Source organism: Netta rufina (assembly GCF_964035555.1).
Source record: "Netta rufina genome assembly, chromosome: 21".
Lineage (NCBI taxonomy): Eukaryota > Metazoa > Chordata > Aves > Anseriformes > Anatidae > Netta > Netta rufina.
Window position 1 is genome coordinate 11,723,420 of NC_140145.1, and position 140,116 is coordinate 11,863,535.

Genomic DNA, 140,116 nt, shown 5'->3' on the forward strand with positions numbered 1-140,116 from the left:
CCAGCGGGGCAGATGTCAGCAGGGAGTGCTCTACCAGGCGGTTTGCAGCACAGCAGATTAGGAGCCAAGCCCACGCAGGCTCGCTGCCTCACCAGGGAGCAAGCAGGGCACCGGCGGCGGAGGCGTGCTGGGCTTTGCTGCGCAGGACGGCACTGGCACCACTGGTGGGTGGCATGTTCCCAGCGCGGCCTCAGCGCCAGCTGGCTCACCCGCACAGCCCTGCTGATGCACATCTTGCCGTAGCCACTTTGCCCCTAATTATTTTTCTTGGCCGCACTGGGGCCCCCCACCCAAGTCCGGTGGCAGCCCCGGCCCCTCGAGGTGCTGGTTCCTCCTGGCCAAGCGCAGCCTCTGGGGGCTGGGGAGCCTCTGAGCTATTTGGGCCCTCACAACCGCACCTTCAAAGCGGAGAGGGGAAGGATATAGCCAGGAGCGCTTAGATTAGCCCTAGCAAGCACATTCAGAAAATATGGCTTTTTAATTAACAGGGTCAAGAGGGAGAGCTTCCCGACCAGCCCGCCCGGGGCTAGAGCCAGACGAGGGGAGCGTGCGAGTCACCAGGACTGGCTCTGCCTGCCAGGGCTCGGCGCAGCTCCTCCGCCTGTGCTGCGGGTTGTGCAACGTGAGGCATCCCTTCCTCAGAGAGATTTCAGAAGAGTAATAACGCAAAGAAAAGGGGATTAACAAATCCAACGCACCAAAACCATTAGGGTTTGCACAGCTGCAGAACAAAACCAGCGGGTACAGGAACGGTGCCCGGCTGTTAGTCTGCACACAGAGACTTGTCAGCACATTGTGTTTTATATATATATAAGATATTGTTTAACAACTGAGCATTATTGCTATGCATCCATTTCCAGTCTAATCATTAAGCTTTACGAGTCAACATTACACATTGCTTGTTCCATACAAAGCATGTAGGTGTCAGCAGTTACACTCCTCGGTCTATACGTGTCTATGCACAGAGCTATACAGCGCAGGTTTAAGCTACGTTAACCATTTCGCCTCCCAAGGAGTCTGACAGCACGGGACAAATGCAGCCGGCAGGTCGCTGCTTTGTCCCCAAGCCGGGGACCCGGGGGTCAGTCAGAGGCTGCCCGCGTCCCTGCTGCCCCCCTGGGCTCGCTGCGTCCAACAGCGGCCGACTTAACAAAATAGGAATGCTGCCTCCTTGCTCTTTTTTTTTTTTTTGATTTTTTTTTTGATCTCTGATCATTTTATATAAATACAAAGATTAAAATAATTTATTTCAACATAATTTCTATTACAATCATACAGTGTATTCCCCTCAAAGCAAGTGCACGTATGTATATATGTATATATATTTGTGTATATATAGTACTCTAGAGCTTCCCCTCCAGGAGTAGCAGCAGCAGTGACTGAAGTAGGTGCAGTGCACAGAGCTGGTCCCCAGGCTCGGGGGTGAGGATCCCCCAGGAAGCGCAGGCCTAGCCCCAAACACCTCCATCTCGTAGGCCTGCGGGGGGGACCAGGAGGCTCTGCACACCCGAGGGCTGCAAGCGGGGACTCGCAGCGTCCTGCTCCGGGCCCCGCTGCCTTTCCCTGTTCATCCACGCTGCTGGGGTGCTGGGAAGGGCAGAAGTCATGGGGGCACCGGGATGAGATGAGATGAACTCCTCCAGCCAGCTGCTAATTACTGGTGAAGAGGGAGGGATCCTGCAGCTCCCACAGGGTTGCTTCATTTACATTGCTAGGCACTAAAAATGCTGATTGCTAGGAAGGTATTTACAGAGAATAGGAAGGTATTTACACTCCCTCCCCTTTTTAATGCTTAGGTCAGTCACGACCACCATGATTTTATCAACGATTTTATAATAAAAACGCAACACACTCTGTGTATCGGGATTGTCTAGAAACGAGGGGGAAGGCCGCTGCGCAAACCACAGCCAAAGTAACGCTCGGCTGAACGGCGCAGAGGTTTCTTTACCCTCTCACATTAAAATAAAACCAAGCCTGCAGCACACAGCCGGGTCCGAGGCCCACGAGGCGCCTCACCACGACACGCGCTGCCGCTCGGCCCCGCGGGCAGGCCGCACCGGGGGAGCGTGGCCCAGCCGGGCACAGGCCCCGTGGGCACAGCCCAGCCCTGAGCTGTCCCCGGGGCTGCTGTGTCGGGGGGATCCTCGCAAATTCGGGATGTGCTTAGAGATCGGTAACGGCCAGGGGCAGCGCTGGGGGGTGCCTCGCCTCCAAATCCCAGCACTTCACCGGGCAGGTTCGCGACACAGGCAGAGAAAAGGTGCAAAAGCCGCTCATTTCTGTCCTGCCGGTGCAGAGGGTATGCTTGGGGGCTGTTTGAACCATCCAAAGGGCTGGCCCGGGGACTGTTACTGAGAATCTCGTAAAAGCATTTTAATATATAAACACTGAGCTACAAAAATAGAGACCTCTGACTGTGTGAGCGCTCTGCGGGCGAGCTCGAGGTGGGTTCAGCCCGGCTGCTGCAGGACGGTGCTTTCCAGGGGCTTCAAACTGAACTCGAGGGGATGGGCTCTGAGGCAGCACACGGCTTCCTCCTGCCCGCACCGGGCATCGCCCTGCAGGACATGGGGCTGTGCTGCGCCCTGGGCACTTCGCTCCCAGACACTGCCCCATGTCCTGACAGCGCAAGGCTCAGGGAAGTGAGGGCTGGCACCCAAACCGCCTGGCTCCTGGTTACCTGCGGGGCTCCTTAGGTCCCACTGGAGCCCCCAGGCCAGCCCTGCCCCCTGCCCCGCTTCTTCCTGTCCCAGTTTCTGCTCGTCCACATTTAGGGTACACCTCTGCTTCAGAGCAGCTGAAGCCGTTGGTTTGGTCTGAAGTCAGGCGAGGCAGAAGGGGCCAACACTGAGTGCTGGCACAAGCCGTGGTGCTGGGAGGGAGGATGGGCAGCGTGGGAGGACAGCCGGCAGCCCCACAGTGCCTCTTCCTGCTGCTCCCCAGTGCCCGGCTCAGGGAGCTGCAGCACCCAAGGGACGCGGGCGAGGCGGACTGTGCAGCCTGTGCTCCTCACGGGGCTGCCCCTGCGGCTGGTCCTGCCCCAGCAGGGCGGTGGTGCACAAGATCCCACCTTCACCAGCGTCTTGCTGACGTGGTTATTGTCTGTGGTGAAAAAACAACACCTGGCCATGGGAGCAAGCAACAAACACAGCGCTGGTGCACGGCCAGAGCCTGCCCATCGCAGGTGATGTGAGTCAGGAACCTGCTCCAGCAGCACGGGAGAAGCAGCGCCGGGTGCTGCAAGCGGGCGCCTTCCAGCTTGTGGGTCATCTCCATCGGCCTTGTCCCAGCCTGCCAGGTGCATATAACGTGGGGGAAATCTGTGTGACAGTCAGACAAATCCCGCAGAGGGGAGTGGTGACTTGGGACATGGCTGGCACGGCTGCACCGCCCTGCGGAGGGGGAAAACCCCTCCAGTGCCAACGGGGCCGACTGTCACTGGCAACCCCTGGGCACCGAGGGCTGTGCTGGCGGTGTCTGTGCCCCTCCAGCCCAGCCCAGCGGGGGGTGCCTGAGGCAGGGCTGTGCTGAGCCCTGTGCCAAGCCACGGGTCTTTCTGCTGTGCACCCAGTACCCCAGGCCTGGGGAACACGACCGGCGTCTTCTCCAAGGAACAGCAGCAGCAGGAACAGGAGGATCTGCTTGTCTTGGAAACACTACTTTTCTGCCTTTCTTCCCCTGGAAGCTCTGGACAGCTGCTCAGCTGTTCCCCCTTGGCAAGCCTCATGCAGCATCACCACACCGTGCTCTCCGTGCAGCACCGTGGGCTGCTCAGCGGGGAGGGGGTGCGGGCAGGGCACCCACCTTCTGCTGCCTCCTTCCCCTCCTGGGGGACAGGGGCAGCAACCTCGGCCGGCGCCCACCTCAGTGCCGCCGGGCTCAGCGCCTTCCCGGCCGCTCAGGCCGTGCCCACCCCTGGCCGCCTACTCCCGGGCCCGGGCTCCGTGGGGCCCAGACCCTGGCCGCTTGCTGGGCTCGCCCTTGGCTGGCCGGGCTCTGGCTGCGGGCTCCTGGGGGGGTGGCCGGGGGGACCTCTGCACCCGGGGGGCCGCAGCGGTGCTGGCTGTGCCCCGGGCCTCGGCGGGGGGCTCTGGTGGGCGCTGCGGGGCGGGCGGCCGTGTGGTGTAGAGGAAGAGGGCCGGGTCGGGCATGGCGTCGTGCTCCTCACGTGCGGGGTCCCTGGGGTGGGCACCGTCCCCGGGAGGGCGCCGTGGGTGTGCCCGGTGGCCGCGGCGCCGGGGCCTGGCCTCGGGCGGGGGCTGCTCGGCAGGCGGCCGCCCGCTGGCGCGGGGTCCCGGCAGGCGCTGGGCAGTGGCGTGCAGCTGCAGGGAGAGGTAGGCGGCCGCCTCCGTCTGCTTCTGCAGCTCAGTGTCGAGGATGGTGACGCGGTGGCTCCGCCGCTTCAGCTCCTCCAGGAACCTGCGCTCCTTGTTGCGGAGGCTGGAGCGCAGCGCGGCCACCAGGGTCTCCTTGTGGCGCAGCTCCTTGCGCAGCTCCAGGTTGTCCTTCTCCTTCTCCTGCAGCTGGGCTTCCATCGCCCGGCACCTCTCCTCCAGCTCCCGGTCCAGCACGTCTGCAGAGCAAGGCATGGGGGGTTAGGAAGAGGCAGGAGTGGCTCTGCCCAGCAGACAGAGCAGTTCCCCACGTGGGGGTGGCTGTGGGGGCACCAGACCCAGGGGCATGGTTCACAGCACGTCCATGCTGTGCCACCGGGCTGCTCAGGTGCTTTTGGAAACCGTGGCCCGAAAACTCCCCGTGGGCAGCCCACCAGCACATGCAGCCCTTCCCTGTGTTCCGGGGCAAGGCACGAGATCCCCTCTCGATGGGGCTAGTGTACAGGCTGGGACAGAGGAGAAAAACCCAGCAGCAAAGCAATCAACCCAATTTATTGAGTGCTGTTGCTCTCATGCCAAGAGACTGCAGAGCCAGATTAGAGGATAGAGGATGCTAATCCAGGATTACCAGGCAGTCGAGCCATGCTCAGCTGAGGGCCCAGGGAGAAATGGACATACATGCATGTGGCTATTTGTACGGGGGCACGTAAACGTGTTCATTTATTTACGGACACCCAGGAGGAGCCAGGCGCTGCAGCCGAAGCAGCCCTGGGTGCTCCCCACACAGGCGCTGCCCCGCGTCCCCAGCGCCTCGCCCCGCTGTCCCACCCTCGGCTTGGCCTCCGCCTGGTGACGCCAGGGCCCTGCAGGGGTGGCCGGTTCCAGGTGCGAGTGGAAGCGCCCGTGAGCAGCAGCGATCCCGCTGGCATGCAGAGCCCTGGCAGCACAGGGATGTGCCCGCAGTTGCCTACAGGCAGCCGTGGGGTCGGGAGCTGGGGTGCAGCCCCAGGCTGGGCGTGAGGCAGAGGACAGGAGGAGAGGGACCCTGCCGCTGCTGCGCTATGCTCAGTTCCTCCCCGTGCTGCAGCCATTCTCCAGAAGGAAAACCTTTTCCGAAAACAGTTCCCAAGAAGGGTGGCGTGTGCTCAGAGGGAACTGCTGCGCCGCCTCTGGCTGCCCACCCCCTGCAGGGGCTGCAGGCTCACCGCTCCCCATCCTCCGGGGTGTGCTGGGCTCCGGTGAGGTGGGGCGAGGAGGTCGGGGGCGCCCCTTGGCAGCTCCCCAGCAGGGGGGCTCCGGAGCCGGGGCTGCGGCAGCACCGCCCAGCGCAGGCAGCAGGCAGCCAGCTCCTCTCCTGGCTGCGATGCACTCACCACGCCGTCACCCCCGGTTGCTGGTGCCTGACCTGTTCGTCTTCTTCTGCTGCCGGCAGCAGCTGGCTGCCAGCGACGGGGCGCTGACGGGACTTGTTGAAGCAGAGGCGCTGCTCTGAGTGGCAGGTTCCCCGCGGCTCCCACCCGCCACCTCTCCCTACACCCCGCAAGTGATGGGTGCCCTCCCTGCCCCGGCCCTGCTGAGTCACGCCGGTGGCACCCAAAAAAGTGTGATTTCACACCAGCCCTGCACGCTGCTCCCGAGCACCCTGCACCGCTCCAGCCAGCCTGCGTGGGCCCCGTGGCAGCTCCAGCCACGGCTCCCTCACCTGCCTGCGGGGGCACAGCACCAGCCACCCCCCACGCACCCACCCTGCCTTCTGCTCCCCCATAGCAGCATCAAGAGACTGCCTTTAGTAACTGTCCATCCGTAGAGCAATTTGGGTAACAAAACTTTGCATTTCCCTACTCCCTTCTGTCCAATGATCCTGATGGGAGGAGGGGCTGGGGACAGGGCTTGGGGAGCACCGCAGCCACAGCGGGACATCTCTCAGGGCTCCTCCAGGCAGCCTTCAGGACACGCACCGGCCCACTGAGGTATGAGGACTCCCTGTATGAGGACAAGCCCTGCCCCATGGCCACAAGTGTCCCCGTGGGGACCCAGCTCTGCACCAGGCGAGGTGCCCCCGGCAGGCCGGGCTGTGAGCCCCTCCACGCAGCCCTCCCGTGGGGCCGAGGAGGGCAGTGCCCGTCACTGGGACCAGCGCAGCGCACACGGCATGCCCAGGCGCGCTCCCGTGGCTGTGGAAGAGCTCTGCTTTTTATGATACGCTTTGCAACCACTTTATGGCTTCAGCTCTTAAGTGTCTTCTGCAGAGGAAAAATGCTTTCTAATGAGATCTTAAGGGAGGCAGCTGCACGCGGTAATTATTACATGAGTGGCATTTGAAGAGTGATCATTTGATGGCATCTTAATTTAGGTTGTTGCCCCATAAATGTAGCAAATGTGCTCGTACTCCTTCTGAGCTGTTAAAAGGCTGAAGGATGGGCAGAGACCTGCAGGCGGTGCTCACTGCAGATGGTCCCTGCAGCGCGGGCAGGGACACGGGGCTGGGCCCCAGGAGAGGAGGTGGCCACGAGGCTGGGGCAGTAACACCGGGAAGGAGAGCCCGGGGCGGTGCTGGGGGATGCGTTTCTGCAGGGCCTGGGCAGGGGCAGCACGGGCACCCCCCTCGCCACCGACCCACACCGGGACCCAGGGGTCAGCACACTGAGAAATGCGCCTTGGCAGCTCCGCAGCGCTGCTGCCGGCCCACGAGGCTCATGCCAGCCGCTCGCAGACATTCAGGGTGCAGCAGCAATTCTCTCCCCCTTAGTTTGGAAGGTGGGAGATCATTTTGCGGGTCATAGTGAGGAACTGGTGGTGCCGTCAGGATGGTGAGAGGAGCTCAGGGGGTAACTGATAACACCCTTGTTTGCTTTTTCCTGGGGCTCAAGGCTTGGCAGGCTTTGAGACGCTCCCTGGGGGTCCGTGGACTACCCCTAAGGGCTCTGTGTGAGGGGATTAGCAAAGCAAACCCTATGGACGCTTGCTTTCACATGCAAAACCCTTTTTTTTTCTTTTTTTGCACAGACATTTGAGGCTGTTTAATCTCGGTGCTAAGAGGCTGTGAACTGTGCAGGTGGGCTTCCCAGCCGCCCCCAGCCCCACCACCCCCTGAGGACAAGGGACCCCACGCCCCCAGGCTCCGTGCAGGCACCCCGCACACCCCACTGAGCGCATGCAAACCGAGATCCTACCTTGCTGGCGGGCTTCCAGCTCTTTCATTTCAAGGTCGTGGGTCAGCTCTAGGAGAGAAACCAAACGGGGATGAGCCCGAGCCCCTGCCCCTGCTTCCCCTCTCCTGCCGCCCGTGCTGCCGGGGCTGAGCCCTGGCTCCTCTGCCCGGCCACGGCGCCCGCCCCAGCGCTCGCAGCCGCTCCCAAGCCCGGTGCCTGGAGTCCGTGGGTTGTGAGGCAGCCTCGGGACCTGCAGCAGCCCCGCTCCTGGATGTGACTGGTGCAGCTGCAGGTCCTGCCCCAGTGCAGGCTCCCTCACACCCATGGGGCCTTTTTTTTTTTTTTTTTTGGAACCATTTTCGGTGCTTTAAATCAGGGCAAAGAGCAAAGCAACGGACTGAAAATAGACCAAAGTGTAAACTGCTGCCTGAAGTATTTCATAATTTACAGCTTCCAGCCTGCTCTCTCTGCCTCTGCACATTATGCAAGCGGGATGTCCTTGTCCCTGCGCTGTGCCTGGAGCAGGGCGCTGCTGCAGCACCGCGTACCCCACAAAATCCTCTTCAGACCCATCACCGCGCACAGCCAAAGGGCCGAGTCTCCCCCAGGGTCCCCAGCCCCAAAGCACCCAGGGCTCATACAGCAGCTCAGGGACCTGCTGGAGCTCGCCTTTAACCTGTAAATATTTACAATTTCTTTTGGATTCATATGACAGACTACTGGACTAGCAGCAGCTAAGAGAGAAGAAGGAAGGAGCTAACAGCAGTAGTCAGTCATTTTGGAGCTCTTTTTTTTTCTGAATATGAATTCAAATGGTTAATCTTTGCCCTACATTTTTCTTTTAATCTGCTTTCGTGTTGATTCTAATCCTCGTCACTGCCATCCTTCTGAAGCGAAATGCTTGGCTCAGGCTCCTCTGCCCGTCTGTCTTGGAAAACAAATCTGTAGTGAGAATGCAGAAGTAACTGAGAACGTAATACAATTTCTGGAAAGCTTTCAGCACTCCTGACTGCCCCATTGGAAATCAATGGCAGCTGTGTTATTTTTCTGAAGCTAAAATAATGGGTTTGGAGTCTCAGAGATATTCCAAACGAAACCTAAAGCAGTCTCCCGTTTGAGCAGACAGCGTTGCTCTGCTGCATAACGCACAGAGCGGGCTCCTTGCTGCTGGGCCAGTCACGGGGTGCTGCAAACCCCCGCTGGCTGCGGGCTGGATGCGTTCGGTGGCAGCTCTGCCCCGGCTGCTCTGCCCTGGCCTTGCCACAGCGGGACGTGGCTGTGCCCTGGAGGGGCCGCAGCCCGCTCCAGCTCCGTGTTCCTCACCCCTCGCCCACCTCCAAGGGGCTCCCCCCGCCTCCTGGCACCCCACCGGGCGCTGTGGTTGCGCTCTGCAGTGTCCAGGACGCCCTCACCGTGCCCAGGGCCATGCGGTCCCAGAAGTGGGACTCCATCCATGCCCTCGGGAGCAGCCGGGGCCGCAGGGTCTCTGCTGCCCTCTGGACAGCAGGATGCTCCTGTACGCGGGTAGACGTGGGGGAGAGCGGAGGGGCTGCCAGCGCCTTCTCTGCTGCACGTTGCTGATCCACCACGCTGCCTCCACGGATTCCCTCCTGGAAACCCGGCTCTGCTTCCTGCACGAGCTTCCCCTCCTGTTGTTCTGCTAACACTGGGGAACATGCTAATTATTGCCACAAGAGTTGAGCTCATCTTCCAGTAAAAGGAGAAACAGAAGAGTCTGAAAGAATCTATTGCTATTTCTGCTGTGTTTATGCTTCGCAAATAAAATGGGAGTGGGAGGAAAGCCAACTCTGCTCTGTAACGTGAAGTTTATTCCAATAAATGAATCATACCACACTGTTCTTCACTGCATTTATCTTCCTGTAAGCGCTGCGACTGTGGATGCTGGGCTGCAGGGCTTCGCTAGGGCCGGCTTCCCAGCTGACCCCCCGCAATATCTGCGGCCCCGCCGGCCCCTTCCTCCCACCCGTGCTGCTGGGGGAGCGGTGTGGAGCCCAGCGGGTGCCGGGGCCCCCTCCCCAGCTTGCCTTCGTCCCGCTGCCCCACAGCAGCACTGGGTGGCGGAGGCTGCAGAGGACAGAGCACAGCCTGTGCCAGCCCAGGTCCTGAGGCAGAAAAGCTGTGGGTTTATCTACTCAGAGAAGGTCCCTTATCAGCACAGCTATTCTGCTGCCAGATCCAGCCCAGTCTGGTGCTGTGTGCCCTGCACAGCCCCCCTGGGGTCACCTCGTGTGGCATCACTTGGCTCCCTCCCCGAATAGGCGCCCCCAGGGCCCCAGCACCCTGACACTGCCAGGGCTTTGTCAGAGGGCAGCAGCAACACAGAAATCCACTGGGGGCTGGGCTGGCAGCGATGCTGCTCAGACACCGAGGTCACGGTGCAAAAATCCAAGGTCTAACAGCAGATCAGGTGCAGCAATGAGCTACGCACCTGGACCAGATGGGGAAGTGCTGAGTGACCAGTTCACCTCTCATGCAAACTGCATCACAGGGGAGGGCACGGAAAACGTGACCAAAGTCATCCCAGAGCTGCATAGGAGTTCTGCTCCCATTGCTCCTAGCAGAAAGGCGCTGCAGAACTACACATCATGCTCATGGCACAGCACTCATCCAGCCCCACGGTGCTGCCAGTCGGCGCGGCTGGGAAGAGCCGATTGCAAACAACAGACGTGGACGGGGCCATCTCTGCCACGGGTGGCTCTGAACCCCTCAGCGTGATTCAGGCCTGAGAACCCCGCTGTCTCATACTGCCTCATCCTCAGCCTTCCAGATATTAAAAGAAATGAAACACAACAGACAAAGCTGGGGAAGGACGGGGAATAAACCGACAATTTTAGCAATGCCGTCATGTCTCTTTCCCAGGAACCAGTGAGAACGAGAAGCTGGAAGACAATGAGTAATTCGCTGCAGCTGAATTATTGATGAGAGCGCTGGCATGGATTTCAGTGGCAGGCAGAGCAGGGTCGCTGCTGGGCAAGGGGTTTTGTGGGAAAGCCCCCACACCGCGGGGACCTGCCCCCAGCCCAGGCTCCCCGGGGGCCAGGAGGGCGGCAGTGCCTCTGCAGCCCTGCGTGGAGCCGTGCTCCCGGCTGGGAGTGGATGTGCTGGTGCCGTGGGTTCAGCGCTCACACAGCACCGGGCAGCAGACACGGGCACTACCAACAGCATCAGTGCCGAGCTGCTCCGGGCCGGGCCGGCAGGAAAGAGGGGATTTCACAGCTCCAAATAACAGAAAATAATGCACAGTAACAAGATAGAAACAAGAAAATCACATTCCCCTGGTTCTGAAAGTGACTTTGGCACAATCCCGTGTATCCCCATCATCGGTGGAGTTCAGCCCTTTTCCTTCCCTTCATCTACCAGCATCAGGGAGAAAGGAAGAACTGCTTTTACATTTTAACAAACAAAATACCATTGAGGGCACAAATCATAGAAAGAAAAGGCAGGACCACCTTGCTGGCTGATGCTTGTGTTTCTTTTCCTTTCCTTAGCCCAGCGAACACCTCCAGGGGAGCGACTACTGCAGTCAAACTACGGCTGGGTGTGGGCGCACGGCCTGGGCAGAGCGCTGAGCTGGTGGGGCTGATCCTCTTTCAGAAGCCTGCCCCAAGCACTGAGTTAAAACGAAGGAAGAGGGTCCTAATTACGGATTATGAACACGGACTCCTCTCCTATTACCCCCTTTCCTGACACCAGGGCAGACGGCGCCCAGCGGGAGGGGAGGCACCAGGCGCTCACCTGAGCAGTGCTTCTGCAGGCGGAGGATCTCCAGGTGCAGGTCGTGGAGCAGCTCCATCTGCTCCTTCTTCAGGAAAGCGATGTGCCGCTGCACGCTCTGGATCTGGCGCTCCAGGGACACGGTCTCCATCGCAACCGAGCTCGCGGTCCACGCCTGCGGGGAGAGGAGACGGCCTGCCGTCAGACAGCAGCGGCACCGCGGCACCCCGGGAGCGGAGCCGGTCCCGGAGCCCCTGCGGGAGGCAGAGCTGCCGGGCACCGCGGGCACCTGCTCCCCGCTGTCCCCCCCAGGGATGTGGCTGCGGGCAAGGCGGTTCCGTGCAGGGGCTGCGACCCCGCCGGGGGTCCCGCAGGAGCAGCCCCCGAGTCCCCGCACGGCCCCATCCCCGGTGCCAGCTCTCGCTGTGGGCTGGAGAGCTCTGATGCTGCACAAACAGAAAGCGCTGCCGTACGGACAAGTGTGTTGAAACAGCTCGCTTCTATTTTAAATTTGGCCCTGGGAAATCTGTTTTATCACTGAGCAGGATTACATCTGGGACAGGATTGCTTCCTGCTCCCCCCGCGGTCCCCAGGTGGGAGCCACACCAGCGCTGATTTGGGCTGTCACTTGGCAAGCCACGTAATACAAAGCAGCAACTGCAGCAGCAGATCTAGCACATGAAAAATACAATATGCTCAGTCTAATCCAATCAGCGTTACGTGGCGAGGAGCTTCGCGCTGCCTTACAGCCGAAGGAACATCTTCACTGGTAATGCACCCGACAGACGTGCTGCTGCCAGCTCTGTGCCCGGAGCTTGGCCCCAGGGTGCAGGAGTTCATGGCGTGGTAATTGCTCTGTGAAGCAGCCACATGAGCTGCCCACCTGCACCGGGGAGATAAAAATAAACCTCTGGAAGAATCCTTAATTCTGGGAAATACCATTTTGTGTGGATGTGGAATCCGTCCTTATCCCAAACACCGAGCCTGGGAGAAGGGCAACCTGCAGCAAGCTGCTGGACAGGCTGGGATGTTTTTGCCAGGAAGCCCAAGGACAGCACGCTCCATCCTGCCACTGCTACTGCCTGTAGTGGGTTTACGTGGCAAGGTTTTGGTAGCAGGGAGCCATAGGGGTGGTTTCTGTGAGAAAGATCTAGAAGCTGCCCCATGTTTGGGAAGGGCCCCATTGTTTTCCAGATCCGAGCCAATAAGCGATGTTGTTTTGCGCCTCTGTGAGAGCATATTTAAGACAGGGAAAAAACGCTGCACCACACAGCAGCCGGGAGAGTCAGAGGAGTGAGGAACAGCCTTGCGCCAAGGTCAGTGTAGAAGGAGGGGGAGAGGTGCTCCAGGCGCCGGAGCAGAAGTCCCCTGCGGCCTGTGGTGAGGACCATGGTGAAGCAGGATGTCCCCCTGCAGCCCATGGAGTACCACGGTGGAGCAGGGTTCCACGCTGCAGCCCGTGGAGGAGACCACGGTGGAGCAGGTGGCCCTGCACCGACGGAGGCTGCCGCCTGTGGAAGACCCCTGCCGGAGCAGATTCTGGGCCGGACCTGTAGCCCGTGGAGAGGAGCCCACGCAGGAGCAGGTGATCTGGCAGGAGCTGCTGCCCGTAGGGGAGCCAGGTTGGAGCAGTTTTCTCCTGAGGGATGGACCCCGTGGTACGGACCCATATCTGGAGCAGTTCTGGAAGAGCTGCTGCCTGTGGGAAGCCCACGCCGGATCAGTTCATCAAGGACTGCATCCCGTGGGTGGGACCCCACAGCACAGGGGACGAGAGTGACCGAGAAGGAGCGGCAGAGAAGAAGTGCTGTAGACTGACCATAACCCCCATTCCCCGTTCCCCTGCGCCGCTCGGGGGGAGGAGGTGGAAGAGGGTGGATGGGGGGAAGGTGCTTTTGTTTTTTTTTTTTTCCTTTGTTTTCTCACTTCTCTCGCTTGTTAGTTGTAGGCAATAAATCTTACTATCTCCTTATGCCGAGTCTGTTTTGCCCGTTACAATAATTATTGCGTGATTTTCTCGTCCTTATCTCAATCCTTGAGCCCTTTTCACATATTTTCTCCCCATTCCTCTTTGAGGAGGGGGAGTGAGAGAGCGGCTGTGGTGGAGCTCGGCTGCCCACTCGAGCGGAACCACGACACTGCCATCTCCTCGTTCACTCACATCTGATTTTGTGTTTCTCTCAATACGAACTTGAAGACTAAGCAAGTGCTTTAGCTCACGTTTATGAGCAAACCCAGTCCTTTAATGTAGCACATTTTAAGCTAATTCCCACAGCCTAAACCAAATCAAACCCCATTTAAGCTTGATTCCAAAGCAAGTAATCTTGGCAGAGTTCCTAGCTCAAAGCTTTGTTCTTGCCAAGGCCTCCAAAGGTTTGTGGAAACCTTAAGATCAGGTCTCCTATTTCACGAGAAGGGAAGGGGCCGCAGTGAGGCTCCAACCCTGGGAGCACCTTCCCCACTGCCCCTGCTGCGGGGGCATTGCCTGCAGCAGCCCCAGCCCCCTGGGGACCTGCTCCTCCTGCCCCCATGGAAGGTGATGCACTGCCAGCCCACCTCACAGAGCTACAGCCACCAAGAGATACACAGGGAATTTTTAGCTCATTTAAAGCTGAATTTATTTAAGCCTATAAATTCCATATTTATAGGAAACAGCTGCAGGGCTTGGAACAGCGCTGATGTCCTGCAGCTGCCCCCTTCTCCCAGCCCTGGTATAAACCCCCCCAGCACAGCAGTGCTGCTTTCTTCACGGGGGTGCTGTGGTGGGGGAGCTCTGCTTGCACAGGGTGCTGCCCCCCCATATGTGTACAGCTGGGATCTGCATGGCCCTCTGCCTGCTGTGGGGCTGGGGTCCCGGTGGTGTACGGCCAGGGTGCTTGGAGCCAGCTCTGGCACAAGCTGGGTTCTGCTGTGGCTGTCTCCTGCACTGGGGGTACGGGCCTCAAACTGGAGCCGTGTGAGGGGCTTGGGGCCCTCGCTGTGGTCTGCGAGGCTGCAGGAATCTGGCTAAAGCCTGAAATAAGGAAAGCGTGTTATGTGAACTGGCTTTGGCATATGTGGTGGATTGTTATTGGCTATTTTCATGCCTCAGGGAGCTGTTTCTAGTGGCACAATAATGACATGCCTGGTTTTAGGATGGATCTGCTCTTCAGGGAATGAAATGCTCCAAACACTCAATGCATGAATGCTACAGAAAAGCACAAAAAGGCTGGTGTGATACATAAAAGCAACAGATACAGAGGTCCTGCTCCTCGTTTAAGCGCTTATTGTGAGAGGTATGATTTATACCAGCTTAAAGCTTCCCTGTGGAACAATGTCATGTAAGTGGAAATTGCCCTGAATTGGCCCTCCTGTTCCTGCCTGCCTGGATGTAAGGTTCACGTGCTCGGTTCAAAGCAACCAGGGGCATTGCCTGGGACCTCAAGGGACTTGTAGGCCCTCAGTGTTTGTCATTTCAAAGTGGATTTTGGGGGAAAAAATATTGCTCTAGACTTAACATTCTAATCACTCCCATTCTTCTGAATGGCATCATGACGGTTTTGAAGCCTTGTAGGTTAGTTAACTTTTCCTGATGACATCTTAATTAACAGACAAGGTTAAAAGGTCTGTATCCTAATGACTTCCAAGAGAGCTGGCACTTGTTCTGCGTGATGTGAGATGGCAATGAAAGGAGCTGATGCTGGAGGGCGAGGTTACTCGTGCCATCGCAGTGTGCCCTTCTGCAGCCCTGGTGGCGGGGGGGCTGGGGAAGGTGTGCCCCCGCTTCGGAGCAGTTTCTTTAAGGAAGGGGTGGAACCTTTTCTCTGGAAGTGTCAGAAAGTAGGTTGGACGAAGCCCTGGCGGATACGTAGTGCTATTTTCAAGCACTTTGTTCCGTCTGGTTGAGATGTGTTTGGTAGAAATGGCTGGGATCTTTCCACTGAACTTTTCCTCCCCTCCTTTAGGTGGAAAACTATCCATTTATTAACTTAGCATTCCACACGGATCTTGAGCCCTGAACTTTGAAAACCCTGACTCCCTTGAGACTGGTTTCCCCAGTTATGGAGCTTTTCAGAGCCCACAGCTTGGCAGGGATTTCTTCAGCGCCCACCTGAATGCTTCTCCTTTCATGACTCAGGGAGCTGTGGGGCTGCCACAGGGTACATGCGTGCGGCCTCCAGCAGCCCCGCGGCCGTCAGCAGGCAGCACAGACACGAGGCGCAATCCAGGGCCCTGGGCAGGGGCTGTGGGAATGCCCCGGGCAGGAGGTGCCTCTCCCCCAGCCCCTGCCTCTCCATGGAGAGGAGCAATGGTGCCACCCAGCAGCTACCTGGCATCTCTGGGGTACAGGTGATGATGCAAGAGCCAAGAGCTATTGGGGAAGCTGCGATTTAGTTGTGGAGCTTCAATAGCACCTGTAAGCTGCTCGAGCATTTCCGATGTTACTGGCTGTGAACGAACCTTTGCCTTGCCGGGAGGTCCCCACTCAGTACCCAAAAGAACTTCTAAACCGAACTCTCAGCAACTTGTTTTCCCTCCGTTGCTTTTGAAGTTAAGCAGAGATTGCAGCTGCATTGTGAGTGTTTAGTTTGCGGTGCCTCTGGTCATTTCACACAGCGAAATCACCTGGGAGGTGTCGGGAGTTAATAAGGGTTATTTGCTGCTGCTGCCGCCGGCCAACCTCATAACGTGCTACAGAGCCATCCTGTCTGCCAGCTGATGGCCCTGCAGCCTGTGGGTGAGGCAGGGCAGGAGCCTTCAGCCTGACACGAGGCAGAGCGCGGTCACCGGGGGTGCTGAGCACCAGCGCCTCGCCTCAGGAGCACAGCTCCCCATGGGACGGCTGCACTGCTCCGAGCAACGCGAGGGGCTGGGAGCGAGCTGCTCCGATCCCTCCCTCGTGGCTTCAGCCGTGACTTTGTGCTTCCAGGCTGGGGCTAAGCTGCCGAAGCAGCTGCTGGTGGGAGGCCTCACGGGGCTGTGCACTGAGGGGCTTGGGGGAGTCACATAAGAGGTTGCAGCCCCAGCAAAAGTCACTTGCTGTAAAAGCCCAAGGGTAGGCAGTGCTCCCCTCAGTCTGAAGGAGCTCGGTGCCTTGTTTCTGCTAGCTGCGTGTGCACAGCTGGAGAGGAGGCACCCACTGGAGTGGCAGCCGCCCCCAGAGCTGCCCCTGTCCCTGCAGGGCTGTGCCTGCGCAGCCGTCCCTGGTTTGCTGGGGTGTCAGCCCCATGTGTGCCTAGGACTGCTCTGAAATATGTGCCACTTGGGTGCATCCACCCCGACACTACTTTCCTGCCAACCTCAAACCTGTGCCTCTTCAGAAAGCTCCAGGATGTGGCCAAGCACTCCTGGGTCTTGCTGGCCATGCCTCGGGAGGCACTGGTGCCATGCTACGCGTGAGGCACCCAAACATCACCGGGCATTCAAGGGACTTTGCTCTCCAAGCCCGGGCAAGGTGCTGACGGGGAGTGTGGTGGCTCTGGGCTCAGTCCCCACCAGTTTCCCAAGCTGGGTACAGCCGTGAGCGCTGAGCCTTCTCGTGGTGCTGCCCTCCACCTCCACAACGGAGCGTGCTTTACCTCCCTCCAACACTACACTGCAGCCTTCGGGACAGAGGGCACTGGGAATGCTGATCTCAGCAGGGTGTTTCAAGTACTGCTGGAAGCTTGGTGAGGTCTGCAGTTTCATCCCAATTTATCAGAGTTCTTATTTCTCACAAAACAAAGCAAGTTAACCTCTCAAAGTAACTACAGTGACCAACTCAGTTCCCAGTCTGCTCAGAGCTGATCTCCAGCTCATGGACAGCTCGTCTGAGGATTTGCTTCTGAGGCCAAACTGCGCTGGAGTCTGCACGTCAGTCCGAATCCCAGAGCTGTGACCTCAGAAAGCGACCTCAGCCCCTGACGATGCCTTCCAGAGGCAGGGGTGGTTTTGCATCTGTGCATAGCCCAGCACAAACGCGGTCATGCAAAGATGCAGTCTCTGCTCGCATCATTTTTCCTCATAAAGGGCAAATTACCTGGGGAGGCTGAGGGCGCAAACAAGGTTTGCAGGGACAGGTCGATGATTTATCCCGCTGTGGCTCCAGCACACGCAGGGCAGCTCACGGCCACGCCGCAGCCACCCGCGCCGCTCGTCGCTCCTGCTCTCAACGCAAGCAAAACTTCGCAGCGCTGCTGTGGGCGGGAGGGCTGCGCAGCGAGGGGAGCGCGGAAACTTGCGGAAGGTCACGGAGCGGCGGGGCCGGGAGGGGAGACCGGGGGGGGAACCGCGGCCTCGGGGGAGTCGCCGGGAGCGGCCCCGGGGCTCGGCAGCACCGCGCAGCGCCCCCCCCGCCGGCACCGACCGCAGCCTGGGCCCGATGCGAGCGGCACCGGCGGCGCCCGAATCCGGCCGGGGGGGGCCGGGGGGGGCCGGGGGCCGTCCCGTGCTGCCCCCGCGGCTCCGGGGGCGCTGCCGGCGGGGTCGGGCCCGGTGCGGGCCGCGCTCGGCGTCTCCGCGGGGCCCCCCCGTGCGCTGCGCCCCGCGATGCCGCCCTCACCCCCCCGCTGCCGCCCCCCCACACCCCTCCGCCGCCGCCGCCTCCTTACCTCCGGGGAGCGCCGCGGCCCCGCGGGGCGCCCGCTGGGCGTCATGGGGCCGGGCCGGGGCCGGGCCGGGCCGCGCCGGGGCCGGGCCGGGGCCGCTCCGGGCTCCCCGCGCTGCCCGCGCTGCCTGCGGCGGCCCCGCCTCGCCCGGCCCGGCCCGGCCCCGCCGCCCGCCCGCAGCCGTAAACAGGCGGCAACGTGACCGGAACTGGGGCTCGGCCGCCACGAGCGGGGCCCGCGGGGAGCGGGACCGGCCCCGGGGCCGCCCCTCGCGGCCGAGCCCGGCTCCGGGATCGCCCCCCCCGGCCCCGCCGCCGCTGTCCGCGGTGCTGACGGCGCCCGCCCGGCCGCGGCCCCGAGCACGGCGATCGTGGCCCCCCTCCCCCGGGCTGTGCGGGGAGGGACCGGCAACCGCGGGGCGGGGAGCCCGGGGGCGCGGGGGGGCTCCCGGGGCTGTGCCCTGAGGGCCGCCGCTCACCCCGCGGTGTGTGCCCGGGGTGCCTGCGGCCTGCCCGTGCCTCCCGCCGGCAGCTCCCGGCCCCGCACCCCGGGACAGGCAGTGCCCCCGGGCCGGGCCGTGCTGCCCTGGCCCGCGCTGTCCGCACTGCTGTGCCCTCAGCCTGCCGGCAGCTCACAGCCCGCACCGTTGTAGGGCAGCCCGCAGTGACGGCCCCGTGTCGCTGCCATCCCGCGTCCTTTCTCCTCCTTGGATGTCTCCGAGCTCTGACAATGCCTGTGCCACGCACTGCGACCAGGGGTGTGCCATGGGAAACAGCCCTGCTTCCTGCCATGGACAACCGTCCTGCGTGCTGCCCGCAGGCACACGTGCTAGTCCGGGTACAGCGGGGGGGGCTGTAACGTCCCCGTGCTGCAGCAGGCAGAGGACCAGCTCCTTACCTGGTGCTGAGTGCTGTGGCACAGCCTGGCTTGGTGCAAGCTGCTGGCAGAGGGAGGCTGGGCTTGGAATCAGGACTGTTCTATGGAGAGTGAGCTTAATTCACACCAAGAGCAAAATCGTCACATCAGGAGAAAAGGTGACTGGGGAGCTCCAAAGGTCTGCACATGCAGACATGTACGTGGAAGCTTCTGGTTTCCATGACTTACTCAGACATCTCTGCTTAAGGCCTCCTGGCAGGTGCAGCTGAGAGCTTTGGTGCTTCCTAGCACGCCTCTGTTCACACTGACTGCTGTGGGCCTTCTATAAATTTTCTTGTAAAAAACCGAGTTTTTCTGCCATGACAGGTTGCTGTGGGGTGATGGATATTTGTCTGGGTGAGGAGGGCAGACTTCCTTGCTCAGGGAAGTGCACTCTGGTTGGGGTCATCTCGCACCCATCGTAACCGCAGGTCAGCGCTTGCCCCGATGCCCTTGGTGCACTCAGTGCGGTTTGCTGCGTGTGGCAGGGCTGCTTTGTGCATCTCACTGCGACTTCCCCTAGCTCCTGCGCTTGCTTTGGCAGTACCGAGTTGCAGACAGGGAGGGCCGATTCTGAGCGCATCGTGTTGCACCAGATTCGTACGGCTTTCATCGATTTTCCACCGGATAAAACGCAAGCCTGCAAACGACCAAGGTCGGGCGCTCGGGGGCAGCCAACTCGGTGCTGGGGGGGGCAGCGGCGGGGAGCGGGGGGGTCGGGGCTGCCCAGCGCCCCCCCGGCCACGCCGCGGGGGTTTCTCCTCGCTCCGAGCCGCCCTCGGCGTCGCTGCCCGGGGCCAGGCGGCGCAGCCCCCGCTCGTGCCCGCACCGAGGCCCCCGGCGGAGGCAGGACGCCCCCCCCGCAGGACGCCCCCAGCCCCCGGCTCCTCCGCTCGCTCGGGGGCGAGGAGGGCGCCGAGCCCCGGCCCCGCGGCAGGGTCGGAGCCTGCGGGCGGCGGCAGCGCCGGGTGTGCACTGACCCCTAGCGGCACCGGCACCGGCACCGGCACCGGCAGCTCCCCGGCGGGCGGCCGCGGCTCTGAGCAACCCAGCGAGGAGCTCCGCGGAGGGCCGGAGGGCTGAAAGCCAGGGGGTTTCGATGCGTTTAACGTTAGCCTAACATTTCCACAGGGGCTGGGGGAGATCTCACCCGCAGGGGTATTTGCTCGAGCTACGTAGTGCCATTTGCTGTCCCCCAAGGAGCTCCTGCTCTGCACCGCTCGCTGCGGACAGGCCACGGGGCTGAGCGGGGCTCCCTGGGGCAGCCTTGGGCCGGGAAATAACGGGGCCAAATCTGACAGCCTCACCTGGGTGTGCTGGCCCCAAAGGGAGACCTGCCTGTGATCGGTGTGGTGCTGGCAGTGCAAAGGGGCAAATGGGAGATGCCTGATACATTAGTGTGTGGTTCCTGTGAGATTGTGCCATTTATTTATTTTTAAACCTCATTAGTTTATTTATTTATTTATTTATTTTCCTAAAATAAAATTTATTTTCATTCTTTAGATCTCCCAGGCCTGCAGAACCAGGTGTGCTGGACCAGGGCGGGCTGGTTCCCTGGCTCCAGGGCAGAAGGGAGAACCCTGGCCTCTCCCGCACCCGTTCTGTTCCCACGTGGCCCCGTTGCTGCTTCCCCGCCTGGCCCCTGCCAGGGAGTGAGCGCTGGAGAGAAGCCGAGGGAGCACCGATCGGAGAAGGCTGCGGCCCTGCCCTGCTGGGGGCTGCGTAGGCCAGAGGGAGTGGGAGTGGGCTCGCTTGCTCTCAGCCTCATTAAAATCTGTTGGGCTCAGTATAAACAATTGCCTTGTCATCATTTCAGTCAAAGCGTCCAGCTCAGGACAGAGTTATTGGCCCTGCCACAGATGCTGCTCCCTGCAGCCCAGCAGGCTGCCAGCCGCCAAATGCTGTCCTGTCACTGCAGGTGCTGCTTCTGGGCTCCCCCCGAGGGAGGGTCACTGCCCACATGCACAAGACCCCGGGTGAATCCCCGTGTGTGACCCTGGGAGAGCCACAGCCTGTGCAGCCACCAGAGCCCTGCTTTAGTGAGGATCAGCTGAGACAGAGGTGTTGATGTGCTCCAGGTGGGCTCAGCTCCTGCAGGAGCGGGACTCTGCAACTACTAATAAAAGGTACTTACTTGGGCTACTGATGTTACTTAATTTAAGTGAAGCTGTACAAGTGAAGTGTACAACACCTGGCAAATGAGAACTTGCAAAATTTTGTTCTTACAAATCAGAAAAGTTAGGATTTAGGGACAGAACACTCCTTTTGTGAAACCACTTTCAGCGTGATTTGAATCTCCTTGAAATAACATCTAAAAGTAGTTCCAGTCCGTTCCCTAAGCACCAGGGGCCACCCGTAACCGCACCAGAGGGGGGCACAGCCGGGACCCCCGCGCTTTGCAGCGCTCGGTGGGGACTCGCTGAGCGCCGGCTCCGGGACGCACCCGTTCCCTGGGGGCCACGGGGGGGGGGGGGTGCGCGCCCCCGCTGCCGGTCCCGCGTGGTGCCCGTGGCGGCCGGCGGGGAGCGGCCCTGCGGCTGCTTTACGTAACGGGGCCGCCGCCGGGGCACCGGGCCGGGCGCGGGGTGCGGGGAGCGGCGCCAGGGGGAGCGCGCAGGGCCCGGCCGCTCCGCACCGCTCCGCACCGCTCCGCACCGCTCCGCACCGCCCAGCCCAGCCGCGGCGCTGCCTCCGCGCTGCCCGCAGCCGGGACCCGCACCGGGACCCGCACCGGGAGCGCCCCGGGGCTCCGCTCCCCGCCCCGCCTCGCCGTGCGGCGCCGAGCCCCGAGCGGGGACATGGCCTCGGGCAAGGCGGCGGGGGAGCGGCGGTGGGAGCTGGTGCGCTGGTGAGTGGGGCCGGGGGGGACGGAGGGGTCCCGGGCGCTGGGGGCCGCGGGAGGTGCCCGGGGGTCCCCGCTGGTCGGGTCGGGTCGGGGGTCCCCGCGCACGGCGGGGGCGCGCTCTCCGCGGTGGTCCCGGCTTGGGTGTGCGGGGCAGCTCCCGGTGCTCCGCTGGGGGGGGGGCACCCAGCCCCTCCCGGCACGCCGAGAGCAGCCCCAGGCGCGGGGGGCACCGGGTGCTGGGGTGGGGACGTGTCCCCGGGCAGGGAAGGGGCAGCCCCGGGCTGCGGCTGGGTGAGGGGCGTTCGTTTGGGGTGCAGCAGAGGTAGAGGAGGGTCAGGGACCCAAAGAGGTTTGGTGTCCGGGGAAATGTCCCAGCCCGGCACGGGAGAGGTGGGGGGGCACAGGCAGTGTCCTGGTCCCACTCACACCGGGTTGGCGTGGCTGCCCCCAGGATGTCTCGGGACACTCGTGGGTGTTTGGGGAGCATCGTGGCTGCTGTCGTGGGGCTGAAGGGGTGCTGAGGTGGCCGTGGTGCGTGGGGACCCACTGCTGCTGGGGATGGAGTGCTCGGAGCAGCTGGGACAGGCTGACATTGGAAACAAGCTTTCTCTGTATCTTTTGATTTTTAATTGTGTAGTTTGTGACGTCCAGAGCGTGTGACTTTTGAGCAGGGCGCTGTAGCGATGCCAGGCTGTGAATGGAGTGGCTCCGGGTGACAATGCCCTGCTGGTGACGCGGGAGCTGGGAGCGGGCCCAGGGCTTGTCCCCATGTCCCAGCTGCGGCTGGGAGCCCCGCGAGCTTGGGCAACAGCCAGAGTGGGAGCCATTGCAGGGTTATTCCAAAGTGTTTTTTTTTTTTTAATTATTTATTTATTCTTTTTTTTCCTTTTTTTTTTTTTTTTCTTTTTCTCCTCCCCTTGGCAGTCCAGAACACCTTTTCTTGCACACTTAGACACAAAGTATTATAATGGCTGCTTTGCTTGGCTGTTCTGCCATCCCTCTTTTCCTTCTCCTTCCTTCCCCCAAATCCCTCTGGCTTTCCTGTCAGTGCTTTCGCAGCACTATTACATGCAAGAGCTGTCAGGGAGCACTGGGACTGCACTGCCCTTGGTTCCTTATAGCAAGAAACCCAGCAGGTCAGCTTGTCCTGGAGACTCGCCAGGAGCCTCCCTGGCTTATTTCTGCTGGGGCTGCGCCCTCCTGATTGCCCTTTCCTCTCGGCTTCTGTTTGTCCCAATTAACGGGCACAGGAAGTGAAATTCCATGTGAGTGTGTGCATGTCTCCAACCAGTGCTACAGAGGTTTTAAATAATTAATCACTTGCTGATGAAATTTCACATTCAGAGGCAGGCGTGTGAAGTGCAGCTGGCTGTGGGGAGGCAGGCAGCAGAGTTTCCCACTGAAGGATGGGAACAACTGCAGTTACAGACATCTTGCTCACGTAATGGAGAACCCACACTTCTTTAATCAAAATAATAACCATTGATTCATCACTTGAATACTGTTTAATAAGCTTCAACATCTGGCCTGACATTCAAAACAATGTTAGAAAGGCATTAGTCTGCTCTGGGAGCTGGTAGCAGTGCTGGGGGCTCGGCGTGCCTGCGGGCAGGGCGGGGGGGATGCGCGGTGGCTGCCGGCCGTGCCCTCACGCCGGGTGGTGCTGAGCAGCACTGGGAGAGCTGAGACCACCTCGGCCTCCTGGGGTTTCGCAGTGAAATGTCCTGCACCGCTCTGGAACTGCTTGCTCTTTGTTTTTCTGTGTGTGGCTGCTAGGAGTGGGTCTGGCTGAGGGGTGTTGGGGGGCTGCAGCTGGCGGCAGCTCCATGGGCACTGGGCTTGGGGCACAGGAACCCCTGCGAGGCTCCACGCTGCATCTGCCCCTGCTTCTCTTGGGGCCACTACTCCTGGTGGCAGCAGGGCCAGGAGCGAGGGTGGCCGGGGGGTCCCTGTCCCGGAAGGTGCCCGGGAGCAGAGCCCTGTCAGGGCTGCGGCAGCGTGCCCGTGGGAACAGCGGCTGCTGGGCGGGGGGACCCCACAGGGAGGTGGTCAAATGGGCAGTAATTTTGCTGCTTTCATTAAGGAACACACAATTATTACTATTATTGTCTCCCTTCCATCCCTAAACAGCGTTTCTGAGCCAGTTGCTCCCCGTGTCCTGCATCTCCCTCTCCCAACCATCCTGCGCTAATGAATATTTCAGTCTGTCTTGTTGTTATTTTTAGGTACGTGAGAGAGGGCCGGTTTCGGATCGAGGAGAGGACGCTGACGGCTTTCCAGTGGCTGTACTCGCCGCAGCAGCATCGCATCGTCAGCCGGGCAGACCTGGGCTCGCCCAGCAGGTACCGGGGGCGCGGGAAGCACGGCACGGCCCCGTGGGGCTGGCCTCGGCCGCCCCTCACCGCGAGCTCCTGCGGCGCAGCCGGAGGTCTCCTGGGTCTCAGCCTCTGCTCCTGGGGCCCTGCAAGTGTCTGAGGCTGGGGCCTGCTTCAGAACAAGGCTCTGGGAGCGGTGGTTGCAGACAGGAACCTGGTGTGAGCACACCTCTGGTTCGGAGCAGCAGAAAGGGCAAACTGCTGACTGCCTCCCCAGGCTCCCTCCTGCAAATCCCGTGCCTTTGGTTGGGCACATCACCTGCTGAGGACCTGCTTAATGCATGTAGCACAACTCTTTCCTCCAAAACTCATTGCAAATATGGCTTGGAGCCACATTGTGGGGCTGTGCCATGGCTTTTTCTGCCTCTGATGCATATGCATTGCTGTCGTTTTAGATCCGAGTGTTTGGTGATAAAATGTCATTACAGTAAAAGCCTTGTGGGCCTCCAGAAACCTATAGTGCAGCGCCTATTTCCCTGCTTGCTAAGAGTGGAAAACACACAAAAAAACAAAAAACAAACCTACCTCCCTCTGTGGCTACGTGGCTGAAAGCTTTTCCCTCTGTATTGCATCAGATCTGCTACGAGAGCCCTTAAGAGCCTCGAAGCACTTACCTGCCCAGAGCAGCCCGAGGGGAGAAGGGGGGGCTGTGGGTGCCCCCGGGCTCTGCTCCCAGGGCCCCTCGCAGGGCGTAGCAGGGCACGGGGTGCAGGAGGTGCCTGGCTCCCAGCACAAGCTGCTGCTGCCAGCTGGCTCCTGAGGTGGTGATTCCTTTGCTTTGTGAAAAAAATCCAAATTACCATGCTGGCTATTGATTTTTAACTGGTTTTTGCAAATTGCTGTCAAAGTTCACATTAATCTCACCACTGAGGTGTGTATATCGCGCGGAACTTAAATGCATGTAATGTGATTTATAATTAGTGTTTAGTGCTACTGGAGCTGATTCCACCAGATCCGTTTGATTTTCCCAGTTGGCTGGGAAGTCACCTGGAGGGCTCGGGAGGTGCAGGCGGGGCAGGCGCTGAGCTCTGCTCCGTGGGGCAGGAGGTATTAGGGCAGCGCTCTCAGACACAGGGTCTGTTTTTTGGGTGGTGCTGCGTGGAGCCAGGAGCTGGACTCGATGAACCTTGTGGCTCCCTCCCAGCTCAAGGTATTCCGTGGCTGTGACACCAGGGGCCAACTCTAAGTGGTGCCTGCATCCCTGTCAAGGGAAAGGTTCACGTCGGCAGCAGGTGAGTGGGGGGTATGGGGTGGGGGCCATGGGCAGCAGGTGCCAGAGCTGCCCTGGCACCAGCGCGCCCTGGCCGTGGGGCTCGGGCTGGCTGTCACCTCCTGTGCCACGTCTGTTGGAAGGCAGAGAAATGCAGCAGGCGGCGGCTGCAGGGTGAGCAGGGTACCCACACACAGCGAGTCCAGCGCTCCCTTTGAGCAGTGTTTTAGGCAGGTTCCCACCAGTGATAAGCAGTTAATGAACAATTAGCCTGACAATTAAAACACCCGTCCCGTTGGCCTGAGCTCCCGTGGTGGCTGAGGCAACGTACCCAGGGGTTTGTGCTGGGCTCTGCCACCCACCCTCAGCTCACTGCACTGCGCCCCGCGCTGCTCCACGGCCACCCCCAGCCTGCTTCGGGGCAGTGCTTACGGGGTGGCCCCTGCGAGCCTGCTCTGGGACAGCAGTGAGGAGTCAGCTGCCTGTTGGGGATGTCTTTAGGCCTGCTACTGATCGGAGATGTCTCTGTCAGAATGGAATAGGAGTTGTGTTTGGATTACACGGTCAGCAGTGCAAGCAAAGCACCCTGAAGGGGAGGGAGGTTGTAACACAGCTGAAGGCTGGTGGCACCGCCGTCCTTTGGTGGGCAGGAGTGAGATGCTCACCCCAGTGCACCACGCGCTGCTGTGGAGGCGTCGCTCAGGGAGTGGTTTTGTGCCCCGGGTGGCACAGTGGTGCTGGGGTGCTCAGCCGCGTTGCAGGCTGTCACGTTAGCTATCGTCACGTCAATCCGATCCGGGTCTTTATGTCACGTTTGCTTCTTGTTCTGTGCGTGATGGTAGTGGGACAGCTGAACGAGAGGACGGGTGATCCATTGGAAGGCTTAATGTAACAGGTGTTTAATTGGTTGTATTATTTACACAAATTAATGGACTCACTCGAGCAGCACTTAAGGAGGGATGAGAGCATGCAGTCCCAGCTCCTGCGGGACACTTTGCTCTAACAGCACACTGCGGGATGCCCACGCTGTGCTTCGATACCACGCTCTTGCACCTTTTGCACTCATTTGGGCCGGGATGCTGGAAGTGTTCCTGCACCCGCTGCCGGGGAGCACCACGCTGGGTATGGGGCTCGCAATGGGGAGGAGAGCTGGGTGGCAGAGGCCGCTGTGGTTTTCACGAGCTGTGTGGTTCTCGCTGGGCATGGGCAGGACATGGCACAGGGAGCTGCGAGCCCCGCGCTGAGCGGCCTCATAGCTGAAGTCACTCCCTTGGGATTTATTGCTGTTAGACAGACGTCAGTGGTGCCACAAAATGGGAATTCCATTGGTTTCACTAATTCTCTTCAGAACCCAGTGGAACCAAAGTGATGCAGCGTGGATTGATAGGAGCATCGCATGTCCAGGAGCATCCTGTGGGTTCTGCTGGGTAACAGCAATGTGGTGCTGTGGCAAGTGCCCTGTGAAGCAGGAAGGGTGGCCCTAAACCTGTCCCCATTGGCTGGAAGAGGAATTCTGCCTTCCAGTTCAGTGGATCCAGATTTTAGCCCTGGAAACTCCTGCCTGGTCCCAGCCTGTGTCTGTCTTCAATTCAGCCATAACGGATGAAAGGGCTCACACATAAAGGCTGAAGTCTGTTTTGCAACTGAATCCAAAGATTTTTTTTCTCCATTTTTTTTTCCTTCTTCCCACTCCAATAGCCTTCCCTGCCTCCCTCCCTGCAACAGCCCTTTTGCCCTGAAAGCTCCAGGGAGGTTGGGGTACGATCCCCAGCTCTCGCTGGTGGCTGTCACCCCAGCGGGGCTGCAGAAGCCCCCAGTGACACCACTGCACACCCTGCCGAGAGCCCGCTGCCTCTGGACCTCGTCCTCCCCTGGGGCAGGGACGCGGCCCCAGGCCCCAGCCCTGATCTTGGTGCTGCGGGGGCGAGGCGTGCGGCTCTGCCGGGCCCCGGGGGGCTGCGGGAGCGCAGCTGTGCCCGCACCCCGCGCTGAGCCACCAGCCCCTCCTGCTCGTGGCCGCGGCCGTGCTCGCCGCGAGGTGAGCGGAGCCGGGCGCAGTGCTCGGGAACGGCGCTGCGATAGCTGCAGCTGCGCTTCGGGGCTGCCGTGGGGTGGAGAAATTCCCTTTCCCTGCGTTTATCCGGCGCTGATGCTTGCCGTGTTAGTCTTGCACAGAGAGAGCAGCCAGAAAATCAAGGTAAGATGCTTCTGAATCTCTCTAAATCTGAACTGCCATCACGATGTACGGCAATATTTAAATAGCGTGTGGGGACTAGAATATAGACAAGCATGATGAGCCTTTAGCAGCAAATATTTAAATCTGTATTTGTCCTTGTTTTTACCCTGGATGGGCTTGCCTGGATGTAAATGTGAGGCACAGCTGGGAGGTCTATTGTTGCAATGCCTTACAGTTCTTGGTTTCTGTTTGCGTTTAAATATGTAAGGACTACTTCAGGCATGCAGACTTTGTGTCAGGCATGGGGACGGGGAATATCCTGCTCGTCAGGAACGTGCGAGCTGTGTGCCCGCGTGTGGCAGTGTCTCGGCGGGGTGGCTGCCAGTGCTTTTGTTAAATACTGAAAATTCAAAGGAGCAACTCCAGAGAGCTTTCCAGCGCTCTGCTTGTATCTGTCTCCGGGGGATTGCGATGGTTGGTGTTTGCCCCACTGCTGGTGGGGCTGGGGGGAAGGTTGCACTCCTGCCTTCAGCAGGGCACCTCATTGCCAAGGAGCCTGCGATATTCTGTGCATTTGACAGAAATAGGACATGGGAAGAGATTGTTCCGACCGCGTCCCTTTGCTAGCCCAGGGCACCCTTTGCTGGGGTAACCCTCCTCCCCTCTGCTTTTGAGCAAGATCTCTCGCTTATCTCTGCCAGACAAGAGAGCACCATGTCTGCTCAGCAGGCAGGGCAGAGCACCGTGGTTCTCTTTATCCTGCTCATCTCTGCAGGCAGAGCGCGAGCGGCAGCCCAGTGTGGGAGCTGATAGCGGGGCTGATAAGGGCTGCGCGAGCCTGTCGTTTGCATCCCTGGTGTACGCAGGACATGAGATGAATCCTGCTGGCTACTGTCTTATTTCCTCATCTTTTGTGTCTTCCAGCCTCTGCTGTTTTATTTAAGATTGCTTGTTGCTTTAGCAGCACAAGGGACATAATATCTGTCCACACGGAGTGATGTATTGAGGGCTGGAAATGAGCCAGCGAGTCTAAATTCAGATTCAACAAGAAGTGTGATTCCAGACGGCAGGCTCACTCTTGGCGTGCACCAGCTTTAACAAATATTTCTTTCTCCCTTTGCAGCTGATTCTTCCCAAAGGGCAGTTCACGATACCCACAGCAGCAAAGCTGCTCCCCTTTGCTGATATCTGTTTTGTCATTCTTCCTTCCTTCCTCCCTCACCGCTAAGCCTATCTGTGTGGTAGCAGGGTCCTGGGGGCTGCTCAGAGTCCATCTGCTTCTGCTGCCTCTCTTCTACCTGGCGTTGGGCTGCTCTGTTTGTCATTAGTGGCTGCTGTGGAAACAGGAACAGGACTTCAACAGCAACACCACCAGGAGGAATTTTTTTCCAGGAGCTAAAAACAGCTCCTTCTCCCCAGACCTCTCTGCAGTTTCGTGGGGGTAGATGAATCCCTGCTCAGACTTAACATCTGCCTTCAAGTTGGATGCCAAGCCAGAAAGAGCTGTTCCTCAGTTCTGATTTGAATCTAGCCCAGATACTGCAAAACCCACCCAAAATGGTGGAAAAATACAGGTGATGCTGGCAAGATCTAGCAAGGTTTTGACAAACTTTTGTCCAAATCTGGAGCGTGTCATTTGCAGTATTTAGATGGAGCCCTGCACAAGTTTGGCCTTGAATCTGGGTGCCGCTTGCTGCCTACACCTGACCCGGTGCCAGCGCATCTTGGCTCCAGGCAGCGGCTCCTCAACCACCTGCTCGGGGGCTCAGGGAGCGCGGCAGCGAGGGGCGAGGGTGCCCACGGGCTGCCCACCGCTGTGGCAGCGCCCCATGGGACGGCTTCGCGAGGGTGCTGAGCGCCGCTGTGGGCTGCTCCCTGGTGCTGTTGGCAGGGGGCTGTTCCAGGGGTTCCTTGTGTTTAAAGCTCATAAACCTCCTCGTTCCCAGCCGAAATACGCTCGGGTCTCTCTAAGGCCTGTGCTTTCCTCCCACCCCGCGTTTTGCCAGTCCTGGTTTTCAGTGTAAGCAGTTCTTTTTCTGTCTTGCCACAGTTTCTCCACAGACTGGTGGCGCATCCCCTGCCAGCCGGCTGTGTCAACCGGGCCGAATGCTCACAGTTACCCTTGGCTGCCTCCTGTGCTGCTGTGGGGGTGCTGTGCACGCTATGGGGACAATTCGGGGGAGAACAGCAGGAATTGGGGTCTGTCAGGTTTTGCCCTACACGTCTTTCCTCAGCAAGGCCACGAAATGCTGGGTGAGCAGACGAGCTCCTGCTCCTCGTGGTGCTGGGGCCACGGCACGGCCGTGTGGCAGATGTGGGGTGGCCGCAGGGGTGGCACCGGGCACGGGGCTGCACGGCGGGGACGTGGTGGCAGCGGTGCCTGCCAGGCGCTGCCCTGCCTTGCACGGGCCTGCAGCAGCCTGCACGTGGGCTTCCCTCGCACGATGCTTGCATGTGCTGTGTGTGCGGGCACAGAAAGCTTTGTGCTGGGTGCTGCCCGTGGGCACCGGGGGCTGCTGCTTGTCTGAGGCATCCTCCTGGGGGCTGAGAGGGGCAGGGGTGCTGCAGCTGGGGGTAGGGACGGACACGCAGCACATTCGTGAGCTTGAACAGGTTCTTCCTAAAGGGAGAGTTTCTGTGGGGAATTTCATCTCCTCGCTAGCAAGATGGAGATCTGAAATGCAAGAGCCTGAGAAAACCAGCTACTCCGTGCGCCAAACGGTTCAAATTCGTAGTGGACCAGAATAGTTACTGAGAGACCGGCGGTCTGTGTGGTGGCGTGGGTCTCACCTGATTGCAGTGCTGTGAGCAGTGCCTGTCTGCAGTGAAGAGCGGGGCTGGGCGCTGCTGGGACACACCAGCTGCCGACGTGCGCCCCGCGGGGAGCTGCCCGGGCCACCGGGAGCGTGCCTGGGGCAAGCTCTGGGCTAGGGGAGGGCAAGCTCAGTGCTGCTGCAGCTGCCTGCAGAGTGATGCGCTGAGTGGTGGCTGCTCGGAAGAGCACTTTAAAGCCACGTTGGTAGAATGGACGACAGGGCACCGCATCGCCCGGGGTGCAGGGACGAGCCCCTGAGCTGTCAGCTGCAGGGAATGGCCTCAAAACCGTGGAAGCTGTGCTGGAGCGTGGGCTGTGCCGAGTTGTGTGGGGCCTCAGTGCCTGCAGGGACGAGGCCCGTGGGGCTCCCCCTGCACTCCATCTGCTGTCCACACGGGAATGGTGCAGGTGGAAAGCGAGCTCCCGAACCCGGCCCTCAGCACCTCCGTCCCTGCCGGGGCTGGTGCCCTGTGCCCCAGCTGCATGGCCGGGGTGCCGGCACGGCCTCCATCTCCCCCTCCGGGCACTTGCAGCGGGTGCTTTCTCCCTGTTGTCTGTTCCTTAGGCTGGGGGTACTCCAAACAGAGCGGCCTTGTTGGTGTGTAAGAAAGGCAGCCACTCATTTACGTGCTGAACTTCCTCTTTGTTTTCTGGCCAGTTGAGCATTTTGCTGGGAATCGGCTCTGCATTTCGGTGTGCGTGTGTGTGCAGTTGTTGCTCTGTTTTGCCGGCTGGTCCTCCCAGTTAAGCCCCAGATGTAATGAGCCTTCTCTAATGAGTTTAACAAACGGGTTTTAGATAAACAGGCTGCACGGCTCCATCCCTCCCCGGTCGCTGCCTGCTGTTCCCCACGAACAGCTCCGCCTGACCACCTCAACGAGCGGCCCCGTGGCTGCCGCAGGTGCCGGTGCTCCCCGGGGGTCTTCGTGCCCGGCTGCCTGGTACCAGAAGTTGCCTCGGGGGGATGAGCAGCGCTGCCCCCCCGCTTGCAGTTGGTTTCGGCAGCAGCGAGAGCGCCGTGGCAGCTGGTTAATGGTGCAGACCTGTGGGCTATTGAGCAGGAAACAGCCTCCTTGAAAAGCAAGGTTTAAAACCCTGGCTTGTGGGAAGCTGCTGTTCTAGGCTTTGAGTTCCTCTCTTCATTTTACTTTACCACAAAGGAGAGAAAACGCTGTTAAAAATACTTCATGTACTGAGTCAGAATTAATTCGGACTCTGTTTTCTTTTGCTGTGTATATCGAGGCTGATGATATGCACAGCCTGTTCTTCCTGCCAGGACAAAATCTAATATTTCTGGGTGCCCACAACCTTCCTTAGAATCATAATGGAAAGATGAATACCCTCAGTGCACCGCATACAATATTAAAACACTAATGATGCAATCAGTCTCTCTTAGCCTGAACAACAAAGGGAAGAATTATGCTGCCCTTCCTGGGCAGAACTCGTCTCTGGCTGCGTGGGCTGTTTGCTGCCGAGGCGATGCCTGCAGGGACGCGGTGCCAGCCCTGCCCTGCCCGCGCCGGGTGCTCGTCCCTCAGCCGGGTAGCGCTGTCCGTGCTGAGGAGCCGTACGGGCACCCTGTGCTGCCTCCCGAGCATCTCACCAGCGGTTGCAGTTCCTATTTTTCTATTTTTTGTATCTAAAATCTGGTCTGCTCCTAGCCTGCAGCAGCTGCTGGATCACCCCTCTGTGGGCCTGGAGCAGCTGGTGGGGTTTGTGCCCCACACTGCAAAGCACCCTGCAGGCTGCAGCCCTGCCATGAGCAGCGCGCAGCCACGCTGGAACCGGGCGGCCTGGCTGCTGTGCTCCCGTGCTGCTGTCCCCTGGCCCCCCGGACCCAGGCTCTCCATCCATGAAGGTTTTTGGGCTGGTGCTGCACTGAGCTGCCCCCTCCACGTGGCTCAGCCCTGATGGCATGGCCCCTCCACGTCACCGCCCGCAGCTGGGCACTGGGGGCACAGCTCCATGGCCCCGGGAGGGCTGCCTGCTGCGGCCGTTGGCTCCAGTGCGCTGGCAGCGTTCTGCCTCTTGTAAACAGCCCCACAACCCCGCAGTTTGTGCTCATAAAGCTTTAATGCCATGCACTTGTCAGCATGCTGTTATTACCGCAGCCTCTTGCTCCCTCCCCTGTCTTGCTCCTTTGTTATGCTCTCTTGGTGTGCACGACGGAGCCACCCAGAGCTCGGGCACCTCCTGCCCGCGAGGCCCCCACGGCAGCGAGCAGATGGCAGCGGCTCCGGGGGGGCAGGACGGGGAGCGTGCCAGGTAGCTGCGATGCCTGGTGCGCCAGGAGAGCTTGGCTTTATTCGTGTGCTTGTTAACAACTTGATTCACTGCTGCCAGCTGCACAGCACCTCCCTCGTCCTCTCCAAAGGCAGGGGGCAGGGACGCAGCGCTCACGGCCTCAAGTGTGGAGCGGAGCAGATCTGGGCCTCGGTGGTGAGTCAGGCGCGATGTGCTCTCCTGGTTTTGTCGGAGACCCCTTGGGAAATTTTAATTTTGTCTCGTGCAGATGGTACCAAGGAGGCATCTTCCCCCAGGCTTTTGTTTCCTAGATTTGGCCGATCAATTATGATTTGGCTGCATCTGCTCTGAAAGGAGGAGTTTTCTTTTTTTTTCCTCTTTTTTTGAGCCCAACTGTGTGAAATACCTCGGAGGGAAGAGGCAAAGCAAGAGAATGAATGTCACTGCAGACAAACTGCTCTGGCCATGCTCCAGCAGGCGACACGGCGCTGGCAGGTGCCTCGTGCCTCCTGCCTGGGGCAGGCGCTGCTGCGGTCCCGCTCCGTGTGCGGGCAGCGTGCTGCGGGGGCGCAGGATGCTCGCGGCTCCGATGTGAGGTGGTTGGAACCGGGTGGCTTGTTGGGGTGACTCTGAGCTCTGCTTGGCCCAAATGCCCATTTCCGTGTATCTGCCGGAGTTGATTTAACTGCTGAATGTAGAGGTCTCTAAGCTAATATTCAAAAAAAATGATGTGTCTGCTGCGGGCCCCCCCGGCTGCCCGGTGCTCGCTGCGCCGCTTCCCTGCAGCCCTCGCTGTTTACGCGATGCCTCCTACGGCTCTGAGCCAGCGAGTTCACACGGGGACTGAAGTGGCAGGACGAGATGCAGTAATTGGTGCTTACAGCACTGCAAGAGCCTGCTTTTAAATGAAGAGCCGCCTGCTTTCCCTTGCTTTCCAAGCTGTTTCTGGTGTGATGTGACTATAGGTTGATGCTTCCTATCACTGCTGTCGCTACCTGCCGCTGCACCGGTATTTGCAGGGTGTGCTGGAGCTGCTGCAGATGTGTTGTGATGCACTGCAGAGCTCAGCCATGCGGGGAAGCTCCCTGCTGCTATATTCAGGCGTGGAAATTGTGAGCAGCTCGGGAGAGCTGGGCAGAAATCCACTGGTGTATGTGTAAGAGACGTGACCTAGGGGAAGCTAAAGAGAACAGCTAACGTTGTGCTGCTGCTGTTGCAAAGCTTTAACGTGGAGTATGAGGTTGGAAGCAAATGTGCTCCCCACAAATGTGTTCTCCAAATGCTTCATGGTACCTAAATTGCAGCATTCAAGCAAGCAGCATATTTTGGATTTTTTTTTTTTTTTTTGTAAACGTCCTTAAGAACTCTAAAATGCGAAGGATTTCCATCATATTTCATCCCTTTCAGGAGAGATTGCTGTGGGCTGGAAAGTGGGAGTTGGGATGGCTGGATTTCAATCCTAGCTTTTTCCCTGGATGTTCTTTCTCTCTCCAGCCCCCTAGTTCCCCCTCCTTTCACACATCAGACAGAATCCAAATGCCTCTCGATGTAATGCTGTCAGGTGCTCGGAGGAGAGCCTTACTGCCAGCAGCCCCTGCTGCCCAGCCGCCCCAGGCCGAGGGGATGCTCCCTGTGAGCACTGGGATCGTGCTGCCTCACTGCAGTGCAGGATTGGTGCTCACATCCATGAGCCTTAGTGCTGAGGATGGGGAGCAGGCTGAAAGGGGCTCGCTGCGGGGGCTGTGGGTGCCCAGGGGCTGTGGCACAGCCATCCGTCTCGCCTCCAGCACGGGCTGTGCTACTCCCGCTGTGCCTGAGTGCTGTCGCAGGACAGCCGCTTGTTTTCTTGTGACTTTGTAATTTATGGAAGCTCCGACCCAGCTAGAGGTCAGCATTTGCATTTAAATGGCTTTTCCAAAGCCTGGTTGTACAAAGACTCTGTTTTTTTGGTAGTGGTCAGGCTGCAGATGCACGCTGCGGTTGTACTGGAGCTGGTGAGCAGCCCAAGGAGAGAAAACCCCGGTGGCAGCTTCCTGGTGGCCAGGTGGAGCGGGCTGGGACAGCCCCCATGGGTGGTGCTGCCACAGGGCAGGAGCCCCTGGCTGGGCGGTGGGAGCTGGGGCAGAATCTGCTGGGGAGCAATATTCCACTAGAGGAGAGGCAGTGGGGTTTTTGGTTCCTCAGATTCAGTGCTTTGGGTGGGATTTCCCATGAGCTGCAAGGGTGGTTCAGGATCCCCCGGTGAGACGACCCTGCAGCTCCAGGGGCAGCAGGTGTGAAGGCTGCCTGTGGTCGGGAGGTGTTGGCTGGTACCTGTGAGCAGGACGCCCTGCACCGGGCCCGCCGCGTGATGCTGAGCGGCTCTCGTTAGGAGAAATACGATATTTGCAGCGTAAGGTTGTGAAAAGCCTGAGGCCAAAAACAAAAAAAAAAAAAAAAAAGGAAATGACTTTTTCTGGTGTGTGTGTGCATGCGCCTCTGCGAGGCGGCTGACCTGGAGGCATCGGGGTCCCCCGCCCCGGCGCAGCAGGCGCTGCCAGGAAGCGCCGCGGTGGCCGTGCTGTGCGGGCGTGCTGCCGGCCCTGCTGCGTGCCCCTGCCCGCGGCACCCGGCAGTGCCGAGCAGCCACCATGTTCCACAGAAAGCGCAGCGTCTCCTTCGGCGGCTATGGCTGGTGGGTGGCTTTCGCTTCAGCACCCTGCTCGCTCGCGGCTTTTCTTCCCTCTTTGGCTTCTCCGGGGCCATTCGGGTGAGGAAGCACCGCGGGGCCCTGCCGGCACAGCACCATCGCTGGGCAGGACGCGCTTCTCCTGGTGCCCTCAGGGAGCCCAGCGCGGCACCAAGGGGAGGGTGCTGTGGTGCCCGGGAAAGCACCCATGGGGCTCGTGGTGGGTGAGCACTAGTGGGCACGGCACCCGCAAGGGCACCCCGGGGCTCTCCCCTCTCCTCCTGCCCTGCTGCTGCCTGCCCTGTCCTGCCCAGGCAGCGGTGCCTGCAGCCACCTCCGGCACCTTTGCAGCCCATGGAGCGCTCCCACCTGACGTACGGGAGGTGCCGGGGCCGTCGGTGCCTCCCTGGGTCATCCCTGCACCTTCTGTCCTTGCACAGAGCACTGCGGTGGCCACTTGCACCCTGAGCTCAGCCGGGCTGTTTGGTTTTTGTGTCTCTTTTTCTCAGAGATGTATTGATCTATAGGGAAAGATTTTAAGAAAAGGGCACTGTTCTTCCTCTGCCCTTGCTTCACTTTTCCTAAAATATTTTATGCCTGTTCCAAGTTTGTGCCGCGTGGTTAGGAACTGAAGGATGCACCGACACCGTGGGGGTTGTTTAGCCGTTGGCGGTCGGGCAGGAGGACGTTCTCCCTCGCCGTGCCCGGGGGCTCTGCAGGCTGCGTTTGGTGGCTGCCCGCTGCCGCTGGCTCCGGGGCTGGGCAGCCTGATAGGCACCGGCGGTTTTGGGAGGAGCGCTGGGGCCGGTGGCTTTTGAGCTGAGCTGCCTGAAACGTTCTGGGGGAAATGCTGAGTAACTGAGATGGGGGACGGCAGCAAGATCGTCAAGTGTCGGCAAAGTCTTCTGGCAATGTGTGCGCCTTAAGTCGAGCATTTTGCTGGATTTTTTCTTTGATATAAAGATTGGAAGAAAGCGCTCCAATTAACTTGCTTGTAAATCAGTTTTGTGAAACCTGGGCTCGTTTTGTGGTGCAAAGAAACGGCAGCTGCTGGGATGCCTGGCCCATCGCCACCGCCTTTTGGAGTGCTGGCTCTGGAGCCCTGACCACGCTGGGCTCATCCCTCGAGCTGCCGTTTGCTGACCACTTCCTCAGCTGTGATCAAGTGGCACAAGTGCAGACTGAAGCCCTTAGCTTCACCTTTGCAGGGTGTTTGGAGTAATCCAGGCTTCGCTTATTTGTTCTCCTTCTCTGCTTTGGCAGTTGCAGGGAAGAGATAACAGCTAACCAGAGTAACACAGGAAAAGTGTCATCTGCTGGCTGTTACGCGGCGCTGCTGCCGTTGGAGGATGGAGTGCTGGCTGGTGGGGGAAGCAGGGTGCTGACTTAAAATATATCAGGATCGGGTTCTGCAAAGCCCTATTCCCCATGTGCTGCTGGGAAGGTCCCAGGTGAGGTGGGCAAACAAATTCCCAGGGGTCCCCTCGGGAAGATGCCCCTCGCAGTTGTGTTCCCTGCAGAGTGCCTGTGCCGTGCCTGGAGCTGGCCAGCTCGGAGCGCGTGCCGTGCCGCTGCCTGCAGCCATGGCAGGGGGCTGCTGTGTGCCTGGGGCAGCCTCTCCTTGCAGCATCCCCCAGCTCCGCACCATCCCGCAGCCGCTCTGCAGGCCTACTGGCGAGGCAGCAGCCTGCCACAGCCGTGTACCTGCACCTCTTCATCTTCTCACAGTCATTTCGGGTTTGTGGCCGACACGCCCTTCCTGTGGAAACCTGGTGAATAAGCACGAGAGGTGGCCGGGCACACCCAGGCACCTCTTTCTATGGGCTGTAGTTGCTATTTCCAGCCCCGAGCTGCGTGTGAGTTGTTGTTATTTTTCTCTCTGCCGGCTGCATCCGTTCCCACGGGGCCTCGGGAGCGGCGTGCCCGTCCCGGGGTGGCCGGGGCTGAGCGCGGTGCGGAGGTGGCGCTGGGCATCCAGGGGCGCGGTGCCGCGGTCGGTGTCGCCCCACCAGGTGCCAAGCCGCTGGTTGGGGCTGCTGCCGGGGAGTGCAGAGCCTCGGGGGGGCTGCTGCCGGGCTCTGCGCCCCACTGCTGCACGGCCTCAGCCCCTCTGTGGGAAGGCCCAGCCGCGTCAGCGGCTCCATCCTCCTGAGCTCTGCTCCTGGGTCCCGGGGGGGCAGAGGCGCCCCAAGCCCTGTGCTGTGGGGAGGAGAGCCGGGGGTGTGAGCTGTTTCACATCGCCCCACCTCGGGAGGGGAGCGCTGCGAAGGGCCTGACCACGCTGCTCGCTCAGTTTAGTCATCTCGCAACTGCGGTTTCCCCAGCTGAGGGTTTTCTTTGTTGTATTTTTATTTCTTCTTCTTTTTTTTTTTTTTTTTTTTCTTCTCCTCTCTCCATGAGGCAAAATAACAGCAACTGATTTTTCTCCTCATGCTTCCTTCCTGACGGAACCCAAACCGCTGGGCACAGCCCCGCTCCCCCATCCCCCAGCTCGCTGGCCCCGTTACAGAGCTCAGCAGCAGATACCTCACAGCAGCGTGCTCAGTGCTCAACCCCACCTAATGTTCAACGAGGTCTGTAGGCAGGCTGGTTAAATATTAAGCACTAGTAGCAGCCGACCTGGGTCTGTGTGTACGAGCGGCAGTGTGCCAGGTCTCTGGAAGCTGTGAGCACGGGCAGATGTCGGTGGGGGGCCTGCAAGGATGGCAGGGGCGACAGCTTCAGTGTGTGCTGCGGGCGGGGAGCCTCCTGCTGATCCGTGTGCCTCCGGGCTCACCCGGTGCTCCTCAGCCACAGGGGAGCCCCCACAGGTTTGGGGCTCTGCCCCTGCAGCGGAATGAGCAGGGCAGGGGCCAGGAGGTGCGGGGAGCACGGTGGCTGTGCCCACGGGCAGCGGGGACGTGCCAGGCGGGACCCCCGGTGCCGGCACAGCCCAGCCTGCGGCAGGGTGCAGGGGACCTGGCCCCACTGTGCCACCTGCCCAGCCCGGGAGCAGGGGGAGGTAGGGCTGCTGGTGGAGAGGAAAACGCATTTCTGCGGCCTCGCAGCATTTTCTGTGATCACAAGGCAGAAACCAGTAGTGTTCTGTTGGGTTGGTTCGGTTGGGTTTGTGTTTTCTTGGTGCACCATGTAGCAGACAACACAGAATTCGCAATTACTGCCAAAAGACAGAATTTTGCATTTTGAGACATTACTATGATTTGCATTAATTAATATTAATATGATTTGTAACCATAATAATTCTGTGGAGACAGGCGCTTATTACCAGTGCTAAATACAGAGGCGATGCGGCTCGGGATCCAGCCAGGGCTGCCCTGTGCTGCTCCAGCTCCAGGCTCGGGGCAGCTGCGGGCGCTTGCAGCCAGTGCGGGCACCTGGGCACGAGGTGCGGGGCCGGGGCAGCGCTGCGGGGCCGGGGCCGGACCTGTGCTCGTGCAGCGGGGCAGCCCAGCCAGCTCTAAAGGCCGTGTGCCTTGCTGCACCTGGAGTCCTCACCCCAGGGACCGTGCTGCTTGTGAGGCTGCAGGGCTGAGCTGCGGGGTCTGGGGCAATGTTTGGGTGCACCTGTGTTGTCTCAGGTCTGTCTTCATTAAATCCATGCTTTCTGGGAGGCTGTGGGGAGAGCTTGGATGTGGGTAAATGAATTTGGGAGTGCGATGGGAGAGCCAGACCTTGAGTAGAGCTAAGGGGGAAGTACAGGAACAAGCTGGCTGGGGAGACAAGGGGATGGGCTTTGTTCCTTGGGTCCTGAGGTGAACGTGGACACCTGGGGACGGGTCCCAAGGCCGGACAGCCCGTGTCTCTGTGCCATCACAGTAACACGCTGCTCTGCTCTCTCCCCAGGATCGACAAGACAATGCTCGCCAGCCTGAAGATGAAGTGAGTACCACGCTTTTCTCTTATCAAGCCACTCTCGTGTGGAGTGCATGGTGGCCAGCGATGGCTTGGAGCAGAGGGAGGATGCTCTGCCCTTAAAAACCAAGCAGCCAGCCAAACCTACCCCCGTACACGGGGCAGGCTCGGGGTGGCTGTGCCGCAGGGGGGGCTCAGGGTGCCAGCACCATGCTGTGCCTGTGCCTGACCCCACGGCACCGGCCCAGGCAGAGCGGAGCCGTGTGGGGCAAAGGGCAGTGTCTGTGCCCTCCATCTGCCTGCTCGTGGAGCTGCTGCTGTGCACGTCACACAGCCCCTGCTCCGTTAGTGTAAGGTGATGCACGCAGCGAGCAGTTCTGGTGAACAGGATGATGTGAGTGCTGTATTTTTAGCGGGTTTAAGGCACGCGTGGTGGAATTCACAGGGCGTTGGGCTTGGAGGGATGGGAATGGGAGCTGGCAGGGCAGGCTGCTGGCTGTGTCGTCAGCAAGGTCTGGGTTTGGTCTGGTTGGGATTTGGATCTCGCAGTCTGGGGAGGGGGCAGCTCCTGGTGGGACATAGGGTGTGCGGCGCCCCTCACCCTGCTGACCCCGTGGGCTGCTGGGGGAGTGCCGGCTGTCGCTGCAGGGGGCTGCTGCCCGTCCCCTCGGCTGCTGTGAGGGCAGCGGGCAGCGTGGCTGCGAAAGCTGTGCTTGTTCCAGAAAATGAGCTTGAAGACAGAATGTGTTCGGAGTGCAGGGTCTGAGCCAGCTCCACCCAGACAGCCCCTGAGCACCCCAGTGACTTGATGCTTTGCCGGGGAATCGTCTTCTATCAGTGCAGCTGTGGCTTTCCTGGAGGTTTCAGCACTAAAGGAAACGCCCTCCTCCTGCGGCACCAGGGATGCCTCTCACGCCGGGCCCTGCCTGTGCTGTGCCCCCCTCCTGCTTCCCGAGCCAGGGATTTTCCATTGCAAGCACTCCTGTGGCTCCCAGCGCTGTTAACGCTACTGTGTGCTAATACAGAAATATTCTGGCCAGGCCTCCCTCGAGTTCAAGGTAATACGTGTGGGTAACTGCTCATGCAGTTTCCCTTTATAATCATTACTTGTGCAAATTATTCATTAATGGAAAAGTATACAGAAAGCCTTCGGGGACCTGCTGCTTGAATAAGCCTGTAACATGCCCTTTGTAAATAGCACAACAGAAATGCTGTTACTAAGCTCATTGCTCAGGTTTCCACTGAACTAATGAGAAGTTTAAATCGACGTTTACAGCTTTCAGGAGTGTGGGGGGGGGCATCTTGGTGAGTTTTCTTTTTCCCATGGTGCTGGGAAGGATTTAGCTGTGCCACGCACACCGCTGCCCTGATTTATTTATTAATTTATGTATTTTTCAGGGCCTGTGCAGCAGTTCTGCTGCAGAAATATGTTTGAACTTCTTTGCCAAACGTGTGGGGCAAACGCTGCCTGCTCAGACTGTGGTGCCAGCGCCCATGGTGTGCACCGCAGCTCCTGCCTGCACCGGGTGCTGGGGTCCATCCCTGGGAGAGGTGGCGAGGTGTGGGGTGCTGGGGGGCACCCAGGCTCTTGGGGGCTGCAGGGCTGGGGCTGTGCTGGGAGCTGTGCCTGAGCAGCTCGCAGTGAGCTCCCCGCTGGCACTGCTCCTGCCTGAGGACAGCAGGTATCTGGGACAGCTGCTGATGTTGATTTTTTTCCCTACATAATGCGTTTTTGGCGATAGCAAAAGATCTTTGCTGCTGAAGTGTGTCACCTGCCCCCAAATGCGGATATGACATAACGCAGGGCTGTGCAGGCTCGAGCACTTGCTTTGTTTTCCACGCTCGGCAATGCGACATCTGCCCGGTGTCCCCTCTCCCGGTGCCTCCAGTTATGGCCGGGGCCACATCAGCTCCTGCTGTCGGCTGGGAGAGGACCTGGGAGCTGTGCTTCTCCCCCAGGGGTGTGGGGAGATGAATTTTCCATGGGGGAATTGATTTTTGCATGTCTGCAAAGCCTCTCGGAGCACGAGAGAGGAATGAAAACACTTACTTCAAAGGCAGGGCCGAGAGATGATTTTAAACGCTCATGAAATGCTGCTGGAGCCTGGCTGCGGCCCCTGGGGAGCGGGGGGTGCCTGTGGCTGCACGGGGAGCCACAGCCCGGCCCGGCCCGGCCTCCTGCTGCAAGGCTGAGTTTGCAGCCAGGAGCCGTGCCCTGGGCTGCTGTGTTTTCCCTTCTGGTCCCGGTGCTGTCACATGCAGAAAACCAGTGCCCCCTCCAAGCGCTGAGCCTTCCCGTGGAGCAGGAGCTCCTTTCCCCAGGTCTGGTCCCTGTCGCCAGCCCCAGCCGCGTTTGCTCAGCTGAGCGTCCCCTGGAGCTGTTCCATCCCCGGCACTTGCAGCTGCTGCTTTCCACAGCCTCTTAGTGCTTCTGCTTTGTGGACAGATTGCATCATTAAATGTTTCTGTAATTGGGGCCCAGCCAGAGCCACATTAGATATTTGTAAAAACCCTTAAAATAAATAATAAAAAAAGTAGTTTTGGTTTTCTAACGCCCTCTTTTTATTACTGCAGCCTTCTGGCTAGGATACCAGGCGTGGGCAATTTTCTCTGCTCTATAACTTGTTAACAAAAAGACAAGCTGCTTCCTACAAGCCAAGGAGCACTTCAAGAAGCCTCGTGCGTGCTGCAAACATCAATATTGACTTGTGGAAGGCTGGCGGAGGTGGAACAGCGAGTGGCTGCTGGTTGTGGTCCAGAGCCTTTGGCTGCAGAGGGCACCCTGGTGCAGCGGGGCGCTGCGGGGTCCCCACCATGGTCCCGTCACTGCCAGCTCCTGGGCAGCCTTCCTGGGGCAGCGAGACCCCGTGGGGAGCACCAGGGCGGCTGCGTGTCCCTGCGTCCCCGCGGCGCCGGTGCCTGGTGAAACCGAGCGGGGCTGTGGGGCTGCTGCTGCGTGTGGCGTCTGCTGGTCGTGATAATGAACTCACACACACAGGTGGCACCGCGGCTTCAAAGCAGTTCTTCCCTCTATCTTGCTCCTTTTTATTTTTTTTTAATTTGGTTTTCATTAGTTCCTATGGCAACCATGAATATGTCTGAGGGACTTGAAACTGGAGAGCATGAGTAGACATTGCAGAGGGGGAGCATCGGAGGAGGAGAGACTGATAGCCCTGGCATCTTGGCCAGGGATTCGGTTGTCCTAATTCTGGTGAAGGAAGTGCTGGGACGTACCTGCAGGTACAACTGGCGAGCAAACGCGCTGCAGAAGACTGAGCATCCCTGTGCAGCGGGGGGCTCTGAGCTGCCGCCTTCACTGCTCGGCCTCCGCAATGCCCAGGAAGCTGTGGTGAGTGCGGGACTCGCTGTGCCCCGTGCCCTGCTGGCTGTGCCCTCCTGGCCGGCAGCTCAGCTCGCGCCGTGCCCCCGCCTCGTGCCGCAGCCCCGCTGCAAAGTGAACCTGGCAGCGGGGCCCTGGCTCTGCAGAGGCTGCTCGGCGTGATGGGGAAGGGCAGCGCGGGGTTTGTGGCTGTGTGGTGAGCCGGGGGCTGCTCTGCAGGGAGCTCCGATGCTCAGATTCCCACCGTGCATGGCCAGGGGCTGCTCTCGGGAAGCCTGCGAAGTCTGTGCGGGAGGGGGGCGGCCCTGGCAGCAGGCAGGAGCGAGCTGTGGGGGTGTCGGGGTGCAGGTTGGGGTGCCTGTCCGTGGGGAGCGTGGGGAGGGCTGCGCTGCTGGGAGCCTGAGATGGGGCCTGGGGCTGCCAACAGCGGCACCAGCACCAAGGGGCTGCGAAATTGAGACTGGGAGCAGGATTTGACATGTGCAGGCGTGGGATGCTGGCACAGGCCAATTCCACCACACTCCTTTTTCTGTGTGTTTTTTTTTTTTTTCCTTTACTCTTTAACTACTCCATGTAAATCTCAAAAGGGGCACTGAGCCCAGAAGAAGCCCTCCCTGTCTCGGCTCACTGTTTCTTCTTGTGCTACCTGCGGTACCTGCAGAGGGCAGGCAGCAGCTCCCGGACCTGTGGTGCCATCGCTGCCCCTCGGGGTATGGCCGCCAGCAGAGCTTGTAGGACACGCTCAGGCTCCGTGGCACAGGTCGTGCTTCCCAGGAAGGGGAAAGCAGAGCCAGACTGCAGATAAATCCACTTCTGAAGCCTGAATGTAACCCCAGGCAAAAAAGTAATCATATCAAAGGAACTTTGCATATCCAGAAGCAGCCCTGGGCCAGATGAGCTTACTCAGCTGATTTGCACTCTCACTCGAGGTGCAGGTTCAATGCAGGGTTCCCAGGGGCCAGGCAGGGTCCTGTGGATGCCTCCCAGCCCCAGGGTCCTGAGCTCCTTGTCTGGTGCTCCCCTGGGGCCGGCACAGGGTGGGGATCTGCGGTGGGACAAGGATGAGCATCAGCTCTTCCCAAGGCTGCAGCAACGAGCTGCTCAGGGGCTGTCCTTCACTCAGAGACCCTTCGTCTGCTGGTTCCTGCTCAGCCCTCTGGGTTCTGATTGGTTTCTCTTTGGTATCATCAGTAGGATGTAAAGAGAAACCAGCAAGTATTTTAAAAAATCTATAAAATAAGCTACACCTTCAGGCAAAGAATCACTTCTTGCTTTATCCTTATAAAGCAAAAATCACGATGCAATCATGTCTGTGTGGAACAGAGGAGCCTTATACACCAACCACTGCAAGTTAGCACGTGCACAGCTAAAATTCATGTGAAAGAGCATGTGATGCTTGTCTGGTAATGGGAATGGTGGCAGAACGTGAAGGTGCAAAGAGATGAGATTGCCCTGACCTTCGTAAAATGAGCTGTGTCCAAGCTTGAGGCTCTTTAATATTTGATGGGCCAGAGCTGTGTTAATGGGGAGATGTGGCAATGATTTAGTTTCTTGGCAGGAGCTGCACTGATGATTGCAATAATCTTGTAGGTATGTGCTTAGGTCCTGTGAGGACAAGGTCTGGAGAGCAGGTTGTGTCCAAGTAAATTCCTCTGATTTTACTGCCGCCTTTAAGATGGGTAATTGCATGCAAATGGATGCTTTACAATTATACCCTGGCTGTAGTAGTAGTACACGCGTTCCAGCTGGGCCTCAGCTCCGCTGCAAAAAACCACTACCAGCAGTGCCTGGAAAGCAGCCGTCTCCAGCAGACAGAGGCAGGCTTTGTTTTTCATTTGGTTTTGCAACTGCTGATCTTCCGGGCTGCAGAATCTGCCGAGTGAAGCTTCCAGAGGTGGTCCCCTCACCAGCCTGCCTGCTAGGGAGATTATTAAAGCTGTGGTGCGGAAATGAAAGAGAAAAGTCGATCACGTGGGGCCGGTGTGCAATTGCGTGCGCAAAGAGTTTCTGCAGCTCCCGGGGTGAGCGCTTGTGCAAGGCGCTGGACGAGCTCCGTGCTGCTCCTCTGGGCTCTGCCTGAGGTCCCACGTCTTTGCAGGCCGGGGCCGTGTCCAGGCTGGGGGCAGCCGGGGGGCTCTGGGACTGACAGCGCCTCGGGACTTGCAGCAGACTTTAAGGGGTGCCGGTGATTTCTGGTCTGCATCTCGCTGCTCGTTCCCGTCCCCGCACGTTGCTGTCCCTGCTCACAGGACCGAGGTCTCTCCCTGGCCGTGCAGAGCCAGCCACCGGGCTCCTGGCAGGAGGTGACGGCCCCGCCGGGTGTCCCCATGGGGACCCTGCCCCGAGCCGGGCACGCAGCTGGGGCCAGCAGCAGCCACCAGGGCTGGCGAGGAGCCACACGAGGGCTTGGCTTTGCCGCCCTGCTCTCCTCTGCAACTTGCCAGTTGTCCTTTTACATCTTCTTCTCTGCCTCAGGGTACAGGGGGACGCGTCCCAGACTCGCCGTGTCCGTGCAGCACCCGCCGGGGCTCGCGGCACGCTGCGGGACGGCCGCCTCGGCCCCTCCGGCGGGGGGGGAGCAGCTGCGGTGCCCCGCTCACGGCCGTGCTGCCCGGGGGGTGCCTTTGCTGCGGCTCCTGGATCCGCTGCTGCCTTCCAGGAGCAGAGGGGCCGCGCTGGGAGCAGCACGGGGGGGGGCGGCCGTGCATGGTGGGGCGGCTGCAGGTGGGTTTGACCGTTTTATCCGTGTCCTCCGCAGCGCTGGGATTTCCCCCTCCATCCCACGGGGCTCGCCCCGGCCTCGCCCCCCCCCCCGCGGCCGGGCCCGTCCCAAGGCGCCGCCCGCAGCGGCCGCCAGGGGGCGCCGGGCCCCGCCGCGCCGGGCAGGGCCGGGCCGGGGGGGGGCCGCGGGGCCGGGGAGCGGCACCCGGCGGGGGGGGGCAGGGGGTGGGCGAGGGTCGGAGCGGCCCCGCGCCGCTGCCGGGGGCTCTTTGTCGGTTCCGTGGATTATTGGCGTGCGAGCGGCTCCTGGTCGCAGCACCTCTCCGTGCCGTCCTTCTCGGCACCGGGCTCCAACCTTGCTCTGGCTTTTGGGAAAGCCGTCCTGGAAGCGTGACCCGTCTGCGGCAGGCAGCAGTCCTCTGTGTTTTCCCTCGCAGTTGTTCGGGTGGGTTCTTGCAGCGTTTCATGTGCTCTCATACGGCAGTGAGGGGTGAGGAAGCAGATTTCACTCCGAAATGGAGCAATCCCTTAAAAATGTCAGGGTAAATCCTGTGGGGATGCAGCATCGCTGCTTCCCATTGCTGCTGCTGAGCCCGAGGCACTCGGCGGAGGGGCCGCATCCTGCCCTCGGGGTTGGGCGAGACACCTGCCTGTCCCCTCGCCCACCCTTGGGCTGTGGCTGCGTGGGGTCGGGGCAGAGCCAGCCCCTGCCTGCAGTCCCCGTCCCGGGGTCAGAGCCCTTGGGTGCTGCTGTCCTCCACTGCGAGCAGGTCTGGCCCCTGCGGGGCTCACAGCGACCGACAAGTGAGATCCGGGACCCTCGGGGACGGGGTCTGGCCGCTGGGAGCCAAGTGTTCAGGACTGTGGCATCTGAATGAATCTTTTTCTAACGAGGATTGTGGAAAAAGTACGGAGCTGTTTTCCGAGGTGGATGCTTTCTGCTTTCCCTGTTTCCCTCCTGCACGTTTCCTCAGGACTCGGCACATGAAGTGCTAGCAGAGTCCAGCCCCAGCCCATAGCTGTCTGGGGGGGAGCTGGTGCAACACGCTCCGAGCATCCTGGCTGTCACTGCCTGATTTAACACTTCCCTGGAGAAGCTGCTCTGCCTTGGCTCCTGGGAGGCTGCGTTAGGGTCAGGGTCCTTCGCTGAATCAGAATGATTTCCAAAAACCACCAAAACTTAGAAGAGAAAAAAAAAAAAAAGCTCCACTCTGAACAGGTTTGGGCTTGTATCCAAACCCAGGCAATATGATTCAGTCCTCTTATTCTGGGAGGAGATAGGCATGTGTGAAAGCGCTTGCATGTCCTTCTTTACTTGCCCAGTGCGTGGTGCACGCAGAGCCAGATGCAGCGGTTGCTGCGGTGCTGGCCGAGCCCAGCTTCAGGAGCCGGCCCGTGAGGCTTGGCCAGGCCGTGGCTCTTTGCCCGTGCCCGGTGCCTCCTCTTGTGCGTGGTCAGCTGCAGACACATGAACATTTGGCTTTTCTCTGCTGTTTATTCTGACTGTGAGTGGATAAAAGCAAAGCGAGCTCGGGCAGTGGGTGGTGCTGCTGCTCGGCCACCCGGGGCCCTCCTCACGCAGGGGATCTCTGCCCATCGGGAGCCGGCAGCTGCGCATCGCTGTCCTGGCTGCCCTGGGTTGTTAGCAGAGGGCGGCTGGGTTTCAGCTCCTTGGCCTCCAGGAGATGAGAAGCCAGGTGGGGGCTTTGCTCCGGCTCCTGCTGGGGGTCCTGCTCGTCCTGGCCAGTGCTGCCTGTGTGCTGCCAGGCTGTATCTGCGTGCGCACAGCCCTGCCTCTGAGGGTGAGGAGTGCTCGTGTGGCACCGGGAAGCGAAGATGGGAGTTGGAAATCTAGAGGGAGGAATGCAGAAAGCAGTGAAAATGGGGTGAAAGTAGGACAGAGCGTCTGGTGGCTCGAATGAATCATCAGTCAACTCTCACTTCTGCTGCTTTATTTGCTTTTCATGCAAAGAAATTAGTGTCGGCTGCATTTTCCTTGCCAGTTTGGGTGCCCTGAGCTGTGGAAAGGGAAAGGGCAGCACCATGCCTGGGTGGGTGCGGGTCCCGTACTGTGTGGGCCGTTGTTGGAAATGGCCCGTCCCCGCCGCCCGCCGCTTCTCTGAAATCTGGGCTTTGCCCTCGCGGCAGCGCTGGCTGCGGGGCTGAGATAGGGACGGCCCCGTCCCACGGCAGGGTGCTGCAGCTCCCTGCGGCCGTGCTGGGGCCGTGCTGGGTGCTGCTGCCGAGCCCACGCCACGCACAGCACAGGGTGGCGTGGTGAGGAGGTGCCCTAGGTAGGCTGCGCTGAGTCCGAGCACCAGCAGTGCTTGGGATTGCTCAGGCTGTCCTTAGCCTGAAATAGATTTGGATTGTGTGTGTGTTTGTTTCTTTGCTATCTCTCTTTTGTGCCTACAGATAAGGCAGAGCTGGGCCTGTGCTGGAGCAGGCGGTGTCTGCCCTCACCTCTGGCTCTGGGGCAGGCAGGGGCAGCTCAGTGTGGCAGCCCCACGTACCCCCGGCCGGAGCCCAGCACACGGTGCCGCGGAGCACGGGGAGGGTGTAGGCACGTTGTCTGACACCGTGTTTGAGAGCAGATCCACTGTCAAAAATCACATCAATTTTCTAAAGGGGAAAAAACAACCCGGGAGATGGGAGCCTTAATGATATCCTATTTTCTTTATGGACAGAAATGACTCCTAATGGGCACAAGAGCTGCCTTTTTGCTGAGGGACCATGTAATTTAAGAAAAGTCAATTTAAGATGGGTCTGAGGTGTGTTGGTGAGGCACAGCTTGGCGGAGGTCGATGCTCCCCTTGTCCTCCTCGCCCCTGCGGTGAGGACGGGGCAAAGCTGCGGGAGCTGCCCCTGGGCTGGGGGCACCAACTCCATGTGCAAGAGCAACGTGTGTGCAGGCGGGGAGCTGCCCCTTGGCCCCAGGGCCGCTGCTGCTGCTTGGCAGCCGGAGCGGTGCCCACCTGTGGCAGCCAGAGACCAGCAGTGCTGTGGGACCAGCGCACGTGGGTGCAGCCGAGCCACCGGGGCTCACCCCAGGGCCATCCCGGGGAAGGCAGCAGTGGGGCATGAGCCAGCTGGGCCGGGCCGGGCCCAGAGCTGGCAGCGGATTTACCAAATCCAGCCGGCCCCAGTGCCGCTCCCTATCTGTGGAGCGCACGCGGCTCCGCGCGCCCCTTCGGGGAAGGGCGGTTATCGCTGCCGGCCTCCCCCGGAGACACCCAGCCCTGCGCCCGCGAGGCAATCCTCCGAGCACGTTTCAGAGCGTGCTCGGGACCACAGAGCCTTTCCCAGGAAGAGAGAGGTGCTGTCAGCTGTACGGACTGGGGGGTTTTCAGCCGTTCAATCTGGTAAGCAGAATTAGTATAAAACGTTAGGGGCAGGTCTGCTGTGGGGAAACCAGCGCGGCTCCACTGATGCTCCTGAGACTTGGCTTGGTGTTTGGTTAGATGCTTTCCTGTCGGTGGCTCGCCATAGATATTTGGGTTTATTTTGGGGTTTATTAATGCAAAAACCCAAGCTATAACGCGGAGGCAGTCAGCTGGGATTCTGCGACCTGAACGCTGCTTGCAGGAGACGTTGGACGTGGCGCAGCGGCGTGCTCTGCTGCTGCGTGCTGCCGAGTCCCATATGTTAAAATGTTGTTGTTGCTATCAAAACAACCTTCACATATTTAAAGCTAGATTATCCACAATTACATCTGCCCAGAGGACTTAGCAACCCCACGTGGGTCTATTTTTAGCTCTGCTTCAGAAGTAATAAACCATGCTGGTTTATGTATCTCCTTCCTCCTGCTATATTTATAACTTGTCAAAATAGGAGCTGTTTGCAGACAATCAAAAGGATTGAAAGAGTATCAGCCTTTTGAAAGCAAATATTGTTGTAACGGGGGGAGGGATGTTTAATGGCTGGAGCGATAAAGGCACCATCTGGCTACGGATGTGTGCTCCCAGGCGTCCTGGTTTGCACAAGGACAGGGTGTTCTGCAGGAGCTCAGCATCCCGCCCAGCACGCTGCGCCCACGGCTGCTTCCTCACACCACCACCGGTGTCCCCACGGCCGTGTCCCCCCAGCTGTGCCCCCACTCCTGCTTGGCTGCTGGGGTGGGTGCACTTCGGGGAGCCTGGTGCCCCCCTGTGCCCAGCATCCCGAGCAGGTTTAGGGCAGCACCGGGTGTGGGAATGCAGCTGTGGTTTATTCCTGATGATTATTTTGTTAATTGCTGCACGGCTCCCGCTGGTTGCGGCTTTTCCCTCTGCTGAGTGGGATCCCAGCCTCAGGCAGCCCACGGGGCCTGGCCCTGTGGCCACCACACCGAGAAATGTCCCTCTCCATCTCCGGAGCTTTATTTCCTGCGGGGCTCATAATGTGCGGAGTTACCCTCAGTTAGCAAACAGGCAACAGCCAGCTGAGCCCATATGATATTTGAGATCCTCACATCTTTAAAGCCTGTTGTAAAAGGCTGGGGCATCTCAGGCTCCTACCTAGAAGAGATGTAGAGGCTTGGCAGGTACTTGAATAGGTTAGGGTTGTATTATGAACCCTCTGTGAAGACTCAAAGGTCACTCCTTTCAAACACAGTCCTCTCTTATTCCTCTCAAATGTTACTGGTGTCACACACCAAGGACTACGACAGCTCCTGCCTCATAGAAGCAATTTGGTGTTAATTCTCTCCAATTTGGAAAGCTGAGCTCGATGTTCTTTTCACTGAGATGACGTGGGTTGTACTTCGTGGTGATGTGCTAATAATGACCAGCAGCCTCAGCCTGACTGGGAGCTCGGGAGCAGGAAGGGTGTCCGTCAGACCTTCAGCAGCGCTCCACGACGTGAGTGTGGCTGTACCGGCTGAAAGGTTCGCTGCTCACCTGCGTGTTAAGCAAGAGGACAGGGAGGTTTGCTGCCAGGCAAGAGAAATGGGGTGCGGTGATAACAAGTCCAGGATCAAACCAGGGGTCTGTGTCCATTTTCCTCTCCCTGGCAGTGCTCGGGCTGGGAAATGGTGTACCCAGGTCGTGCTCCATCCTTTGGGAAAGGGCAGCTCCTGCCACGTATGGCTGTGCCCAGGGCTGCCCCCAGTGCTCCAGGCATGCCTCCTCCAGGCCTCTTGTTCCCGTTTGATGAGGTCGAGCAGTGTGAGAGCATTTAACGAGGAAAATGGTAGTTTTCTAGCTACTACCTACATCATATTCTCTCTCTCTATTTTTTTTTTTTGATGCAGAGCAAGATGCAAGGAAAAAGCCGTAGAGCAACAGAAACCAGTTTCTGAACATGATTGACTCGAGTGCACTCCCTGTTGTGGGGATGTGTCATCGAGATAATACCCGTGTTTTAACTCCACAAATTATGTCTTTTCACCTGCTCACATCAAACAAAGTGTCAGATGGAGATAGTAACTGAGTTACTGGGATCCTTGGGGTGCAGAGGAGTGGGGAGCGCTGCTGGGGCTGGCTGCGCTCCCCGGGTGCAATCCCCCCAGCACCAAGCACCCACACGTCTCCCAGGGGCCCCCGTGGGCTGCGGGATGGGACTGCAAAATGACTGCAGGGTGGGAGTGTGTCCTGCGCAGGGGGCTAGGGCTGACGCGAGGGCTGGGGGTGCTGGTGGCTCTGGAAGCATTGGGCACGCGACTGGTGTTTGTTTGCTGTGCATCCTGAATCTGGCTTTATTAATGATGTTAATGATAAACGATGGCATTTAGTTCACTGATTTGCTAGTGAAATTCAAAGGAACTGCTCATACTGTAAAGACTTATTTCCTCTGCTAATCTGATCTAATTTAATTTGATGCTGAAATCTTGAAACTTGTTTATTCAGAAAGCTTTCATTCATAGCAAAAAATACCCCAAATTATCAAGAATACGATTTCCATGTAATTGCGCTGCTCTTGTGGGGATGACTACGCTGTGCTGCGTTTCCCCGGGCCCAGGCAGCACGCTCACACGGGGACTGCAGCGAGCAGGGGCTGGCGTGGCCCCGGGGCCTCGGCTCCAGCCCGCGCTGTGCACCTGGTCCTTCTCCTCTCTGCTGCCGATCCTCTCCTCTGCCTGGCCCTCGGCAATTTGCTTCATCACCCTATGCTGCCGTTTCCCTGTCCACCGAGTGGCTCTGATTTATGACGTGCTGGTTGGCACTGCAACATGCCGAGGAGTCAGCGCCAGCACTCGGCTCTGCTCGCAGAGGCTGGAAGGTGGCTGGAGGTCCTGGGATGGTTGGTGGGAAGGTGCCTTCTGAAAGCTTCTTAGCAAAGCCGTGTCTTTCTGAAGGCTGCTGAAGAGGGAACGGTTACAAAAATAGTGTCACGAGAACCTGCAGATATATAGAAACATAGAGGTATCTGCAGATATATAGATAGCAAGTTATCTACAGATCTTCTCACATAAAAGCGGACGCCGCTGTCAGCCCTTGGACTCTGAGGGATGGTTTTGTCCTGAAGGCAGGCCGGAGAAATGAATGCTCCCATCCAGCCCGGAGGTGTTCGGATCTGAAGAGTGTCGCTGCAGCAGCTATGGATGGAGAGTTCTGCCCTCATTCACTTGGCCCTGCTCAGTCTGCAAGGCTGTCTTTGCAAGTCATGATTGCAGTTTGGGTGATCTTCCTGGACCAGTCATGCCACAGGTCACTGAGGCTCCTGGGGCAGAGACAACAGCTGCGTGTGACTAATGAGTCCCCTGAAAGGCAAAACGTGTGCCTGGGGTGACACTCCGTTCTGGGCAGGATTAATTGCATGTGCCGTGGCTGCTCAGGGGCTGGCAACCATCGCCCTTCTCACTCGGCTTTTGCTTCTCGGGTGCCTCCCTGGCCCCGCTGGCAGCTGAGGCTGGCCGCTGCGTCCGAGCGGGGTGATCAGAGCACGGCACCAAGTGAGGTGCGTTTGCCCGTGGCCTGGGACGTGTCCTGGCGGTGTGGTGCCAGCGGGTGGCACAGAAGGAGGTGGCACGTCGTGGCTGGCACTGGAGCAGCGGGCGCAGAACCGACCTCAGTGCTTGGGCAAACCGAGTCGACCTCCTGCTGGCTCTAGTATGGGTTGTGTTACGTGGGCACAGATAGCCACACACTGTGAAATCCACTTCCCGTCCTTTGTGCTCAAAGTTTATTCCAAGGTGATAAGACAAATTCATTTTTTATCACTGTGCTAACACAGATATATCTTAGTTTGTATTCTGCATGCCTTTGCGATACACAGTTACCCTACAGGGCTCATAGGATCACCCCTGTGGAAAGGCATCCAGCTGGGTTTCGTAACTGCTGAGCCTGCTTCCAGCCTGCCCGGCGCTGGCAGTCGGACCCCATCCTGGCATACAGGCCCATGTTCCAGCAGTTCTGATTATCTCAGTTTGAGTGCTCCAGCAGATGACAGCCCATTTCAGGTGCATTTTAAAGTCAGATTAATAGCGCAGTGTAGCAGCAGTGGCACGGTGCTGCTAATCTTCTGCGCACTGCAGCGATTATCCGCTTCCTCGTGATGCGCCGAGGGCTGAACAGGCGCGAGCAGGGGTGGGGCAGGGCAGAGGTGCTGCTGACACCGTTGTCAGCTGCCGCTCCTCTGTGCCTGCTCTGGCCACGTGGAAATGGCTACATGATTTGCTGGGATCTGTTTGCAAGCAGCAGAAAACAGCTAATTGCCTTGAGTAACGCACCAGCGAGTGACTTGCCCGGCTCTCTGTGTGGAGCAGAAACAAAGACAAAGCTGCACTTCCAGGAGGGCTGAACGTCTGGGTTCCCACAAAGGACCAATTTGCACCCCTGTGGTTAATCAAGTGCCATTTCCTGTCTTGCTGAAGCTTAAATTGCTTCTTGACTCTCCTCCACAGGGCACAAAGGGGCTGTGTGTGAGTTTGGGTGTCTGCCAGCATGGGAACACCCCGTGCCCAGCCGGGAGCAGCACCCACCTTCATGGTACTCAGCTCACCTCCGCGGTGCTCTGCCCACCTCCACGGGCCGGCTGCTGCACGGCTGTGGGACAGGCAGGCACTGCCGAGGCCTGGCCGGTCTGTGCAGGGGGTCAGGACAGGGAAATGCAGGTGTTGCAGTCCTCTGGGGCTGGCCATTGTTATGGCTCCTCATTATTATTATCACTAATTTATTATTATTATTATTACTGTTGTTGTAGTTGTATTTATTTAACTGATGCCTGATCTGAGGAGTTAGGAAGGTGCTTTCAGTGCTGCCAACCATTCATCTCACCTGTTTGCCCTGCAAATACAGAGTGGTCTCATGAGATGCACTGAAAGAAGTACACCACATCCAGAGAAACTGTGGCTTGCGTGAAAAGGTGTGTGGGCAAAGCGCTGCCAGCTCTGGGTCCTTCTAATCCCCACTTTGGTTTTAGGTCTTTTGCGATCTCTTTTCCTGCTGAGGTCTCTTCTCTCCAAGCCTCTGCAACCACCGAACAGGTGCCTGTGTGCACCAGCGTCGCTATCTGCCCATCTCGCCTCCTGTCTGCTTCCTAGCACTTATGCACAGCTTATCTGAAGTTGTGTTGATCTTCAAACACCGCCGCTGCTCTCACGCGGTCCTGTTCTATTTTTAATGGGTACCGATATCTGACCGGGCTGTGGCTTCCCTGCGAGATGAGAGGTCGTTCGTTTGTAATGAATTTTTGTTCTTTCATTGCAGCTTTGATTGCTTTCCCTGTTTATTTCCTGGGAAGGCTGATAATTGCGCTGGGGAGATGAAACACCATGGGTGCCGCTCAGCTGAAGTCAGGCAAAAGGTCAACGCGTGTGCGTGTAGCGGGGGGGTGCTGGGCTGCCCGCTGCAGCCGGGCGGATGCGTTTGGTTACCCCGTCACTCTGGTGTCCTGGTGCAGGAGCTGTGGAACTGGGGGGCCGGCTGGCATCTCGGCCCCTCGGGCTGAGGCTGCTGCCGGTGCCACGGGCTGTCCCCTGCTCTGAGCTGGGCAAATGCTCGCTTGCACTGCACGTGCTGAAATGCCGAGGCCGCCTTGTCTTCACTGGCTGCCTGGGCTGCCTTTCACCGGCAGGCAGTGGAGGGCACGGAGGCTGCGGTCCCCCCCTCACAGCTTTGTTTGCTTGCTTTTAACCAGGTGACCTTGCGTCAAGAAAACAACTGAGTTGTGTTTTCTGCTTTTATTGAATCTGTCCATTCGGAGAGGGCTCTCAGCTGGGCACAGCAGCCCCCCCTTGGAGCCAAGGAGCTGTGCAGACTTGGCAGCGTTTTGATGCTCCTGGTGCATGCCGACCCGTTGGGTGTGTGGTGGTGCAGGCGTCGCCCCGAGCCGCCCGCAGCTCCAGGGCTCAGCGCTGGCTCGCAGGTGGCGGTGCCTCGATCTCTGGTGCAGGCTGCTGCGAGTGCCCCGTGCCCAGGACCCCCGGGGGGCTGGGTGGGTGCTGGTCACACCCACGTGCAGGCTGCACCATGGCCTTGGGCTCCGTCAGCTGGCACGTGCCAAAGGGGAGCCCCTTGCCTTCACCAGGGCCGCGTCTCACCTGTGCCTGCTCCGGGGGCTGGGGCAGATCTTTTCTTTGGTGCTGGGAAATCGTGGTAAGAGCCGCGCAGTGCCCCGTGCAATGCTGTCCGGCTGCCCCAGTCCTGTGGGCTGCTTCGCAGATGCTGGGGCTGTGCTTTTACAGCCCCGGGATCTATGTGAGACGCTCCAGCCAGCCTAAGACTGCAGCAGCAAAAGTCTTGATCTTCGATGACCTTGATCCTCGTGTAACAATGCGTGTCTGGTTTTTGAAGAGGGTATTGAGCGTCAGAATGGCAGGGACTGTACCCAGAACAAAAACAGGTTGGAAGTTTTCTTGTCTAATTGGTGGGTTTTCTGTATCCAGCTGTAATTTGAAAAGTAATTAAGTTTTCCCAAAGTCACCTTTTACTGCTCTCGATGCATATGTCAGTGCCTGAACGGTTGCTCTGGGGATTTGTCAGCTCTGGATGCATAGGGATGCTTCATCTGAAGGGAAAAACACATATATCTGCCTCCTGTTTTCTTGGTATTGTCCCTATGTCTTTCTAACTGAAGCCATAAAATAAATCTCTAATCAGATTACTTAGGGCTGGATGTAACATAATCTAAAGCTCTGTTTCTCATGATACTTCTCTTAAACCTGCATGCACTCTTATCCTCTTTCTGCAGCACATTTTGAAATGCTATAATCACCTTCTCCCTAGTTTGCAAGCTCCAAAATCTTTTCTTCTTACCCCAGGAAAATAGGAATGTGACTGCCCCTTTTGCAGAAGATTGATACTATTCCTGTCTTTCGGTCTGCACTGCTGGTGCTCTTCTTTTGTCCCTCTCCTCCGTGGTGCGGGCAGGGCAGGGGCAGTGCCTGGCCCCCAGCCTCACCAGCACCCCGGGTGCGTGGCCGTGCTCCGGGGCAGCTCAGCCGGGAGCGCGGGGCAGGGCTGGCCGGGGGGCTCTGGGCAGGGGGGGTGTTTGCAGGGTCCGGCCGGGACGCTGAGGGCTTTGCTCGCAGAGGCTGTGCTTTGCATTTGAGGAAGGGAAGGCTCTGACACCGTGATGTGAAATGAAGCGCTGAGGGGTAGCAGCTGTGTGACAGTGGAGATCGCTGGGGAGGGCTCGGGCCCGGGCCCCCATCCCTCCTGCGGCACCACCGCTGCTTGGCGCATCTCCTGTATTTATGGCCCTGCCCTGTCAGCGAGGCGGCCGTAAATCCCTGGGCAGGGGAGGCGCAGAGGGCTCGCGGGCTGCGTCCTGCGTCGCCTGGCGGGCAGCGCATGGCCGCGGGCCTGGCTGCAGAAGCCCTGAGTCACCGGGCTGGGCTGCTCCGGCCGCGGGTGCCGGGGCTCTGGCCGGCGTCCCCCGCTGGAAATGTGCTCGTCAGCAGCTGCGGGAGGTCGATGGGCGGCTCTGGGCAGCCTGGGCAATTCCATCTCACTGAAGAATTAACACAAAAGCCAAAGCTATTTCGTAAATGCACAGCCTTTCAATAATATTAATCATATAATTTATTCAGGGGGAGGTTCTGTGATATTGGGAATGAAGGCTTGGTCTTGTCGCAGTCTGGTATTTTCAGATCGTTCTTTCTTAGCAAAGTGTCCAGAATAAAATGCCAAGCGTTGCATAAATGATCCGGCCACCCAGGTGATTTATTAATCATGGCGTATAATTGTTCCAGCCTGAAATGAGTTCTCTCCAGCCCCTTGGGATTCAGTTTTGTAGTTAGCTGCAAAACTGTTTTCTCTGAAGCAAAAACGTCAGGGCAATATTAGAGAGAGATTTATTTCTTCATAAAACAGTGGCAGCTGCTTAACTCAGAGGTTATTTAGTCGCTGTCGAGGTAACATTGAATGCTTACAGGAAGGACAAAGGCTGAGGGGAGCCCAGAGCAGCCGGCTGGGGCTGGGAGGCATCCCCGAGCTCCAGCACCAGGTCAGCTCGGCCGCGGCTCCATCCACCTGAGGCCGGGGGCTCCATGGGTGGGAGCTGGCAGCCTCCTGAGGACTGCTCCAGGGCTGAAGCAACCTCCTTGCTTTTCCTAATTTCCAGTCTAAGCCTCTCAAGCTGCAGCATCCCGTTTTATAAGATATCTGTTCATTGTGGTGTAAACACCATCTGGAGGGTATTCTCTGGGTGCTGGCCCTGACTGGGTGTCCCAAACCCTCGGGGGTGATGCTCTCTGCATCAGCACATAAAGCAGAGGTGTCGGGAGTCACCCCAGCCCCACAGAGCCCCCAGCTGCAGGCAGTGCTTCTGCCTCCCGCTGGATGCAGGCAGAGCACTTGCCCCGTGCTGCGGCTCTGGCTGAAGCAGCATCAGGGCCATTTGATAGGATCCTCTCTTAAAAAGAGTAAAGGATGAACTGAGGACATGCAGCACACCTGTACGCTGCAGGAGCCTACGCTCCTGCTCTGGAGGCAGCGGCAGACTTGGCTCTGCTCCCAGGTCAGGGTGCCCTGGGGCTCCCGTGCCGTGCAGCTCACCGTGCTCATGGCTCACCGTGCCCGTCCTGCCACTGCTCCCCCATTTGCCAAGCAGAAACCATTCTGTGGGTGCATAATGTGCCATTTCAACCTGCCAGGTGTGATGGGTGAGAACAGCAGGTGCTAGGGAAGGAAGGCTTCCCTGCCATCCTGCTCTAATCTGCCCTGAAGCCTTTTATCAGACAGCAGAATGTAAGACATATAGGGCAGCTCCACAGCCACCCCAGGGACAAGTGATGTTCTTGGGGGAAGTTCCCCGGTCCCCATTTACCTGCACTGTCCACGTGGCTGAGCAGCACCGAGCACATCAGTCTCACTTCCCTGGCCATCACCGCCAAGGACACGTATCCCAGGTGCCGTGAAGTGCTGTGTGCTGCCCGGGGGGATGACTGGAAGTCCACCTGGGGAATGGAGCTGGAGGTGAATTGGAGCCCAGGGGCTGTGCCCAGCTCCCTTGCTGCCTGGCTCCTGTCAGGAGCCTGTGCTGCCACTTTTTTCTTGCTAATGTTTTGCCCCTGGCTGTGGTCACAAGGACACATCCTAAAGATGCTTACTGTGGTATTGCTCACTCAGCCTTGTAAAAGAAGCTGTTCTGGGAAATAAATCTACTGGCTGGGGGGTGCCTTCACCTCCTGGCGCGGGGGCTGCCCTGGCTGGAGCTGAGTTCTGTGCTGCGGGCACAGGGGAAGGGGCTTTGTGGCACCTCCTGCTTCCTGATCTGGTCCTTTGCTGCTCTTAGGGTAGAACTGGTTAGAAATAGAATGTTTAACCTTTTCTAACCTTTTAACTGGCAGCTTGTTTTGCCTGGGGTAGCAGGGCAGCAAGGGGGGCTCCAGGGTCTCCACCCCAGCAGCTGCTGTGCAAGGGAGCGCGAGTCCCCGGCACGGCCGAAGCTGTGGTGTGAGCTGCTTGATGTGAGCTGCTGCCTCCCTGCCCGAGCCTTTGCCCCAGGCAGCCCCGTCTAACCCCTTGCCATTAATTATCCTGCCCTTTTCCTATAAATTACAGATCAGGTGCAAACAAAGTCCAGAAGAAATTGATTACAATGAAGACTCATTTGCAGTATTTGGGTGAAGAAGAAAATATGGCTAAGTGTGTCTACTCAAAGTCATTCTCTATTTCCAAATATGAGAGAATTGAACATCTTTAAAAATCAATACAAAGGCACTTCAGCATAAAACAAGAGAAGATTAATACTTAACTTGTCTGGAAATGGGGAAGAGAGACAGTGGAAGATGTCTCCAGAGACAGAGAGAGACTCAATGAAATTTGAAGCTGCTTGTTTAATGCGAGAGGCAAAAGGTTTAAAATTAAAACCCCTCCCCCTCCATTAAATGAAAGCTAATGAGGTGCGGCAGAATTGATATAATTTGGCACGGGAAGCGGGTTATATTTTCTTTCTTTTTTTTTTTTTTTTTTCTCTATGTCTCAGAAATTTGTCAGACTGATGATTCTGCTTGAAAGGAAGCAGACAGATATTTTCTGCAAGAGCAAAGGGATTTGTTGGTCCAACAAAAACTTTATTAAAAGGCTTTGCAGTATGAGTTAAGTGCTCTTTCAGTGAGAATGAAGGTAGCATCCTGGTTCAATGTACCTTTTTCCTCCTATCCTCTCACATCTCACCCACTGCACATGGTTTGGCATCATCTGATGCTGTCCCAAGGAGGCATATGTTCCAGGGTGCTTTGAGAACTGGTTGGATTTTTCATTTTGGGAAAGTGGGCAGCTCTGTGCCTGGTGAAATCGCTGCGTCTTCAGCTGCTGCAGGAGAGGCCATTCTGCTGCCCCAGACTTCCCAGGGACCCACACAAGATCTGTTAAAATATTCAAATATTAATCTTAGCTATAAGTTTAAATCTCAATGCTTTGCAGAGCTACGTGCTGTGTAGGTGAATACAGATGGGGTGGCTGTGACTGTGCTGCAGCCAGGTTGTTCTGGGGTTGAAGTGATGTGGCATGCTGACAGAAATATTGTTCCACATACTTTTTATCTGACTTAGAGTGGAATGCATAAAGAAATGGCACTGAAGGTGTTGGGATTTTTGTTGAATTTAACGAACACATTGATTAGAAATTGTGCAGAAATATTTAGACAGAAAAGGCCAGAGCTAAGGTGGTATTGATCACCTCGAGCACGGCGGTAGGGAGGTGGCAGGCAGGAGGAGGCAGAGAGAGTGGCAGATGTGCTCCATGGCCTTCGCGAGCTGTTTGCTCCCGAGCAAACACATTTGTCAGGGGCTCTTCCAGGAGAGCCCCACGTGCTGTTAATAATTGACCGCCCATCTGAGCGGGTTTGCAGGCAGCTCGTGCTCCGTGTCCTGGTCAAGGTGGCCATTGGATGCTGAGCCTGTGCGTCGCGGGGCTCCGCAGAAGTGCTGACCTGTGCTGGGGACAATTTGCTGGACTCCTCTCTGGGGGTCTGGGTCTCCCTGGTGCTGGGAGGTTTGTGCTCTCCCTCCTTTAAGGCCGGGCTGAGGAACAGACCCAGAGGAACGATTTCATGGGCTTGGCCAGATGTGCAATAGGATTATTACGGCTTCTCTGAGGCTGGCTGCAGAGATGCAGAGCACGGGTGGGTTTTGGGCAGGTGCTGATATTTCAGTCCTGTGGAGGACTGGAGTTTTGTGTACATGTTCTCATGCCCTATATGCCTAAAGCATGGGCTGTGTTTTCATCCCTCTAACAAGGAACACGTTCAGAATGCTGTAGCTGGTCCTGAATCTAATTCCCGTGAAAATCCCGCTAGCAAGGAGGAAGGTGAGGCGGGAGGTGAAGGGGAGGAGGGCAGAGAGACCCGGCTGCTTCATCGCCATGGCGACAGAGACTTCCAGGGAAAGGTGCTGAGCTTGTGAAGTAGATCATCGACAGTTTACTTAATAAAAAAAATATGTGTGTGTTGCCTGGAAGAAGTGGTGTGCCGGCTCCCCCACGTAAGAGCCCAGCTGGAGGGCTCGTGCTCTGTCGCACCGCTCCCAGCCCTGGCTCTGAGCAGCTCTGCAGCACAGGGACCTTCATCCCTGGCACGAGCACGGCTGGAGCCTGGCTTGGGCCAGCCTGGAGCTGTCCCGTAGGGGAAAGGCTAAATAATGTCTGCAAAAGGCAGAAGGAAAAGTGTGTAAGGCAGGAAAAAAATCCTTCGCACAATTCAGGTTTTAGGGGGCTGTAACGTAACCCCGTCCCCCTACATTCTGAGGAACCCGCGGTACGGGTACCGCACGGGCTGTTTTCAGCAAAACCTGGGCAGCAGCAAAATGCATCCTGAGCTGTGACATTACAGCCCCGGGCCAACAGCTCCCTCCCGCCGCTGCTCCCCGCGCCCGGCAGCGATCCCCGAGCGCCGTCCCTCGGGGCAGCTCCGGGGCGCGTCCCCGCCCCGCTGCCTCGGGCGCGTCCCGTGCCTGTGGCCTCGGGCAGGGCGGGGGAAACGGGGAAAAGAGGGGGAAAAAAAAAGGGAAAAGGGGAGAAAAGGAGAAAAGCGGGCAGCGGCCGCCCGCAGCCGTGCCCGGCGCTGGGGGCGGCGCGGCGGGCGGGGAGCGCGCGGGGAGGCGCGGGCACGGCGGGGCGCGGGCACGGCGAGGCGCGGGCACGGGCGCGGGCGCGCCGCCGTCCCGCAGGTGCCGCGGCGGGGCCGGGCGGCGGGCGGCGATGTCCCGGGCGGCCGGCAGGATGCACTCCAGGCGGGCCGGGATCCGCGCGGCCGTGGTGCTGATCGGGCTGCTGCACAAGTCCAGGAGGCAGAACAAGGAGAAAAGGTACGGCCCCGGCTCGGCGCCCTCCTGCCCGCGGAGGGGCTGAGGAGCGCTCTGCCCTCGCCGCTCGCTGGCGCGGTGCCGGCGCTGGGGAGAGGGCTCCGGGCGAGCCGGCGCCGGCGTCGGTTGTGCCCTTCTCGGTGCCGTTCCTGGGACAGGTCTGGGGGTGCGCCCGCAGGGTTCCCCCGGAGCCGGCCGGCGGGCACGGGGGGACCGCAGCCTGCTCGCGGCGCTTCCCGAGCCGCTGCCGGGCGCCCGGAGGAGCGCAGGGCTCGTGCTGCTGCCGCCACCGCTCCGGGTAACCCCGACCACCGGCCCCTGGGGCCGCTCCAGACCAGGGCAGACTGCTTGCTTTCGGAGATCGTGGTGTTCACAGGACTGCTTTAACTCAGCTCAACAGCTTTGTCTCTTCGCTGAGGAACAGCTGACAAATGGTTTCATCTTTCATTGACTAAGCCGCGGATTGTACTTTATGTTCAACTTTGTGTTTGGAGGAAATAGCCTGTTTGCAATATTGTGTTAGCTGGCATCTGCTCTGCATGGCTCCTGCTTTCTCCCCCCACTTATTAGTGTGAGTTGCTCTTTGCTTCAAAGGTTTACCGTGCTCTGATTTATTCTGTGCATTCTCAGTCAGGGACTTCTCTCTCCTCCAGGACTGTGCTGCTCTGGCAACTTTGTTGTTAAAAATAGTACGAAATATGCATCCAAATCTCAGTGGCATACATACTTCTGATTTGGGATGGAGACAACATGGGCATTGGTGCAGATTGATGGCTTCCTTCTCTTCGTTTATTTTTTTTCAAGTTGTGATTTTGTAACAAAATGATACAAATGAAGAATCGATTATTTGGAGTCTTCGTTATAAACTACACAGCCCACAACAAGAAGCCCTGGTTGTTCCCCCTGTCCCACCCCTAAGTTTTGGGTCACAGGGGCCACCCCATGTTTTGGTGCTGCTGCTGTAGTTGCTTTGCCTCACACAACAGGTGCACTTGGGAGCAGGATTTCAGTGATGCTTTTGTGGGTGGGCTTTCTGCGTAGCTTGTGTTGTTGCTGCTGCTCGAGGATGTTTTCTTCTCCATTTCTGGGGCCTTAGGTAGCCCATCAAAGCTGACTGGATGGAAATAAACAACCCACTGGTTTTGGTGGTTCTGAAGGAACAACCCAGTGCTCCCCAGAACTGAGCCATGGAGCAGGTGTAGTCCCTGTCCTCCCCCTTCCATCCTCTCTGTCCCTGCCCCTGTGGGGGCCCCTCGCTGCCCTGCGAGGTGCTGAAGCCGCGTGCTGCAGTGGGGCAGTTGGAAAAGCGTGCTTACAGGGGCTCCGCTGAGCTCAGCTGGGTCCTGTGGGCATCTGCGCTGGCTGTGTCAGGGATATTGGAGTCAGTCTGGGCCAGGATCATGGGATTTGAACCCTGTGAGCAGCCCAACCGCCCCATTCGGGTGCTGGCTTCCAGTTTCCAGGGTCACCTGCTGGATTTTGGCTCAGATGGCCAAGGGCCTTCGCTGTCTGTCTTGGGGGGGCCGGTGGGCTTGGGGTCCCCATGCCCTCCCCAGCACTGGCCTGTCCCCAGTGGAAGGCCCTGGCCATGGAGCAGGGCTGCAGGGCTGCCACGCTCTGGAGCCCCTTCTCCCTTTTCCCTGCCTGTGCGGGAGAGGTCCGAGCCCCCCAGCAGGCTGCGCCACGCACCGGGTGCGCGGGGCATGGGCGCCCTGCGAGGCAAGCAGTGCCCAGCCCAGCACGGCCTGGCCTCTGTGGCAGGCAGCAGGGCCCTGCCGGCTGGAGCGGGGCCGTTTGCACAAGGAGCAAACCCATCGCCTCCACAGTGGTGAGGCACTGAGGGGTGTTTGCTGTGCTATCTGCAGGCAGAGGCAATGCCAGCTCCTGAGCATCCTGTAGCAGGGATGCGTGTCCCCGAGCGGGGGTCTGGAGGGACCTGGGTCCTGAACTGCTCCTCTGAAGGCTGTCTCTGCTGGAACTCATTGGTAGTTCCTGCATTCACCTCAAAATATGTCAGGAAAAGGAGGTAGTGCTTTACCAGTCATACAGAGAAGGCTTTTCCCAAAGAGACTCCTTTCCACCAGGTACCAGATTTCTGTGAATGAGCTCAGCATGACACTTGAAGGCTGAGAAAAAAATTTGGCTCTGAACTCTCACAGAATTTGGCCTGTAATGTGGGAGCCTGATTTTTTTTTTATTTTTTTTTTCTTTCCTCACCATCACATTGAGCAGAAACCCTCCCAGTGTAGTTCTTGCTGTGGGGTTTATTCAGGACAGTGAGAGTCATATAGACATCTTAAGGGGAGAACGAGACCCTGAGGAGTTTTTTTTTCCTGTCTGCTGTGGACTGAGGAGCCTTCATGGGAGTGATTGTGAGAATTCAAGCAGTGCTTTACGGTGACTGCTTCATCTTATGCAAGCTGCCAGGACCATCGAAGTGACATAATCTGAGGGAAAAGGAAGGGACTGTTAGCGGTATAGTCAAAAGGGACTCTGTTCCTCCACCTGCTCTTATTTTCTTTTTTTTCCTCCTACATTCAGTCTTTGTTCTGTGTTTGCAATTGAATTTTGCTTTACATGAGCCATATGCAAGTCTGGCAGGATCAGTGGCAGCTGCAGAGTCCCTGGTGGCCCATGTCCCTTTCTTATTAGCAACCCAGCAAAGTGCAGCACAACAAATTGACTTCAGCGAGCTCCCCGTGCAGGAGCGGGGTGATGCTTACCTTGTTCCCTCCGCACGCCTTCCCAGGCAATCAATCTCTCCATGCCTGCCCTGCTCACTCGAGCTGAAGCGAATGAGCAATGTGCACCAACAGCTGGTGTGCGCGGGGCTGCAGCTCCTGCCGGGCATGGGGCTGCTCCTGACGCCAGCCCCACTCCAGAAGTCTCGGCTCAGGGCACTCGTACCCGACCAGGTCCTGTAGCTGCTCCCCTGCCAGCGAGGTGGTGCCGCGGTGGTTCCCTCCCGCTGGGCAAAGCTGGCGGGCTGGGAGCCTCAGGCTGGGGTGCACCCTGCTGCTGCTTTGCTGGTCCCAGCTGTGTTAGAGGCAACCAGAAATAAGGCAAGTGCTTCTAACACAGTTGTCACTTCACTGTTTGGTTCAGCAAAGGATGCTCGTAGGTACTCCCTCCTCTGAAGTCATTTGGAATGGAATCTTTGCACTGGTGAAGTCAATTTTTAAATTCCCATAATTTTTGGGTGGTAGCAGGGCTTGGGTTCACAAAGACAGCAGCTCACATGTTTTTGGCCTCTCCCCACATTCAGAAGCACTCCTGTCCCCGTGCGCCTGTGGCACAGACGGTCGGGGGGAAGCAGTGTCCCTCCGCTGTTCGGAGCTGGTTCTGCACGCGGTGGGAGGCTCTGGTTTCTGGGAGCTGTTCTGTTTAATTTACAAATTATTGAATCAGCTCAGAAATGGCTGCCCAAGGTTCCTTGGCTTGTGTGTTTTCAGGAATCAGATCAGACAATCCTTCTGGTCTTAAAAAGTCCACGAGTCCCTTGGCTCATTTATCCAACTGCTGCTGGAAATCACTGCTTCCTCTGCTCCTGGAAGTGAGATCAGAGAACAAAATTTGTAAGCGATAAAAATCTCTTTCCGCCATTATTTGCATATCAAGCGTTACTTTCCTAACGAGACAAATTGGGAAGTCCTTGGTGGGTTGGAAAGGATCCAGATTCCATCCAGCTGCAGGCAGGAGGTCGCTCTTCTCCCTTAGCGCAGAGCAGGACGGGCGGCTGCGCGGAGCGTGCCAGCACCTACTGAAACAAGCACAACGGCAGCGCCCGCACCAGCGCGGGACGCCCTGAACCACTCTCAACAATATTTATTCTTGCTGCAGAGGAGTAATTAAAGTTAAACTCATTTGCAGTTAAATGTCACCTTGCTCTTAGCAGGGCTTTGGTTCCTGCTTGTGTGAGCTGTGCAGTCGGGAAGCCTCTGTGTGCACGCAGATGCGGGCTGGCAATTTACAAATACATAATTCATTGCAAGAAATCCAGACCAGAAACTGCTGTTCTCTTTCTTTGCTGACTCTCAGACTTCAGTGCGAGAAAGTAATGTTTCAGGTCAGGGCCAGTCTTAGCCCAGGACACAGCCAAGGTAAATCAGGTGACTGGGGAAAGCGTTGCACTGCAGGGGCTCTGCCTGCACCTGGTGTAAGCCCCGGAGCACCTGCAGCTTTGCAGAGCTGTGCACACGTGGCGGGAGTGCCTGCGGTGGCAGCTGGGGCCAGGCAGCTCCACAACGGCCATGCCCGAGGCCGTCGCCTCCCAGGGAGCAGTGACACAGCAGGGACCCCCGCCAGGTCACTGGCTATGGATGGAGCGTGGTGCAGTTGGGCTGCAGGGCCTCATCTAAGCTCTTGCTGAAGATTTCCAGGGGTGACATCTGAGTGAATTGCCCTTGCTGCTGTTGCAAAAAAAAATCTTTTTTTTTTTTTTTTGGTGACTTGTGAGCAGGCGACTGAGGTCCACAGCTCCAGGCAAGGCCAGGAGCTCCCCAGCATCTTGGGAGCTGGACCTGGGGCAGAGTCAGGCCTTGTGCTGGAGGGTGCTGAGCTCCCCCGTGTCTCCTCTGTGACCCACTGAAGGGGAGGCTCAAACCTAAGGTGGGAACCCAGCCGTTAGTTACTGATGAAATGCTGGGGAGTTTTCACATCCAGGCCTGCAGCTCCACCTCATGTGTTCGCTGTGCTGGGTTCCCAGCCCGTGCGGGTGGCTCAGCTCCTGTGCAGCACAGGGGGCAGGGGCCGGAGCTGCCTGGCACCCCCCGGCTGCAGGAGCCTGCCTGCGCCTGCGCCTGTGCTGCCGGGGTGGGCATGAGAGGCAATAGAGGAGCCCGGCCCCTGTGAAAACTTCAGGCACTGGGCACTGAATATTAAATAAAGGAAGCAGGGAGCAGCTGGCAAGGTGATGCCCATCAAGGACAAAAAATGATGGTTCCAAATATAGAGGCTGTTAATTTACAGGACATCTTTGCTGTCCTTCTCAAGGATAAAGCATCTAGACAGCTGAACTTGTTGCAGGGGGTGTGCTGCAGGAGATTTGTGTCTCCCTGCGCCAGGTTTCTTCTGCAAAATTAAGCGTAGGCACAAACGTAACCTGCGATGCTCCGAGTGTTTAGTTTACACAGCGTAGCAAAAGGTAGAGCGCGAACACCGCGGTGTCAGATAGCATCTGACATCTCCCCTTCCCACGTGTAATTCGTACGAATGCACCGTGTCAGTGTAGGACCTGTCTGGTAAATCGGACAAACAAAACAAAACGGCAGGATGCATTTACAAGTTTTCATTACACTTCAGAGTGAGAAGATGGGAGGAGACGTGCACGCTGAGGCCAGCACTGCGTGGGGCCAGGGTGCGCGCAGCCCTGGCTTGGCTGCTGCTCCTCGCAGGGTGCTCGCGTCCCCTGGCCCCACGCCGGGGGCTCCAGCCCCGCGGTCAGCCTGTGCTCCGGGGTGCTTCGGGGTACTGCAGGAGGGCACAGAGAGGTGGAGAGCATCACCGCAGGGGTGCCTGGCTGCCCTGTGGGGTGGAGACATCTATAACTAGGAGCTGATGAAACAGATGTAGGGTGTAGAGCTCCTGGGCTCTTCCCCTCACAGGCGCTGTGGGCTCTCAGCAGCGGAGCCGTGTGGAGCTCTGTGCCTGGCCTCCCGACTGCTCGGTTCCCAGAGAGCTCTTCACAGCGCAGCACCGCAGGCTGCTTGGCTCCTGCTGGGCGGTTGTTTTATTGGTAGCATAACACATCGAGGCAGGATTCGGCACTGAACAGGATGTTTTTATCAGAATTTCAGAACATCAGCAGGGTTTACAAAATTCATGACCTGAATTTGTAGGTGCTTTAGGGCTGTGAGGGGAGTGCTCTGAAGATCAGAGAGACTTCACCTGTCATCACTGCTCCGGGAACTCGCCCGTACACAAACACTCAGAACAAGGGGAAAAGGCCCCCCCCTGCTCCCCCTCGGCACCCCCGGCTGGAGGGGGCCAGTGCTGCCCGGCAGGGCTCATCTCCCCGTCCTCATCAGGAATCCCTGCCGTTGCGCCTGTGTAACTGCATTAAGGTATTTCCTTAATTAGATTTACTAAGTATGTAGGATTCTTTTTTTTTTTTCTTTTTGCCTTCCCTCTTAATTTGCCTAATGAGGAAAATGAAGAAATAAAATTACTAAAACCATGCCTGCATTGCTTTCCGGGAAGCCTCTGCCGTGCCTGGTGCTGGCCCCGGCCCTTGCAGGGTGCGAGCGAGCGGCACGGCCAAGGCCCTGCCTGCTGTGCGCCCTGCAGCGAGTGGCGCGGGGCCACCCTGGTGGGACACATCCTGCAGGAGGCTGTCCTCCGCGGGGCGCCCAGGCTGTCCTTCAGCTTGCGCCTGCCTGGCTCAGAGGAGCCAGTGTCCAGGAGGTGCTGCTCCGGAGGATGCTCTCGTCCACCCTGTGCTGACGCCGGTGCCCAGGGGTGCCAGGTGGGGGTGAGGCGCACGCTGCCCCCCGCTCCCCGTCGGGTGCTGCCTCCAAGACCTTGTGTTGCGTGACCAACCCTCGACCCTCGGGGTGCGCGTGCCCATTGTGCAAGGGAGAGACAGGTCAGCAGTGATTGCAGAGGCCGTTTGTTCCAGCCATGACGTGCCAAGCCCAGGCTTCAGCTCATAATCATATTACTGTGTCCTTCCCCACCCCATCCTCGCACGGTTTGCTAATTGCAGCTGCAGACTGCAGGCGGCTCAGGCAGGAGATGTTTTCTCATGCTGGCCTGGAGCAGAACTGGGTGGCAGCGGGCCGTGCTGGGGGGCTCCTGGCCCTTCTGGGCTTGGGGGCACGCAGTGCCCGGCTGTGAGGCAGTGTCCAGGGACAGGGGGACTGCCAGCATCCCCCGGCCACCCTGTGGTCTCCAGCTCTGCAGAGATCCCTGAGGGATGAGCATCCTGGGTGGCTGTGGGGCGCTGGTGTGCTGCCTGGCATCCCTCGGCCGTGTCCAGCCATGCTGCAGCTGGGGCTCTGCAGGGACCGGAGCCCTTTGCCAGCCCCCAGCCGGCTGTGATGGGGCCGCAGCGAGCCCCCGCTCGCTCTGGTGCAGTCTTCATGTGAGCTCCTGGGGGCTGCTTGGACGTGCAGGTGCGCCCTGCACAGATAACGACATGCTAATCTTCCTCATGATTCGTTTGTCATCTCCAGAGGGTAATCTCCTCAAATTACGCTGATGGCCCTTGACCCTGTAGCTGGCAGCAGAGTGAATCGTGGGACATGGTTGCAATTTAACATAATGTATTTCCAGTGCATCAGGGCTAATTACAAGCGGCTGCTGGTGAATGGGTTTGTTTTGCTCTCCCTGGAAGTGCAATAGCAGTTCCAGCAGTTTGGCCCCAGAGAAGACATCAACATGTGATAGAAGAACATGTTGTTAAGTAGTGTGAGTGATTTTATAATACTTAAAATGTGATGCTATGGCAACCTGTTACAAATCCCAGATCAAGTCAAATTATTTGTATGCATCCCCGTAACTTTAATCTTTGTGAGGTCTGTTACGTTTTATGCCTTTGAGGCCACTGTACAGATTGGTGCAATCAGCCAGAGAACAGGGTTCAAAGGAAGGAGAGCAAAGACGAGTGGTTGCCTCCAGAGCAGCCTGTGCTGTAGTGCCCTAGAAAGTCAAAGAGCAAATAGTAAAAATCTGTCATCCTGTTGTTTTTTTTTTCAGCAGTGGAGTCATGGTGGGTTTGTGGAGAGGAGACAAGGAAGGAGCTCAATGGACAATACGGGTGGTCAGAGAATAAATTCTGCTGGTGCCCCTATGTAGTCCTACAGCATTTCGATTCATTTCTTGCACTGCAAATCTGGAAAATGTTATTTTCTTTTTGAAACAATCTCCATCAGCCTAGATGAGACATGGCTGTGCAGCACGGCAGAGATGGGGATGGGCAGTGCCTTCATCTCGCAGCGGCCACCCGGGCAGGAGGGCCCCTGCTGTGCTGCAGCGTGCGGGGGGCTTCGCCTCTGCGCGTCCCACCTGGGGCTGCAGGGTGAGCCTGGGCACAGCCACTGGTACTTGGTGCTCTTGGAAGAGCTCCGAGGACTGCAACCAGCAATTAATTAGACGTGTCACAGGTTGGTCCCCCGGTCCCCAGGGCTCAGCTAGCCCTGTCCCTGTGTGCTGGTGGCCGGGCTGGGCTGCAGTACTGCCCCGGCATGGCCGAGCATTGCCCTGCCTTGCGCGGTGATGGTCCATGGCTGTGCCACCCCCTCCAGGGACGGGGCTATGGGCTTGAAGCTGAGCCCTGAATTTCCCCTGATATCCAGCCGCCGTGTCCCTGGCTATAATTTAAGTCCATTATTTCTTGTTCCTTGGTTGTTAACTAATGGGAACTATTGATCTGTGTCCTGTTAGTGCCTTCCCTCTCTCTGTTCGCAGCCACCGTAACTCCAGCTCCTTGGCTCTCCTTTCTCCACCCGGACGCCTCGCAAGGGACAGGCCTTCACCCGTTCCCTTGCATCCTCTGCTTCTCTTTTGCATGGGGTGATTTGGAGTGGGGGCTTTTAATTTATGTTGTGATGGGGGCAAAAGGCTGTGGGCTGTGACCCAGGCGCGGGGAGGCGCGGGGCAGCTGGCGGGGCCAGGTGCTGGCAGGGCCGGGGCAAAGCCCGCTGCGGGTGCTGGCGATGCACGGGGCTGGGCCGGGGGGAGGCAGGCGGTCCTTCCTGCCGCCCCTGCATGCACAGGCTGGGTGCTGAACGCTCGTCTGTGTGCACGTTTGTGTGTGCGCGTGTGCATGTATGTGTCTTAACAGATGGAGCTAAAGTCCATTGAGACTGGGAGAAGTCTATTAGCAAAAGCAGTTGTAAATACAGGCAGAAAGAGCAAAAAGCAGCGCTCGTCAAGCTCTGTCTCAGTCTCTTTCACAAGCAGGGACACATCTGGGCAGCCACTCCATGCTCGTGCAGTGGCAGCAGGGCTTGGCACTCGCTGTTGCCTCAGTGGTCTGGTAGAAAACCAGGTCTGCTCTGGGAGTGGTTTGGTGGCACCCTGCAAACGACCTGTGAGAGTGTTCCGATTTGTTAAAAGTGCCCTTTCTGCAATGCAGCTGCTGTTCAGACCCCTCACCCCCAGCAGGATCTCCTGTGGGCGCGGGGGTGCCCTGTCCGTGCCCCGGCGGGCATGGCTGTGCCAGGAGCGCAGGGCAGGGGCTGCCCCTCCAGCTCTTCGCTGGGAGTGAAGCACGGCTCCTGCAGAGCAGCCTCTGGGCAGTTTTTGTGCAAGAGGCTCTGCCGATGTACCGGTGCTGGGTGCAGGCACCCAGTCACTTTTTTGGGGGGGCCTGGTGTGCACTGGAGCCTGGCGCCACGCAGCATCGCCCCACGCGCCGCGCTCTGCCATCCCGGGGCGGGCTGCCATGGGAACAAACCTCGTTACTGTGAGATAAACAGTTGGACATTTTGGCCCAGTTTCTGCAGGACTAACCTGGCAGGGATGAGAGGAAACTAAATTAAATCTCAGATTTTCTGACTCCCAGAGTAGCATCTGGCACTACCACTGCGTGTGACGATTTGATTGTCTGCCTGGGAAGTGATTTTTTTTTAAAAGGCACAGTGTATTTTTATCAAATAATCAGCGGAGGGCTTTGGGTCCACCTTATCAAGGCTGAAGAGAGTTTTGGGCTGCATTTCTTGGCAGGATCTTGGTACAGCTGCTTCTCCCCTGCCTTTCCCAGTGTTTCAAGTCCTTGTGAGACACCCCCAAAGTGCTGAGCGCCCGCTCCCCCATCCGTGGGTCTGTGTGCCGAGATGTGGGGATGTGTGTGAGCAGCCCAGCCCGTGCAGGGCATGGGGCTCTGCAGAGAACTTTTGTATCACCTTTTTGTGCAGCTGTCTTTTTTTTCTTTGATGTGAGATTATTTTGCAAAGAGAGCATTAGGGCCTCTTGGTTCAACAGAAATGTCCCCTGCGTTTCCTTATCTCCTGCCTCCACTGCTCACTTGCCTCCCAAACCTTCGGGTGCAGGGAGAGCTAACCGGCTCTCATTCTGTTTTGCAGGAAGCAGGAGCTGCTGAACAGCTCGGATGTGACCCTCCCGGACCGGCCGCTGTCCCCCCCGCTCACCGCCCCCCCCACCATGAAGGTGAGTGCGCGGGTGCTGCGCGGGGGCCGCTGCCCCCTCCTGCTGGCGGCCCTGGCGCGTGGGTGCGCCGTCCAGGCGGGGTGCTGGTTTTGGAAACTGAAGCCAGCGAAGAGCAGCACTTCCAACGCAGCAACTGTACCAGTCTGGGCTGTTCTGAGCGGAGCAGAAGTAGGTGGTTTCTGGAGATCAGCCTGCAGCATGTTCAGACACCATCAGCTACAGAGGGGCGTGCGTGCCAATGGGCCTGATCCTGCGCTGCCTGTTACGTTATGCAATCCCGAGCAGTGATGCCAGGCAGGGGGCAAAGCCTGAATGCTGTTACCCCTCTGATCAGCCCCCCAAGCTCCCCTGTGCTGCTTGAGCGGCCGCTTGCCCAGGCGGACCACGTGGCCCTACGGCAGGGCTGGCTTTGTGCCCACCACCGGCTCCGTGCCCGCAGGACCCGGCCAGTGTGGCCGCTGGCCCCTGATCTTTGGCCGCAGTGGAGCCGGTGGTTGAGGGACTCAACTCCTCTGCTGCTGTCGGAGTAACCTGAGTAATCTGTGCAATGACTGCGTTTCCAGACAAAGGAAATGGTAGCTCTTCTCTCTGGGTTGCTGCAAAGTATTCAATATGTTGCCACCCGGGAAATTACTCATTAAGCTGGAGAAGATGAGATCGATGAGAGGATTACACGATGGCAAAGAACCTGGTTAAATGGTTGTCAAGAGCAAGGGGGCTTGGAAATAGAATATTGAGCTGGAGGAGATTATTAGCAGAGTTTCTCGAGTTTTGGTTCATTTGTACTTTTGTTGGTGACCTGGGTGCACAGAGGTGGAGCGAGCTGACAAAGTTCACTGGTGACACGAGGTGTGGCACCTCGGTGGTGTTGCAGAGGAGGGGACTCACTGCTGAGAGATGGGAGTGCGGCAGTGGGGCACATTGGCCTCAGGGCACTGGGCAGTGGCATGACCCTGCCCACGGCGCAGCAGAGGCACAGGGAGGCAGCGCAAAACGCGCGTGCCTTGTGCCACTGCTCCTCGCACTGCCTTGCCCGGCATCGGCACGGCTGAGACCTGGCAGCTGGGTCCTGCCTGGAGCCGGGCGGGAGCAGCGCTGGGGCAGCTCTCCTCGCTCCATCCCGAGGGCAGAGACACCTCAGGCCTCTGCAGCATCCTCCAGCTGCGAGTTTCACAGCTGAGCTGTGCGGTGCGAGAAGGTTCGTCCTTATGTGCACTTTGTACTTTCTGCTTAATTTCAGGCACAGGCTGCAGACAGCTTGCTGCAGACGCTGTCTTCCTGCAGTACAATGCGTTGCTAATGCAGCTGTGTGAGCAAACTCCTCTTAAGAGCACGGAGGCTCTGCTAACAAGAATGTGTTTTCCTGGTGTAGTTTAAATTCCCTGAATGAGGCAGGCTACAATGGCAAGAACCTCCTTTGCTGGTGCGATTCTATGGTCAGGATTGCCTCCCATCAGTCCTCGGAGGGAGGAATTTGTCTTGCACTCATAATCAGCATGGCTGTGCAGCAAAACTGCGCGCAGACCGAGCCAGCAGGGCACAGCACTGAGCGGCTGTGGGGTAAGCAATCCATCTGTTCCTGGGACTCTCCTGCTGCTCTCCCCGTTCCACCGATGTTGGTCCTGGAGTCTCGGGGGGGAGAGGAGAAGGGCAGTGCATGCAGCCCCAGCTGCTGGGTCGGTGTTTGCGGTGCTGTGTTTGTCCCCTCCCGCTGGGGTGGGCAGGGTTGCAGCCCTGCGGCTGCCTCCACGTTCCCTCTGCACGGCTCTCCCTGGCTCTGTCGTGTGGCCAGGACCCTGCCTTGCTCCCTGTGGCCGTGCCAGGCATTTCCAGCAGGCTGGGACAGGCGGGGGCACGGCACTGGGCAGCCATCCCCCAGGGTGCAGCCGGCTCACCGCCCGCGCTCCGAGCCGCGTGCCAGCAGCAGAGCGTGCATCCCATCCTCGTGCCAGCGAGGCAGAGGAACAGCCAGCAGATTTCCTGGCTGGACTTCGGCTGGCACCCAGCAAGGGGAAGCCGAAGCCCCCACGTTGTTTACCACCCGCAGAGGACACCACGTTTCCCCGGGTGGCTCTGGGCAGTGCAGAGGTCCCGTTTTGGGGGTTTCCAGCAGCAGCGGCGCCCCAAGGGTCCCGGCTGAGGGCAGCCCCGTGTGCCTGGCCCTGCCACGTGGCTGTGCGGGAGCTCACCCTGGGCTCGGCAGCAGCCGGTCCCACAGGGGTAAGGTATTGATCCTAGGTTTTAACTGAGGACAGTGAGTGTTGGAGCAATTAAGGGAGAAAAAATATCGTGTGGCTTCTGAGGGATGAGGGCTGCTTTCCTTCTGGAGAAGGAAAGAAAAGGCTGGGAGCTTTCTTCCATAGGGGCTCTGAAGGCAGGCTTGAAGGGTCAGCATGGATATTTGACCATGGAAACTGCAGATGATATACTGAAGTTTTGCCCAAGCTTTCTGGAATTGACTCTCTTTGTAAATCTGCCGGTGTTTATTTTTTTAATTCAGTAGCTTTTTAGTGGCAGCACTTTTCCTCTTCTCTCTTCTTTTTGTGAGAGCAGAGTGGACTCTCTAAGGGACCAAACCTGTTTGCTCCATTTCCTTATCTGCTCTCAGATATTTGACATTTACTGTGAAACGAGCCCCTGGCTCGAGCCCTGATGGTTCCCCACAGGGGATCCTCAGAGGTCAGGCAGCAAGAGGGAGCAGCTTTCTCTGTCCTGACCAACCAGCCACGTACAGACAGTGACCCCACTGCAGCCTTGCCATGTGTGGAAGGACTTCTCAGCATATTGGACCTTATCTCAAAACTGAAACCCGCCGCACAGCTGACAACCCACAGCCTGGCCTTGCTGCTCCCAGGGGCCCAACCGTGCCATGGGCAGCGGCGTGCGGCTGCTTCCTGCGTGCGCCGTGCTCGGGCAGCGCTGCCGCTCCATCGCCGTCCTGCCGGGCCTCTGCCCTGCCAGGGAAGTGAGTTGTTGGTGCTGTTTGTGTTGTTTTGCAGAAAGGTGTTAAGCGGCCTGCTAGCAGCTGCAGAAGTTCAGGTTGGATGCTCTGACAGCGAGCGTGCAGCCCCTGCTGCCTCCTTGTGCTCGTTCTGCTGCAGTGCTCCCTCGCAGCTTCCTAATTTTGGAGCCATGGGGCAGATGGACCGTGAGCATCCGCACGCTGTGCAGGACCACCTGTGTCCTGAAGAGCTTCTGCCTCTGGCTCTGTCCTGATGGTGTTCTACATGGAAATGCTGAGGCAGGGTGCCTGCTGGCAGGGGCCTGCTCCTCCCGGCAGAGCTGCACTGGGGGCTACAGGGGCAGCATTTTGGCAGTGGGGGGTCCCTTCTTCCATCACACAGGACCTCACCACACTGGCTCATGCTGGCCTTGGGGAACGAGGCTGGTGGTAGAGAAGGACAGTCTGTGGGACCAGGCTCTGCAGGCAAGGCTGGCAGCACCTGCTTCACTGCTTGTTCTTCGTCTTTATAATCACATAATTAAAGCAATTAAAAGGTGATTACTGACTTGTTCTGCTTTATGGCAGGTTTAAAGGATGGCAAAATCTTTTACAGGTGGCACAAAGTGTCCTTTTGGAAAAGTGAGGTGGAGCTGGGGCTCTTCTATGGGTGATACTTTGCCAAGTGCCGGGGAGCCCCTGAGTTGCCAAACACGAATAAAAACCGTATGGATCTAGCCGTGCTGCTGAGAAGCTAGGAAGCAGGAGTGAGTTGAGTCAGTATCCTCGGTGCTCATCCTGGTCTGGCACTGTTCCTCAGAGATTTTAAGGTGCTTCCCAGAGAGCTGTGTGAGTTCTGGTATCCCCATCACAGCAAGGTATGAGGGTCATGCAGGGGGTGGGAGCAGGGACAGCAGAGTCCCTGGTGGCTGTGATACCCATCTTTGGCAGAGTCACGAGGGCGTTTGGGCCAAAGCAGTGGTGTGCTGCCTCCTCCCTGGGCCGTTCTGGGGCAGGAAAGCCCTGCTGGTGCTGGTGCCCAGTCTGCAGCTTCTGGGTCACCAGTCTGGGGTGTCCGGAGCTGATTCTGTGAGGTTTTATGGTTGGGATTTGTTTGTCTCCCTCGGCAGGGCTGTGGCTTTTTTGTGCTTGCAGATGCCAGGTGGATCCAGCTGGGGAGGCTGAGTGTTGTGCATTAGGCATTTGCTGCTTCCCATTGGGGAAAGGGGAAAAGGCACGTGAGTGGCAAGGCACCGATGGGCCTGACTTGTCCTGGGTGTCCTGAGACTTTGTGGGTCACCTTCCTTTGAGTAAGCAGAAAAGGGAGGGCTTGGGTTTTGGAAGTATTTGGAATGCGTTTGAAACCCATCTGGGCACAGGCAGAGCCCGTCCAGCTGGGTGCTGGCCACCCAGAGGCGGTGAGCGACAGCTCGCTCCTCCTGCAAAACCAGTTGTCCTGGTGGACGGTGTAAAACTGGTGGATTACTTTTTTTCTGATGTTCCCTTGGCCTTTTCCCCTACCAGCCCCTTCACTGGTGTCCCTGTTTCCCTCTTTGACCCCGCACCACAGGGACTTGCCACACACGTTGCCCCCGCAGCACTGGGTCGGGGGGCAGCAGTCTCCTGCTTCGTGCCCTGCCTCACGGGCAGTGGTGTTCGACCAGGTGCTTTGCAGGAAGGGGTGAGGGTCCTGAGCTCTGAGCCCGTGGGAGCAGGGCTTGGGCACCCTGCTTCCAAAGGGACAGCCTGTGGCACCTTGCCAGCTTGAAAATAAACAATGGTGAGGAAGAAAAATCAAAATGTCCTCTGCTCGTCTGCACTTGCGGCAGGCTCAGGCTGCTCCGAGCTATTTCTGGCACTTGGCTGTGGTGGCTCCATGTGCGTGCAGTGCTGGCACTGATCCTGCAGCCTGGGGGCACGGCACCGGTGGCCTCATGGAGGGGTCTCACCAGGACCCTGCATCACAGTGTGGCTGTCACAGGGTGAGGGGGTCCCTGTGAGGGGCAGACCCCACGGCAGTGGCTGGGACATGGTACCTGCCGCCTGGTAACTCCGGCTGTGCCGGGCTTTTCTTGCTCTGTTGCCCGGACAGGCCAGGTGTAGCTGTGCAGCAGGACTGGGGAGATGGGGATGTGGGCTTGCTGGGAGCAAACCCAGCGTCCCCCTTCCCATCGCCTGCTGCCCTCCCCTTGGCTCCCCCACTGCATCTCCTGCGTGCCCGCCGGCCCTCCCAGAGCCGCGCCAGTGTTCAAACCTTTGCCTGCTTCCTGCCCAACCTGTTTCAGGCACTTCCCCGCGGAGCCACCCTTTTAAATAACAAAGCAGCAGTCCTGCAGTGCCTCTGGCTTGGAGAAACATTAACGAGGGGAGGTGTCGGGGCTGGGGATGGTGTCTAGGCTGGCGCCCAGCCTCCCCGCTCCGCACTGGGCTCCCGTCAGGACGAGTGGCAGCAGCAGCAGCTCCCGGGGCATGAAGACGGCTGTCCTGGCTGATGCGGCAGGGGCGATGTGGGGACGATGATGGATTTCCTACGGGGCCTGCTGGTGAGTGCCGTGCCGCCCCCAGGGAGCACAGGGAGTGCGGGGCAGGCACCTGGCTGCGAGCACCTCCGTGTGCTTGGTCCTCAGTCGCTCTTCTGATGCAGTCTAACTTCTAACTTCTTTCTTTCAGTTTTCTTTCTGGGTGTCATTTTCTTTGTAAACCTTCAATGTGGGCATTTACTGGCTGTGCTGCTGCTTCTGCTCTGAGTCGCTCCTAGTCCACAGGCACCTGCTTGCTGCAACGTGCCTCCAGGGTGCTGCGCGCACGGTTCTGCAGACACTGCCCCAGCTAACCTGCCTTTGGGCCAGACTCAGTGCTGAAGGAGAGGAATAAATGTACTTTTCTGTGCTGGAATGCTGGGCTGTAATGCTGTGCATCCCTTCTCTGTGCTGTCAGGGTAACAAGTTTAGCTGTGAGGGAGCATGGGCACGTGAGCAGGAAGACAATAACAACTGTACCATTTTTGGCTTGAGTATTTTGTGTTCCTGAGGTCATTAGTACAAGCTACTGGACAGGTTTGCCCTGCCTAAGGTGGCAGGGGAAATGACTTTCCACACTCATGTTGCCTTTGCGTGCATTTAAAAAGCAGATGCAGTCATGGCAATCTGGAGCAGATAGGCTCAGTGACTCAACTGGAGTAAGGATAAACTCTGTGCTGGCTAACTCCACTGCAGGTGACATAACTTCCGACTGAGCGACACAAAGGTATAATTGTCTTAACTGTAATTATCAAAATATTTGTGGCCCAGTAAAGCTTAACTTCAAGTATGCATAAATTCCTAATGGGTACAGACTGCTGTTTGGTTTATTAAATGTGTGTACACATTTTCTACCGGAACTCACTTGAGAAGTTGGATCAGGTTTAGCCCTGTGGTTTTGCCTGTCTGGTTCTGGCTGCTGGCAGTGGGACCTGAAAACTATTTTAATTGTCTCAAAGAGCGTGTGTCCATTGTAGAGACCTGAAGTGGACCTTAAAAGGAGCTTGAAATAAGGAAAAGCCTTTTTAAAGTGCTACTAGTTTGGGCACAGAGCTCTTTTGAACCCTGGGTTCATTTTTTTCTTGCTGCAGGTGCAGGCGATAAAAAAGGGGCATAGTCTAAGGGTAGAAATATGGCCAAGGCTGCTGCTGGGGTGTGCTAGTCCCTTGCTGTGCTGCAGTGTCTTCCTTCCACCACAGCCACTGTGAACTGGCGCAGCTACTGGGCTGCTCATGCAGCAAGCCTCACTTTGGCTTGTTATGTTTATCAGAAAGAAAACCAGTGTTTTTCATTTCTTCACCTCCTTCTCTGTTTTTTTTTTTTTTTTTTTCTCTCTTCTCTGTCTTTTGAGAAATTCAGTTTAGTCTAGAGTTCAGTGTTACTTACCCCAGTGCCGTGCTCTTTGCCGTGACGCCCCTGCCTCATGTCCGGCACAGAGCTTCAGAGAACCAGCAGTGCCGCTGCTGCCCGTCCTGCTCCCTGCTCTCCCTGCCCATTCCGAATTAGGCCGTACCCCCAGCCTCTGCTCAGCAGTGTGAACCATCATCCCAGCCTCCTGCAGACGCAGCGAGGGATAGCCAGAGCAAAGGTGGCTTAAAGGAGACTGGGGAGAGGAGGAAAGAAGCTGCTTCACCATATCTCCAGCAAAGCCACATATTGGTTTACTGGGAGTGCCCCAGTATTGACAGCTGGAGTCTGCCTAGATAATCTATTTGCATGTACCCGGGAGCAGGACAGGCCATGTGAGGGTGGGGGACCAAGCAGCCGATGTCCCCAGCGGCTGTACTGCCCAGGGCACAGCCCTGCAGGTGCCGATGCGTCGAGGAGCCAGTGCTGGCCACAGAGAGTGGGTTTTCCCCACGCCCTTGCCCCATTCCTGTCCTTGCCTGCTGTGCCCAGCTGCCCCGGCAGCACCAGCACAGGAGCAGGGGGCTCTGGGCAGTGCAGGTTGGGCGAGACAGGAGCAGCATTTCCTCAAGTCCCCCCTCTCGTCTGTGGTTGTGCACCTGCGAGCCTGCCCCAAGCTCTCAGCCCATCCAGAGGTGCTGGGGAGCTGGGATGCTGGTGGGATAGGGCAACCCCTGGCAGCAGCAGGGCTGGTGACAGGCTGCAGGAGCGGGACATGCTGCCCAGCCGCGGGGTCAGGACAGCCGAGCCACTCTGCTCCACGTCTCCAGCCTGTGTCAGCACTGTGGGGAGCTGGAAACGGGGGACTGAACAGCCTGAGAAAAAAACTGGGAACAAAAGGGACCCAAAGAGGTTGTCCAAACTACAGTGCCAGCACTGATGTGATTAGAAAAAGAAATAACTAAAGAGCATTTATCAAACTTTACACAAGGCAGGCTGGGAAGTTGTCCGGGGTGAGTGTTATTTGCAGGTTGAACTGCACTTTGCAGGGCAGGCTCTGAGGCACGCCAAGGCGCTGGGCACTGCCGGGGCTGCCGGCTGCCAGCGGGAGGAGCGCCCGGCCATGGCCTGGGCTGGGGCTGCCTGACCTCGCGCCCGCTTCAGTTAGACAGATTTCTCTCTTTTCTTTTTCAGTCTGCAGAATTCTTCGAAATGCTGGAGAAAATGCAGGTGAGCAGCGGTGTGTCGGTGAGGCCTGTTTCCCAGGTTTGCCCTCCCCATGCCCGTCCCCATTTCGCGGTGTGCCAGCTCCCCGCAGACGGCTCCGCTCCTGCCGCTGCCGCAGGGTGACTGTCCTGAAATGTCCTGCCCTGCCCTGCTGGCACCCCCTGTGCTGCTGGAAACAGCTCTGTTATTCTGTCTGTTGGTTTTGTTCCAAACAGGCACCAAAACTTGAAGAACAGAGAACTGGAAGCCAAAAGCATAAGGTTTGTTGATTTATTTTTTTTCTAGCATGGATCTTTTCAAGCACCCCCCCTTATCTCTACAAATCTGGGCTTTAATGTTTGTAGCCAAAGACAGCCACTGTAAGGACTAAAAAGGATTTCAGTGTTATCTAAAAGCAAGGCGCTGATTGAATCGCAAAGATAAGAGAGTGGTGCTTGTAAATCTCTAATCCAGCTTTGTGTCCAAACCTGTGTATTTCAGCGGAGAGTGATTTAAAATGGCTGGGTTTTGTATGAGGCATGGGGAAGCTTGTACCACTAACTGGGTGGGGGAGCAGGGAGCAGCAGGACGGGATGCTGGGGGCTCACAGGCCAGATCCGGGCCGTGCTGGGGGCTCAGCCGCCTTGCCCAATCTCGCCACTCAGCGCCTGGGTCAGGTTTGGGGTGCGGGTTGGCAGGACCAGCTCACTGGGCAGCACTCCCCGATTGTGCTGGGGAAGGCTGTGGTTTTAGGGGACGGCTAGCAGGGAGCAAATACTCATAGGCGGTCTTGTGATTCCTTTTTCCAGGAAGACTACATCCCGTACCCCAGCATCGATGAGGTGGGTGCTCTGCAACACGCTCGGGCAATGCCTTTCCCAGTGCCGACAGAAGGGGAGCGTGCAGAGATCCTGTTCCCAGCAGGAGCTGTGCAAACCCCATCTCCTCTCCCCTTGCTCCACCTCTGTGGCTGAGCTCTTCCCAGGCAGCACAGGAGCCCTCTTCAAGGGGAGGGAAGAGGCACTGGAGAGGGGCAGGATCTGTCCTGCGGCGCGGGGCTAGGGGCTGTTGCGGGAGGGGCAGCCGGGGAGGGGGCAATGAGGCCCCAAAGCTGGACCCCAGCACTGCCCAGCTTCCCTGTTCCTCCCCAGATCCTTGATAAGGGCAGCCCCTACCCACTGATCATCCTGCCCCAGTTCGGGGGATACTGGATTGAAGACCCGGAAAACCTTGGCACGCCCACCTCGTCTGACAGCAGCATCTGCGAGGAGGAGGAGGAAAACCTCAGCCCCAGCACCTATGGGTACAAGCTGGAGTGCAAAGGAGAGGCCAGAGCCTACAGGAAGCATTTTCTGGGGAAGGTAGGTGCTAGAGGCAGTGAGGAGGCAGCTGAAAAATGCTCCTACCCTGCCCAGGAGAAAAAAAAAAGTCCTACAATTGTGAGCAAAATAGGCAAATTTTACAATTTGCCCTCTTGCAAGGAGAAGGGATGGCTGGTGTGCAGCAACGGCCACGGTGCCCAGCCACCTGCAGGAGCCGGGGGGGCGCAGGGCAGTCTCCTGCTGTGCACAAGCTGAGCCACCTTAACCTGCTTTCTCTATTTGTAGGACCATTTAAATTTTTACTGTACGGCCAGCAGCCTGGGAAATCTGATTCTTTCTATTAAGTGTGAGGAGGCAGATGGCACTGAATACTTAAGGATTATACTCAGGTATGGAGAAAAGAAGCACAGTGCTTAGCCAAGTGTTTTCTCTTTGGAAGGCTCTTGCTTTGTTTCTGCTCTAAATGCTGCGGGTGTGCTGGCAGCACACACGTGTCACCCGCATGGAAGGGCTTGGGTTGGGTGGGAAGCCAGAGGCATTGTCCTGTAGTGACTGCCTGACTTCTGATAATGAACACAAGGCTTTGATATGCTGCTGAAACTGAGTGTGGAACTCTCCGTGACACTGGGTAATATCTGTCGTATCTGTCACTGTCCTTCCTGTAATCTGACAAGGCCCAGGGTGGCTGAACTGTTGTCTCATTTCTCCTCCGAACTATGAATATTTTAAGATCTGCAGAGATTAAAAGAAAAAATGAGCCTTTGCTTGCTAACCCAGCCCAGCAAGTCCAGCAGAACATCTCCCAGGGCCTGGCAGAGCCTCCTGCGGCAAGCACGCCACAGAGCCAGCCATGGCTGGCATGCAAGGAAGCTCCGGTGCATCTGGTATCACAGGATCCTCCCGAACATCCGTTCGTTTCTTTTTCTTTGCCAGATCCAAAGTGAAGACGTTGCATGAAAGGATCCCTCTGGCTGGATTTAGCAAGCTGCCTAGCATCCCACAGATAGCAAAGGTAACCGGCACGGGGTGCCTGCTGTGCAGGCATGCAGCGCGTGGCAAAGCCTGCACCATGCTGGGTCTGTGGGGCAGCCGTTCCTTCAGATTTCCCAGGCCAGGCTGCCCGTGGCTGCCTGCTGGCAAGGCTCCAGGCAGGGTCCCAGCACTCCTGCGGGGGCTGATGACACTTTTCCCTTGCTCCCAGGCCTTCTGTGATGATGCCTCCGGACTGAAGTTTAACCCAGTTCTGTATCCCAAGGTGAGGATCTTACCCCATGTTGGTTGCACATTCAGCCAAGGACAGGTAGGGTTAATTCTCTCTTTCTCCCATGACCTAGAAGCTCTGATACAGAGCGTAGGCACTTGTACTGCATCTTCCTAGCTCTGTCCCTTTGCGAAAGTTCCCCTCAGTGCTTTGTATAGATGCAGGGTGTAAGATACTGTTTTTATCTGGGCTCAGCAGTACAGGATCTGGGATAGGACCTGCGTGCACCCACCATGGTCTCATTTGGGAGCTGTCCTCCCAGGCATCACAGCACCTGCCCCGGGCCATGGAGAAGGAGAGAAAGGCTGTGAGGTGTGAAACGGCCTTGGTTTGATGCCTTAAGGTTGACTTGAAACCCGGTGAAAAGTGTTGAGCTTGTGCTTGAGAAGCTGTGTGGGAAGGGGAGCTGCGATGGACGGTTGGCTGTGTGGCGGGACGCGGTGTTTCACCAGCAGTCCCTGCGGGGCACGGCAGGCTGTCCTCGCTGCCCTCACTGCTGACGGGGCCGGGACTTGCTCATCCCCCCACTCGGGGATCGCTTGGCCTAGAGCTCTTGTGCTGCCACAGAAACCCATTATGGGGAAGTTACACAGCAAATCCGTCATTTTCAACTACCTTTTATGTGGCAGACTTCTCATGTGGCAGGCCCAGCAGTGTGTTACGAGGCAGTTTCACCGCCCTTTGATGTAGCCGAGATCAAGGCAATCCATTCATCCATTTTCATTACTCGTGCTGCTACCAAACCATCACCTGGAAGTCTGAGAGCAGCCGCTGCCCACGTCAGGTTGACAGACGCCTCAGACGCGTGCCCACACAGTGAGAGCTGGTTCGGCAGAGCGGGGCCGCTGCCCGCCATGGCCACGGCAGGGCCGGCGCTTGTGGCGGTGGGCAGGAGGCTGTGGGGCCCCTACGGTGGTTGTGGGTTTGGACAGCCGAATGAAATTGTGGTTTGTTTCACTCCAGGCGTCCCAGATGATAGTGTCTTACGATGAACACGAAGTCAATAACACGTTTAAGTTTGGTGTGATCTACCAGAAGTTCAGGCAGGTGAGTAATCCCTGCATCATGCTCACAGAATGAGTCCTGCGGCATCAGGGCTTGTTTGTCAGGAGATGTGTGGGACCCTGAGCCTGAAATTTGGTCCTGTAGTTAATTTTGGGACAATGTTTAAGGACACTGTGTCACTGGTGTCCTTACGAATAATGCACTTCTTACTACTTGGATGTTTCCCTGACTCAAAATATGATGTGGCTGAAGAAAAATCAGTATGAAAATCAGCCTGCAAGCAGCTGTAGGGAAAAATGGATGTGAAAATGCATTTTAGCAGCCGTGGTGTTTTAATCAGATGTATGTTTAGACAGTGAGACCGTTACATTTGTCTTGGAAGGCTGTAGGCTATGCAGACATGCGTTTGCTGAAAATGCTTTCATTAGCCTAGGAACACTGGATGCGAAGCACGGAGACAGCCGAGTCTTATAATTTACCAAAGATTATTCTGACAGGCACCCTAATTATCCTTACATATTGCATTTTATTTTGGATTGAGTAACTCATGGAAGACCGTAATTACGGTCTTGTTGTTTTGAAATATACCACACAGAGGATGATTAAGACTTAGATTTTTCCAATGAAATATTAATCTGTGTTCCAGTATTACCCCTGCTTTATCCTCACATCTCTTTCTCTTGGTCAGAAGTTGTTCTCAGCAGCTTTACTGCTGGAATTTCTTGGTGGCTGAAAGGGCTCTGAACCTGCCCACGCTGGCAGCTGGGAGGCACGTTCGGTGGTGCAAAGCGGGTGCTGAGCACGTTGTGGCAGTGCACAGCACGTTTGGTGGTGCAGAGCGGGTGCTGGCAGCATGGGGATGTCCCTGGCCCCCGGAGCCCCCTCAGTGTGGCCGTAGCCCAGCCCTGTCCTGCCTTGCTGGGAGGTGTGGGCAGCCGGGAGGGGCGCAGCCCTGTTGTGTTGGCTGCCCTCCTGAGATGGGCCTGTGTGTCCTGTAGACCCAGGAGGAAGAGTTGTTTGGCAATAATGAGGAGAGCGCTGCCTTCAAGAACTTCTTGAATTTGTTGGGAGACACCATAACACTGCAGGACTTTAAAGGGTAAGTAAAAAAAATGGTTTTATATATAAATTCAACAAGACACCATATAGTATGTAAAGTACCTCTCGTGCGAGAACAGAAGTCATCTTATTCATGAGCAGTACAAAGCAGAAGCAAATATAGCCTTGGCTTGTTTTTCAAACTTGAGGGAGTTTTCCAGAAAAATTGGAACTGCCAAGAGAAAAGATCCTGCTGTTTGGAGACGATATCTGGTGACACTCAGCTGTAAATGAGAGACTTCCATGGAAGCACACACTGTGCTGAGCGCTGTGCTGCAGGGTCAGGGTCAGCAGAGCCAGGCTGGGAGCAGCCGTGCAGTGCTTGGCCCCGTGGCCGCTGCGGATGCTCACGGCTGCTGCCAGTGCTGAGCCCGTCGCTGTGACCACATTGCCTGCCCTGAGCTCCAGACTAGTACCAGGATGCTCAGTTACAATATATGACGCATGATTTGTTCTCTCCCATTTGCTAGCTACTAGATAAAGATAAATGAGCTGGTTTGTTCTATCACCTTGTCCCTGACAACCGCCTATAGGCTTTGGTAAGCTTTCAATTAATATTTCTTCATTTCTCCCTTAATTTCTCTTTGGTTCTAGTTTTCGAGGAGGCCTGGATGTCAGCCACGGGCAGACGGGAGCCGAGTCTGTGTACACCGTGTTCAGGGACAGGGAGATCATGTTTCATGTCTCTACAAAGCTGCCTTTTACTGAAGGAGATACACAGCAGGTAAGAGATGTACAGATGCCTTCCAGCAGCCATGTGTCGCTGCTACAGCCGTGTGGGAGCTGTGACCTACCCAGCGCCACAGCCACGGAAGTCCGTGCTCCAGAGCACCCTGACCCCTGTGTGCCGGGGAAGGCTGCTGCCGCCTGTGCTCCTGGTCTGCAGGAGCCTGCACACACAGCACTGATGTGGCAGAGCTGCCTGCTTTTACCAACCACGTTTTCCCTTTCCGCTCAGCTGCAGAGGAAGAGACACATTGGCAATGACATTGTGGCAATTATCTTTCAAGAAGAGAACACGCCGTTCGTCCCAGACATGATTGCCTCCAATTTCTTGCATGCCTACATTGTTGTACAGGTGGAAAACCCCGAGACAGATAACACATCCTACAAGGTAGGGGGAATCTCAACTTGCACGTGTTGATGTTCGCTTTGGCCCCAGGCATGAGATGGTGCCTGTGGAGCTCTGCTCACTCTCACGGATGTCTTTGCTTCCTCTTCAGGCAGTTCACGCCCAGCTCATGTGTATGTGCATTGTTTGTATGTAATTGTGCAGTAGGACAGACTTAAATTCCAAATTTCACATTCATTTACGTGTACTCAGTGATATATACATAACCGGAGTATGTATATATTGAATGTACATATGTATACACACAAATATTTATGTATGTACTATTACGTAGTGTGTGTATACATACACAGGTGTATGCTCATTTATTAAGAATTTTGGACTTTTTAATAAGGATTTTTTGACTAAATACTTGAATAAACCTCAGGACAGCTCATGCCCTCCTAAACACAGCACTCAAGCGTGGGTAGCATAAACCCTGCTCTCCCTCTGCTTTCCATCAGGAGGTCAGTAGAACATCACATTTCAAGCTGAAAGCACACCGCTTAGAGCCATGAATGAAAACAAAGTTCATAGGAAGTAAATGTAAAGAGCACTGCAGCCAGTCCTGCCCTGGCAGCTCTGGGTGCCGCAGTCGGCAGGCAGGGGCACCTCTGCCAGGCTGGGAGCATCGCCTGGGGTGCAGGGGCCACGCTGGGGGCTGCCCTCGTGCCCCTGCCTCACCGGCTCCTCCTGGCCCTGCAGGTCTCCGTCACGGCCCGCGAGGACGTCCCCTCCTTTGGCCCGCCGCTGCCGAGCCCGCCGGTTTTTCAGAAGGTGAGAAATGGGTCTGAAAGCGTGTACCAAGTCAGGAGGAATATACGTGTGTGTGTCCAGGATGCTTCAGAGCATGCCCTGTTGGGGGGAAATGTGATTTGTGGGGTTTACACACATTATTGGTAGCGAGGACTGCGAGTCTGTGGCAGGGCAGGAGGCCGTGCATGGTGTGTCGTCGTGCAGCATCACCCCTGCAGGGTGGCAGATGCGGCTCCCCGGGGCACTGCTCGTTGTTGGGTCCGTAGGGTTACGCTACCAGAATTGCCAGGAGCAGTATGATGGCTGGTATTCAGCCTTGCCTCTCTTGCTCCCCCAGAGCCCTGAGTTCAGGGAGTTCCTGCTGACCAAGCTCATCAATGCTGAGAACGCCTGCTGCAAGTCAGACAAGTTTGCAAAGCTGGAGGTAACGCTCACTGCCTTCCACCTCGCGCCACCCCAAACTGCCCTATAGCACCCTGCAACACCCCGTACCACCCCAAACCACCCCCTACCACCCTGCGGTGCCCTGTGTGAAGGCTGGGAGGTGTGCAGCGGGGTGCAGAGGGCTCTCTCCATTTCTCCTCCCAAACTGCTCTTCCCGGCACTGAGCCAGGCCAGCACTCGCCAGCAGTGCGAGCAGGCGGGCGTCCTCGCGCCCGAGGCCGGCCCCGGCTGAGCCGGCTGTCACTCCCCAGGACCGAACGCGTGCCGCCTTGCTGGACAACCTGCACGACGAGCTCCACGGGCACACCCAGACCATGCTGGGGCTGGGGCCCGAGGAGGACAAACTGGAGAATGGAGGGCATGGAGGCTTTCTGGAATCGTTCAAGGTAAGCCCCAATCCCTTGCCAAAAGTAGGGTTAAAACATGCCTGGGGTGGGCGAAACATCTTCGGGGCTGAGCACCGGGCGCGCTGTGCTGCGGGAGGGCGGCTGGCGGGAGGTGGCTGGTGTCAGCCACAACAGGAGCCACAGTGAGAGGGTGCTGAGGGAGGGAAGGTGCTGCCATGCCAGGGTGAAGGTGTGGGGTGGGTGTAAGTGGGGACAGCAGGAAGAGTGGGCTGGAAAAAAGGAGAAAGAAATGAACGACCTGGAGGAAATTCTGGGTGACCGTTCCAGGTACGGACACCGACCTGCGGGGTAGCAGGGAACAGCCCTGGTAAAGCAGGGAAGGCTTTTGGACAATGTCCCTGACCAGGAGCCATGGCCAGAAGCCTCATGCAAAGGCTTCTGTAAGACAGTGATGGGGAGCTGCTGGGAAGGGCTTGCCCTTTGGGCTGGCTGTGTACAGGGGGTGATGCATGGAGTGCCCGGCTGGGGCTCCCCATCCCCGTGGTGGGTGATACCCGTGCCCTGGCTCTGGGCACACGTCTCCTTTGCACCTCTCCCTGTCCTGTTCCAGGTGGCTCTGGCCACAGCTGCGGCAGGGATTGCTGCTGGTGCCGTGGTGTCCCCTGCTGTGGTGGGCAGGGAGGGCTGTGTGGGCACAGTGCTGGAGACAGCTCCTGGAGCTGTGCTATAAGCACAGCTTTCTCTTTATCATAGAGAAAGTGGCACTTGTAGGAGGTTAACCTTGCCATACCGCAGGCAGCTGTGGAGGTGGGATGAGCAGTGCTGAGGGGTTTTGTCTGGTCCCTCACAGAGGAGGGGGTGGAGGCTCAGCTCTGTCCTGCTTAGGTACGAGATGGGCTGCAGAACCTGAGGTACCACGCAGTCATCTGTCACAGTGTACTTCCCGGCCTCAGACATCAATGTTAAATGATTGTTTTCTCACACGCCTTTGTGTATGAGAAGATGCACTTTGATTTCTTGGCATTTCAGGGTTTCCTGGGGCGTGTGGTGCATCCAGCTGCTGGAGCTGGCTTGCACTTGCCCCTCCACCTCGGGACCGCACTGCTGGGCTGCTTGCTAGCTTACCTCCTGCACAGTGTGTTCCTGGAGTGAGCGTGGGGCAGGGAAGTGGCAAGCACGGAGGGCTGGGAGCAGGGCAAGACGTGATCTGCTCCATTTCTGTTTGCCTGTCGCATCACATCGGTGAGCCAGCCCTTGGCCCGCTCCCTCCCAGCCTCTCCGTGGGCACCGTGGCTCTCGGAGTGCTGGCCCTCGGGGACATGCGGTACATGAAGCGGTGCCGGGGTGAGGGGCTGCGCCGGGCAGCAGGTGGGTGCTGGGAGCACCGCAGGGCTCCGCGGCATCAGCAGTGCCAGGAAGAGACCTTCCTGCCTGCGTGTCGCGGGCAGCCAGGGTGGCTGGCAGCAGAGCGACCTGCTGCTTTCACCTGCGGACACTGACAAATTTTGTATGAGTTGCTGATCCTAATAAATCCGGTCTGATGGACGCTTGCTTGCAGTTCGTTACTCGAGGGGCAGGAGGGGCTGAGCGTGGGGCTGCTGGGGACACCGCGGTCCCTGTGCAAGCAGGGTTCTGCACAGTGCAGCAGATTTTGGTACCTGTGGGGTTTTACAACTGGCTGAAGCCAGCAGCAAAGCCACCTGTGCACCACAGGATGTGGTGCTGGGCACCTTCAGAAATACGCCCCTTGCTGGCTAGTTCCCTCTGACATCTCTTTACCTTGAGCTGTCATTGAATGGGTTGGGGAAGAACGTAGCCATGGCATGGTAGATAGCACAGCAGAAATTCAGAAGGTAATAGCTGCAAAGGAAAAGTTTACTGTAATTGGCACACTGGTATCATAGTCCAGTTTGGGCTCCAGTTACTATGGTGACTACAGTAATTAAAATAAGTGTATGGATTTTTTTTAACTTGCGCATTTCACTGTTGCTTTTCATAGTGTGTGCCAGACTTTCAAAAGATCTTGTGGTCTTATTTGTAAGTGCTTGGGACAACAACTGAGGGAAGGCTTTAAAAATAGCTCAGGTCCTGTTTAAGCATCCAGAATGAGTGTTCAGATTTACAAAAGGTCTCTGCCTCCAGTATGCGCAGCTCTGGTTACCACAGTTTTGAGTCAAAACACATTAAAGTTGTCCTCATTTCCTGCTTGTGCAGTTCATGCTCACAGAGCTGTGCCTTTGGTCCTTTTTCTGGCGGACTTGGAATACTCTTCACATCCCTTTGTGTTCACACCAAGCACAGCACCGCTCCGGTCTCTGTCAGTGGACTGGAGCCAGCACCTTGTCTGGAGAGAGCAGGGGCACCAGACCTTATCCTGGGATCTTCTTCCTGATAACCAGTCTACACCAAAATCAGCACAGATGTCTCAGGCCAGCTGGGAGAAGGCTGTGGTTTGCTGAATAGCATGGTGCCGAAGGCTGCATGGGAATCATCATGCAGCCAGCCTCCCAGCCTCGAGAGCGGGCAAAAAAGCATGCCTAGAGAAAGCATGTCTGGAGATGCAGGGAGCAAGGAGTGCAGACAGGGCACTGCAGGGTCTGGAGGGATGAAGGCTGAGGAGCAGCCACAGGCTGCAGCTGCTGGTAGCTGCCACAGGAACACGGCTCAGCTCTCCTCCATGGCCACTGCAGAGACGAGTGGGCCAAATGAGCAGCAGAAGCACTTTGGGCAGGATGTGTTTAGCAAGCATAAGCATGCTGAAGACCAGAAACACTTGTGCTGATGAGGATGTGAAGCCTCCAGCGCTGTGATGTTTAGGGGCTGGTAGATGGACCTGTCAGCAGTGCGGGCAGCGGGGAGGGCTGGGGGCTCCTTGCAGACCTTTCCACTCCAAATCCAGGGAGAGGTGCCGGGGTGTGCACCCGAATGCAGCTATACAGCTGGGCTGCAGCTGCTGTTCCTTGGGGCATTTTGGAAGGTTGTGCACACGCAGGGCAGGAGCCAGGGCTCCAGGGCTTGTCCCGGCCCTGCTGCTGCTCTCAGCCCTGGCACCCCGTGACTGCAGGATGAACCCCACCGCGGTGCCCGCGCAGCTCCTGCTGCTGCCAGGGCAGCTGCTGTGGGCACGTGGCAGCGCTGCGGGTGGTGCTGGCGCTGCTGGGTGAAGCAGGAGGCAGGCTGCATGCCAGCAGGGCCTGGGGCTGGGACGGCTTTGGGCAGCAGCAGGCCCCTAGGTGGTGGTGACCGCTGTCCCCTGTCCCTCGCGGCCACAGAGAGCCATCCGAGTGCGCAGCCACTCCATGGAGACGATGGTGGGCAGCCAGAAGAAGCACCATGGCGGTGGCATCCCGGGCAGCCTGAGTGGGGGCATCGCGCACAACAGCGGCGAGGTGACCAAGACCACCTTCTCGGTGAGCATGGCCGCGTGGCCACATGTCCTGCTGTCCCTCTGTCTGTCCCTCCCTCCCCATCCCAGCGGGGCGCTGCACCCTGCTGGAGCCGCGTGGCAGTCGCCTGAGCAGACAAAGAACAAAGGGACAAGGAGAGGATCTGGGTACAGCACGCTTTTGTGTGTGTTGTTAGAATCAGGTTTGTTTTGTGGAAGAACCAGAAGATCGGCTTCCTGTCATTTCTTTAGCCCAAAAGTACATAGAAGATGTAAAAGGAATTCTGGTATTACACATTTTCTAGATGTGCAGGCTGAGAATTGCGAGCAGCATAATTCCTAGTAGGATGTTTGGTCTCTGGAGTTCCCAGGATGGAGCTCTGCTCTCTGAACGTGGGCTGTTTCCTTCTTGCAGCCCCCCGTTCCAGCAGCCACGGCCAAGAACCAGTCGAGGAGTCCCATCAAGCGCCGGTCAGGGCTGTTCCCCCGCCTGCACACGGGGTCTGAGAGCCAGTCGGAGAGCAGGACAAGGTGGTAAGTCTGACATTGTCCTGGTTGCTGGGTCAGAAACGCCCAGTATGTGTTAAACATTGCAGGAGCTGTTGGCTGGTGCTGGAGGCCTTGCAGTGTGTCTGGGGTGTTGAAACCCCCCCTTTTCCACACCAGGCAGCCACAAGGGCTTCTTCTGCCATGTTCAAGGCTATGGTGTCCTGAATGCCTTCTCTCTGTTTTATATCAAAGCGGTGGTATCCAAAGAGCATCTGTTACTCTTACAGTTTAGCACTTGGTGCTAGGAATATAATTTGACCATCCATTTTAAGTCTCTTGTGTAACTCACGCAGCCTGCTTTTTTGTGCCCTCAGCGACAGTGTTTCTGGAGCCCAGAAGACACCAGATATGGGACATTCATCACAAGAGATGAAATCTGAAACCTCATCCAACCCCAGCTCCCCTGAAATATGCCCCAACAAAGACAGGTGAGTAGAACAGAGCTCAATCCTCCTCTGAGCTCAAATTCTTGCAAGCCCCTGTGTAGCTAACAGCCATCAGGGACTGTTGAACAAAATCTTCAGGTCTTAGTATAAATAAGTTTGATATTAAGGGATAAAAAAAAGATTCTGGTGATTCATGCACACAGCTCCTTTATGGTCTGAAAATAGTCATCTTTAAAAAAGAACAGTAGCAAGGAATGGTATTCGACAGGAGTTGTCCAAAACCAGGCACGGGAGCAGGCACATGGTGTAGAGCCAGCCAGGCCCTCGTGTTTCTGCTGGTGCCACTGGCAAGCTGCTTTGTCCCGTTGTCCGGGGGGTTTGCTCCTAGCAGTGCCCCGAGCAGCAGGTCCCTGTGGTGCCCACAAGGCGCTCAGCTCTGCTTGCGGCAGCCGCGTCATTTCTTTCCGTATCACTTTGTCTCCTAGGCCATTCATCAAGCTGAAGGAGAACGGGAGGTCAAACATCTCACGCTCCTCCTCGAGCACCAGCAGCTTCAGCAGCACGGCGGGAGAGAGCGAGACACTGGAGGAGTACGACAGCGTGGTAGGCACCAGCCCCTGCGCCTCCTGCTCCTGGGCTCACGCAGCCAGAGCTCTGCAGGTTCCTCGGCAGCCCTGGGTCCCTGGGTGCTGCCTGGCGGGGCAGGAGGCTGGCAGGGGGTCTGCTCCGGAGCATAAGCCTTCCTGGGGGCTCTCTGATGAGCACGGCTGTAACAAGACGTGAGCAGAGCCCTGGGACATAAACTTGCTGCAGGAGATGGAGCTGTGCCTCGCTCTCTCCCATGCAGGGAAGCCAGCCGTCCACGGCGTCGCCCTTCAAGCAGGACGTGTTTGTCTACAGCGCATCGCCTGGCAGTGAGAGCCCGAGCATGGGGGCCGCGGCCACCCCGGTCATCATGAGCAGGAGCCCCACAGGTGGGTGTGGGGGCATCCCCCGGGGGGGCAGCTCTGGAATCGCAGCAGCTGCCAGGCAGGGGCAGCAGGAGAGGCCGCGGGATGCCGCGGGGGCATGCCCGGGGCATGGCTGTGGCGCTGGTGCTGTGCTTCCACAGGGAGTTTGCTTCCCTGCTAAGTCAGAGGTAGCTTCTGTGGTGGCTCTGTTTACTCCACTCCCTCCTGACAGACATTTGCAGTAGTCTTGGAAACTCGCTGTCTCCAAGGAATAAGCCGTGACTCACAAATTATTTAATAAACGAACAGCATTCCTTGGGCCTGGCTCTATTGCCCCTGCTGCTAACTTAACTCTGTACTAATTCCGTCCATTTTAGTCAGACAATTAGCAAAGTGAGGCACAAGTCGGCATGAGCAAAATCAGGCCCTTTGTTAGTGCAGTGCGGCGGTGACGACACCGCTCTGCTCGGGGAGCCCTGGGGTGTCTGCAGCGCCTGCTCCTCGCCTGCACGTCACAACCCTTTAATTTCCCCGTGCGCTGTGGTCCTGCCGGAAGGAACCACGATTCAAATGAAAACGCACATTATGAACTTAGGAGCACTTTGCAAAATAGACAGAGCTGCAAATCCACTGTTAACAGCTTGGTAACTGGGAACAGCTCAGGAGAAAAACTAAGCTGGAAAATGCAGTCTGGCTTGCTTGCTTTTTGTATCTCTGCACCCCACAAGTCCTCCTCCTTATTTTATTAGAGAATTTCTGAATGAGTAAAACAGCCTCTTTTAATGCTTAAAGTGTTTATTTTGCATTTTTCCTGCCAAGAGCATTGAAATCCACCCATACTTGTACGGATCAGTCATTTGTTGTAGCCTTTTCAGTGGCATTTCCAGTAGAAACACTGTGAAATGTAATTAAGCCTCAATTTATTCCATCAAAACCACTTAATGTACAGATTTTGCCAAACATTCAGCCAAGATAGACTAAATATTTGTAACACTGGTGACAATCTATTAAAGTGCCTGGCTGCTGCGCTGGTAGCACAGCAGTCAGCACTACAGCTTCAACGAACGCGCTTGCTCGTGGATTAGTACTATTTTTGCTTTTCCCCACCCTCCAGCAGATATAAAGAACAGAAACTCTCCAAGGTCAAATCTGAAGTTCCGCTTCGACAAACTCAGCCACGGCAGCTCCAGCACGGTAGGTGCCGCGGCTCTCAGGGGGGATGCACAGGGCCACATCCTGCCCTACCTGGCCATGGGGCAGGGGCAGAGCCCGCAGCGCTTGTGCCATGGGGCAGTGCTTGTGTGGGTCTGCACGGGAACACTGAGGGTGACAGAGACGGGACATCCATGGGGGAACAGCCCCGCTCCTCTGGGCCGGTAGGGCAGGGCTGTGCAGCACGGGGCAGCCTCTCCGTGCAGGCAGGGTGCAGCGCAGGGCACGGCCCAGCCCCTGGTGTGCTGTGTCCCACCTCCCCTGCTCCCAGACGCAGTGCTGGAGCTGCTGTGGGTCCTCCTGAGAATAAATACAGGAGATGCGGGGAGGAGGGCTTGGTGACTTCTTGTGCCTTTTTTTGCAACTCAGCTGTATTCTGGTTTTTCATTTAGAGCCACTAGCAGGAGAAAGAAGTCAAGAACTTTTCAGCGGTAAGTGTTCCTAACACTGTTGTGCACAGTGATTCATCTCATCTGTGGTATAAGGTCATCACTTTCATAAAGGTCACGTGTATCCTTTAGTGATAGCCCATATTGGCCAATTGCAGTGTTTACTATTAAATATGTGATCAATAACGTGTCTTACAGCATCCTAAATGCTTTTGTGAGATGAGGGCAGCACTGATTGAGAAAAACAGCAGTGTTTAATGATGGGAATGATTGGTGCCCCTCAGTGCCACCATGTAGCAGTATGTATTTCTTTCTGGGGTGCTTCTAAATGTTCCCCACAGCAGTTCTGCCACCTGCTTTCAGGGAAGTTGCTGCACGGCTGCAGCGGCTGCACTGAGTCCTGCCAGGGACAGGGGCAGCCAGCCCCCTGCTTCCACCCTGCAGCTCCACCAGTGCCTGCGTGTTCTCGTGCCTGGAGGCATTTACAAGTTTGTTTCCTGGTTCTCCCACAGGCTTGAGTTCCTGCAGCCTTTTTTGTCATGCAATTCATGGTATTTGTTAGGAAGTTTGTAGCTGAGCAGAAGAGCCCTCAAAACTTAAGAGGAGAGGAAATTCCATTTCCAAAAGCACTGGCTTCTAAAAGCCCCAATCTTCTCCCATCACCTGAGTCTCCTTCTCTCCCTGCCTGGGGCCACTTGGCGCCTCTGAGAGGATGGGCACTGCCACACCACTGCCATACCAGCACCCTACTGTATGGCTTTGGCTCCTTCCCTGGGGCTGGCACATCGTAGCCACCACTGCAGGGATATCTTCAGGAGTGAGAATATTCAAAGTCTCTGAGGCTTTTATCCTTTTTCTTTGTTTTCAGAATTTTTTGTTCCAATAAAGGGAAAACTCTTCACCACCCAGTGGGAACGCGCACACCCTGCACTAACAGCGAGGTCCCCTCATCGCTGCAGCTGCACCCTGCGCCAGGAGGAAGCCGTCAGTGTCACTGTGCAGCCGCTCCTGTCCTCTGGCAGAGACCCAGCCACCCTGCCCCAGCCGATGGCGTTGCTAGCTCGGGGGCACCCTGCGCACTGCCCCAGGAGACCCCTGCCCACCCGCCCCACGTCCCCCTGCAGTGCTGGGCGCGCTGCGGCGCTGGGGCCAGGTGAGCGCCGTGCCTCTGCCCCAGCGGGAGACCTGCACCCTGCGGCTGGGGCACCAGCACCAGTCTCCCCCCTGAGGCTGGCCTGCCCATCCCGGGGGGCGGGAGGGAGGCCAGGTGGATCCCCCCCGAGGTTTGGGGGTCTCCTCCCTGTATGTGTAGTATCAGTGCGGAAACACTTTCTTTTTGTATTTTTCCCTTATGGAAGGGCAGGCGGTCAGGGCGCAGTTAGGGCTTTCAGTGGGCTGGTCATGGTGGCTTTCCCCCCATTGTTGCTCTCCTCTGCCAGGGGTCAGGAGGCAGCAGAGCAATGCTGCCCAGCACGGGGCTGGCAGGGCAGCTGCACAGGACCTCATGAGCTGCCCTCTCTTCTCCTCCTGACCAGTTTTGCTCCTTGGGTTGCAAATTTTCAAGGCAAATGCAGCCTCGTGTCCCGTGCCTCCTCAGGTGCTGGCACAGGAGGCAGCCGGGGTTGACTTGCCCTCTCTTGGCAGCTCAGGAGATGGTGTAGGTGGCCTCTGTGTTTTTTCCCTGACCAAAACTCCATGCATGGGCCTGGAAAAGATTAACCAAAGCTAAAGCTGTAGTATAACTAAATACTAAATCTGGCACTTGGAGTGGATTTATTCTGTGGGCTCTACCTTATCCTGTGTGTTAGCTTGCCAGGCAAACAAATGTATAAAGCGCCAGTGATTTTTGATGGCATTGGGCTTTACCCCTTGCAGAATTTGTCCCTCTGCTTTTGAACATGCTTTTGTTTACTTTAAAAGAAGAGGATTATGAGTTCTGGAAGGTGACTTCCCTATAACACCCTTTTCCAAAAAATACCTCTCTAATCATGCCACAGAAGTCCCTTTGCTCTTATGGAGCTTTGTCTAAAGTTTACTGAAGTCTGTCCACTAATTTCAGGATGCTCATAGATTTCCCTCATGGATTTTTTAAATAATACACTGCAGTGCTGCAGAGGTGCAGAACTGCATCTTGCCATAATCCGTAATCTTTGCAAAAAACACCCCATGAAATAAGGTTCTTGATTTCAAGTGAAAACAAAACTTTGAGTGCCAAAGTTAATCATACACCGCTGGAGCTCAGAGGCACAGGCATGTCTGAGCAGCTGGGCTGGTGGCTGTGGTGATGCACGGGGCGAGGGCTTGTGGCAGAAACCCACTGCCCCTGCCCCACCACCTCCCACCTGGGCCAGAGCAAAACCGGGCTGATCCGAACCAGCTGTGCTGAATGAGGCTCTGCGTGGAACTGGGAAACAACCGGAATGTGTGCTCCAAATGGGTGCTCCCACTTGTGCGTGTGATTTGCACATTCGAATAGAAAAGGCAGTTGCCCTCCTGGGAGAAGAGTCAGGTTAAAGAAGGAGCCACATTGTGGAAAAAACAGAGAACACTTTCATGGGCATTGAGCGCACTGTAGAGGATCAGTAAATACAAATAACCAGCAGTGGTGACACTCCCTCCTGCTTTCAGTGAGTTGCTTTTAAATAACATTTAAATCTTGAGATTTTCTTTGAAAGAGGAGAAGCACAACACATTTAGCCCGGTCCGCAGCTAGCTCTGGATGTCTCACATTCCAGATACTTTGCTGTTCAGTTCTGCTGTCTGACGATGCTTCAGTAGCACTTTTAAGCCCATCCCCAGTTCTTCCTCCTAGAAGCTTTTGGTCTGGTTTTCTTATGCCCTGCAGTGAATACTGACTGGTGCAAAACCTTGTTTTGAGGGGCTGTTTTTGTTTGTTCGTTTGTTTTTCTCCTATGAAGTTGCTTGATTCTATAGATGTCATCATTCGCATGGGTGTTGATCTCTGTGAGATCTTTCAGCAGAAGATGCAGTGGCTACTCTTGTCTGGGTTTTTCATTTTGAGTTGTTTTTTCTTTTTTTCTCACTTGAAACTGTGACTTTCCTTTTTGACCTAGGTCAATTTGTAGAATTATTAGAAGGTGGTTAAAAGGCACACAGGACAGTTTGAAGCTCCAGGGAGAGAGATGCAATGTGTTAGATGTGTCCTGAGCCGTTCCGACCGGCTGGGAGGGCAGCAGGGCCGGGCAGACAAGGTCTGCCAGCTGCTCCTATACTTCCTGGGACAGTTTCAAAAGTGCTGCTCACAACTGGCTGTAAAACCAGCTCCTAAATAACAATGGGCTTTTAAAGCTCCTGTCCTAGCCAAGCTCTAGTGTGGCTTCTGCCTATCTGCCCTGCCCTGCAGCCCTGTGCAGCAGCCTTTCAGTTCTGGGATTGTCCTAGGTCACCCTGCAGCAGCGCTGGGGACTGCTGAGCAGTTGTGTTCAACCTCGGAGGCATTTGCACTCCAGCAGTGGGTGAAGATGTTCCTGCATATATATTGCAAAATGTTTTGTGCTTACATGTGACACACACACACATACATATACGTATATATATATATATATAACAGAAAGGATCCCTCGCTGACACTAACTGGTGGGGCAGTGCGCGTCAGAGCTCGGCAGCTCCTGCCTGCTGCTGGTGCTGGTGCTCTGCGGCGCAGGGAGCCCAGCATGGGGCTGCCGGGGGCTGCCCAGGAGGCCTCAGGGCCGCTGCTCCGTGGGCTTAGCAGTCGCAGCCCAGGGCTCGGGGCTGCAGCGGGGATGCCTGGTGTCAGCCTCAGAGCAGCGGTTTGCCTGTCCCGTCTGCACTGTTTACATGCCCGCAGCTCACACCAAACTCAGAAATGATGTTGCACAGCGAACGCCAGAGGTAGGACTGCAGCCTGGGGAGGCTCAACGGGATTTCCTGGCCGTGTAGGACAGGTCTCTGCTGTCTGGGTGTTTGCTCTCCTTTTTCCCCTGGGTTTCGGTGCCCTGGTTACTCCTGCCGCACCCTGCCTCCTGCTTGGCACAGACTTGCTGGCTATCCTGCTGGGGGCAGGATCAGGCCCAAGCCCAGGCCCAGGTCTGCCTCCCAGGCACAGCGTTATGGCTCAGGGCTGTGCCATCCACACCATAAGGCTCTGGGGATGTGTTTCAGTCCCTCGTGCACATCCCTGCCCACCCCACAGACCCCCGGGGCACAGCAGGGCCCGTCCTAAGGGCGAGGGTGCGCGGGAGGCACCGGCACCACGGGCCTCCTTTGAGGGCTCCCCAAGCCAAGCACACGCTCAAGCACAACGTGAAAGTGCTTTTTTTTCTGGGTGGAGAGGTGGGGTGCTAAGCACAGGTCCAGCTTCTTTCCAGCATTTTGGGGGTCTTCAGGAATGGCAGCTGAAGGGGCCAGGATACTTCCTTACCATAACTGGGCTTGTTAACCCCAACTGAGGATCTGGCTCAGAGGTTTCTCGGCTGTCTTTGTCTTGACTGCAAGAGGTGGTTAGCACTGATAACTGCTCTTAAAGGCGGTCAGAGCTCAGCACCTCTGCAGATCACACCTCGCACTCATGCTGCTTTGCCTATGTTCCGACTCTGTCCACTAGAGCTGGTCAAGAAGCTCTCATTTCTGAATCTTAGAGCATGCTTTCATTATGTTTTAATGAATGTAGCACTGCGTATACCCTGCAAAGGAAAATGCTGAATTTATATCATTAGAATGTGAAGAGAGTTTATAGAGTGAAAAAAAATCTTGAAGAAATGTATCTGACAAAAGTTTATTTTTTATGTAGAGAGGCGGTGCTTTGTAGTTCCTGGTGGCCTGTCTGTTGTAAATAATGTACATTTAATTTATTGCTATGGTAGCAGATTGTATTTGTTATGTATAAAACTAAAGGTTCACAAATGTATATTTTGTTGCTTAAATGTGTCTTTGCAAAATTCACAATAAATAACATATTTTGTGTCTGTATGTGTATTATATTATGTATGTCCATGAAGGGACAGCTTTAGCTGAGCTCCCTGGGGACAGTCTGGGGTCTTTATACCCCTGTGAAAACCATGCAATGGCATAGACTGGGGTTGAGCTGTTACTGAGGTGGGTAAGATCAAATAAAGTTACGATCCAAAGCAGAAGAGTACCAGAGTGTAAGAAGGTGCAGATCAGGACATCTCTGCTGGTCTTAGTGACGCTAGGACCAGGTCAGCAGGCAAGGATCCAGCATCTGTTCCCCACGCATCGGAGTTTCCATCAAGTGACCTGTTCTGTCTGAGTTGGTCAGCGTATGCCTAATATAAGCCATGCAGTGTCAGAGTTAGAACTAAAACCTGTTCCTGTCAGTCGCAGACCATGTGTGGTATGGAAAACAAACAATTTCATAAAATGAAAATGAACAAGCAGCAATTTGGTTTCTCTAAAACAGCTTCGTTTACCACAGAGCTTCAGTCTCTGGCATCTTGGCTGCCTTACGGACATCCTCTCTGAGTGAACTATGAAATTGGATTTTCTCTCTCAAGTTCCTCAGGAACCATTTCAAATCCCTCTAATTTCCCAGCTCTCTTCCTCCCAGGACACTAAGAAAAAGCCATTATTGTACAGAGGAAGCCTGTCTGGTGCGTTTTTCCCCACAGCTCAGGCTGAATGACAAACAAAGCTATTCGCCAGTGTTATTTTTCTAACATTTTGTGATGGGGGAGAAAACCCATCAACAGGCACGCGTAAGAACAAAATGCTTGTGCTGGGGAGGGAACAAGCCCAGCGGAGGAGCATGGGGTCCCTGGAGCGATGGGTGAGCAGCGTGGGCGCTGTTCCTCAGACTCCCCTGCTTCCACCAGGAGTGGCAGAGGAGCAACAAAACAAAGCATGCAAAGTTCAGGTTCTCTTAATGCATCCTGACTGTTGTAAAACTTATACTCACAGCTCCCCACTTTGCCCGTAATGAGAGTAAGAATTCTGGAAGGCAAGCTTCATTTACTTTGGCATGAAATGATAGCCCCCTGCTATCATTGTCAGGTGGACACAACCCAAGCCCCTTCTCTCTGCCCACCGGAGGCCCCTTCTCTCTGCCAACCTCACACCTTTGAGTGTCCCCTTGCCCACCAGGACTTTCCATGCATGACCAGCAAAGTGCCTGGACGCTGGCAGCCTGCTTTTGTCCTGCTTTGGCTGTGTTACAGCTGTGGAGCTGCTGGGTGCACAGCCACCACCACACCTCGTGCAGCGCCCTGAGCTGCAGCCAAAGCCCCGCAGCCAGCCTCAGCCACAGCCACTTGCTGCTTTGGAGTGAGGCAAAGTTTCCAGATCCAAACCCATTCAGGTGAGCCTGCATTAAGTGGGGATCTGAGACTCTATGCTGCAGGACGTGGGACGCCGACTGGACTTGCTACGTGAGGCCGAACAGGTGCCACGTTCTGACCACGGCTGTGGGGTCTTGTGGCATTTAAATCTGGGATAGCTGCAAAGACAGTGGTCATACTCCACAGGCTATTGAAAAGCATAACTGCTAAACTAATTCCTCCCAGCTTCTTCCTTCCTCCCTCTCCACTGCCCCCATCCCCAACAGCACCAAAACCTCACAGCAACGCATTGTGGACAACCTCCTACCAGCACAAAAAGCAGGCACCGTACAGCAAAGCACCACAGAACATGAGTGGCTCCTGACCACATGCCAAATGTCCTAAGGTACGGTATAACAAGGCGAGGTAAAGTCGGCGGGGGGATGCAGGGGCAGCTGGTGCAGCGCACGCACAGCGGTGCTCCCCGGGGGCTGCCTGCAGGGCGGGGGCTGCCTGCAGGGCTGGGGCTGGGTGGGCCCCTGGCAGCCCCCAGGGCGGTAGCACTGACACAGGGCACTGAGCTGCTCGGGGTGCAGCGTAGCTGAGCCACAGGGAGTCAAGCACCAGGAAGCTCCCTGGTGACACTGGGCACAGTTGTATTTGCTGGTAAGGGTGATTACAAGACATCCAGGGCAGTAAGGCACTCTGTGGTCACAGGGCAGATTCTCTCCTGATTTTGTCTACATGCGTTATGTGGCTTTAACTGGACCAGTGTACGTGCGGTGTTGTTAGCTCTGATTATTATTTCACATCACCACTGAAAAGAAATAAATCCATGCAAAATATGCAAGAACGGCCAGCTGTCTGGTTAAACATGTGTGCTCTGCTCCTCCCACGGTGGCTGCTGCCAGCTGTGAAGTGTACACAGCAGCTACCAGACCCAGATTGTGCTCTCATCCAGCAAACGGTGAACCAGCTCTGAGTCAGTATCTGTGTCACCAAAGCCCATCTCTGGCTGAAACAAAGTGCAGTCCAAGGTGAAGTCACTTCCTTCTTCCTTCCTTCTAAAAATCTATGGTTGTTATAAAAAAAAAAAAAAAGTAATGGAAATGTATATTTTTCAAGACAAGCTCAACCTGGTTTTGTTCCCTCCTGCCAGAATTTAAATACATGTCAACTGAGCAATTTGCATGACTTTGCAAAGTCACTGGGGAGAGCAAAAGGCTTTGGGGGTCTGTGCCAGGGAGACCTCTGTGCACTGCCCCCACTGTCCGCTCAGATCGGGAGAGGGGACAGATCTGCCCCGGCTTTGAGCTCAGGGAACAACCGTTGACATTCTCCACATGTCAGACACAGATACTATTTCATTCCTCCCACTTAGCCTATTTTCAGCCAAGGACAACATGCCATGCCCAGCACAAACTGGAGCAGCCATCAGTGGTGCCTCGGTCTGCCCACAGTCCCTGCCCAGCATCTTGGGGCTCACGAGCATCATCCTGAACAGCTCAGCATGAGGAATGTGGGCAAGAAGCTGGTCTCTCCTCAGACATTTCCTCAACCTGATTTTGAAATCAGAGGGCTTTCACAGCAGGGAAATCAAATGAGAATTAAACTCAAGTGCATTTATTTAACAGAAAAGAGCAGAGAGGTTGTCACGAATGAGCATGAAACATTTATTGAGGTTCCTGTGAACAGAGGCTTGGCCACACAGCCTCTCTTACATTAGTACATGCACAGAGACAATCCCTCCGCCACTCTCACTGTAACAGGAGATATAACGGAGTAGTTTCTTTTCCCACCAGACCGACTGTTGCTTTGCAAATCATTGCAAACCTCAAAGCTGCAGAGGGAACATGCCCACAGGACTATGTGACCTCAGCATGGGCTACAAGGCAGCCACCAGCTGGGAGGAGCTAAGGAGTGTCCAAATGCTTTGGGTGGCAAATCAAAGTCTGCTGAACAGCCTGATTAACCTGCTGGGGAGGTTAGAAGAGGCAGATGGGTGGCAGCAGAAAGGTTGGACTGAGAGGGAGAGCTATGTTGGGCTGCTCCTTGAACGATGGTAAGGTGTCCAAACTGAGTTTCTCACGCATTTTGTTCGCTTGGATGAAGCAGTGTAAGAGAAGCCCTTCTGATGGGGTGAGCAATAAATATAAAGGTGTTTTGCTTTGTTTTCTCACAATGGATGGGGGAAAGGCTGATATAAGCCAAGGGCAGTGGGAGAACCTGGGAAGCATGGTGTGTATCTTGGGAATGTGGGTGCCTGCGATGTGCCCTCAGCTCCCTCTAACGAGTGTGGTGCTGCCTGCTCTGGTGTCACTGGCCCTGCAGGGGTACCTGCTCCTTCCTGCAGTACCCTGCTGACACAGCCCCATCTGCGTGATTGTGGAGCCCTGCTCCTGCTGTTTTTAAGCACTGCAGCTGCATATTTCTCATCAGCTAAGGCAAGTTTTTGGCGGGGTTGTGGGTTCAGTAACAGAAGTTTGTGGCCTGCAGACAGGAACTGGAGACTTATTTTCTTGACCTGGTGCTGGCTTGTAGCCTGCTTGCAGATGCCAGCTGACCCGCTGCTTTCAGTTTCTTCACCTGAATCTGCTCCCTGACCTTAAAAGGGCAGTTTACGCTGCGGTGCTTCCCTTCAGCACAAATACTGTGCAAGTGCTCCGCCTGCTGAAAAGCCGAGATAAGTCTTAATGTGTGTGGCCATATTAAAGCCTGGGTGATTTAAGTATTTGCTCTTAGGGCTTTTAGCGATGATAACACAGAACTAGGCAAACAGAAAACAATTATGCTTTTGAGAAGCTTGAAGTTACTACTTTCTGCAATGTATGCATAACCTCCAACACAAGGGAGAATGTATACTTTTCAATAAAAGCATTTTGTATTACAGTATGATAAAAAGTTAGTTTAAGCTACCTGCAAATTCATGAGTATTTGGGAAGTGACATGAAGCAACAAGTGATGCAATGCAAAACTAAATTGTGAATTCATAGCACTCTAGCACAGCTGGAAATGATTTTTTTTTTTTTTTTTTTAATATCTCAGACTTGAAGCTTGGGATGTGGTTTGGGATACAACTGGAACATCACAGTAGTACTTGCTCACCAATTACCTTTTTGGACAGCTGCTGCACCCTGACTGTTGCTTGTCCCCTCTGTGCTTCATTTGGGACATAGGAGATTCCCTATCAGAATGCTTCTTTTTCTGTTACCTAAAACAAGACTGCTCTGAGATGCCCTGAGAAAGCTGTCATGGATTTTTGTCTTGTTCTCTTTATGGGCTTGCACAAGGAAGGCAGTAGCTGTGTGTTTCCCAGCTTTGTGTTTGATGGTGCAAATGAACCAGGACACCAAGGTATGGGCTCAGATTTCTCTCCCAGGGTGGATGATCTGAGTGTTTGCTGTAAAGTGAGGGCTGATTCCACAGTAGAATTTGTTGATATCTTATTTGTGTGCTGCAGAATATCCACTGAGGACTCTGTATGAAAACACATGCATGGATTTGTTATGATCCTGACCAAACTAAGTGTGCAGCAAAAGCAGCCCACCATCTATGCACTGGTCTTTCATGCAGTGTGAAATCCTTGACAGTGCCTCACATACAGAGAAGTATCAACCCCAAGAGATTTCAAGTTAAACTTTAAGTAGTGTGAGACAATGATGACAGTTAAACAAGCAATTTAGGTATACCTTTTAAAGATGTATATAAATATTTTGTATACCTAGCAGATGGGTGAGTTTTGAATTAACAGAGGAATATTCCAGCCAGAATGTGGAAACTTGCCCAAATAATCTGGACTCTAAAATCAATTGGGAGAGAAACAACTTCCAGACAGCTTTGAAAAACTTCTCATAATAGACCTCATTGCAAGAGCTGCTTCCCTAGTTCTTATAGCTCAAAATGTGAGGGCTGTAGAAACAACCATTTAAGTCCAGGACTTGGAGGGCAGCAATTGACCTAAATTGTTCACTTTTACAGCTGAGACTGACCAAATCCTTATGTGACATGCTTCATAATGTTCGACTGCTGGAAGCCTTGCTCATCAGGTGAAATGTAAAACCAAATACTGCAAATCCTTTTCCCAAGAGGCCATTAAGTCTGATCTTGAGTTTGGGTGGTGCTTTCTGGACAGGAAGCTCTTCCAATTTTAGCTGAAGAACGTGTTTCAGTTCAGCCATAGCATGTTTAAGACACTCACCATAATTTATTCCAGAAGTAGCTGCAATTATGATAAGCTGTGTACACAAATTTACAGCTCAGTCTTATTCCATATAATTTTGAACTTGAGTTGCTTAAATCAGGATCCTAATTTTCTAGGCTCTATAGACAGAGATGCACAGGATGAATGGCACTTGGTAACTGTGTTGCTCTTCCTTTTCTTATGAACTACAGAAAATCTAATCAAACATGAATCCAGGCATAAGAGGAAAATAAAAATAATCATTAGAGCATTTTACCTCCTAGAAGTTTATTACTACATTACTTGCTAAATTAAGCTGTTTTCTTTACATATGTAACTGCTTATAGGCTTGACTAATTTTCTCACCTGGAAGTGATCTTTCCTTTTCTCTTCTTCAGAAGGCATTAATGGTTTGCTTGGGTCTTTAATTCATTTGCTTCCAGCTCTCCTTTGCTGTTATAACACAGCTCATCAACAGCATCAGTCAAGAAAACTCCTCGTGCTACTCCAAACATGGGAATCTCTCATGCACGGCCACTAGGCAGACAAATTTCATGTAACGATGTGTGAGATTTTTGTCTTCAAGTGACTATCCACATAGTCTAAAGAGCATCCTGTATGGACTCGAGTGATTTGGGCTGGATATGAGAAAGTCAGCCAGGAAGACTGAAATTAAACATCAAGAATGCAACAAATAACTTATCTCGTTCCTTGGCAGCTTCCCCGTTAATCTCACTAGTTTCAAAGATAGTCTCATTTAAGAAGAGCAGAAAGCTAGCCTGATTATCTTAACTTCTCTTGGTGAATAACTGTCAAAAAATTCCTATCAGCAACCTCAATCAAATAGGAAAATTTTGTTGAAAACTTTAGTTTTAACAAGTTCCTTGAAACTCAGACTGCAGAACGAAGACACACTACTCAACCTGCCTTTGAGCTGTACAGATGCAAAAAGACAGCTGAGAACGTGGTGGTTTTGTGAGGCTGCTCACCTGGTTGCAGGACTGGACTGATGGAAAGGTGATTGGGGATTTTTTTCTGTCCAAGCACCTTCACTGCTTCTTGTAGGTATGCTCACTATGTCACGGACTTCTAATTCTGATCACAGAAGAGAATAATGAAATCAGTTACAGAACCAGCTGCAGATGGGAAGCTGTCTTTGATGCTACACCTGCAGCACAAGATCATGCCTAAAACTTTGAACCAGGTTGACCACAAATGCAGAAGCAAACATCAGCCACCAGCCCTCCATGCTGCCAGCTGACTGTGCTGAGCCCATAACCCAGCATAACTCACCATGCTGACGTTCTGCTTCTCCTGGCTTGAAACCCCTGACCTAAACAATTGAGCAAAACCTGGATGTGCAATGAGGAGAAGTGGCAGAACCAGCAGAAGAACAGCTGTGCTGCTCCAGCTGGCCTCTGGTACAGCGGGGAAGGGAGCACAGGTCAGCTGCTAGATGTAACCGGGATAAACCAGAGCACCATCTCCTTCCTGGGATCATTATTTTCCGTCAAGCTAGACAAAGGCTCCTTCCAGAGCTGCCTGCGAGGCGAGCAGGGCCGCCTGGTCTGGCTCAGGGCAGCTCTCTGCCTGCCTGGGTCGGAGCCAGCGGTGTGAGCATCGGCAGGGGAAGCTGCTTGAAACTTGAGGCCCCGCTCTGCCACCACAGCGCTTATCAGATCTGGCAGAACAGCGCCGTACATCTATTAGGGAAGCTGATAAGGCCTTGTCTTCTGCCTAATGAAAGTCTGTGCGCACCAGATAATCATGCTGATTTGCAGCCCTTGAAAAACCCCTCAATGAAATTTATCAAGTAACTTTCTAGCCACAGCTGGAAAGCAGAATGAAGAATGAAATCCAGGCATCTCTTCTAGGTCAGCAGTTCCAGTTCAGCTCTGATCGATGGCTTTGTGTGGCTTTGGCAGCCATCAAGGGGACTGCTAATTAAAAAGAAAATTTGCTCTTAACGTTTGAGTTTGGACCTATGGACAAGAAAATCCAATTTATGAATTTTATATCTGGTGAGTTCTTGAAACAATATGAAAAGCACAGTCCTGGCAAGAGTCTGTAGCAGTCATTTGTACATGTTATTGGATAAAGTAGAGTTATTTGGGAGCAAGGGGTGCATCCCCAGGTGCATGCAGTGTGGCCATGACACGTGGCACTATAGTGTGGAGTAGCCAATGGAACTGGAAATCCCATCGGACCTGTGTGGTTTTTTTTTGTTTGTTTGTTTTGTTTTTTTGTAACAATGGATGTTTTTCTCATCCATTAAATGTCATCCCAGAAGCTGTATGAATTTACGGAAAACTCAAAGTGAAGCTGCTGTACTTTCTTTGTAAAATTAGAAGTGTTTGGCACATGTGGGTGTCTTTAACACACAACTCGGTATGCTGTTGAACTACTGAAAATGTAAATGTCTCAGTGTTTAATTTCGGTAGTTACTGTGCTCCCAGGTGGGCGGGGAAGAATTTTCCGGCTTCGTTCCTTGGAGCTTCTGAATCTGCCTCTTCTGTACAGCAGGTGGCACTGGAAACACGCGCATGGAAGCCCAATCCTCTGGTTTCTTTTGCAAGCCTCCTATTTGCATAACGAGTTGGAGAGCGATTCTCACCTTCAGAGAGAGAGCATTGCCCCCTTCGCGGCTGTTAAGCGTCCACTTCAGCCTCTTGCAAAGGTGCTATCTGTAACTTGACTTGTACTGACTTCAGAGGCTTAAAATGGAGAGGATGTGCTCTGGGTCCCACCCGGTCTGGAAATAGGTCGCTGGGGACAGGCTCATCCAACTTGCTCTAGGTCTAAGTACTTTTATTTGGCATGATCTGCACAGATCATTCGGACAACAGCACAGCTGACTTGTTTTGTGAAATGTAGGTTGTTTTCCTCCAGCCTATATGCCCAGAGCTTTAGAACGAATACAAAATAATGGAAATTACCGCAGCATCTTAAAAACATGTCTGAGCTCTAGAGATGAATTTAGATATAATGTAAATTGTTATAGCTCCTAAAATTCAGGAGAACCAGATATTCAGAAGTGACTGTGGTTCAACAGTACCTCCTGATGTGTCTGCATGGGCAACATTTAAGTGGTAATTTGATGTCTCTCTTGCCATGCATCAATTGTCTTCCCTGTGCTTTCCATATGCACTATGTTTTTGTGGCATGATGTAGGGTTCCTTCTGCAGGAAGTTCCTATAAAATTAAAATTGATGATACGGTGAATGATTTCAGCAACGTGAGGAAAGAGATAAATAACGGCTTTCATTCTGTTGTACTGCTAGCAACTATACTTGGATAAATAATATTTTATCTTTAATTGAAGTGAGGTTTCCAGTGCCATAACACTGCATCTTTACAGGTCCTAAGCAGGGCTCTTTTATAGTTATTGATGAGTTGCTATGGAGTTTCGTGTTATATGCAGAAAAAGCAGTAGTTATGCCATTTACACTACTTTTTTAGTTTAATGAGTTTGGTTCTATTCCTAGAAGTGGTTCTTGCCATTTTTGCTGTCTCTGCTGCTCTAGAATGACATTAAGATGCGGGTATGTAGAGAGGTGTGACATCAGAAAGCGAAGTGGGTTTGGAAATGGCACACTTGTGGAAGTCTCAGTCCTTTCAGTTTGTGTCATTAGCATAAGGACAAGTTGTCTCTACATTAAAACAGAATCAGGTCCCTACTGCTTATGGCACTGCCAGCCCTCAGGAGACAGTGTCTTATCTGAGATTTCCAGGGAAGATCCGATTGCTGCCTGGTGGATTAGAAACACCACTTTTGACAATTTCTTCCAGCTGAATAATTTAAAAGGTTTTTCTGCAGCTGCTTCATTTCCTGCATTTGTTCTGATCCAAACCAATGTTTTCTAGGAAAGCTCCCACTGTTTCCCTGCTGTCGCCATGGTGACCATGCTCGTGATGCATGTTCCTTCCCTGAGCTCTTGCAGAAGAGAAGTGAAGGAGTAATTCTGCTCTCCTGCCGCAGCAGGGGACAAGGCACGGTGTTTGCAAAAGCACTTTCATGACTTGATCTGTATTATCAGAAGTGCCTTAAATCCTCAGGAGTGAATTGGGGCTGGGAATCAGCTAGAGTCAAGCAGGTTCTGACATCCCTGGGACTCTTTTGGAAGAGGGAAGGCAGGCTTTCAGAGGTGCCTGGACAGCTAGCCACAACTGCTTGTGTGTGGGGGGTGTTCCTGCATCCCCTCTGTGCACCCGGAAGCTTTTGGAAACCCATCCTTGATGTTTTCCTAAGATGGCAACCTCAGTTTGAGTTAGCCTGGAGGGACCAAGAAACTATTTGTGTTGGGGGGGTGGTGCGGAGTGCGGTGGCATCTCTGTCCTGGTGGTGGGACCAGGGCAGCAGGGCCAGGAGCAGGACTGTGCCTCACCCACCCTCAGCTGGGTAAGACCTGGAGCCTTTGCTGAAGTCAGGGAGTTGAAGGGGGCCACCCTGAGCCCCGGAGAAGCTGTCTGCTGGCGAAGGGGTTGCTTTGGCCACTGGAGCCAACACAGTCCTAAACCGCTGTAGAAAAAAATGGCAAAGCTGCCTTGACTCTTGAGTGTAACATCTGTGGTGCTGTGAAGATTAAAGCTCTGATCTCACTTTTTTTTTTTTTTTTTTTTTTTTTTTTTTTTTTTGAAACAGCTTTCCAGAGCCTTCTCCCCTTGCATTTCTTTTCATTGTCTGCCAATTAACTGAGCAGAACTCTTTGTAGTTTCATGAAGCTTTTCACCCCTGCACAGTTTGGAATAAGATTGATAACAGATTCATGTGAACTTAGATTTTTATTTTTATTTTTTTCTGAAGAGTTTGATGTGGAGGCTAATCCCACAAGCAGCTCAGCAAAATGGAAGGGTGACGTGGGCAAAGTCGGAAGAGTGGACCTTGGGAACATATTTCCTGCAAAAGATAGGTATTTATTGTGGTTGAGACCCTTATGGCTTCATAGTTTCCCGTGTAATGCTGTGGCAAGAGCCATGCTTTTCTCCTAGTAAGAGCTCTGTGCTTGCATCCAGGTGCCCCGTGTGCCTGTGCACCATGTGATGAAGACAAAATGGGCCTTTTGGGGAGTTTTATTCTGCCACTTCAGCAACCAGTGAGTTAGGGAGAGCTGAGATTCTGGACAACAAGGTCATCCTGTGGTGCTGACAGGGGCTGTGCTGAGTGCTGGTATGGCAGATAACTTCCCTGCAGCTCTCCTAGGGACACTCAGGCCCACCTGAGGTACAGAAGAAGCAGGGCAGTGAGGGAGCATCTGCAGCAGCTCATGTGGTGCCGTCATGGTCAGGAACAGGAGCAGTGACCCTTTGGCAGTAGTGATTTTGTTCCTTGGTTGGTTCCTGTAGTGCTTGCATACGCTCTGGCCGTCGGTCACGTCCTGTGTTGCTCTTTTATGTCAGTGAGACCCATTCCTCTGTGTCACTCCTTTAAACACTCTGTTCAGGGAAGAGCTTGGGTTCTGGGAGTCCACAGTTGTGCTGTGTCAGCTGGGGCCCTGCATCGCTGCCCACCGTGGGGCTGTGGCTCTGCGTCCTTCCAGACAAGCGTTTGTATGTAAGCTGTTAGGAAAGGAAGGGCAGTCTCTGCAGCACTACTGCAGACGTGTGGAGGGTGTTGTGAAGGCCTGCGTTGCACAGAGCTGTTCTGGGCTGTTCTGGAAGTTAGTATCACTTAGGTTAGTAAGTGGGAATGTCCATTGCAATAACTGGAACGCGCTGGGATAGACGAGGTCACCCAACTGTAACAGCGCTGCAGGAAACCAGCATATGAGTAAACGTGCCGTGCAGGGATAACTGCGGGGGACAAGAAATCCCCAGCCTTTGTGCCTGTAAACTTGCGTTGGGTTACCAAATGGAAACGGTGTATGGGTCATGTACAGAGGCTGCCTCCTTGTTTTAGAGGACTTGACGTCTGCACTGCCTGGGCTAGGTGTCCTGGCCAAATATAACCCAGATTGCTAAAAGTACAGGTTTCCTGAATTCTGCTGTCAAGGGTGGCTACCCTTTCACATTTAGAAGCCTAGAGGAATTAAAAGCAGTGCTGGCCACTGCATTTGCAACCAAAAGATACAGAGAGAAGAGCTTTGAATAATTGTGTTCCTCCAATAATGACAAACAAAGGTTTGGCTGAAGTTCCAGAGCTGACTTTAAGTCTGGCAGCTCCCATTGTCTTAGAGACAGTTCTGTAGTCTTTAATTTCCATCATGTTTCTAGCTGTATGTCCAATAGGAGAAGAAAGTTTGGAAGGGAAAATTAATAGATCTGTCTTTCTGTGCACATAACTTGTGAGATAAATTGTGTAGCTCTGTAAAGTGCTGGACAGCATGAAAAATTGGACTGCTACATTCTGCTCTGTCCACCAATCCGTTTCCCCTTTGAGGTTTTTCCCCCTGTATTACCAAATCCCTTTTGCAGTTTCAGTCAAGTTCCTTCTTGCCCCGCTCCCCTGCCAGCCACCTAAATTCCTACAGAAATGTCTTCCTTGCACATCCTGATGCAATTTTCCCTCTGTTACTTGAAGCTAGAAGTTGGCTATGGTTTGGAATATAGAAATGGCCGCTTTGGGACACTCCATTCATTCCCCTAATTGTCTGGTTTCTCTAATAGGAGTAGTATTACTTTTCTTCTTTGCTCTCCTGCTCTTTTTGAAAATTAGGCAGAGGAGTGGCAAGTGGGTTGAATTTGGCATGCTCTCTCCTCTCACTGCTTGAGGTCTTCCTAGTGGACTTTCAGTTAAATTAAATGTGATGGGAATAAAACAATTATTCATAATTCATAATTACTGTATAAAGACTTGGTTGTGTACCACTGACCCCAGTGGGGATTTTGACTGACATCAATAAATGCGTTATTGCATCTAAACAGTGCTGCTCTAAATGTGGTTCTGTCTCTGAAGAAATGACCATGCTACTGACGAGAAAAAATAATCTTTTTGTTTGTTTGTTTGCATGGATTTTGCTCTTGCAAAATCCAGCTTGTTTTCCATTTCTGCACCATGAGAAATGTATTGATTTTTCTTCACTTCTGATTGTTCACATTACTGGATTGCTTTTAAATAGCTGACAGAGATCATTCATTTTCCTGACCCAACATATTTTACAGCACCTTTTTGTTTTACTTTTGTGTGCACGGTGTTTTTTTGGCACTTATACATTGTATTGATCCCATTTTTACAAACTGCGGTCTGTGGATGTGTTAGAAGCTGTTCCTCTGCAGTATTTTTTTCCTTTCCTACCCTTTCCTCAGCAGTTTCAGCATCTGCTTTCCAGGTTCCTGATCTGGAAGTTGGAGACGAAGCTCAGAAAAAAACTCTAAGCCAATGATCAGAACATACCAAAGAAAGAAAATGACCACTCCTAAATCTGTAGAGCTGTAAGAGGTGTTTGTTACTGACAGAAATATCAGGAGTGGTCATTTGGGTGTTGTAATTCTAGGAGCACTGAAGAAGGGATGGTGAATTCTCCAGGTGTCCAGGAAGTATTCTTCCAACTCAGCTAACACAATAAATGAGGAAACTTGTGGCACCTTTTCATTTCAGAATCTGCTAGGCTTTGAAATGCTACCCTAACCTGAACATATGCTAGCATCTATTTAAGGTATGTGTACAAAGATGCAACATCTTCTTCAGTCCAGGCCTGTCTGTAGTGCAGAAGCAAACCACTGAAGTGTTGTAGCAAAGGAGCAGACAGCAGGTTTCATTTTTATTTCAAGATTAGTATTAGAGGGGAAAACAAACAAACGACAACAGAAAAAAACAACCAGTTGGCCATTAACAAAGGATGTCAGGAGCTTAAGTGGCAGCACTTTTTTGAACACACTCATGTGTTGCATGGATATGTTATTTCATTCCTAGAGTTGACCCCTGGGGAGTAGAAAAGTGTAAATTTTTTTTTCTTCATTTGCAGATGGTGACATCAAAACCCAGGCCTCCTAAAATATGCTCCTACAGCACTAAAAGCATGGGGCTCTGGTTTCAGTGAGGCCCCTAGGCAGCAGGACAGCGAAGCTAATAATGAGAATTAATAATGAATTTATCACTTTACTCTCAGTGAACAATCTCCAATAATCATGTGCAATTTGCTGCTTCGGTGAATACTCTGATAGTAAACAGATCTGTTAGAATAAAGTCACAGGAACAGAATAGAAAAGAAGTGAGAAAATGGTTGAGACTAATTAAAAAAATTCTAAGGAACACTTATGCATAAATGTTTGCAGTATTTGTCTGGTGCTAGTAATGGCCTAGATAAAGTAAACACAAGGGAAAGCAGATAAGAGGAAAGAGTGGCACAATCTCATACACAGTTCTTGTCAGAAAGCCAAAACCCAGCTGTGCTATCCTGACAGGATATGCAGTCCTATGCTCGCAGGAACGCTGACTGATGGTCCAAGAGGTCCTTTTCTCTCTTAAACCTCATTGCGGGGTGCAGAAAACAGTAACAGAAGTGCTGGCCACTGAATCAGCTACGTGGGCATTAAATATTCACAGAGTCCAAATGATTGGGGCATCCAGATGAGAAAAAGATCAAGCCTGCTTGAGAAATGCAGGGAAAATGGTCTTTTACGTGGTATTGCACTCAATGCAACTAAAGGTTAATTTTCACATAACTGTCCATAGTAATGAAATTGCATTTAGTTTTCCCATTTGTTCCTTTCTTTATCTTTCTGGCACTTAGAGGATTGCTGGATTCATAGGGCTGTGTTGATTTAGAGCTAGCAGATCTGGCCCTTGTTTTAACTTGTGTTTATTGCAGAGGTTTTTGTGAAACGGGCAGATAGAGGCAGCAATGAGTGTGTCAGGCTGCAGCATTATAATTGGAAGCTGTTGAAACCCAGGGTCTGGCACCAAAACATAAACCTCTTTCAAAAACAAATTCCACTTGAATTATATTGTTTTATTTGTAGCAGGGTGCTTAGAGTGCCTTCTCATATTATCCCCTCACTGATGTATAGTGATGATGCATAAGTTAGATTTCTCAATGCTGAGAAAATTAATGCTTCAGAAGAATTTATCTCCGTGTTATTGATGTTCTGTCGGTAGCAGCGCTCTAATATTCTCTTTAGAGAAACTAATGGCACTGACAAAAAACACTGAAGTTCTGTTCTCATCTAAATATCTCGATAAAAGATGGCATTTCTGTGTGCGAGAAACATTATTTGGTGATAGCAAACTGTTATCTGTTTTTCTGTGTGGGTAACAGGATATTTGTTAGGTTTTTCTTTCTTTCTTTCTTTCTTTTTTTTTTTTTTTTTTTCTGGCCAGCTTTCTGAAACACGATTTGGCAGATATTATTTACTGAAGCCTTGGTCTCTTACATCTTTTTCCACAGAAGTATTAAGGCATTTAACTTTCATTTAGGCCACTGATTTTCCATTACTTTCAGCTAGAAATAACACGTCTAGATACCTAGGAGGATCTCAGTCTCTGTGCTGATCCTTGCAGCACTGTGGTTACTGCACAGCGTGTCTGCAGCACGATTCAGCTCTGACAGGCAGTGATGCTTTTCTGCAGTTGCTGGCTTTAAGAGTGCCAAACCTGAAACTTCTGATCTGGAATGCGATTTGCAAATCCACCCAAGCAGACACTTCTGGAGAGATGAAGCACAGTCAAAAGTTGGATCCAACCTTTTTCCAGAAATGGGGTTGGATGTGAGGTGAGACTTGATTTTTATGTTGTGTGATCATAAAAGCTTAGATTTTCAAGGCATGTAAATCATTTAACTCTTGTCAGATGCTCTAAGCTTTCTTAAACATGACATGCACAAATCATTAGGAACATTCAGATTGTACTCTAGAGTTTATAATCACAAGCCTGGTTGAGTTTGCACCTGTTTTCTTCTGTTGCATGGCAATCTAAAAGTCTCATTTGGGGGGGTAAAGTCTGGGGAGTTTTCTCATTGTGATTACCCCATTAGCAATGTGCTCTTTCTTCCCAGGAAGATGAGAATCATCCTGAGAACATGGTGCCATTGTTGCCACGGTTATGAAACGGTTTGCAGTCTCTGAGAGGGTGAGAACAGGTGATTTCCCTCTGCATCATGCAAATGAACTAGACCTTTCACAAATTCTCTGTGAAAGTGGTAAAGCTGAGGGTTCTGGCTGCAGATGAACGCGCCATAGCTGGTGTTAAAGCTGGGAACTGCCCGACAGTGTCTGTGGCAAAAGAAGCCACATCTGTCTACCTTGGCTCTCTTACAGGAGGGTGCAGGGCAATTTTGGGGTAAGAAGAGCCATTTGATGTCTGTGCATGGTAGTGGACTTCCCAAGCATATTAACTGTTAGAAATGACAGCGAGTATCTCTACAAAATGGCCAATTACTCACTGAAAGGTCAAGAGTAACAAACTTCATGGGGCAGTGGCTGGGTGGGACCGATGGTTTGCCACTGGCAGCCCTGAGCTGGTCCAGGGGCTGGTCCTTCGGGCAGGCCGGGCAAGTGGCTCAGCTGGGGCTGCAGCCGGGCCTCTCTTTCCGGAGAGACCTGAGCCATTCCAAGTGCTGCGTTGTGCCGCTGCCCTTCTGTTGCTCTTTGATTTCATTTCTAACGAGGGCTATTAAATGTGTTTCCCCAAATGAATAGTCAGCGATACATATTCATAAGTTTGTGAATAAAGCCCTCTTGGTGGAAGCACTGCTACAGATTTCCTATGCTATAAAAGCACATGTGCCTCTTAAAATAAAAATGAGAGCATAACATTTTAAGTTATAAGAGATTCAAATATTCAGTGTTTTGGACAGCTGAATTGAAAGTAAAAATCCAGGGAGGGATTTACTCATTTTCTCATTAAGCTACATAGAGCAAATCACAATGGCTTTGCAAGAGGCTTGCAGGGACGGACACAAACATTTGCCATCTCCAACGAAAGCAGCCTGTGCTGGGGCACGTTTGGGGCTCCTGCTCTGGCTGGGTGACAAGGACATGGCTGAGGCCAGCGTGGGCTGGACCTGCTGCTCCTCCACTGAGGGATGAGGCTGTCGCTGCTCTGTCATGCTGCCAGTGTCGCCTGGAGCCAGGACTGCTGCAGGAGCCTTGGGGTCTGGGGGTTTCCTTCTCTCTTGTGCTGCTGCTGACAGACCAGCACAGGTGCTGGTGCTACCTGCAGGTGCTGGTGCTACCTGCTGCTCTGCAAACACACAGCTGCTGCTCTATAGGCATGTCGTGAGACATGCTTGTGAAGGATTCTGAAACCCTTGGGTGACAAGCAGGCTAAAATAATTCTAGTTCCCAGGGGGCTTTCCCCATCAGCAAGGATTTTTTTTTTTTTTTTGCCTTTCTTTTTTTTTTTGGTTTTGTTTTGCATTTAGTGAGCAGTATTGTCTGAGGACTGTCCTGACAGTGATTATCTCTGAGGCAAAGCAGCAACAGATTCACAGGGAACTGCTGAATTTTTAATAGACTTCAGTTTATTATTGAAGTATGGCAATGGAGCAAACAGTCCCTGTTGCACCACAGCAGAAAGCCTGGCCAGGGTTGCTGCCCCCAGAAACTGCTCTGTGGCTCGGTGTGAGCGTGCACACATGAAAGTCTCAGTGCAACGTGGAGATCAAGAGGATCAAGGTGTTCCAGCTTTTCATCCTCAGGTAAATACCTATGAAGGCAGACAATTCACCCTGTCTGTAGGAATGTGTCTTACTCACCTTGCTCTGCATCTTTAAGCTGGGCAGTAATTTCTTCTTGTACCTTGGGGGAGTTGGGGCAGTTCAGCAATGCTAATGAAGAGCACTGTGATCATGCAGATTATGTAAATGTACCATTTTTCCTACCATTTCTTGTGCTACCATGGGAGCAAGTATTTTCTGGTGTGTGAGCAGGCTGCAGAATTTAACCCTGTTCCCTTTTAAAAATGCTTTACAAGAACAGGAGTGCCTTCGGAGGTTCACTTGTCTAATACCCTAACTAGAGACTGTGAACACAGCATGCGCTGTGCAGAAGCCAAATAACCCTCCAGGAATTCTTCCTATTAAAATAACTGCTAGGGCAGAAGAATACTGCAAACAGCTGTGGTTCATCCTATAAACATATTCTCCCTCCTTTTGGAGCCTTGGCTCCCTACTTATGCCAGAGCCCATCAGCTGCAGGAATAGTGGAACATATTTCCTTTGCAGAAATGAAACGATTACTGTTGAATAAATATGTTATGTGTAGACCTGAACTATCCAGTGAGTATTGCATATGCAAAGAGGAAAAAAGTGACAGTGTTTCACACTGAAATGAGCTGAAGCGACAGATCATCTGGCTAACATGATGGCAGCGGAGCTGCCTTGTGTTAGCAGCCTAGCAACACTGAGTTTGATGAAAAAATCCCCTGGAATCAGTTCAGCTCTGAATGGCAGCATCCTGCTGTTAAAGTGCGCTTGCCTGGGCTGGGAAGCCAGCTGTGAACCATCATGTGGGATGTGTCCATAGAGAGATTCCCCTCTGAATGGAGCATCCTCCTTTCGATGGCAGGCGTCCCTCTCCTGCGTGGGGTGCAGCATCCCTGCCCCGCAGCGCCCCAGCCTCTGTCCGCACCCCGGGCTGCTCCTCTGCGGATCTGGGGCCAAGCCCTGCTGTGGGCTGGCAGCAGGGGTGCTCCTTGGGCAGGGTTACCTGTTCTTGGTCTGTCTTGCTGCCCAAAATGGTCCCAAGGTGAAAGGCTTGATGGTTATTGTGGGGTATGTGGCTCTGATCCCAAGCCTACCCACCCACCTCTGTTGACAAGTTCCCAATTTGTTTCAGAGGGCGTTGACTCAAGACCATTACCTGCTGATCCAAAATCTTAAATACAAGGAGCCTTTCCTTTAAAGCTGTAAGGAGACATGCAGCACGTTCTGGATTGTGAAGCACATGGTCACAACTTTAATTTTGTCAAGGAAATGCCAATATCTTTCGGCATCTCTTGTGTTTGTTCATAGTAATACATGACTTCTTGCAGAAACTTCTTTAAATGTTTTTGTTTGCACCAGAGAGGCTTTACTCCACTCAGAAGTTGACACAAGCTTTCAGGGAAGATGGTGTAAGGTGTACAAAGCTTTTTTCTTTTTTTAAATTAAGACAGATTGATACAATGCATGGAAGAGAAATACAAGCTGTCAGACAGGTGCCATTCTTCAGCATCTAAAAAAAGGCAGAAAGCTTCAAGGTAAAGACAGGTAAAGAGTTAATTTAGTTACTAATTAGGTAAATTGAGAGAAAAGGGTAGTAAAGTCAATCCTCGTCAGTGTAAAGGTGCTGTCACATCCAGGTTTTGCAGCTAATAAATGTAACACTGCACTTGCCACTCAGAGCCCGTGCCTGGTTTTGATGTGACATTGAACAAGTCTCCTGGTCAAGGCAGAAGTGTGGTGAGGTTGGACCACAGGAGCAGCGCAGGAGTGTGCAGATGGGGATGGCACTGCCCAGCAGTGTGCTGGCCAGGGGAGGCAGAGCAGGTGCAGGAGGATGCCACTGCCCTTCTGTGTGGGCATCCCAGGTCCTAACAAAGGGCTGCTAAAGCTTCTTAGCCATCCCCAGTGGGGTTCCTCTCTTCCCACTGTGCTTTTACCACTCCTAGTGCCTGTGAGACATCAGCTCATGGAGACCTTGTCAGCTTTGCTTGCATCAAATGAACAGCTCTGGCGAGGGCACTCGCTGTGTTCCCTGAGGCCAGGCACCAGTGGGCTGGGCTGTGCAGCTCCCTGGGTTGGGGAGCTTTTATTGCAAGAAGTTATTCCCTGGGTTTTAGTTTACATTGTTTTGAAAAAGAAAGCATGAGGCCCCTGGGGGCTGAGAAGCCTTGCTGAGCAAGCAGAGTCAACACTTGGGCTGGAGGCAGGGTTAGGCTTTAGAGCTAGCACTGCAGCAGGTCAGTGGGGAGCTGGGTCCTTGGGGAAGTGTACTCCAATGCTGACCCAGTTGGAAATGGGGCTGACCCAATCCTACCTCTTCAGCAGCACACTAAATTCACCACTTCGCAATGCTCTGCCATATGCCCAAATCCCTCACCTGATGTATGGGAGAATGCTGCAGTGATCCTCATGCCTGCTACTGGAAGTCACTGGAGTGGGGCTGGTGTATGAAGCTGATGAATTGCTCTGGAGATACCCAGGAAACCAAGCCCCCAGGGCTGCATGAAGTGCTTCTGAACCAGTTTTTTTCTACCCTCTAAACTAACGTCTGCAAAGCTGGAATAAATGTTTTCAAAAGAAGCAGAGGGATAACAGCAGATCGATTGCTCCTGTGCGCCGTGCGCTGAGGCTGTTCTGGAATTCACCCCGTGCACTGCAGGGCTGGCTGGCAGGCACAGCTGTGAAAGCTTCCTGCAAGGAACTGATGCACAGAGTCAGCAACGGCCTGCATTTGGAGCATCTCCTCCGTGGCCTCCCAGAAGGGCAGGGGAGGGTGCACACAGTATCACCACCGATGGTGCCGTGCGGGCTGGTGCAGCCTCCGGCAGTGCTGCCGTCCCGCTGGCACAGCGGGCTGTTCTGGCTGGGTGTGCACTCAGGGGTGCTCCAGTCTGGCTGCTTGGTCTGCTGCTTCACCTGGATATGGGGGTGGTCTGATGATACTTACTTTTAGCAAACGTAATTTGCTTTTTGCACTGTTTCTTTATCATGGGCTTGGACAAAATGTAGTCTAATCTTGACCAATTCACAGATAGCCATAATCTGAACCTTGGCCCTGTGGAACACTTAGGATTCCATAAAGAGCTTTGGTTGCCTGGCTGATATAAAATATGATCTGAAGGAAGTCCTGGATTGGGAGCTCCTTGCCTCTCCCCGTGGCACAGCACTGCTCCCAGCCAGGCAAAGGGCCGAGCAGGGGAGGGCTGGAGGCTGTGAGCCCCTGGGGCCAGGCTCAAGCTCCCTGGGCTGGAGACCACCGGGTGCTGTGGGGCTGGCCAGAGCCATGCGAGAGCTGGTCCACCCAAGCAGCCGCCTGGCAGTGGCCAGGAGGAGCTGAGAAGAAGCAGAGCGAAAAGCCCAGCCTATGGCTGCAAAGAGACATCAGGGAAAAAGTGCAGCGGTCAATGTGAGCCATGTTTGTCCTAGTTTTATGGGTTTGGTATTTGTCTGACAAAGTCAAACCTTCTGACAAGCCCATTTATTTCTTTAATTCACGTCCTACTGGAGGAGATGAGCAATGGACACTGCCACCTATGAACCTGATGTATTGGCTAGCTGTCACGAGCCCTTACTGTCACAGCTGTATTTCTTCCCACTTGGCGTGCGGGAAGGGGAAGGCTTTGCAGGGAGTAGCGCGCACCAGGCACGCTGCCTCCGCTGTCCGCCTGTCAAGCTGCTAAAATAGACCGCACCATATTTGCAAAATATTGTTAATCAAGAGACACAGTTCAAGGCTTTTGACTGGCACATCCAGTTAAGTGGTAGCAAACACATGTTGTAAAACTACTGTGCTGAGGCCACCTTCCTAATGAATGCAAAGTGGGAGCAATCAATCAGACTCGAGAGCAGTCAGCACTCAGCTCCCTGCATCTGCAAACGCAAATTGAATGAACAATAATGAGTGTTATCTAATTAGTCCACACAGCTGCAATGTTACAGCCCCATATAGGACATACCTTGTTAAATTTCATGGTATGTATAATAGAGTGTCTAAGTTAAAATGATTGAGATTCACCATGTGCGTGCTTAGTACAATAGAGATAGGTAGATTCTTGGTAATAAATGCATTATCCTCAGCAGATGGCCTCTGGATTAACTAATGCAAGGATCGCTCTAACAGTAAGCTAGTTAAAGAGCAAATTAGCCAGAGGCAGCACAAGTGCTTGGTGTCTAAGTGCTTTAGCCCACCATCATCAATAGACGGGGAACTGAGAGCTTCACTTTTGCAGAGCCGGGTCCTGGCAAGCTTACTGCTGCATCCAGTTCTCCAGGAGCTCTGCTATTTGGTGTCTTTGAGGGTTTGAAACATTTGCATACAGCCCTGCTGCTTGCACTTGTGCTTGCTGACCCTCCCGCGCTTCCTGGCAGCATTAGGAAGAGGTCTCTGTGCCCCTTTGGAAGGGAAGACTGCTTTGGATAAGGTGACTAGGGAGCTATGCAGGCTCGGCGTTCTAGTGTCTAAAACAGAGAAAGCCTCAAACAAGTCCTCGGTCAGTAAAACACTAGCCTCAGTCCCCTGCTAGCCATGGAGCTCTGTTCTGTGTGAACCAGCCTCGTAAGAAGCAAACCTGCCTCCCTCCCCCTAAATCACAGGTGGGAGTTCTGCGTGCACTCAGCTCTCCCCACACACGCCTCAGCCATAGCATCTGTTTCCTGGTGCGACCATGCACAAGATTTTCTTTTGCGTTGTCAATAATCCTGATGTTTTGAAGCACTTTGCATGAAGTGATGCTGGAAAGCAAATAATAAATGATTTAGGAATGACCACTGAAAGCCCATTCTCTCAAGCAGCCTTCAGTTCCCTCCAGCAGTGTTTGAACTGATATATGACCAGCAGCAGGCACAGGAGCTTTCGGAGTCACTCAGGTGACGTAGTCCTGAGTCTGTTTAGATGTGACTTGCACGTTTGAAGTGGTCTGAGCCTCCCTCACCTCTTCACCGTCAGGCTCTTAGCAGGAGTCCCACTGGAAAAGGTAAGTTCCAGAGGGCAAATCAGCCTCCCTCCACGGGCTGTTAAAACCTGAGCCTTCTGCCCTACAGCTGGGTGCTTGGAAGACCTGCTGCAGAATGCTCCTACCTGACCACAATCCAGCAGCACACAGCAGTACCCAGCCTCGTGTCCACTGGCTGCAGCCCCGAGGCCATTCCTGGTGCTTGCAGCAGCATGAGCTCCTTGCTGAGGTCTCCAACTGAAATTAATTCCCTGCGTTCATCTGAGTTCCACTTCACCTGCATGGGGGCTAGAAACTCATACTGCTGTATTTCTTAACAGTGAGGGAGAGAGAACACCTGGGGCCAGATTTATGCCTGTGACAGTTCTATTCCAATCCATGTCAGGAATTTGGCCAAAGAAGTGTTTCAGGCAGTTCCTGTGACTTCATCACCTTCATGTTCAGAAATATCTGCTCTGCCAGCAAAATCTGTGGTGACACCGCAGGGGATGGAATTTAAATATTAATGTTTTAGTAGTTTTAGGTTTTTAATACATTTTAAATTATGCACATATTTATTGGACTTTCAGGTTCATCATCAGTTTAGTTTCTTCCAGCTCCATAGCAGGGTGTGTGGTAGCACTCAACCTTTGAATTCTCATGACTGGATGCATCTTAGTGCCTTGGCAAGGTAAACAAAGCCACAGGCCTTTATTCGAGCTCTGCTGGTTAGTAGCCATAAATGTGTAATGAACAACTTGATATACCTGAAATTAGATCTTCCTAACAATCATTAGTTTAATCCCCCTCCGTTTTAATAAACCTCTTGGTAGCAAGCCAGAGTCAATTATACTTGTGCTTGGAAAATTATGAAAAAAGGAGAAAAACAGAGTGTTGCCCACAAATAAGTGAGGATTTGAACTGGTCATATACTGTAACTCTTCAGGTACTCGTGTTATCTAGTTGAAGTTGAGAACTTAGTACTGGAGGCAATATTAAGGGTATCTATATTTATATATATGTTGATTCTCCCAGCTGATGCTACCTTGGCATCGGTGCACCTCCTGCTGTGACAGCAGTGTCAGGAATGCTGGGGCTTCCAGGGTCTGCAGTTTGCAGAGGGCTTTCCCTCCAGGTGAAGAGCTTACACTAAAAATGTGGAAAGCATTGTCATCTAAAGCCTAGACACTCCCATGTAGCCCAATTTTTCTTCACATTTGGTGAATGAGCTCTGTATCATTCAGTGGGAAGGTTGCAAAGTGCAGTGAGAAGACGTATTTGCACCACGTACAACTATTGCGTAAACTCTTCCTACAAGAAAATCATTAATAAAAGATCCATTCATTCTTCTCCAGGCAGTTCTTATACCATCATGCACAAGATATATTTTTGGAGTGAGGTGATAAGTTTGTAGGATGCAACATCGATTTTACAGTAGAGCCGCTGGCATTAGCGAGAGGAGAATGGTAACATGAGCCATAAAAATAACAGATGGAAGACAGATATAATAAAATGGAAGTGCAGGCAAATTATAAAACCATTCAAACTGTTCATGCAGATAAAACAAGGAAACAAAAACATCTGAAATCACAAAGACTGGGTGTTTGTTGGGGAAAAAATGTTTGATTTTGTTGTTTGTTATTGTTGTTTGCAGCAGAGGTGTTCAAGTTGGGAAGACCTGAAGGAGAAGCAATGATACGTGCTGCAGAGGGAGCTGTGGCTGTGACACCACCGTTTGTTGATCGGGATTGTTTTCTGTGTGGAGGCTTAAAGATAGTGTTTTTTTTCTCAACCTCCACTGCAAATGTTAATGTTAATCTTGTGCCAATGCAGTTACTTTATTACAACAGTAAAATATTACCTAAACTTAAGCAATGCAAAGGGGAAAGGAGCCCACAGCACCAAAGGGGCAGCTGTGCTGGGATGGTGCTGGTGCGCTGCGGGTGTCTGCAGGGCAGACGCTGGGCATGGGGGTGGCACCACAGGGATGTGGGCAGGGGACGTCCTGGGGAGGCTCCTGGGGGGGTTCTGCAAGCACACAGTGCTCAGGGGTGGTGTTTCAAGTATCCACAGCACAAATGCCTGCCTTTTACAGGAGGCTGTAGGCTCGCGGCTGTGGCTGCAGTGGAGCAGGGGTCTCTGTGGTGTCAGAGGCCCAGACCATGGGATGCTTTGTGCTCATAACCACTGAGAACTGAACTGGGGCACATGGAGCACCCAGCTGTGGTGCAGGCACCGAGGGAGTTTCAGGCCATCACATTCCGGGGGAGGAGGGGGGGTGTTAGCCTTGTCCTGCTCTGGCGGCATCAGACACAGAAGCCAGTGCCACGGCTTGCCCTTGGCCGGTCCCATCGTGGCCCTGACATGCTGACTGCTGCTGCTCCTGGGGCACGGGCTGGCCCCTGAGCCCGGGGTTGCAGACCTGCTGAAAGCTCTGTGGTAAACGCCTGCTCTGCCCGTGCTCTGCAGTGCTGTGGGGAGCAGAGTTTGGGGTGTCCCTGGCACCGAGCTGGTGGCCCCCAGCTCCCCGTGGACAAGGGGTGCTGGAGGCTGGGGACACCACAGCACGTCTTGTGAGATGTTAAAAGACCCAAATGAAAGTCGAAGCATGTTAAAGCATCCAAAATCATCTAGCCAGTACCCTGTCTCCAGCAGGAACTGGGCAAATACTGAGTGCCCCCTGCCTGCAAACAAGCCTCCTGGTTTCTAGTAATTAGCAGATCAGTGACCTCCTGAGCCAGAAGTTGCACTGGGACTGAGGTGCTTAATAGCCACAGATAGGTTTCTCCTCTCTGAATTAATTGAATCCCTTTTTGAACCCATTTATCCTTCTGGCTGTCATGCCTCTTACAGTTTAATTACACAGTGCCTGATGATTTAACTGGGTGCCTCGTTCCTGTTGTACCGAGCATAAGAAACAGCCATTTATAGTCTCACCTTCTTCACATCATTTATCCAAAAATCTCACTGCAGGTTTCTACAACATCTGATGCTTATTAATGCCTTGATTTCTGAAGACATTGGGCAGGAATCTAGTTTCTTTCTCTTAATGGTTTTATTAGTGCATAAAGCGGGGGGGAATGAGTTCTGAACATGTTCCAAAAGACCTATATCTAGAAGGTAAACAAAGACTCTCAAGTGAATTTCTGTTCTCAGGTCCTACAACTCTTAAGCTGATTGCACTCAGCTTGGCAGGAGGGAGGGACTGGGTCACTGAAGCAGCGCATGGTTAGCAGAAGGTAAACCAGAGCTAGTGGAGGTAAAGCAGGGTGGGGGCTCTGCTAAGCCCCCGTGCAGAAGCACGCTGTAGGGCTGCTGATTGCTCTGGCTGCTTCGTGATTAAAAAGCCTAGGATGTCACTTGTTACGGGAGAAGTCTGTATGACGGGGGGGATTATGAGCTATTATGTATATTTCAGTTCAGCTTTGTCGGTGAAGTGTGTGTAAGAGTTCCTAACAAAGTTGGGGTAGCTCAGGACGGGAGCTCCAAGGAGCACAGGCAGTCCTTGCTGCAGGCGGCTCCTCTCCCTGGCTGCCAGCCCTCTGCACGACCCGGCCCCTTTCCAGGAGATCTGTCCCGAGAGCTGTGCCCACCCGTTTGCTCCTACGCCGGGCTGACCTTTGTCGCTGCGCACCCCGAGCTGCAGCAGTACTGAGGGGTGACATTGACACAAGGCACAGCGTGCAGTGACAGCAGTTTGCAAACAGGCTTTGACTGCTGTGGCGATGGCGATGAGAAACTCGAGGGGCAGATTCCAGTTCTGCCCAGCCCACACAGGTGGGTGCCAGATACATAAAGGTGATTTGAGATACGCTGTGCTGAGTGGGTGTGTGGGGAGGAGCAAATAGAACAAGCGTTGGCATCTTGATTTATTTTAAGGTATCATTGCAAAAGCCTTGAGCTGTATAATTGACTCTCTTTCTTCTCTAAGATTGTCATTATTACTCTAAATTTCATAATTCTTCCTAATATAGAGCTCACTTCAATATCACAGCATTTGGAATATTGCACTGAAACATTTGGATCATTGCAGTGGAGCTGGGTGTTATAGCTAGCCATTATGTTTCACTCTGCAATGGGTGCAATTAGAGAAACAGCTTCAGAGTTAGACGTGGGAAAATATGAGTACTGGGAGGGTAAGAGGGAGGAGAGAAAAAGTACTGACTAGAAGCAGAGCCTGCTCATCTAGGAAGAAAAAGACTGATGGCTAATTCATCAGTATGAAATCTGGCATGCACCAGATGGGGCGTTCTGTCTGTCTGGGGCACTTTTAGGACACTGCTTGCTGCAGCACAGCAGTGGGAGCTGCTGCTCAGAGCCCCTGCAGGACTCAGCAAGGTCTGAAGAGCCGTGTGGGTAGTAGCCCCGGGAGGGCAATGCCTGGCACCAATGGCACTGCGGGGCTTTGCTTTGGCCCCTGGCCAGCTGGGGGCCTTGGTCTGGGGCTCAGCAGGAGCCGTGCCCAGGTCCGGAGGCACCAGGGCAGGGTGTGGGAAGCGGAGCTGCGGGGAGCCAGGGGAAGGCTGGGCGGCTGCTGAAGGTGAAGGGGGTTTGCAGGCAGCTTGCACAAGGGCTGCTCTGAGCCCATCCCTCTCAGATGGTTGTGGTCACAGGGATGCCTTGGCTTTGCCACAGCTCCAGGAAGGAAAAAGCAAGCTCCAAATCCATGCAGATAGGCTGGGGCCTTGAGTTCTGCGTAATGTCTTTGTAAAGGTAAATAGACGAGCACGACTGCAGGCAGAGCACCGCGAGCCAGAAGGACCAGTCCCCCACTCCCCGTGCCCCAACTTTTTGCCAGAGGGGTGCTCGTCCTCCCCATCTGCCCCCCCACTGCCTGCACTCCAGAGCAAACGAGTGACTCAAGTTTTCAGCGACCCCATCGTACCTGCAGTTTTCTATGCTTCACTCTAAGCAAGAGAAGCCACTGGCCTCTTTGTAATGCCTGGAGGGTTGTTTTGGGTTTGTCTTTTCTTTTTGATTTGGCTGGGATTACAAGGATAATGCTTTATCAGAAATCCATAGTTTTCTGTGGTTCTTAAAACACTTCAGTGTATTTTACATTTAAATAGAAATGAAGCCTCCTTGAAACAAATTTATTCCAGTTGGCTTTGCACATTGATGATTAAAGAACGTGGTTCAATTTTTTTTCTCTCATTCTGAGCAATGTCTCATTAGACTTGCTTTTTATTGCTTTTCATATCCATCATGATTTGTGTCAGCAGAATGGTTATATAGACGGACAGCTTATTATCAGCTTTAAGTGAAGAAACAGAATACAAGAATGGTTGCTAAAAAAGGGAAAGGTAATTAATGCTGGGTGCCAGAATATAAATGAAGCTTGACATTTTCACTTTGTAAATCCAAATTAACCCCTGACTTAATGCTATAGAGCACGAGAGGGAACGCTGAGCCTCTGCTCGCGTCTCTGCCTCGCCCCCCACCCAGCACATCCCGTCTCAAGCTGCAGTCCCAGCTGGGGTCTGGCGGGTGTGGAACACAGCTGCAGAGCTTCACTGCCCCTACCTGAGCTGTGGTTACCCCTCTGGGAAAGCTTTGGGTCTGCAGGGAATTCAAATGATTGTTTTTACAACGCACTTTGCTGTTCCCCTCTTAATTTTATCATCCTGATGTGATCCATCTGCAAAGTAATTAGGGTTAGTTATTTGATGTATAAGGTGGGAGTGGGAGTGAGGGTCAGGGAGGACAGATTAAAGTGAATTGGGACTCTCCAAGTGAAGAGAAAAGAGGACTAAAGGGAGCCATGATAGCTCTTTACAAATACTTAGAGGGACATAATAAAGAAGACAGGGACCAATTACTTTCATTAGTCAATGAGAACTGAACAAGAAGTAACGGCTTACCCTGCAGAAGCTAAGTGTAGATTATGACAGAAAAGTTGTAAGGATAACACCACAGAACGAGCTGCCAAGGGGAGCCGTGGCTTCTGTCTCCCTGAGGCTGCCCGGGGAGGTTTTCTGGAGGTGGCTCAGCCCCTAGAGCTCTCAGGTGGATGTTGGATGCCCGACTTGCACAGAAACCGTGTGAGAGAGTGGCCTTGAATCTGAAGGTTGATGCTGAATATTTTGGAAATGTGGTTCCGAACACTAAATGCTCCCTTTCCTTCTTTTCCTAGTGCTGGTGCAGAAAAGCTTCCAGCTTTGCTGTTCACCTTCGTTACCTGCAGTGAGCGGGGGCAGGCGGTGCCCAGTGCGGCCGGGCCGGGCAGTTTTGGGGATTTGGGGCTGCAGCCTGGGTCCTGCTCCACAGCCGTGAGCTCTGCGGTGGAGAGAGGATGGAGTCTGCCAGAGGCCCGCAGCTGCACCAGGAGGGAAGGCAACTCCCATTGCCAGCAGAGGATCTGTGGGTGCCTCGGCACCCTGTCTGTGAGGAGGAGCTCCCAGTTCTGCCTCTGAAGCTGTGCTGTGGATCCCAGTGAAGTAGTGCTAACGTGAACCTTAAGCAGTGCAGAGACTGGCTGCTACTGGACCATCGCCGGGCTGAAAACGCCCTTAGCACCTTTGAAAAGCAACCGGTAGAACATTTTTATTGTCTGATAACCGAGCAATTAACTCATGTCACAACTGTATAGTGTTTCTTTTGCCATAATATGGAGCTTTTAAGAAGAAAATTAAACCTGCCAAGCATCATTACATGATAAGCCTACCAAGCAAGCAACTATTCAGATTTCAGTGGCCTTGACTGAAGAACCTGGGAAAGTTCAGACAACTGGAAAATGTAAGCATCTGGCCAGACTCCAGATAATTTACCAGTACATTAGAGGTAATTTTTTGCTGGGTTCATGTATACCTGGTGATTCCTATTCAACTATGGAAATTTTTCTTGTTCTTGTATACATCCTCATTACACGCAAGTGACACGTTAGACACCAAGCTACAGCCTGTTGCTCCTGCTGCTTCTGATCAGAAACCTGACATCTTACTGAAATGGAAGTGAAAATGTGGAAGGCTTTGGAAGATCTGGGTAGGAATCCTATGGAGTGCATTAGCATTTGGTGAGCTGGGCACAAGAATTACTCAGGAAATTAAAAGGAGGATGTTATTTTGAGGTGATAAAACATTAAAATATGGAACTTGCATTTGAGTCAGATCCAGACTTAATTTTCCCTTTTTAAGCTGTAGCTTATGAAAATCCTGATTCTATGCCAGTAACGAGTGAAGTCTTTGGGATATTGCAAGAGGGAGAAGGGAACAAATTTGATGGTGCTGGTGTTGGGCTTCTCAGTGACATTTTGATGAAATGAAAAATGCTGAAACAAGTCAAAGGACAGGGAAGGTGGCAGGGTAGCTGAAACAAAACGGCAGGCAAGCCTACTTACATGACACGTTAATTAAGGTGATGTAGTTGTAGCTATCCTTGCTGCAGTGGGTCACTGAGCAAGGAGGAAGCAGTGGGACGGCTACAGCCTCTTTGATAATGAATTCATTTTGATAGGCTCCCGCTGACACCTACAAACGTTTCTCTGACGGAGTCAGCCTTTCAGAAGAGCTAAATTCTCAACAGTGCAGCTTTGGCTTAGGTGGTCCTGCTGCCATACCAGCTGGGGGGACGTAATGATTTTGCGATACCATTCTCTTTTTTTCGAGAAACAAAGTGGATGCGAAGTAAAAATTCATCCCTCAGTTTGCTGCATAGACCAGCTCTAATATGAAGGTCTTGAACTTACAAAATAGCAATACATATCCTTCCCATGTTCGCCAGCTTCATGTAATTTCCAGGCTGACTCAAGTTGTCCCAAGAGGCTGAGGAGGACCGTCCCCTGGAGTCCATCTTCAAGGGAACTAGGGTTTACAAAAAGGTCTGTATTTTGCTGCAAGTACCAGAAAAAAAGATGTGGGCATGAAACCTGTAAGGAGGCACTGTGCAGATGTCTTCCTGGGGCTGCTGGAAGGAGGAACACCCCAAGTCTCCAGCTACAGCCCTGTGGTCCCAGGGCTGTGCTGGGTGCAGCTCACGGATCGCTGCGTGGTGCTTTTGTGAGGCCTTGGCTGCTGGTGAAATACAAACCAACCTTTTTTTTTTTTTTTTTTTTTTTAATTAGATGTATTTAGCTCTGCTGTGGCCTGTTGGAAATATGTGTAAAGAGATTAACAAAGTATTCTGTAAAGGCAGAAAAAATAAAATATCCTTAGTGAAATACAAAACCCTCAAGTCTTTGCTTTGTGCTTGTTTTCTGTGCTCTCTGTGTGTAAATGGCTCAGTGATTAAAAAGCAGTATATGCCCTCTTTCTACACATGCTGCATCCAACCTCCCCCAAGCCATAGCCAAATCTTCCCTCCCGCAGGCACTGCTGCAGTCCTGAATGCACAGCAGGAGATGGTGGTGCGGGTCCCTGCTGCTCCACATGGTGCTCAGCACCTCCCCCAGGGGTGCGCAGCCCCCTGGGACCCTCCCCACTGCGCCCTGACCTTTTTCCGTTTCTTTGCTTCAATTTGTTCTGCTCCACAGCAAAATGATTCCCTTGGTGAGCTGTTGTTTTACTGTTGGATTTTCTCATTCTTTTGTGGCTGTTAGTGGAGGTACAGGTTTCATCATGGCCGTTCGGTGGAAAGGGATGATAAAAACCAAAGTGGAAAGGCAAGAAAGCACCATTTAAGAAATAAATGCAAAATTATGAAGCCTCACTCTGCCTCAGAAAGAGAGGGTTTTATGCAGTTTTTGGCATTTACAAATCCTTTGTGAAAAGGTCACCCTCTACTTGGAATCTTATTAATACTGAAGAATGGCCCAGAAAATGTCATGTCTTTTTACCATGATATTTACACAAAAAAGAATGACTAAGCATGTGAAATTTCTTAAGCAGGATAGCATAACAAGGCCAGAGAGCACAGTCTTGCAGTACTGATAGGTGTTTTTGTCAGCCTGCTGACCCCACCAGCACCGTGGCAGTGGTGAGGTGACGTCCTGTCCCTGTCACCGTGCAGGGGACAAGGGGACAGCCAGTGGTGAGAAGCGTGCTGCTGGCTGGGCGCCAGCCGTGTCGAGCCGTGGGTTTGCCCATGCGGGTGTCCTGCAGGCCCTGGGGCACGGGGTGAGAGAGCGGGCGCGGGTACGGACTGCAGAGACAGGCACAGCTACACTTCTGTACACACGGAGAGACAGACGGACGTGCTTGCATATGCTATAGAAATGTACATGTATTTTAAAAGTTGCAGTTTTATGGATATAGTTATATATAATATAGATTAAATTATATATAGTGTATATACATACACAAACAATATACAAGACATACAGACAGGTGCACACAGATGTACATGGCTACACACAGTCTCACAGTGTAGGTACACATATACTATACATACACACACACAGTACGCTCGCACCGTATCTGCACACGATATATATACATACCCAAAACCATGTATCTATAGATACAGCAAACATCTTACACACAGTGTATGTATCACAGACACGATATAAATATGCACACAGGCTACACGTACTGCCTGGCACGACCAAGCCCCCACTGCTGTTGAGCCCTGTCATGAAACCCAGCAGATGGGAAACCGATGGCTAAGCTGGAGCAGCTGTCCCCTCACTCCACAGCCACCACTCCCTGTCCCCGTGCCCCGGCAGCAGGCACTGGTTTTGAGCACTGGGACTACCGGAACAAAGGCTACAGCCCATTTGTCGGCTACTAAGAAAATAAATCTTTATTGGGGAATAAAAAGCTGCCGCTTGGCAAACGTTTAGTTACGGCAGTATGAGCAGAAAAAATGCTGAACATACAGCCCAGAGCACACAGACAGCACCTCAGTGGGAGCAGCAGGGCTCTGCCAGCAGCCTGCAGGGCTGTGGGCTTGTCCCTGGTTCCTGGGGGGCGCAGGGATGGTGCTGGCGTGGCGGCACATGCAGGGTGCTGGCGACTTTCTGCTGGTTTGCATGCACCACAGTCACTGCTGACACAGGCTGTCAAACCTGCTTCTGAATTTTTATTTTGAATTGCAAGTCTCTCTTTGTTGCTGTTGTTAAGAGGCCCAGAAGCGGGCTGTCCCCAGCTCACAGAGCACCGTGGTGGCAGCTGCTGCTTGCGGCTGGCGGTGACCGTGGTCAGTGCTCACGTCCCTCCGGGAGCCAGAGTCAACAGGGAGCTTTCACCAACAGGTGGGCTTCAAGCAGTAAAGACCAAACAGCTGGGCTTTTCCACCTCACCTGTGGGTGAGGGTGCTGCAAGTCACACCTGAGAAATGCAACTGGGGAAATGCGTGGGCACCCGCAGGCAAAGTGCTGCCTCCAGGAGGCTGCGATGCCCGGTCCCCGCCTGCAGACAGCCCTGTGGGGTGGCTTTCCTGCACACTGAACAACGGGGGCTGCAACAGCCCTGTGCTGGCCCTTATCCATTACAGGCTGTATAGGAGAAAATGAGTTGCCTTAATCAGTCGCCACATAATGATCCTTGCATGAGACAGACCAACCTCTGTATTTAGCATTCCTAGGAGTAATTTCTCTTGCTTTTGCAGGGGAAAAAAAAAAAAAAAAGAGGAAAAACAAAAGGTTTTTATTCCTCTTCTGTTCCTCATTAGCAAGCAGACAACCAAAGGGCTGGCTCCCTGGGAGGCCGATGGGGGTGTGGAACCTGTGGCCCTGGCTGAGCGCACCGAGGTGAGGGCACCAAGCGCAGCTGGGGCTCAGGGCGCTGCTGATGGCAGCTGTCCACGCTCACCACTGTGAAGGAAGGCTCACGGCTGGTCTCTAAAGCCTGACTCATGTTTTTTAACACTTGGGATCATCAGTGCCAAGAAGCAAATATTATGGGACAAGGCACTGAATCCTCAGTGATTTATCTGCTTTTATTTTAAATGATTACCCCTGGATGCCCTTTTACCCAAGTAGAAGTGTAGGGCTTCTTTAGAAACAATATCTTGCTAATTGTACCAGAGTCATTTTGCTGCATAAAACATCTTATTTCATAAAGATGTGAGTGGTGCAGTATAATGAATGCCTGCCTGGGGAAATTAAAGTAATCAACTGCCAAGGCCAACACATTTTAGAACGAGTACAGAAAAAAAATGTAGATAAGGGCTTTTAAGCCATTGGGTGGAAAATACACACATAATTCTTTAACCAGTTTTAAAATATGAACAAATGTAATTTCTTCATCAGCCAGAGAGATAAAAAGCTGGCTCTGTCAAGCAGGGATTTCCACCCTCTGCTGAAAACTGTCCCTTGGAAGGAACCACCAAAGCTGTTTCAGCAAGACGTCCTGGCCCCACCGAAGCCCCAGCTGCCTCCCACATGCAGCTGGCCCTGGGCCGGTGCTGGTGGCTGCGGGCTTGTCCCATCACAGGGGGACACGTGGGCACCGAGTGGGGCCATGGCAGGGCACAGCACCGGGCTGGCATGTGGGCACCAGTGTGCTGCCGGGTCCAGGCCTTCCTTAAATAAAGGAAAATCATCCTATATGAGGGAATTTTGCCACTTAGTCATCTGTGAGGTGCAACTGTTTGCAAAACACTTGTAGGATGAAAACACGCTCCAGAAATGCTAAGTGTCATTGTTCTGCCAGCTGGCAGGGACGAGTTGGTGCCATCGCTTAAACAGCTGCTGCCGTGCGCCCTGAGCCCTGTGGGCAGGAGGTGCCTGGGACGTGCACGGTGCCACTGCCCCCCAGCAGCACGGGGTTGGGCACGCTGCGCCTCTGTGACTGCCGGTGCTCTGCCTCCGGTGCTGGGGCTCTTTCTAACGAGCTCTTTCTCTTTTTTCTTTTCAAAACGATTTCCACTGTAGTTGTGCTGGACAGCTCGAGCACAGCACACGTTTTAATGAAGGCATGGGACATCCATAAAAGACTATGCCACAGATAAAAGAGGGAATACATCATGTTTATTACTTGTTACATCAAATTGAATTGCCCTGATGAGCTGATGCTTAAAGCCAGTTGGAAATGAGTGCGAAACGACTACTGTGTGTGTGATTTTAAAACCTAAGGCACAGTCATTTCAGAACCGCTGCTCTCCACCCTTTCTGGTCCTCTGCTCTCTCCCTAGCTGATACATGGCCCAACCACTTCTGGACAAGCACTGGAGTGGACAGGACGGTTTCAGCTACTTTGAAAAGCACAAAATGCTTGGATACTTCAGCTTCTCTTTTATAAAATTCAGTCCCAATCCAAACCTTTATCTGTCTAATCCAAAACCAGGACTGCCATCCTCGCACCAGGACCCACCAACAGCTCCTGCCTCTATCAGTGATGCAAGCACTGAAATCATATCAGATCTGGCAGCAAACAAGGCTTTTCAGCCCTCTGTTTCACAAAACCATTTTCTAGTCTGTGTGTGAGCTCGCCTTAGCCCCACTGGCAGCCAGCAGCTGGGCACAGCAGCTGCAGGACACGCTCTCAGGGCAGGTGCCACCTCCTCCCAGTGTGCTGATGGCTGCCTCCCACACAGGCACGGGGGGATGTTGAGGTCAGCCCCCCGGCAGGATGCTACCCCTCCAAACAGCCCCCAGGTTTACTTTCTGCTTGCTTCTCATCTTTTCACAAAGTCACTTTGTCACTTACTCTTGGTGACAGGTCACCACCATCCCGAGGACCAGTCTGCAGCAGTGATTTATTACTGCCGGATCTGCACAGCTCTATAAAAAGAGCCAATTCTATTTTTTTTTGGCTGACACTGACAATTACAGATAGCTGACCATTTTTCTTATGAGCTTCAGCTTGTGGCTTTTTCATTCCTGCACACCTCTAGAAGCTACCAAAATGTTTCAAAGCCTGAAGAGAAAGCTCCTATTCTGTCCAGCCCATCTAAATCTCCTTTGTGGATCAAACAGCACTCACCTGTGTGTGCACCGGCACTGCAGAGAGCAGGGCAACCAGCAGGATTTCAGGAGAGATTAGTTTGTCTGGCTAAGAACCTGAGCTAAACTCCAGATATATTCCTGGCTCTCAGACGGAATTAGTTTAAGATAATTGGGATTACAAATCATCAGAAGAATTTGCACTGTTATGGACCTAGGTTGGACACTGGCATTAGTGGTACAAACACTCATGTTACAGAAAGATGTTTTTAAAGTTCAAATGTGTTTTCCAGAAATGGGCTCCGGAGTAGGTGAAAAACCTGCCGGGCCCTAGAGGGCACAGAGGGCCACCCCTGACCATGGTGCGCTGGGTGCTGCACCGAGAACTTTGCTGAGGAGCAAGGAGCTGATGGGCAGCTGCAGGTTTGGCTCATCAAAACCGTGACCCAGTTTGTAGGAAGCAGCTTTCTGAACAGTGAAGGACAGATTGCTTTTTTTTTTTTAAACAAAACAAAACAAACAAACAACCAACAACAACAACAACAAAACCACCAAAACCTAATTAAGACTATATTAAATTATTAGATTATGGCATCTGGCTGCCCAAGTGCTGTGATTGTACATATTCTTCCCAATGCTTTAAAACTTTTTTGGTTAAAATTCATTTAAAATCATTAGCCATGTCCTTTCAGACAAAGATTAGCTGGCTCAAGATGTAACACCATTTTTCTCAGACTCACTAGCTCTTGGTGCTCGGCATGTATGCAGCCCCAGGGTCCTGCAGGTGCTCACAGTGCACACCACCGTGCGGAGGGCAGTGCCCACGGTGCCCAGCCCAACTGCCCCCACGTGGGGCTCTAGCCCTACAACACCAGTAGCAGCCATCACAGCTTTGTAACTTTTTGGCAGGAGCTATTCACACACTCAAACTGGGCTGACACCTTGGCTCACTGAATGAGGTAACTCAAGTTTCTGCTCTGCGCCCATAAGAGTGTTGCGGAGGGCAATGGCAGCGCACCTTGTGCAAGACCCCGCGGCAGCAGGGCCCCATGGGCTGGCAGAGCAGCCGCAGCCCCGCAGCGCGCGCGCACTCCCAGGCTCTGGGCAGCCCAGCAGCCTCGTGACCAGCTCCGTGTACTCCAGCACGCTCAGCTCATCACGCCCCGTGCTGGGATCCTGCAATGGCTGCAATGTGGTTTGAGCTTTAACACGCAAGACTTAAAAGCTTACATGCTGTTTAGTCCCCTATATAATTTGTACTGGGATTCTTACCAGGGATAAAGAAAGACCATTTTGTGCAACTCGATACACAATGTGCTGGCTGTATCTACCACCTATTCTGTACAACTCTGCTTCCTCATTTAAATGAACCAACACATTGATTATATCCTGCTGGCTTTAATAAGCTCTGTGAACTATTGTTCTTGCCAAAAGCAGCTGTAGCTGCCTGTTACAATGCTCTCAACTTTGCACACCAGACGCGTGGCTATTGTGCTACTGCCGCAGCCGCATCCCTTTGGAATGCAGCTAATAAATCAATGCTTTTTGTGTAGTTTTGTGCCCTGGTGTTTTGGGTTTCCAGCATTAGGGAAAAAAACAAGAGCAGGTCTAGAGGAAGGGCTGGGCACAAGGGCAGTGCTGTAGGCACTGGCATCACCCATGTGCCTGGCAGCCCTCGCTCTGCGGGGCCGAGGCCCGGGGGCTTGGTGCTGGGTGCAGCCACTGCAGCGTGGCACAGAGCGGCTGCTCTTGTTCCCTGGTCACAGCCACGCAGCTGCCACCGAGAGGCATCACCGGGCTTGTCTGAGGTCTCCCGGGGAGCCTGAGCGAGGGCCAGCATAGTGCCCACGCACTGAAGTGACAGGTTTTTGCAGCCTCCCCCACGAACCTCCCTCGGGTCTGCAACAGCGCTGGGTGTGAAGGTGGGAGCGCGAGCTCGTGATCATTGCTGTGTCGCAGGAGGGGCTGTGAGGAGGAGGCAGCTCGTGCAGGTAGGAATGCAGTGTAAGGGCCTTTCATCTGGAAAATTACTAATGAAAAGCTTGTTCGTCATGTGGGATTTAACTTTATATTTCAATCTTTAATCTACAGATTTTAGTTGTTTGTGACCAGCTTGGAAATGGAAATAACTGAACTTTTCAGACATGAAAATAATGTATTCACAAAGCAGAGATTAGAGGTTTAGAGATTCATTCTCTATTCTCCTTGATTTGATGTGGGGAAAGAACTTGAAAGAAAAAAGTAGACCTTTTCAGATCCCTTCACTTGTTAGAGATGTTTGGGCAGGCTCACATCCCTGTCTTTTCCTGAGGACCTGTAGGTATTTATAGTTACCTTGGATTTAGTCTTGTTGGAGGTAGATACCCCAAGCTAACTTCTTGCTCATCAGCTTTTCTAAAAGCAATGAATTTTTTCTTTTCCCTGCTGCAGAGTCAAAACTGCAGCAAAATACAACCATAAAAATGACTTTATCAATGCCACCAAATCCTGATGGAAATCCTGCCCTCCAGTAACTAGAAAGGCCCTGACCAGATTTAATCATAATGGCACCAAGAATGGGCAAGATTGTTGTTCCTGCTCCATTTGATACTCCTGGACTTGGTGGGAGTGCAGTGCCTGCATCATGAGGTCCCTTTGACAGCATCCTGACCTGCCAGGCACACAGCGCCGCGTCCTGAGGCTGTAATGGGGCTACTCTTCCAGCAAGCAGCCCCTTGCACTTCATCTTCTTGCACAGGTCATTTGTGGGCAATTTTGCTGCAATGGTGAAGTTTTCCACTAAGTGCAGTTCTGCAGATGTCTGTGACATTTTTATAACTCTCACTTCTGCTCTATTACCAGCATCTGCCTTTTATGTTTCATTTTTCTCCCTTCCCCATTTCTTGCTCAGCATGCAAAAAAAGGAAAAAAGAAAACAGAAGTCTAGCCCAAATCCACTTAAGATGAGGCAGATGACACTGCGGGACTGGACACCATCTGTTCCACTTCAGAGATCTGTAGCACGTAGGTGAGAAAGAGCCTCAGTGGAGGTTATTTAAAATACAACACTGGCTATTTGCTGCCTCTCCAAAGAGGGAGTTTCTCTAAGAAATTGTTCAGTATTCTATGTGATGAGAGGTATTTGTACAAAGCAGAATCCCAGCTGAACCATGAAAGGACTCCCTGACACACTTTCCCGTTAAATACACATACATATATCGGGGGGGAGATGGACATGGACAGATCTTGGTCCCCGTCCAAGTGAATTAAAATCCCATTGCCGTGTCTCAACACTTCTATTATTTTTTATATCTCTGTGTGGATACGCATATATAAGCAGCTGCGATTCTCCCACAGGAGCTGCAGCTGATGCAAATGCAACAAACTTCAAACAGGGGAGCATTTTGCCACAGATGCCTTGACTCAGTAAAAGAAAAAAAAAAAAAAAAAAGTGAACAGCAAATCGACCTGGGAAGCAGTGGGGACCCCTGGCAGCTCTGTGGGTTGCCCCGGCGGCGGCAGCGCGGTGGCCAAGTGGGGCAGGCAGCCATGGGGCTGCGGCCACTTGGCTGGAGCATCCCCATCACGGGGAGGGCACAGCCTGCCGACCACCCGGCGATGCCAGGGCTGCCCACACTGCTGCGAGGCAGCTTCCACTGCATTTGCCTTAGTGCTGACTCACTTCACCTTTAATGCGCTTTGGCAGGGCTGAGGTATTTATTTTAGCAAACTAGTGGAAACAGTTTTGAGCATGTTGGCAATCCACGCAATTCTTGTCAAGTCACTGCTTTTTCAATGCAGTGGCTCGGATCGACCTGACTTAGCTCTAAGCATACACAATCAATCAAGATCAAACTTTACCCTGTATACAATTTTCTCATTTTTAATAACCTGCACAGTGAAATATTTTGCTAGCTCTGACATGTCACAGGCTCACACTGAGAGGCATGAGCTTATTCGGCTTTCTCTAATCCATTACAACGTTTCCATTTTACTCCTCTCCCGATAGAAGTCAACTGGATATGTAAGAGTTTGGCGTGGGTTTTGACACTACGACATAGGACAATGGTGAGCAATTTTTGTGATTCACCATCTCTGACTGCAGCAAAATCCTAAATTATATCCCATTGTCCACTGTGACTTCTAATTTTTATTTCCCGTGTGATTAAGATTCCCATTGTCCTGTTCCACCTTGTGACCTGAACACTGATTTCCTATTAGGATATAGATCTACACTGAATGCTCATAAAAAAATGCATGTTCCTGCTTAGCTGCTCAGTTATCAGTTTTCACTGGCAGTAGACCAAATTCTGCAAAGTCACAGAGCTGTTCCAGAACCAGAATTTTTGAAGGATCTCACATGGGACACTGGAACAAGCTGAGGAGGAGTATAAATGGCGGAACACTGAAGGCTCAGAGGTAAACACCTCTGCCAAACTGATTCAGAATTTTACTATGAAAAAAACTCAGTTCTGTAAACCCTCCCCCAAAAATCACACACATACCTGTTCTTGTTCTTGCACCGTACAACAGGCTTGGGAAATATCCTGCTGTCTTCCTCTGCAGAGAAAATACAAAATTTCCTATCTTGTTTCGCTTACACAGAATGGCACTAAGACATCACAACAACAATATGGGAGTCTCTGCAAAAGCCACCGTTGTCAGTCACCTCCATGACCAGCATCATTCCAATAAAACATTGCAATTGAATTACAGGCTAAACCTCCATCCACCCAGGCTTAAGAGCAGCATTTTGCTCTTTAAGCAGCTATGTTTCCCTTCCAGTAGAGCTTTACAACCTACATACTACATTACTTCTCAAATCTGTTTTTAAGTTAAGTTGGTTTGTAATGCAGCTACACGTGCCTTATTTGATAAATCTGGCTTTTAGTAAATGCCCTGAAGCCAACTGTTTAAAAGTAGAGTGCACATTTTATAAATGTGCTTCATAAATAGTAATATTTTCTAATTTCATAGGACAATAAGAACAAATCACCAGCTTCTTTCAGAAACAGATTATTTCCTAGCAGACAATACATTGATCCTAACAGATTTGCATCATTTTCCAGACTTTCAAAGAACAGCTATTACCATTCAATTCTCATGCTTCATTAAGCGAGTTAAAACCTACACATTGTGAGCTTTTCCTTGGGAAAAAAAAAAATAAAAAAAAATCAGCAGCCTTGTTTAATGGCCTCACAAGGAAATTCCGATATCCAGCCTGCTGGTGAGCAGCCTGCCTTCTGACACGCAGATGTGCATGCACCGGACTCCTGCGATCATCAGGGTGACAGAATTTTAGTAGGAAATGCTGGGCACTATGTAGAACTTAATTGCCTCTGTGTGCTGTAAACTCGGGGACTGTCGCGTGGCATCACTGATGTCTCCGTGACGATTCCCAGTCAGACAGGATGATGATGGAAGTCGTCTTTCTCCTTTTCTCTTCCCCAGCCCATCCTCTGTGTCCCATCCTTGGCTCACTCTGCCCTTCTGGGAGCCGGCTGCACTCCTGGTGTTGGGCAAGCACCGGTGCTGCTGCGGCAAACTGGGGCTGGGGGTGGCCACTGCCTGAGGAGAGGAGAAAAGAGGAGCCAGGGCCAGGGGCCAGCCCAGGGGAGCCCTGAAATCCATCCCAGGGCTGTGCCTGAAATCCCCCAGGAAACCTGAGAGAACAAGCACATGGATCCGTGGCTTCTGAATCCGACTCCAAAGCCTTAATTGAAGGTCACCTTGTGCCTTTGTTCAGGGTTTATTAGTTTTCTTCTTTCCATAGTCCTTCACGAGCATTACCGGTGATGAGCAATGACAGTTTGTGTATATGCGTGTGCATATACACACACATATATATATACACTTCCTTATATCTGAATACTATGCCAAATAAATTATTTCACATCATTTCTAGTGTCATCTTTGATTAATTTTTGTCTCTTTTCTCATTATGGCTCATCCCTCATTTCAAAGGTGTCCTTCAACCAGGACACTGGGAGAGAGCTGAGAAGTGAAAAGCAACAAGGAGTAAGCTAAAGGTAGAGCCTCAGAAAACATTTCAAGGAGTAGCACCTCTGGCTTAACACTCCCATCCCCAAACTGGTTCTTCCATGTAGGATTTCCTCTCCGGCGAATTAGCTGTCCTCAGAGCTGATTCACTGCCTCACAATGGCTATACATTCCCTCTTACATCTTATTCATCAGACTAAAGGAATGAATGCACATGTCTCTGAGAATAACAGTGGGGCACATGACAGCTAAATAGAGCCAAATATGCAGAAATATAAACATCCCCACACGATGTATGCCCTGCTCCCCCCGCCCCTCACAGCGCAGTGTGTGCGGGTGACCATGCTCCTGAAGGTTACATGAGCCCGTTCCTGCTTCACAGCCCAGGCTCCACAACCCAAGCAGCAATAAAGCAGTTGCAGGGAAAGGCCCACAGCTCCACAGCCTGCTGGCTCCCTGGCGCAGAGTGCCTGTCCTGCCGAATTACTGGCCCCTTTGTGACAGAGGCTGTAAATCGCAGCCAGGACTTGCAATGGTATCACTATTAATAAAGTTTGAAAATACCATAAACAGAGCTCATCTCGGCAGATGTCTCATCTTAAGGCTTGATGACAAGGTCAGCAGCACTTAAATGCATCCTTCAGCTCAGGTCAATCCTTTCTGCACGTCCTGTTTTATGATTGCTCCTGCCAGTGCCAGCCTCCATGCCCCACTGCACCCTTGAAACGCTGCCTGGAGACCTGCTGGATTCATGCATTGCCTTGAAATGCCACTTTGTAATACCTCCGTGTCCTGGTTTCAGCTGGGATGGAGTGAATTTTCTTCATACTCGCTGGTATGGTGCTGTGCTTTGGATTTAGGATGAGAACAATGATAATAACACGCTCATGTTTCAGTTGTTGCTGCGCAGTGCTCGCACAGCCAAGGACTTCTCAGCTTCTCTTGTTGCCCTGCCAGCAAGGAGGCTGTGGGTACACAAGGAGTGGTGAGGGGACACAGTCAGGACAGCTGACCCCAGCTGGCCAAAGGGATGTCCCACACCATGTGGCCTCATGCTGAACAGGAAAACTGGGGGTTGGCAGCCATTGCTTGGAGATGGGATGGGCATCAGTCAGTGGGTGGTGAGCAGTTGGGTTGTGCGTTGCTTGCTCTGCATATTCTTGGTCCCCCCTCCCTCCCCCCCTCATTCTTGTTAAACCGTCCTTATCTCAACCCACGAGTTCTGGCATTTTTCTTTTCAATTTTCTTCCCTATCTCGCTATGGGGGGGATGAGCAAACGGCTGTGTGGCATTTAGCTGCTCATCACATTAAACCACGGCATACCGATGTGTCTGCAGGAGAGCCTGGTGCTCATCTGCACTGCAGAAAGCACCTTGTCAGTCCCTGACCCCGTGCCTAACCCAAGCAGATTTCTTTTCTGTGCAACATCCCATAAAGGGTCACTGTCTTGAAATCCTTCAGAGGATACTGCTGGCCTGG

General features: G+C 54.3%; 2 protein-coding genes across 3 annotated transcripts; one reads left to right on the forward strand and one right to left on the reverse strand.

Moving 5' to 3' along the window:
* Positions 1–1,226: 1,226 nt before the first annotated feature.
* On the reverse strand, positions 1,227–17,918 carry CCDC92B (coiled-coil domain containing 92B). Of its 2 annotated transcripts, none has more exons than XM_084299372.1 (4): positions 17,791–17,918; positions 11,243–11,396; positions 7,508–7,555; positions 1,227–4,573 (listed from the first exon to the last, which is right to left on the reverse strand). In XM_084299372.1, the coding sequence occupies exons 1-4, from the start codon at positions 17,833–17,835 to the stop codon at positions 3,924–3,926; spliced, it is 897 nt and encodes a 298-aa protein (XP_084155498.1). In that variant the 5' UTR covers positions 17,836–17,918; the 3' UTR covers positions 1,227–3,923. The 2 variants fall into 2 exon arrangements, with proteins under 2 accessions (XP_084155498.1, XP_084155499.1); XM_084299373.1 differs by lacking the exon at positions 17,791–17,918 and adding an exon at positions 17,220–17,325.
* Positions 17,919–21,500: 3,582 nt separating this feature from the next.
* RAP1GAP2 (RAP1 GTPase activating protein 2) lies at positions 21,501–94,078 on the forward strand (the record flags this gene model as incomplete). The annotated part of the gene is made up of 26 exons (XM_084299445.1): positions 21,501–21,550; positions 23,773–23,889; positions 38,879–38,914; positions 70,641–70,725; positions 78,727–78,762; positions 78,975–79,019; positions 79,548–79,580; positions 79,890–80,099; positions 80,346–80,449; positions 80,994–81,072; positions 81,262–81,315; positions 82,285–82,368; positions 83,325–83,425; positions 84,019–84,148; positions 84,383–84,538; positions 85,241–85,312; positions 85,629–85,715; positions 85,987–86,121; positions 89,355–89,492; positions 89,883–90,001; positions 90,331–90,444; positions 90,888–91,005; positions 91,250–91,376; positions 92,470–92,546; positions 92,957–92,995; positions 93,822–94,078. The coding sequence occupies 25 exons, from the start codon at positions 21,501–21,503 to the stop codon at positions 92,963–92,965; spliced, it is 2,316 nt and encodes a 771-aa protein (XP_084155571.1). The 3' UTR covers positions 92,966–92,995; positions 93,822–94,078.
* Positions 94,079–140,116: the final 46,038 nt, after the last annotated feature.

Coding starts and splice junctions, on each gene's coding strand:
- CCDC92B (XM_084299372.1), bottom strand. CDS start 17,835: ATGACGCCCAGCGGGCGCCCCGCGGGGCCGCGGCGCTCCCCGGAG. Junction 11,397..17,790: donor GGCCGCGGCGCTCCCCGGAG/GTAAGGAGGCGG, acceptor CTCTCCCCGCAG/GCGTGGACCGCGAGCTCGGT. Junction 7,556..11,242: donor CCTGCAGAAGCACTGCTCAG/GTGAGCGCCTGG, acceptor TTTCTCTCCTAG/AGCTGACCCACGACCTTGAA.